The 141321-nt window shown below is 44.8% G+C and overlaps 3 protein-coding genes across 16 annotated transcripts; 2 read left to right on the forward strand and 1 right to left on the reverse strand.

Annotated features, from left to right (window-relative positions):
• Window positions 1-4753: 4753 nt before the first annotated feature.
• On the reverse strand, window positions 4754-11453 carry TIMM9 (translocase of inner mitochondrial membrane 9). 10 transcript variants are annotated; one of them, XM_040068521.2, is made up of 6 exons: window positions 11390-11405; window positions 10335-10438; window positions 7935-8017; window positions 7564-7627; window positions 7165-7260; window positions 4754-5231 (listed from the first exon to the last, which is right to left on the reverse strand). In XM_040068521.2, the coding sequence occupies exons 4-6, from the start codon at window positions 7600-7602 to the stop codon at window positions 5097-5099; spliced, it is 270 nt and encodes an 89-aa protein (XP_039924455.1). In that variant the 5' UTR covers window positions 7603-7627; window positions 7935-8017; window positions 10335-10438; window positions 11390-11405; the 3' UTR covers window positions 4754-5096. The 10 variants fall into 10 exon arrangements, with proteins under 10 accessions (XP_039924455.1, XP_039924458.1, XP_039924456.1 ...); XM_040068524.2 differs by lacking the exon at window positions 10335-10438 and having other exon boundaries at window positions 11390-11407; XM_040068522.2 differs by lacking the exon at window positions 11390-11405 and having other exon boundaries at window positions 10364-11293.
• An 821-nt stretch (window positions 11454-12274) lies between these two features.
• KIAA0586 (KIAA0586 ortholog) lies at window positions 12275-61995 on the forward strand. Of its 5 annotated transcripts, none has more exons than XM_040068281.2 (37): window positions 12275-12407; window positions 12956-13020; window positions 13605-13674; window positions 14761-14827; window positions 15117-15294; window positions 15692-15925; window positions 16550-16712; window positions 17512-17679; window positions 18482-18602; window positions 19561-19690; window positions 21070-21111; window positions 21202-21243; window positions 21336-21377; window positions 21468-21509; window positions 21603-21644; window positions 21735-21776; window positions 21870-21911; window positions 23338-23570; window positions 24472-24544; window positions 24847-25104; window positions 25281-25455; window positions 31009-31200; window positions 32060-32247; window positions 33426-33533; window positions 34602-34682; window positions 38858-39054; window positions 39280-39395; window positions 39969-40153; window positions 42327-42486; window positions 43040-43292; window positions 43827-44065; window positions 44479-44555; window positions 46202-46336; window positions 47966-48146; window positions 51432-51571; window positions 55094-55181; window positions 61721-61995. In XM_040068281.2, the coding sequence occupies exons 2-37, from the start codon at window positions 13003-13005 to the stop codon at window positions 61771-61773; spliced, it is 4575 nt and encodes a 1524-aa protein (XP_039924215.1). In that variant the 5' UTR covers window positions 12275-12407; window positions 12956-13002; the 3' UTR covers window positions 61774-61995. The 5 variants fall into 5 exon arrangements, with proteins under 5 accessions (XP_039924215.1, XP_039924219.1, XP_039924213.1 ...); XM_040068285.2 differs by lacking the exon at window positions 61721-61995 and adding an exon at window positions 61615-61655; XM_040068279.2 differs by lacking the exon at window positions 61721-61995 and adding an exon at window positions 60351-60815 and having other exon boundaries at window positions 51435-51571.
• Window positions 61996-118393: 56398 nt separating this feature from the next.
• On the forward strand, window positions 118394-127428 carry DACT1 (dishevelled binding antagonist of beta catenin 1). The gene is made up of 4 exons (XM_040068730.1): window positions 118394-118767; window positions 121208-121340; window positions 122944-123099; window positions 125378-127428. Exons 1-4 carry the CDS (start codon window positions 118411-118413, stop codon window positions 127234-127236), a joined length of 2505 nt encoding a protein of 834 aa, XP_039924664.1. The 5' UTR covers window positions 118394-118410; the 3' UTR covers window positions 127237-127428.
• The last annotated feature ends 13893 nt before the right edge of the window (window positions 127429-141321 follow it).

Consider the following 141321-nt stretch of genomic DNA (forward strand, 5'->3'; position numbering starts at 1 on the left):
ACAGTGGAAGCAAAGGGGATGTTGCCAGAAGCTGACTCACTGTAATTCCAGGGCTAAGGAAAATGACATTTTATAATTAGCTCACACTAATCTCAAATTTTGAGAAAATCTGTCATCCTCCCATATTACCAAATAGGATTTTAAAAGTTCTCAAAATTTAAAATTATTCACCTTTATCAGTTACCACTGAGTAACTGGGATTTATTTGGGGTCTTTTGTTTGCTTTGGAGATCTGTGAGTTCCTCAAATTCCACAAATATTTCTTAGTCCAATCCATTGCTTTGGGTGGAGATGTAAATTCATTTTTTTGTTGTTCCAGTGTTTCTGATCTGAGGTTGTGTTTGTTTTAATGCCAGTGAGTGGTGGATTTTATGAGTAGCCACAACCCAATGACAAGTACTCTCTGTGCTGTCATTTAAAGAAAACTGGAAGGATAAAACTGCCAATTGTGAAAGCAATTTTTCTAAGAATAGGACTTGTCTGGTGTCTTCCTTCTTTTGAATTCTCTTTGCTATTTATTCTGTTATTTCTGCTCCTTCCCATTTCAGAGGAACTCTAAATTCTGGCTCAGAGCAGGTTGGTTCTGCTTCAGCTCTGCAGCTGCTCACATTGGTTAACACCCTTGTGCTGCTGCTTCTCCCACACCAAGAGTTTTCCAACGTGAGAAGCATCTTTGTTTGATGCCACTTGGCCTCAGTGCACCAGCACAGCTCCCTCAGTGCAGTAACCACGGAAGCTTTGCTTCACTTTCCCTCTTTCAGTGTTTGCCAGCACAGAAAAGCTGCCCTGGAGCTGTTAGAGCTGTGACAACGTGCAGGGGGTTGTCACCTGTGTGTTCAACCCTCACCCTGAGCCTGCTGCTGAGGGACACGCTGCTCTGCGTTGGTGCTCTGGGTCTGGTGATGTCTCTGATTCTCCTGCTGTTCAGTGTAACCCAAGGTTTCCATTCCAGCACTGTGGTGTCTTCAGCTGTTCCTAAACTCCTCCTCTAATCCCTCATCTGGGTACAGCTTGACCTAATTTCCCGTGCTCCTGCCAGCTATGCCAGTTTCATAAGGAGGGGTAAGATGTGGAATTTGCATGAAATACTCTGCTATATTGCACAAGAGTGTTTTTTTATTCTGTTTTAACAAGGCACTTGTTTATGTGGATGTGTAACTTCAAACCATCTCTCCTGATGCTCCTTTATTTCCCTTATGAATAAATAAAGCTATATTAAAAAAAAACCAAAAAAACACCAGAATAAAAACCCCAACCCTTGATTCCTTCTGCATGTGCTCTGCTTCCCACCCTGCAGGTGACCCCTGTGTGCCGTGGATGGAGGGGCAGGTGCTTGAGGGCAGTGCCCTCAGGTGGGCAGGACAATCCCTCTGATGAGGAAATGTTCTGGCAATGGAACCAGTGAGAGGGAAAACTTTGGTCTGTGCAGGTATTTGAATGTGATTAACTCAGAATGTGAGAGGAACCCCACTTACTCCTGTGGGAACAATTACGGAATAATGTTATCCACAGACAGTGCAGGAGGGAGCTGATCTTTGTGGCTGTGGTTTGGCTGCTGCTGTTCTTGTTTCTTGCTTTTCCTTTGGAGAATCCTGAACAACTGAGAGTGTGATTTCTCTTTGGCTCAGAGGCACTGGGCAGCATTGCTGTGCAGGGTAACACCTCTGTGTGCCTTTGAACAATCAGCTGATGTTCCGTTCAGCCCAGAGCTGGTTTCATGTAAAACCTTTGCAGTTGGACTGTCCCAGTGACAGGGCTGACACTGCTCATCCCCTGCAATGTCCTGCCTGCCCCAGAGCCTTGCTGAGCTGGGGACGTGCAAGCAAGGAGTGAAATGTGTTGTCTTTTCTTCCAGATCTTCCATATTATGTCTCTGGAGAATCAAAGAGTTTGGGTTGGTTACAGATCATCTCCTTCCAACCCCCCCAGGAGTATCTGCTTGTGCCCCAGCAGTCTCTGTGGTCTCTGAGTACTCCAAGGGTCACCCTGCCCCTTTCCTGGTGCCCCAGGCTCCATCTGGTGCCTTCTGGTGTGACCCAGCCACCTCCCTGTGCCTTTAGATGCAGTATGGCCAGTAAGACAACAACAGTTTAATCTGAAGAAACAGTCACTAATGTACTTCCCCTGATCTAATTCCAGTTGTTGCTGGAAAAAATGTAACCTTTGCATTTTACCTGACATTTATTGTGAAGAACCTGCTGCTCCCTGACACCAAAACACAAAGGAGTATGAAATTAAGGTAAAACATAATTTTAAATACCCTCCAATGTGAAGCAGAATTGTAACTTTTTGAGTTCTTCTAATGCTGTCTTCTGCAAATTCAAGGTTGCAGGCATGATGCAGGTTCAGGTGTCAGAGGCTTTAATTGCTTTTACAGCTTTTAGAGTTTGTGCCAGACTCATTCAAAGAATTTTGGAGTTGAGCTTAATGGACTCCCTAAGATTTGAACTGGATTCCTCAAATGCCATGTGCTGACTTCTCAACTAGCTGAGAGAAAATGCTGAAACAAGAGCTGTTGCTAAGCTCCAGTTCCCGCAGTGGGGAATGTCAGGGCACACAGGATTTGCCTCCTTGCTCTGAAGGCACAGCCACGCTCAGCGTTTCACCCACACTCCCTGACACAGCACTGCAGTCACTCCTTCTCTTGCCTTCCAACAGAGCTCAGCAGTTGAAGCTCTCAGCAGGGGATTACATAAATTGGGGCTTTGCTTTTATCCTGGACACAATTCAAGGAGCCTCTATTATAATCTTCCAGCTGATTGATCTGATGGCTGTGCCAGCACTGCTGCTGTCCAGGGCACTGAGGAGCAAGGTTCTCATTTGACCCTTCCTGCTGAAATGGTTCTGGTTTCTGTGGGCTGAGGAATAATTGTGTGTGTTTCCAGCAGGAAGGATTTGTGTTCCTGTCACTGCTGCAGCGAGCATCTCCTCCAAATGAGTGTCTGTTTACCAGCTCAGTTTCATTGAGCTGGTTTTTGGCAGGCTGCCCTCCGGCTCCCTCCCCTCCCACCTCCACTTTGGCTCACTTTTTCCACAGCTTTCTCAGTACTCCTTCCTCAGCAGCTTCCCATTTTTCACCTATTGCTCCTCCTTCCATCAGTGGGATCCATTCCTGCACCTGTTTTTCCTCAGCAAGGTGATTCAGCTCCTGTTGACACCCCTTAACAGCACTTAAGAAAATGCTGTTGTCTTTCTGTTGGGATCTAGAGTAAATCCATTTTTATTCGATTTTTATTATTTATTTTTATCTCCTGGATGCTTTAGTTACATGAATGCAATTTATTTCCAAGCTCAAATATATTTGCATTGTCTGTATGCAACGTGTCACCTGGATTTAAAAGACCACATTTTTGTAGAGAAGCAAAGCTTTGACAAAACTGGTTATCCAAACCTGAAAGTGGGTAATTTATTAACTAAGTCCCTCTAAAACTTGATTAACCTTATTTTCAGGAAATCTCTCCTAGTAAATATTTAAATATATTCCTACCTTTGAATACTGAAATGAGAGAAAACCATTTTTTTTTTAACTCCCCCCTCACTTCAGCTCCAAGGTGCTTTGTTCAGAAGATGTGAAAATCTATCCACTTCCGTCAGTTAAACTCTCAGGCACCTCTCTGAGTGACTCTTTGCACATACAGATCCAGTGGAAAATCATGGATCTCAATCACAGATTACTTTCAAATGTTTAACAAAAAGAGAGCTGCTTCAAGGAAAGCCTTCAGTCTTTATTATGCATGTATTGATTCTAATTGGCTGCAACATTTATGGCCTGATTGTAACAATCAATCTGGCCAGTTTTAGCCTGATATTCCTTTGGAAAAACAGGACATAGGAGACTTGCTGCCTTATTTGGGCTGGTTTTTAGCCTTCACTATTTCAGAGCCAGCTCTCACTCATCTCCACGGTAACAAGGCACAGGCACAGGAGGAAGCAGCTGTGATAGAGCGAGGTGAGACTGGAGGAGCACAGCGGCTCCTTCCACCTTTGCAAGTTCCAGGGAGAGCTGGACAGCAGCAGAGGGCAGGGGCACTGTGCTGCCCTCTGGGGCAGGAATCCACAGCCTGGACAGCTGAGTTATTCAAGCTGCTGCTGGAAACAAAAAGGTAGAGAAGGCAGCAAGAAAATCTTTGTGCCCTTTCTGTTCGTTGCTGTTGTGTCTCTATAAATAACAAAACCTGGCAGCTGACAGGAAATAGCTTTGGTTCACTCCTCACACCTGAAATCTCCAAATTGGTGTTCCTGATGTTCAGTTCCCATTGTTCCTGTATTTCATGAGGTAGAACTGAAGCACAGGCTGCCTGTGGACTGTCATTCCACTGCACTAATGCCCTGACTGCAGGATTTCAGCTGTCAGGATCCTTCTGAAGCACTGCTGTTTCCTAAGCCAACCCAGCTGCCTTCCAGCCCTCTCTATTTCCTGCTGAAAGGAGCAAGCTCGGTGCTTTGCAGTGTGTCAGGCCAGGCAGCCGGGCTGGGAGGACCCCATGAGAGAAAGAGAGGGTGCAGAGGAGCTGCCTGAGGCATGAGTGCTGCTCGTGCCCCTCTGGCCCCCAAAAGTGACAGGGTGAGGCAAAGATAACCTGGGGCAAGGCTGGCAGAGCAGCCCTGCCTGAGCTCCCTTTGGCATCTGCCAGCTCTAAAAGCAGCAGTAAATGAGCAGAACTCTGCAGCAGCTGAGCAAAGAGCCCCCAGCAAACAAAATGCTGCTTTCAAATGTCCCAAAAATGGCTCTTCAAAAGAACACACACGTGTATATGGCTCCCGTTGATTTTATTTGAATTAAATAAAAAAGTGTATTTCCCCACATTACACTGATTCATCTCAAACAGTCTCACTGAAAGGCAGGTGAGCCCTCCCACCACCCCTGAAAGTCAGACACCAGTCTGTGGGCCCTGGGAAAAGTTGTATGTGCATCATTCCCTTGTGGAAACAAACTCCACTGCCAGGCCACCAGGACTGAGCTCCTGTTTAACCCTTCATGGCTCCCACAGCTCTGCTCTGAGCTGCTGGACACACATCCTGACAGCAGCAATCCCCCAGTGTGTTCTTGCCCAGGGAACACTGGCACAGCTTAAGTCTGAGCACAGTGCCCTGCTCTAACGAGGTTGGCTGAGCAGTCCTGCCTTGGCTGCCAGAGCCTCGTTCTGCTGGATGTGGTACTCCTGGAATCTCATGGAGATCCTCTGTGTCATCTTCAGATACTTCTGCAGGCAGTTCTCCGAGCAAGTTATCTACAGCAAGAGGGAAACAGAGGCCTTCAGGCAGCAGGTAAAGCACATCCCCAGCCAGGACCCAAAATATCACCACAGACAGGGATAAACAATGAGGTGAGTTTATCTCACAGTGTCAGGCCTCAAGGTGAGGGCAGTAGAAAATGCAAAGTTGAGTTTTTCAGGTATGCCTGAAACATCTACTGATACTCATTCTCGTATTAAAGTCTCCCTGGAAAACACCCTGGACCTAGGCGATACCATCCTTTTGTGGAATTGAACTGTATCTTTTGAAATTAATAATAAATCTATTAAAAAACGTTTTATTTCTGTTTACAAACATACTGGCTTTGACAACCAAATGTGATCTGCTCTCTGCTAACTCAGTTTAACCCTTTTTTACCCTTGTTCCCATTGGCTCCATCAGCCTCCTGGTACCTGCCTTGTTACCCTTCAGCAAAACCACCGGAGTACATCAGCCAGCTGGACTGGGAAATAAATACCAGAGCCTATTCCATCCACAGTACTTTTCAAATTTAAAGTGGTTTCTTTCTTTAAGTGCAGAGAAAGAGTTGTGAGATTATTTCTGAGCTACAGTCCTACTAACTGGATATTCTGTGCCATGGCTCAAAACCTCCCTGTCACTGCAAAGGTAACAAATTTGGGCAGAAAGGAAAGCCAACCCCTTTGCCTGGGAAAGCAGACATTGCTTTGGTTCTGCTCGGTACAGAGGGATGTGAAAAGCAGAAAGGATGAAAATGAACCAGACAAAACCACACAGCACCCAGCACCTGCCCTTCTCTGTCCTCAGCCTGGCAGCAGCTCCAGCCAAACCTGCTGAGCAGCAGTGGAATCTCCCTAGGAAACAACTTCTGGAACTGCCCCAAGCCTCTGCTGCCAGAGGGAGCGGCGTGTCACACGCTGCTGGGAAGTCCAGGCTTGCACTGGGACTTGTGCTCAGGAGCTGGGTTTTTCAAGGGTAGGATCCCAAAGGGGATGCATGGAGGTATTCATCTCAATTGTTTAATAAGGAACTCTAATCAAGAGAAACTTGGGAATTTCCACAGCAGGCAGACCGCTGTCCATCTAGACAAATTCAGGGCGGCAGAACCAAAGCTGAAAGGAGACATGAGTTTTGCCTGCAGTGAGGAGTTGAACTCCGAGGAGGCAGAAAAGGCTCAAAAATAATAGTTAGTTTAAAAATTTAGGCTTCTTCTTTTTTTTTTTTTTCTGCCAGTAGATTCAAGCAAAGGTTATTAGATTTTTGATCAACAAAATGATTAGACTCTGAAACAGCCTCTCAACGGGCAAGGAGAAGCAAAAACATGCAACTAATCTTATGGAGAGCTTAATCTTTTCGCAGATGACGATGTGAGGGAGCTTCCTGCAGAGAAGGGAAGTGGATTTAACAGCCAGAGCTGTGTTCCTATGACTCACTACAAAGCAGGAACGTGGGCAGGTAAACAAATACTTCAGCAGGAGTCCTCAAAGAATGAGATGCAGGCTGGAGGTGGGCAGCTTCCATGTCCATGGGGTTACCATCCATGAGAAGTTAAGGCACAAGAACCTCCACTGACAGTTCAGGGAATGGAACACATGGAATTGCATGAGCAATTCCAATGAGCAGCCAATATTCAGTGGAGACTGGGCAGATTCTGTATGTGACAACCATTCTAGAATGGTTTTGGTGGGAAGGAACCCTAAAGAGCATCCAGTTGCACCCCCTGCCATGGGCAGGGGCACCTTCCACTATCCCAGGCTGCTCCAAGCCCTGTCCAAGCTGCTCTGGGATGGGACACGCCCTTGGAAGCAGCATGCCAGACACCCACACTCCACTGAAGGCTGCTGCCTGGCTTTGTATCTTAGTTTAGAGATCAAAACTCTCTAATTTGCTTCTGAAATTGGAATGCTGCACAGCAATTCTACCAAAGGGTCATGAGAAGCCATCACCTACCTCTTCTGGTTTCACATCTCTGCTAGTGAAATCCTTTATGCAATCCACAAAGCAATTTTCTGTAAGTTTGTTGTATGTGCCAAGAAATTCCTTGAACTGTAAATAAAAATTGGACAATTAATATTTAAAAAAAAAAATAAAATCAGTGTTAATTTTTCCTATAGCTGTATGGTGTAAGAAAATCTGAAGGACAAGCCACTAGAAAAATCTATTCTCAGTCAGAAGATTTCAGCATCAAAAGCTGCTCGTACACAAAACATGCTGTTTGTCAATGGTCACCTGTTGAAATTTTGGTTGTGTTAACTCAGATGATAACTCAGATTTGTCCTTCTCTATGCCCTACACCTTCCACTCCATGTGACAAGACTTTCAAAGCCACCCTTCCCAAATTCAGCTCACCTGCTTGATCTGATCAGCCTCTGATATTTGTCCAGCCATGTTCTACCACCTGTGACTCAGTCACCTAAAAGTGAGGATAAAAGTTGAGTTTTAAATAAAAAACATAAATATGAACTGTCACATTTTACATCAGAATGGAATTCTGTGCATCCCTGAAGTGTGTTTAAATGCAACTTCCAAGCCATTGGCTCAAAGGGAAGTTGCCTGTTGGGAATGTATTCAGTTAAAAATCATCCAAGACAATTCCAGGTATGAAACCTTACCAGATCCACCTGCTAACTGCTGTCCTTTAAAGATTTTTAGGGCATTTCACACAGCTAAAATGACTTACAGAATACCTTATTTATTTTTATAAAAGCTGTCAAACTTACTAAATAAGCTAGGGCAGGAGCTGGGCAAGAAGCGAAGTCATAACAATTTCTAGCCTTAGAGTTTCAGTGACTTTAGATGTGATCTGTAAAAGTAAAGAAAAAAGGCAAATATAAACTGGCAGTCACTGAACAGATGCAGCACAAGGTGCAGGGCCCAGTTTCTGTGCAGCTGCACCAAACACCTGAACTACAGCAAATGTTGTGGTCATTGTAGTGAATTAAATGCAAGAAAAACACAGAACAGTGAAAATGGCCTTAAAGGAATGACACAGACAAAGAAGAAGGGAAGAAGTAAACAGCCATGGATTCAAGAATTTAAACAAGCGTCCTCAAAGAAGACTCACATTCCTAATCCAACACACTGAGCAAGTTAAGGCTTGAAAGCATCCCTGCAGGTTTCCTAGAAGACTGAAGCCTAGTTTTCCTTTCCCCCTAATTTCCATGTTATCCAAGACCTATTATCACAGATGATCATGCAAACTAATACCACGTGTTGGCAAGAACAAGCTCCTTCAGTTTAATTCAACTTATGGAAGAAAAATGAGCACTGAATCATTTTGGGGGGAAAAAAAAAGTTCTTTTAGTCCTTTAGCAAAGGCTACTTACAATTAATCTTCTATTTTGCTTTGCCAATTTTTGGACAAGACATTCATGTTTTAGAGAGCTTTAGCTACTGCAGTCTCTCAGCAGGGGGAAGGGAAGGGGTACATAAGCTGCCTGAACATGAACAAAGAGACAGCAACAATTATTTCTCCAACAGAAAGAAAATGAAGCAACTAAAAGTAGCAGCAGGGACCTTTCGCCAGAGTGAGCTGTCCCTACACCCCCTCCCAGCAGCACAGGGATGGTGACATCTGCCTCTGAACATCACACTTCATCCCTGCACAGGGAGCCAGTTCAGAGATCAGAGGCCAAGGGCACAGATGATTCTGGGGTGCAAGAATTCCTCATGGGCAGGCAGGTCACACAGGTTATTCTGAAGGAGAACCTACGGGATATGGTGGCTAACAAGGCACCAGGTTTTATTCAGGTTGTCACTGAATCAAAAACTGGTTTGTGGGAAAGGAAGGGACCTTCAAGATCATCTCATGCCGTCCTCCTGCCATGGACAGGGACACCTTGCACTGTCCCAGGTTGCTCCACGCCCTGCCCCAGCTGGCCTGGAACACTGCCAGGATGGGGAACCCACAGCATCTCTGAGCACCCTGTGCCAGGGCCATACCACGCTCACACTCAAGAACTTCCTTCCAATGTCCAGCCCTCCCCTGTGGCAGTGCAGAGCCATCACCCCTTGTCACCTCATGCCCTTGTCCTAGGTCCCTCTCCAGCCTCTCTCCTCTATCCCAATCCCCTAATTTGTTCCAGGAGCACGGACATGCCACCACCTGGAGTAACCAGTGAGAAGTGATGGCAACTCCACTTGCTCAGCCTGTGAGAAAACAAGAGCGGTGATAATTCTCTCAGGGCAGGGTATGTAGATAATTAAGCAGAAACTGCAGGGAGCAGGCAAGACTTTTGTCCTCTGCCAAAGGCGGGAGGCTCAAAGCTTCAACTGCCGGTGCATTTTCTCATACGCAGCATTGCTTCATGATCTGTGTTTATAGCAAACCTGATCCCTGTCTTTCTGTGACCGATTTGGCAAGATTGGAAATGGCAAATTGAAACTGGAGTTTCACAGAGCTTTGACACCTGGGAAAGGCTCTGATTCACATCTGATCTGAAGTGCCTGAAGCTCTTGTCCCAGCACAGGTATTTCACACATTCCACAGTGAAACCTTCAGCTATAAATCAGCCTTACATCTAAAAACATGCTACTGAACATTCCCAGATATGTGCAAATCTGGTTTGTTCCAAAGTCTAGACTAGTTCTTTAGTTCAAGATTTCCTGCTGCTTCTCCCCTTTCCCTCCAACTCTGAAAAAAGCTTTGAAAAGGGCGATGAAAGAATGCTTGGCACCTCGGCCAACCTAGCCCAGAGCTTCCTACAGAGCTGTTCACACCACTCCTGCATGGCTCAGCTATAATCCTACAGAGCCTGGAGGACTTTCCCGTGGGCTAAACATGACTTAAAAATTCAGCACTGCCCTTCTAAGCAAGGATATTCACACTGCAGGAAGCAGAGGTCTCAATAAACCTCTGCTGCAAGGGTCACACAGTCTGGGTGTGCTGCTTCACCAGAAAGGAGCAAGAACTGGGAAACATCCCTTCTTGAAAGGCCCTGGTGCTCTTCCAAATATATTTTGGTGTCCTAAAGAGATATTAAGAGAAGCCCCTCTGAGCAAAATAAATAAGCCATGTGTTTGGGATTTTTTCCCCATCTTTTTGAGAAGAGCTGCATTTTTTCTGAGAAGAGTCTGAGAAGAGACACTGTAAATCCCTCAAACTTGTAATCCCCACTAACCATCTGAATCGGCTGTAATTACCACCTACTCCATAAAAAGGAAGCTGAAATGTCTCTTTAAACCTTTGCTTCAGCTGCACCCAGAGAACACCATGCAAGTGTTTCTGAAAAGAAAAAAGAAGAGCAAAAAAAATCAAAGAACTGTCTCAAAGAATAAAAATCTCGAGTCAAAGAATTGCATCAAGGTAAACTCCCCACAGCTTGTAGAGAAAACTCTTTTATCATGGGGGATTACTAGGCTACAACTGGATTGACATCAGATTTAAAAGAAGCCTAAACAAATTGATTTTAGGAGGCCAGAGGCATTTAATGAAGTGAGGACAGGATGAGATGAGAGGGCTAGTGAGGAGCTGGATAACTAGGCGTAGTTGGTGCACAGGCTATCATTCAGTGTCTCCTGGATTTGGCCTGGCCCCTGCTCTGAAGGAGAAGGGATCAGGATCCAAGGAACACCAAAGGTGGAGTTACCAGAGTCAAGCCTGACCTCAGGCACCTCCTGAGCCTCTGAGCACACTGAGCACGTGTTTGGGCATGGCGGGCCTGAGGGAAAACACACACTGTCCCACCAGCACTCTCCTATTTAAGTGAAATCACACCTGGCTGATGCTTCTCACCCAATAAACCCAAAACCTGAGGCTAAAACAACTTCACGTCGAGCTTTATTTTTTTAATCTCTTTTCCTTCTACTCCATCTTCCAGTTCTCCTTTCCAAGGGCACATTGAGTTCCTCTCCCTCGGGAATCACTCGCTCAGCCAAGCCCGGGCCCAACACACAGGGCACAGAGCGTTCTTATCCCGGCACCGGGAAAACTCCCGGGGCAGAGCGGAGATTCCCCACTGAGAGCCTTCGGGAGCGCTCCCGGACCCTCACGGGCCGCGGGGAGGCTGCCGGTTCCTCCCGGTCCCTTCCCAGGCCACGGGAACGCTCCCGGTTCCTCCCGCTTCCTCCCGCTTGCTCCCGGCCCCTCAGGAACGCTCCCGGTCCCTCACGAGCACGCGCGCCCGCCCGTCCGCCCGCCCGGCCCCTCACGCGCTCCGGGCCCGCGCGCACTCACCGCCCCGCGCGCCGGCCCCGCAGATTCGCCACGCGCGCGCGCACGGGGAGGCCCCGCCCCGCCCCGGGCCCCGCAGATTCGCCACGGGCCGGCGAATCGGCCGCGCGCGGACCCGCCGCCCGATTTACCCTCCCGGGCCGCGCGTTTCCCGTCGGACGCTGTTGAGGGGTGCACCCGCGTTTCCCGCCGGACGCCGGTTGAGGGGACGCCGTGGCCATGGCACCGCGAGCTTCCGGTGCCGCCGGCCGGGCTGCGACCGCGGCAACGGGGCTGAGATCGAGGCTGGGATAACGGGAACGGGGCTGAGACAGAGGCAGCGGGGCTGGGATAACGGGAACGGGGCTGGGGTAACGGGAACGGGGCTGAGATCGTGGCTGGGACAGCGGCAACGGGGCTGGGATAACAGGAACGGGGCTGAGACAGAGGGAACGAGGCTAGGGTAACGGGAATGGGGCTGGGAATGGGGCTGGGATAGCAGGAACGGGGGTGAGATCAGGGCTGGATTAGAGGGAACGGGGCTGGGACAGAGGGAACAGGGCTGAGATCGGGGCTGGGATAGTGGGAACCGGGCTGGGATCGTGGCTATGACAGCGGGAGCGGTGCTCTCTCAAGGACGGCCGCCTTGAGACGCCCCGTGCCCGCGGCGTGGGAGGGAACGGAGCTCCGCAGCCCTCAGGCTGCCGTGGCAGCCGCCGCAGCGCCCGGCCCCTGCTCTGAGAACGGCGCCGCTCGCCGCACCCCTCAGAGTCTCCCATGGAAGCGGAGAGCAGCTCCAGCGACAGCCAGGACTCGCTGGACGACCTGACGCCGGGCAATGTGCTGATCCGCCGGGAGCCCTCCCCGGCCGGCGGGCGCGGCGCGAGCGTGGCGGTGGCTGTGCAGAAGCTCCGTGCCGGGGGCTCGCCCTGCCCGGGGGATTCGGCCGCGGACGGAGCCGCCCGCGTTGTCCCGGCCGCGGTGCCGGCCTGGGCTCCGTGCGGGGCAGGGACACCCCGAGGATCCCCCAGAGCCGCTCCAGGTGCGTCAGGGACCGCCGGGTTCAGCTCAGGCTTGAGGCCGAGAGGCGATTTAAGCCGCGAAGGGCTTCTGGAATTAAGGAATCTGCGTTCTCGTACTGTAGTTGTCAGAACTCTGTTTTCCCAACTTTTGCTCGTGGGAAGTGAGTTGTGCAGGCTGTGAGGCCCTGGCACAGGGTGGCCAGGGAAGCTGTGGCTGCCCATCCCTGGAAGTGTTCAAGACCAGGTTGGATAAGGCTTGGAGCAGCCTGGGATAGTCAAAGTTGTCCGTCTCCATGGGGGCCAGGAATGCTTAATCCCTGTAAAACATCCCTGTTCAAAGGATGTTTAGCAATGTTCTGTTTTTCAGAGGTTTCCCCATACTGTCCATCAAATTTCTCATTCGGACTCACAGAATTCATTGATGTTTTTAAGCTTCAGCTCAATCTCTGTGGTCATTTGTGTTGTGAGGGTCGTGATGTTTAGGCACTCAGAGAGAAGGGAAATGTGAAGCTGTACAGAATGTGTGCCACAAATGATTCTGACCACAGTAAAACTGCTTTTATTTTAGGAGTCCTAAGCACCAAATGTCTGGTTCCAGTTGAAAATTCAGAGCCCATGTTTATATCCCAAATGGTAAGAGAAATTGCTGTTCCTTCCTGCGATCCTGAGCTAAGAGAACACTCTTTTCCTCAAAAAGCTGTAGCTCCTCTAAAAGCAGCACAGGATTCTGGCTCAGCCTCTGCACCACAGCTGTGCAGCTGCTTTTCCTCTTTGAGTTGCTGCTAAGGTGCTTTCATTGCTGATATTTTTGGAGAGGCTTTATTTAACACTGAGTGTCAGCAGTGCTTAATTCTCTGTGTGTGAGCAATCCTGAATTGTCCAAGATTAGCACCTCCTCTAACTCAAGCAGATACAGTTTCACTATTATTTCTTTGGCCACAAATGAGCAGAATAAACTTACTTAGCTGTTAGAACATACGGTTTTAATTTGAATTGTGTTTGTGGTATTTTAGTCCCCAAAATGCCGTATGAGTTCTTGACAGCACTGTCCAGACTCTTCTGTGGCACAGGTCATCCATCATGTTTTGTGCCAAGACCTTTGTGTTGCTGTGTGCAAATGGTTCCATTTGTGTGCTCAGCAATTCCATCTGCCTCTAAAAGTTTGGCTGCTGGTGGCAGAGGCTTTGATCTCTGCTTTTTTCGCTCTTATTCTGAAGCATTATCCTGGAGGAGCTGCAGCACAAGATGATCCTTCGCTGCTGCTGGAATATAACAGAGAACCTGAAGGTAAAATACATCAATCACCCCTTTTTTTTGTTGTTGTTTTTTTTTTTTTTTTTGGTATGGAGACTGATTAATTAAAGGAAAAGGGATCTTTTACTTTTTTTTTTTCATTATAGAAACTTCTGAGTAAAAATATTCAAAGGCTGCTTTGATAATTGTGACAAACATTCTTAAATTTTGCAAATTTTACCTCATTCTTGCTGGATTTGCATTCTTTTAATTAACTCAGTGGGTCTTCTGCCAGTGTTGAGATTCTTTTTATTAATAAAACTGTTCATTTCTCTGAATAGACAGTTTGGGGAAGGGGTTTGTTTTGATCCATTTTCCGCTTGTGAATTATTATATTACAAAGGCATATTTTTCTTCAAGCAGCCTATACCAAAAGAAGTGTATTTCTAATCCTTAAGAATCCTAGGAAATCACAGTTTCAGTGTCTTTTTCTTTGATTTCGGAATCTGCCAATTTCAATCAGATTTTGGGAAGTGAAGGCTTTTTAAAGAAAACACACTTAGGCAGGTTTCCTGGATATCTGGAGCTGTGTAGAGGAGAAAAAACCCACAAATCAATACCCTAGTTAAGACCAAAAATCAATACTTCTACACTCACAGGCAGCAGCTACTTGACTTACCAGCCTTTGCTTCCTCTGCCAAGTAAGCAGTGAGAGAGAGCCTGCAATCCTTTTAGCATGATTTGCACCAATTAAGAAAATTAATGAATGATGATGGTAGGGAAATATTGTTCCTGGGGTTTTCTTAATTAAATTTTTTTCAAGTCAAAATTTGCAGCTTTTTATTTGACTGGGTTGTCTGAGCTCAAGTTTCCATTGAGACTTCACTCACCATTATTGGGCTTTATTGATGTCAGCATTCAATGCTATAAAAATGGTGTTAAATAAAGCCTGCTCTTACTCTTACCATTATTTAAGTTTTCTGCTTGCTGAAAGGAAGCAATCTGTTGTTGCAATAGATGATGTGGTGCCTGCAGGCAACAGATTCTTCACAGCAAAATTAAATGTATTGAAATAATACTTTGTGAAATAGACATTTTGTGCCAATTATCTCACCAAAGCATGTTTGTCCTTCCCCACAGATTATGTTTTGATTTCTCAGTTTGCTACTGGCCAGAAGGAGGCTCTGAGAGCAGTGTTAATGCAAAAGTAAGTGTGAATTGTTGTTGGTGCCCGAGCTGTTCTGTTTCTGTATACCACACCACTTGAGTTTTTTGCCAGCATTCATAGCTGGTAAGGAAGAAGTGTTTATTTTTACTGTTCTCTGTCAGCGTTCCTTTTCCATGTATGAAAGTGTTTTCAGTTGATTTTATTCCCTGGAGTCAAAACTTCCAGGAGAAAAGCTTACACAGCGATATCAACGCTGTGTGTGGGAAAACAGTTGCTTGGAGGAGATGTGGAGGAAACGCTGTTTACAGGCACTTCTTTATTTTTATAGAATTCAGAATGTTCCTGTTCCTAAGGAGGTGAGGGTGCAGCTCTTGGGAAATGCCTTCACAGACAAAAGGGAAAGCCTTGGGGGTACCACCAGGTCAGCACCCAGGGAAGTCGACTCTGCAACAACCATTGCAGCAGCCACTGCTGCTGCCATTGCCACGGCAGCTCCGCTTCTCAAGGTGAGTGGGCAGCTCATGGGAGGAGCAGTTCTTTGTCCTCTTAAAATGGTGAATGTTCCAAATAAGCCTGCAGCTCTTGATGGCAGCTCCAGAGAGCCTGAATGTGTCTGCTCGCTGCTTTGTGTGTTTGTCGTCTCACACTCACTGACCAGTGTACCACAGGGAGCTAATTTGGGTTTAACCAAATGGGCAGAAGGCAGAGAACATTTGATTTATCTGTTGGAAATTCACAGTATTTCCAAACCACCAAACTTTAAGGCTAAACAGAGTTTTGTTTCTTTTGGGATACAAATCCAGGATTCTATGAAGGATGTTTTGCTCTTTTCATGCTTACACGTCTTCTGCAATAATGGTTTTCTTCCCCCCTTCTCTTTTATTTTTTTGTCCTTTCTTGCAGGCTCAAAATGATTTGGAAGCAAAAGTGAACTCAGTTTCAGAACTGCTTCAGAAACTGCAGGAGACAGACAGGCAGCTGCAGCGAGTGTCTGAACAACAGAGAAGTATAAAGGCTCAACATGAGGAGCCCCACTACCACCAGAGAGTCAGAGAGCTTGAAAAACAAATGAATGCTTTCATGATGCAACGGATTCAGCACTTGGAAAAGCTACAGGAGCAACAAATGAATATTCAGGTATCTAAGTCATGAGGCAGAAACTTCAGGTTAATAATTCCTTCTGTATCTCAGTGTTAAAGTCATAATAATTTGGATTATTTCTTAGTATTAGAAAGAAAGAAAGTTCAGTGAAAGTGGATCAAAGAAAGTGAAAGAGAAAGACACTGAGAGGCTGGGACATGTCCAGAGAAGGGCAGTGGAGCTGGGGAAGGGTCTGGAGCCCCAGGAGAGGCTGAGGGAGCTGGGAAGGGGGCTCAGCCTGGAGAAAAGGAGGCTCAGGGGGAACCTTGTGGCTCTGCACAGCTCCCTGACAGGAGGGTGGGACTAGCGCAGGTCAGGCTCTGCTCCCAGGGAGCAAGGGACAGGACAGGGATTGGCCTTGAGTTGCACCAGGGTAGTTTTGGGTTGGGTATAAGGGAAAATTCTTCACAGAAGGGTGCTCAGACATTGGAAGATGCACAGGGCAGTGGTGGAAGCGTTCAGAAAACGTGGATGTGGCACTGGAGGACTTGGTTGGTGGGGACCACGGTGGTGCTGGCAGAAGAGATGGACTCGATAATCTTAAAGGTCTTTTCCAACCTTAAGAATTCTGTGATTCAGTGACCAGAAATACTCTGTAATGTCGGTGATTTTGTCTCCCAGTCCCATCTCATCAGCTCTGCAGTGAACAGCCGTGGCCTGCAGCAGAGTCCTGCCTCTGGGGCCCTGACAGGATGCTGGGACAAGCCAGAGCAGAGATCACTCACTATCGAAGCACCTTCCCCTCACAGGAGTTTATTCCCTACCAGTGCTGCAGCTGCCCAAGGTGGAGACAAATTCTTCCTGTCTTATTTTCACCGTCAGTTTTGCATTAATTTTGTGTCCATTAATATTGGATTGTGCATCACATCGGTAATGAGTAGTAAACAGTTCTTCTGTGTAATTTGTTTTATTGCCCAATGCTCTTTATTATTTTTGTGACATTCTGAAGATGTTCCAGTATCTTCCAGTTTAAATTCAGGTGAGACTTTTGATTTACTAAATCTGCACCAGGAGGGACCTGGACTTAAAATATTATCTTATTGAGACATAATCTCTGTGGAAGCCTGTGATGAACTACAGTTGGGTTTGGGGCTTTTTTTAATCCCTTTATGATAGCAGCCAGAAGTATGAAATTTTCTTCCTGATCACTTAACTAGTGCAGTAATGTTTTGCATTTTTGTGAAGAACTTAGAGACCTGGTAAGTGTTTTTCCCTATATTTTTTTTTTTTTCATAGAGTCTACAAAGACAGGTCATGATAGGACAAGGGAGAATGGCTCCAAACTTAAGCCTAACTGAAGTAGGTTTAGATTAGATGCTAGGAAGAAATTCTTGTGAGTGTGGTGAGGCTCCTGCACAAGTTGTCCAGAGAAGCTGTGGCTGCCCCTGGATCCCTGGAAGTGTCCAAGGCCAGGTTGGACAGGGCTTGGAGCAGCCTGGCACAGTGGAAGGTGTCCCTGCCCATGGCAGGGGGTGGAACTGGGTGATCTTTGAGTTCCCTTCCAACCCAAACCATTCTGTGATTCTATGATACCATTTCCTTTGAAATAAATTGTTAACATTTAATTTTTTTTTTCCTTGAAGGATATTCAAGCCATTTGCCAAGTCTTGAGGTTCATACACAAAAATCTCCTCTAAACACACCAGTTCCTCGAAGATATGCTCCAGAACCTGTACCCAAAAATGCACAAATCTCAGAGAAGGAAAACTCTATAGTGAAAAAAGAAAATATTCTCAAACCTACAAGAGAAGGTATTGTCCTCCACTGGCCTAACTAGTGTGGTCTGGTGGTTACTTTGTGTATTCCTCACCTTTTCTGACCTTTTCTGTTGGGTTGCTGGCACTTAAATGCATATATTGAGAATATTGGAATCTAGAGTTGGGAAGGGTTAGTTTTGTGTATAAATCACTTACTCATCAGTAACTAAAAGCTTAAGACTGTGCTGATTTAGTCTATAGAGTTTCATCAGGGCTGCTCACTGAAATATTTTTTCAAAGTTAATCAGGAAGCTTAGAGAGAATAACGTAAAACTTGGGAGCTACTCAATAACTTTGCCATTATCATTGGTTAAATTGAATTTTTATTTTATTTTTTTTCATGGGTCCACAAGGTCTCTGAGTTATTGTATTGAAAGCAGCAGATGTAAAGCAAATGTAAAGTACTTTTCTTTTACTGCTTTTGATCAGGTTCTGTCTCTGTTACAAAGCTGTCAGGTATCCCTATTGTTCAGTGAGTCCAGGAATAAATGAAATAAGACAAAAGAAGAGGCATTCTGTCCATGATGTCCCAGATTTGTACTCAGGGACTCAGTTCATTGCCATCCCAGTTCCATCTAGCTTTGCTAATTTAAAGCAATCTCAGAAAGTTTAGTCTGAGTGGTTTTAAGTGACTTGCCTTATCTGAAATAGATCTATGTGTTTAAATGTAAAAAATACTTCACTCTCCTTGGTGAGTATTATATAATGGTGAAATACCTGGAAAGGAAAAGAAAATCTTGACTACATTGAACTAACCTAACTTTCTATTTTTCTGCTTCATTTCCCTTCATCTTAGGTGAAAGGAAATGTCTGGAACACGTTCGGAATTCTCAAGACATATCGCGGAAGCAAGCGGAATCTTCCAAGAAGCCAGCAGTGAGCAGCAATGAAAGGAGCTGGCATTCTGGGAGAGACAGGTGGATAAACAATCCAAAACTGAGGAAGAGTTTCTGTCTGTTTCAATGAAACTGGGAGAGGTGCATGAGACACTGGTGGTGTAACAGAGTCGCTGGTGTGGTCCTCGAGTCTGGCACAGCTGTGCTGGAGTATTTCTGGTTTTGCATTTCTGTTTTTGCATTACTTTTAACAGCACCTGAGGGAGTAGCTGGAGCTGTGCCAGAGGAGGTTTAGGTTGGATTTCAGGAAGAGTTCTTCCCTCAGAGGGTGCTGGGCACTGCCCAGGCTCCCCAGGGGGTGGGCACAGCCCCAAGCTTGACAGAATTCAGAGTTTGGACAATGCTCTCAGGGCCAGGGTGGGATTGTTGGGGTGTCTGTGCAGGGCCAGGAGCTGGGCTCTGATCCTTGTGGGTTCCTTCCAGATCAAATATTCCACAATTCTGTGGTTTCTGTTGAACTGCAGGCAGATGAAGGTTTGTTGCTAAGGATAGCTCACAACACCTTTCTCAGAGGTCAGCAGGGTTGCACTTGGAGTGTTTTTCAGGAGCAGCATCCACCCAACAATTGCCAAGATTTAAAATGGGTGAAAAAATGTTCTTAGCCATGCAGTCCAAAGCATATTTTCCCCAGGCAATATTGTAAAGTTATGATTTTATTAATGCAGTGAGAAACTGCTCATATGTGCTGTCTGATTTAGAACAGTGTACACAAAAATATTAATTGCTTCAAATGGAAAGATACCCAAAGTTTAAATGTTGGTCTCTTAGATGTAATTCCACTATTGAAGGCTGAAGGTGTTAAGTGGTAAACAGAGAAAACCCAATAACCTCTCTATAACTTCAGATGCCAAAGCAAGTTCCAGTTTATCTGAAGGTTTGGTACTTGCTCTGTAAATTCCTGCTTGGTTTCATGTTGAATCCTTTCTTGGGCCACCTCGGGAGCCAGGAGAGCTGTAACCAGGAGTGTTTCTCCCCTCAGACACAAAGCTTTGCGTGCAAACTCAAATCCTTTTGAAAGCTACAACTCAATTGAGAAAACAGTGCAAAAAGCAGATGATTTACTCCAAGATCTTGGCAAGTTGAGAAGAGAAATGCACAACATTCTGCAGGTAAAGTCAATCTAATCACGCTGAGCAGGGGTTTGAAGAAAGGGAGTAAAAGTTGTGCAGAAAAACACAGAGGTCTGGTATCAGTAAAGGTGTTGCTCTTGCTTCCACACCTTTAAAAAGATCCACATTTGTTTACAATTAATTGAAATATTAAAATCTCTGTGTGTGGAAGAGCTTTGAGCCCAAGTAATGCTCTGGGTGTGCAATGGGCTCTGACTGCCATTGTCCCAGACATAAAATAGGTGAGAGAGAGAGGGATGGACAGAAAGAGAAAAAAAAAAAAGAAGTTTGTTTATTTGTTTGTTTTAAGCTTTTGGATATTTTCAGTGCCTTTTCTCTGCAGAGCTTCAGAGCTGATGTAATTTTCCCATTTGGGAAAGAACAATGTTCTAGTTATCTCCAGTCAGTTATCTCAGCTTTAGGGATGTTTTAAGCATTTCCTTTCTCATTTTGCCACTTCTTTTTGTATTGAGTGCTGTTTCCAAGGAGTTGCCTTAGAATCCTTGTGCTGTTCCTTGTGCTAATGATTTTTTACCTTTGGGGGTACAAGATCTGCTTCTGTGCTGGCAGCATGGAGCTTTTGACAAGTGAGGGTTTTTATCTCAACCTGGTGCCATTCCTGGTTCCACCTGTCTGCTGTCCTGGTTCCACCTCTCTGTCCTTGTCAATATACACCGTGAGAAGGAAGAAAAGCTTGAAAGTTCACCTCTGGGAATTGGCTTGAAATGCAATAACTTTGATTCTGCTCGTTCATTTCTGTAGTTGAAAGTTTCAACTTGCATATTTCCCTACAAATATTTTGGTTGTCTGGGTTTTGTTGCTTTATCTTTAAAAAGTGCTGCTTCATCTGTCATATCTTGTAGCATAGCTGATGCATTTTTTCTAGATTTTATAACACTTTGTGGGTTTTACATTTAACTGTTCTTACTGGGAATGGAACAGGTGCCTTGTGCCTCACTGAGGTTGCAAATATTTTCTTACCACTATTGCTAAAAACTTCAACAAGTGACGTACAGGCAACAGAGCAAGATGAGATGGGATAAGGAATGGGGGAAAGACACAGCTACAGAAATTATTTGAAATCTCTCTTATGAAAAAGGTCAATAGAAAGAGAGAGATGTGATGACAGCAAATGGAGAGTTGGGTCAATTAAACATTTAGCTACTGGCTCCTCATCACTGAGAGGTTAGTAGGGTGAGATAATGATACATTTATGGGTAGATGATAAACCAGCTCTGTCATAAAGCACAGGTCTGAATTAGCTGAGGACAGAAGGTGGTGCTCTAACCCAAGGAATTCATTGTGGCCAGTGAAACTGATCCAATATCTCCTATGGACTTTACCTTAAAATTCCTAAAGCTTTTCTTCTGTTTTTTTAGGGAGCAAGTCCATGGAAATCTGACACGAATGATCTTACTAAGGTATACCTTGAATTTTTTCTGTTTTCCTTTTGTGGGTTTATATGCTATAGATTTTCCCTTAAAGTTCCAACAGCTCTTCTGTATTTTTAGGGACCAAATCCATGGAAATCTGATGTGAATGATGTTATTAAGGTATACTTTGAAATTTTTTTTTTTTCTTCTGTGGGTTTATCTCCTATGGATTTTACCTGAATATTCCAACAGCTCTTCTTCTGTCTTTTTAGGGATCAAGTCCATGGAAATCTGACACAAATGACGTTACTAAGGTATACCTTGACATTTTTCTGGTTTTCTTGTATGGGTTTATCTTCTATGGATTTTACCTTAAAGTTCCAACAGCTCTTCTGTCTTTTTAGGGAGCAAATCCATGGAAATCTGATGTGAATGATGTAATTAAGGTATACCTTGATATTTTAATTTTTTTCTTTTGTGGGTTTATCTCCTATGGATTTTACCTGAATATTCCAACAGCTCTTCTTCTGTCTTTTTAGGGATCAAGTCCATGGAAATCTGACACAAATGATGTTACTAAGGTATACCTTGACATTTTTCTGGTTTTCTTGTATGGGTTTATCTTCTCTGGATTTTATCTTAAAATTCCAACAGCTCGTCTGTCTTTTTAGGGAGCAAGTCCATGGAAATCTGATATGAATGATGTAATTAAGGTATACCTTGATATTTTAATTTTTTTCTTTTGTGGGTTTATCTCCTATGGATTTTACCTGAATATTCCAACAGCTCTTCTTCTGTCTTTTTAGGGATCAAGTCCATGGAAATCTGACACAAAAGATCTTACTAAGGTATACCTTGAAATTTTTCTGTGTGTTTCTTTTGTGGGTTTTTATAAAGGCTTTCTATAAAACAATCTAATGCTGAAGCAGTTTTGGATGTGTTTGCAATGAAATATCCCTGCCTGCCTGTTGCACACCTGGATGTTTGGTAAAGGATTGCTCTTGCACAGATCACAGTACTCCTGTCTGGTTCAGTCCTGGTCAATCCCTTGAGGGGATAATGCCAGGCAGGAAACTGCTGTGTCAGATTGGCACAGCGTGGGCTGCTGCTGCCAGCTTTTTTTACATATTTAACAGGTCCAGTTACCATTTCATGATCTGGGTCTCACTAGCACGTCTACATCATTTTACAGGTGGCCACGTTACCTGTATTTCTTACCTTTTCTCACAGAATTTGCCTGTCTTATTGAGTTAATATTTGTCAAAAAGTTTCATTTGAAAATGAAAGTCTATATAAAATTGATAAATAATTTGGTATATTGTCTTTTTCTCACCAGGCCCAAAAGCAAGGTCATGGGATCAGTGTGTTGATTCCTGTTTTGTTATGGCATTGTGGCACTACATCTGTTTGAACATAAACTTTTTTTTAATTCTGATTTAACAGAAGAGTAGCCTTAAAGTCAAAACTGAGTTGTGATCTGTGAGATTTTTTTTCTTTTTTCCTGTTCATTCAATGGTTGTTTTCATGGTCTACTCCAATCTGGGTATTTTGGTTTTGGTTTGAAGTTTATTTGTTTGTTTGTTTGCTTGTTTGTTTGTTTTTAATGTATATTTATCACTTTTAAAATTTTTTACTGTTTAATGAAGCTTTCATGGGCCTCTGGGTTTTTCCTCAGGAGTGTGAGAATGAATGTGAGAACTTGTTTCCTGTGTTTGTGTCCCTTTCTTTTGTACTTAGCAGCTAATTTATGCCGGGTTTTTATCTTTGTAAAAGGGTTCTGCAGAGTGAGAGGTTTCATTGTTCCTTCTGAAAAGTCAAAAAGAATAAAAGTGAAAGAGGATTAAGGGGCTGCTGAGGAATTTGTCTTGTTAAAGGTTACAAGTATTGCTTGGTGTTCCTTGGGGTAGATTGATGCCAAACAAGTGCATCTAGTTAGAGGGCTTGGGCTTTTATTAGGCTCTTAATTATATTTAATTACTGTTACATGGAGAGATTTGCTTGTGATACTTCATGTGTCTAATTGCCATCTTTTCACATGTTTATTAGCCTCATTAGCATTGCCTCTCATACTTCACATCATCTTCCATTTGAGGTCTGCTGGATGTCTTTCCCTTCTCTAAATATATTCACAACATAATGAACGTTCTTGAGGAACTGAAGTTGCTGATAGTGCACACGGGCAGCATTTCACTTGATGGCATTGATTTGTGATGACAGATTAATGGGGAATTAACAATCTCTGATTAAAAACTAGAGGTTCTGTTTCAATTTTAGTCAAAAAATCCTCCTGAAAGAAACGCACCCGATCCTCCCGAACGTCGTCTGCTCAACAAACCATCCATCCTTCAAAATGTTCAGGTGCCAAGGTCTATCCTGACAGATGCTGAAAGGACTTTGAGAGGAGTGCAGAACAATAAAAAAGTCCTTGAGGAGAATCTGGAAGCTGTTACTCATGCAAAAGATGGAGATGCTGTGTATTCTATCAGTAACTCCTTGACTGCAAACAGGTCAGACCCTGCAATTCAGTGCTTTGTGAGATGGATGTTTCCAAATGTGGGCTTTGAAACACTCGTGCTCTTCCCTGCAAAAAGGATTTATTGACTCCTTCTAGCAGTCATTGTCTGATTCTTGAAATTTAGATGGTTTTTGACCCTTGTGGTGTGAACTGATTTTTGGCAGGTGCCTAAATCTGATTTCTGAGGCCTTAGCAGTTGTACAAACTGTTCTGCTGCCAGGGCATTTCGCTGTTTCCATACCAACTTGCATTAATAAGAAAATTGAAGCCTAATTTAATTATTCAGAGCTAAAAGAGGCTTCATAAGCCAGTAAATTTACAGAATTTAATCACCTCACAACAGATCTTTGGCTTTTGAACTTTTGCTTTGTTAGTTGTGTTAAATATTCCTGCTTGAATCATAATGGAATTTTTCTATTTAAATACAATCTAAACTTGCATTTTTCTTGAGGAAGGTAGCTATTCTGTATGTATAAGAGGTTTTTTTATTTTTTAGGCATGCTACCTGCCCTCATTATCTTTTAGAGCATGTAGTAATTTCTCATCTGCGTTTCTGTTAAGTTGGAATATTTTTCTTTTCTTGTTTTTGTCAGTTGTGATCAAAGTGGGAAGTGACACATGGCTGCCTCTTATTCCTAAAATATTTGTAATAATGTCAGTATTTACCAGCAGGGAGTGGGATTTGTGGGTGGCACCAGGCAGGAGCAGATTTGGGGTTGGGACTCTCGATGGGCTTTGCTTGGTGTCTTTTGTGGAGAGTTAGAGGTGCAGAATCTCACTGTCTGTGTTCTGGGCTTCTCCTTTTAGAGCATTTAAAGGCCACTCCTTTCCCAGGAACAAATCTGTGCAATTTGAGAAGCACTGACCTAAAATGATTCTTTCTTCTGTTTCAGAGATGTCTTGGAAGAGCTTCGTATCCGAAGGACTGTGGATGAGTGGATCAAGACAATCAGTGAGGAAATCCAGGTAGGGCTGGAAAAATGAGGCCAGATTTTTGTGGTAATGTTTTTTCCACCTGGCCTTGTTCTTCCTACAGTAAAGTGATTTACTGACCCCTTGAAAACATGAGAAAGTGCCTATTATTGCTCACATGCAGTCAGCTATAATAAAATATTTGTCTCTGGTTTAAAACTGTAGTTGTGTAATGAAACCCCCTGGTCTCAGTTGCTGGCTAACACGAAAAACAGAGCTTCAGAGTTATCCACACACTCTGCTGATAGCCTTGGAGATAAAACTCTCCTTTTATTACCTTTATGTTTTCTATTTAGACTGAAATGGCAAGAGATGTTTCAGAACAAGGGAAATATGATCAAAAAGCCCCATGGAACAAGAAAGCCCAAAACCTCAAGGCTGTGAAGACCAAGACAGAAATTAAAGAGAGAACTCAAAACATCCAAGGATGCTTGACAAAAAGGCCTTTGTCTGCAGCTAAGCCATTGCAGAAGCAGGTGGAAGATAACACAAGGAAACAGAGCTTTAGAACCTCCTCTTCTGAAAATGTGCAGAGCAAAGAAAGAAGGACAGACGTGAGTTGCCAAGTAGTTGGTTTCTTTTCTGAAAAAAACCCGTTCAGTATTGATGTGAAAAATTGTGTGTGCAGGTGTACTGATTGAAATGAGAGCAATTGCTCTGTCCTGCTCCAATTTGCATAAATGAAGATTTGTAAACTGCTTTTTATTTCCCCCTTTTTGGTGTCCATCAGGGAGCTGCAGGTGGAACTATACTGGTCCAAAATGAAGATGATCTATCTCAAGTCTATGGGAAACCCATTTACCAGGGCCACCGTAGCACGCTTAAAAAAGGACCCTACCTGAGATTCAACTCGCCCTCTCCCAAATCTAAATTTCCCAGACCCAAGCTGATAGAGACTGTTAAAGGTAAGTGATCCTTTGATGGGAACAAGGTGTTCCTTCCCAGTTTTTCTACCAGGAATTCCTTGTGAAAATGAATCTGTTAATTGTAATTCATCTGCTCTGCGATATAAAGCAACTGCAGTGGCTTTTCAGAGAGGTGGTCACTGCCCCAGGTTTGTCAGGGCATAAGAGATATTTGGAAAATGACTTTAATTTAACTTTTGGTCAGCTCTGAAGTGGTCAGGCAGTTGGACTAGATGGTTGTTGTAGGTCCTGTCCATTTGGAATAGTTTATTTCTATTTAAGCTCCTCTTTTCCAAACTATAAAAATACCAGAAGTTTCTTGACTTTGCTAAATGTGTGTCTCACTTATTTTAGATTGTCAAATAAAGACCTATTTCTAAATATGATAAATGTATTATTATGTATTTATTGTCATCCAAGATTTAATGAGCTGAATTGCTAAAATTAATCACAAGTGAGTGTGTTGAAAAATGAACTCAGTTTTTGATGAAAGTCACTGGGACTTGTATTTTTTGTGTCGTGTTTATCCAGTGGTTTTTCATTTAAATATTTAATTCATTCAGAGTTCAGAAACGTCCTGAGACTTGAAAACTGAAGGAAGCCTGATATTTAATTTCCTGTTTCTAATGCATCAATTGAAATATGAAAGATAAAATATATGGGCATGAAGACAACATCTGTTAGCTTGAAAATACTGAAAGATGTAATCAGAATCATTGGTTAAGTTCACTAAGTGCAACTAATTCCTTCGTCCAGTTAGAGTATAAGCAGAGTAGAATTCCTTTCTGTGACAGTTTATTAAGATTATTTAATTGATAAAGGTTACTAGTTGATTAATAATGAATTCTATTCACCAGTTTTGTAGGCAAAGTGTTAAGATAAGAGGGTCCTAATTTTCTAATCTAATAAAAACGTGTAAAAGTAATTACAAAGGGACACTAGATTATATCTGGCATAGATCAGTGTAGATAAACTTCATCCAGAGTTAGTAAACAGTAATGTTTTAATTGGATCTTTTTTATTTCCTAGTTACTTTTTCAAAAGTTACCTGATTCTTAATACAAAAACTAAGAATAATCTTTAACTGGTATTTTTAAAAAAAAACATTGTGGAGCATTTTACTGGGGAGAAAAGATAATGATGAAGGGGTAGTGTGGAGATGGAAGAAAAGCTGAAGAAGAAGAGTGGTTAAAGTGATGGTGGGCACAATGGAGTTAATTGGATGTGCATCCATGGAAAAATATTAACTGGCTCCCTCCATGCTTCTTGCACTTAGGCTGCTGTTACCCATGCAGGGAAAATACATTTGATGCAGTCTTAAATGCCATGTTTAAAAATGCTGCCTGGCTTTTTATTACAGCTGTCAAAACATTATATTCTGTGTGAAATACGAGAGATTAACATCAGAAGGCAGCCAGTCACTTGATGAAATCATGTTTTTAAGCCATTGCAGTGGATGGTGTAAAACATATCCATGTCTCTGTAAAACAGGAACTGCTGGGGTTTGAGGCTGGGGATTTTTTACATCATCATCATCATCATTATTATTATTATCGTTATTTTAATATTTTTGAGTAACCTGGTCTAGTGGAAGGTGTCCTTGCCCATGGCAGGGGGTTGCAACTGGTTGATCCTGAGGGTTCCTTCCAACCCAAATCCTGTGATTCTGTGGTTATCCACAGTGGTAAGATTCAGTGGCAAGTGCTCAAAATAGTACAAGAATCTCTTGTTTGATGTGGTCTTTATGGCACTTTCCTTACCTGTGCTCTGGAGCCCAGTTGTGATCTGTGGAGAGAAAGCGTTACTGGTAGAAAGTATTCACAGTTCTCCCCGCCCTCCTGGAAAATGTGGGTTATAGTCCTGGCAAAAAAAACCTAGAAAACTTTTCAAAACTCTCCATTTTCTAAAAGGTGACACCTTGTTACATGAAAACTGCCGGCCTTGTGACTTAGGTATTATTTTGTTTGCCCTCTCTTGAATGTCTTTTCTTGGTGTATCCTCTGGTGTACTCGTTTGAGGCATGATATATCACTGGTTTTGACTATTGCCTGTGCTGTGCACCTATAATTTAATTTATTCTGTATAGATCTTTTTGGATGAAATGTGTGCTAGTAAGCACTTAGGGTAGTAATAACAGTGATACAGTGACCACAAAGATTTGGATTGAGAACAGGCACTTCTTTAAAAATATTTAATCAGCAGTTCTGCTTTTGCTGACTCCTAAATGAATTTTCTTCTCTATTTATCGGGCTCTTGTCCTTTGCAGAAGGTCATAACCTTTGGAGGGAGGCCAATTTCATCATTCCAGGAGCAATATCTTATAAAGTGGTAGAAGGAATGCCCCCCTGCCCAATGTAATTATAACAAATAGAACATTTGATCATTTGAAAGCACCAGTTGAATCCAGTGAAATGGAAAGGTGCAGGTTCTGTGCAGTTGGAACGAGCTGCTCCTGTGCTTCAGCTTTTTGCTGTTGGAAGCAAATAGACATGAAAGGGAAAACTGCCCTGGATCAATGCTGCCTTCAACCTTCCAGAACTCCTGTGTGTGACAAACAGCTTCAAAGCTCTTTGCTGGCAAACACGGTGAACTCTGGATAGCCTTTTCCCAGAGCGCTTCCCTTCCAAGCCATGAAGTCATGCTGCAGAGCAAAACCTGTGCTTGCAACAGTAAAGCCACCAGAACATTTGTTTCTCTGTTTAATATCAGGCTGGAGTTATGGAAGTTAAGGTTTTCTGTCTATCATGAGAGAAAATAAAATAAGACACCCCCTTGTGTACTTATCTAAGGGAAGAAGGGAATTTTTTCCATGTTGTGTAAAGGAGCAGCACTCCAATGAATGCCCTATTCCCAAGCTGATTTTTCTTCAGATTTTAACTGAGACTGAGGCTTGTTTGATGCTGGCATTATTTATCTTTGCCTCTTTGACTCTTGATCAAATTGCTTCATTTTTGTCCCTTCCTATACCTTGCCAATAAAATGGAAGGATCATCCGTGGTGTTTCACGTGGGTCTCATGAAGACAAAACACTTGTGCTGTTCTAGAAGAAGCTGTTAATGGCAAAGCAAAGTATAAATAATAAAATTAGGATCAGATCTGTGCTCCTCTGTAGCAGGAGTGTAAATAAAGTGCACCAAGGTTGAATGAGCACTTCAAAGCACCAGGTTCTTACTTAAAAAAAAAGGAAATAAACAAAACTCTTTCACATTAGGCGTGGTGAGTTCTTCCCTTCGCAGATCTGCAGCCACAGATTCCCTTCCTGGCCTCCATGAACCAGGTGATAAAGGCTTCAAAATTATTGGAAATATTTGGCCTTGGGTTTGATTGGCTGCAAAATCCAGACTTGGTAAATGACTCTATTTCGTTAGAGCAGTCCACTGAGCTTGTTTTAAATTAGTGTTAGAATAAGGATGTTTGTTTAAGACTGAAATGGCCATCTGGAGAGTCTCTTTTCAGTCATTTTATAACTCTCAACCATTTTCTTTGCAAATAAACTATGGTGACTAATGCTTGGTTACTTATGAGAAGTTAGGAAAAAAAAATCAACTAACACTTTTATGAGTAAGAGATCATTTCTGAAGAAAAAAAAAAAAAAAGCTGGAGTTGTTTTCTTGCATAATGTGGACTGATAAATACATGTAAAACACTGTTTTTTTTAAAGCTGAGTTTAATTAAATGTCTAGTTTCTGCCCAGTGCAAATAAACTTTGCAGGGAAAAATGAAAAGTTGAAAGCAATTAAAATGAGGTGCTGTGTGTATACAGTACTTAATCATTCTCACTGTGAAAACCTTGTTTTTACAAGTTGGCAGCATTACAGATACACTGCCAATTTCTGCTTTTACTCAAAAGTTCAAGGCCAAGGGGGACTGTTGGATCATGTAGTATGACCTCTTCTAAATCACAAGCCTCTGAACTGTATCTATTTATGTTACAGAGTCCAGTAATTTGTCTGACTGCAGAACAGTTTTTTTTGGTTAACCTGTGCTCTGCAGAAAGGCACAAACTCATCATGTAAAGACAGCAGAAATTCTGCTTCTTCCCATGGCAAATTACCTCGTGCTTCAAAAGCAAACAGGACGCTTCAGATTTATTATCTGATTTGTAGGGAGGTTTTGGCTTCACTTTGCAGCTACTTCAGTTTCCAGGTGATTTTTCCTTAAAAAAATCAGGAGTGCCTGTTAATATCCAATCTATTTTAATATTTGCAGAGATATAGAATTAGTGCTGAGTGCAGAGTTATCATCTATTGAAGTCTTCTCCTGCTCCCTCTCAGAGTTCTGGGGGTTGCATTTATCCTGTTGACCAAGGCATTTCTCATCCCATTGCTTACCCAACATGACCATAAACCCCTTTCTAGAGATGCTTCTCTCTGACCTGTATTTGCTCACTGAGGAGTTATGTCTTGTTCTTGTTTCCAGGCTTACAACCCATAATTTGTGAATTTTCACTTCACGAGTGAACTGTCTTACCTGCTTTGTCTGCATCTAACAAAAGTCACGTTATCAATCTCTATCATCCCCGTATTTTATAATCACTGACTTTCATTCTTCAATTAATTAGGAGGCTGTTCAATGTGAGCAGAGCTAAAAAGTGCTTGTTGCCATGTGTTAACTGGCTGCAGGTACAGGGAGGTGATTATTCGAAACAACAGAGGAGTAAGATGACATTTTTTTGGCTGTAATAAAGGTATGAAGTTAGTTACCAGCATGTTTCTTTTCAGATTCGTTATCCTAACACCTACAAAATAACAGTAGAAGCACTTCTGCCTGATTGTTGACTTTTTTGGGGGGGAAGTTTTTAAGCAGTATTTATCAATTTATATTAATAATTTCCTTAATAATATGCGTTGTTTGCTGTAAGTTGAGTAAGACCTTGCATGACTGCGAGGTGAGAAACGCACATTGCAATAAATGCTCTCCTCTGCTCTTTGCTTAGGACATTTTTACCTATAAATTACTTCTGGCTGGCTATTTACAATACACTTGGAAAAACTGGACCAAAAAATCAGCTTTTCCTTGATGATGGAAGTCAAGATTTTGGGTATTAGCTATGGCTTCATTTTGCAGTAGCAGAGAGTTGTTAAACCAGGAATTTACAGATTATACCTGTTCCTCTGAGTACCTGTCAGTTTTGTGGCTGCATTTCAAACCTGAGTTCTGAATTTCTTCTTAGCTGCTAAATCACACGTTCAGTTCCGAATTTCAGACTCTACTCATGGATTTCTTCTTAGCTGCTAAATCACACATTTCGTTCCAGCTTACTGCTGTTCTTCGGTCCTTTTCATGTTTCTGTGCCTTTACCTGCTAGATTCAACTTAAAAAAAAAAAAAAAAAAATTGCAATTTTAACTCCTTCATTGCTGCCAATACTGAGACATCTATCTATCTTCCTGTAGCTCTTTCAGGTTCTGCCCTTTGGTACTCCCTCCTTCATTCCCCCCATCCCACAGCAAAACACCTGCAGTGGATTCAGTGGGAAGGCTTGGCTCAGTAGGGTGTTGTCCCTGGGTTTGTGCGTGCCTTGTGACCTGCAGCTCATCTGCTTTTGTTTCAGGCACAAAGGTGAAGTCAGCAAAGACCCAGACCTCCTCTCACACGGAGAAGGTCATCAGCAGCCCCCAGAAGAAGCAGGCTGTGTATGCCCTTCCCCAGCAGCCAAACCAGTACCTCTTCAGCCCCAGCCAAGACGTCCCTGCTGCCTCTGGTCCTCTGGAAGGCCACCTCATTCCCATGGCTATTCCACTAGGTAGGAGCAGATAACCTGGAGAAGACTGTGTGCAGGTTAATCGCTGCTATTCCATGGAAATACAGCTTTTATCTTCTTAGGGGGTTTGGGGGTTGGAATTAGGTGATCTCTAAGGTCCCTTCCATCCCAAACCGTTCCAGGAGATTTGCACCTGCCCTTCTTGTAGGAAATCCGAGGGATCGGTTGCAAATGTTCTGGTTTTCCTCATCCTTAGTGCTGGATCTCTGGTGACACCCTGACAGAGCAATTAGTTGCTTAGCTGTACTTTTTTTTGGTTCATTTTGGTTTTAGGCTCCGTGTTCTTTCAGTTTTGTATCCATATAATCACTTGAACTCAACATTTGCAATGACTTCAGCCCAGCAATTTCAGTAGAGCTGTGCCAAGCACAGTAAATTCCTTCTCATGACTTCTGGATTTTTGGGCTTGTTTTGAGAAGGGTTGATACTCTATAGGCATTGAAATAATTATTTTTTTTAAAGGCTGTCTCAGACAAAAACTTGTGGGTTGTTGTACTAAGTGTAATATACTAAAGGTTATACTTTGGGTGTGATGAGCTGTAGTTTTTGTATGGCAAACACAATTCTCGTTTTCAGCAGTAGATGTCACCAGAGTCAAGGAAAGTGAATAATTTTAAAACCAGGTAGTGTTGAGTTGACAGTTTCTGCTGGGAAAGCTTAAAATTAGCGGGTGAATTACTGTAGTTTAGCTAATGTTAATAGGGGGCTTTTTAATTGGTCTGTAATTGCACACAGAATCTCAAAACATGGACAATATGATTTTAATTAATTTATTCATTTACTGGCTTTGCAGATGGATATATGAAGTTTTAATTTATTTTTTTTTTTTAACTGTCTTTAGGTCAAACCCAAAGCAGCAACTCATTACTGCAGCCAGCTGTAGTGGTGATAGATAAACCACACCCTGTCACTGTTACAACCTCCCTTCCTCAGGTGCAACCAAAGCCTCCAGTCGAGGTGAAAAAACCAAATATAGCTATAATAGATATGAGATCAGAGAAGAAGGACCCACCTCAGCTCTCTGTGCAGGTACATATCAAGAGTGATGATGATTTGTTTTGTTTATTTTAATGAGTGCTAACTACAGGCAGCCTGATCCATCAGTAACACACCTTGACACCAGTGGATGGTTTTCAATAAGAACTAGAAAAAATATGGAACGGAAGGACCAAGCAGGTCTCATGCTATAGTAATATATTTATTCATATTTTAACAATTATCTTTATTATTTGACCAAAATAGAAAACTATTTCTTCCCTAAGTCACCTATGCAGGGCATTTGTAAAATCTATGTCACGCTTTCTTTTTTTTTCTTTTTTTTTTTTTAATGAGATTTTTGAGCCAGAACAAACTTGGAATAAAAGAAGTATAAATATAAATGTCAGTTTTCTTGGATGATTGCTTTGGCCTTTAAGATTTCTGTTTCAAGCATGATTGTCAGCCCAAGGGTTTCACTCCTGCTTAATCAACCCTTGCAGTCCTTACCTAGTGGGTTGGGGTTTGTTGTTTTAAACTTTTTACATGAGCCTGTTGTCAAGGAAGTGAATGTTTCTTATGTGTTCATTGTTTTGGATTCCAATTGTTGAGACTGCACCCCCTCCCCCACACACCTTTCAGGCACAAATGATTCATGGAGCTCAGAGTTAAACACAGGTAGAGTGTTGTGTGCTTTGTTCCCTTGCTGTGTCACTTTACTCCACCCACCTGCATTTTGCTGTTATTTCACCAGGTTCTTAAATATTTAAGGTGATTTTTCTTTTCCCAAAGGGATGAAGCATTGAAATCTTTGTTCTTAACAGAAATACAACGCATTTTAATGCTGTAATGAACATGCCTTGATTACAAACTATGTTGTGATCTTCTAAATTAATCGCAGGTCAAACACAGCTCTGCTCTGACTGTTATAGGTAATAATTACAGATACACTCACCTCCTGTTCCATGCAAGGCAGAGTGTCAGGGAATTAGAGAACAGGAGAAACCAGGTACTGCAAGAGAAGAGGGGGCTATTTCTGGTGTTAGTTTTTGACATTACAGTAATTTGATTTTCAGAGCCAAGTGGATATCAGATCCAGGCATGAGAAAAGGAGAGCATTGAATTTTACTGGCTCAGAAGCAGGTGGAAGAAAAAAAGCCCTAAAAAGTTCAATGTTAATAGCCAAGCTAATATATAGATTTTTATATTGATGCTTTTTTTTTCTGTCCTAGGTGTTACCAAATGTTGATATTGACAGTGCTTCAAGTGCCAGTGAGAGTGTAAGTCACCTTCCTGCAGGCTCTGATCCTCTGCTCCCTCCTGTCGATGCTGTAATACAGGTACTGATTATCTGGCAAGTCAGACTTGTTCAAAAGGGAGATAAGTTAAATTGCTGCAGAGTTCTCATTGTCTTCCTTTAGACAGTTCTAGGAAAAATGCAGTAATTATTCTAAAGGATTTATAGTACAAGGTATTTGTTTAAGAAAGTGAAAAATTGTAGAAAGATGCTCTTCTGCCAAGATTAAATTATCACCGTGGTAAAACTCTAAGAAAAACACTGTTCCTGTGTCCTGTAAAGAATTATAATCCCTGTTGGCCCGTGCCTGTCTTGTTTTCACTGGCTTTAGTGTTCTGAGGATGTTCCTCATCCCTCCCTCTGCTGCTTGGCCAGTGGTCAGTGGTGTGGGCTCTGAGCCCCAGGGCCCTGTGGCGTTGGAGTGGCCACTCTGTTCTCTTTCCCTACAACTTTCCAGAAGTGTTTTTAATCTTGATCTGAGCAGCCAGGAAGGTTTTTGTGCAGCTCGGAGGGTAACTGCTGTGTGCTAAGGACAGAGTGTGTGAAGGCTTCGTGGTTATTGTACATTCTCTTTTCCTGACTTCAGGGGTTAGTTCCTCCAGTGTCCTGTGATCCAGGTATTCACTGAATCAGACAGAGCTGCTGGATTAAGATAATGATTTGTATTTAAAATCCTATTACTCCATCCCAGCAAGTTGATTAGAGAGGTGGAGCACCTCTGCTGTGAGGAAGGGCTGAGAGAATTGGGATTGTTCAGCCTGGAGAAGAGCAGGCTCTGGGGTGAGCTCATTGCAGCCTGAAGGGACACTACTGGAAAGACAGAGACTATTTACAAGAGTAAGGACAAGGGGGAATGGTTTCAAACTGACAGATTGGACATGAGGAAGAAATCTTTGTCTGTGAGGGTGGGGAGGCCCTGGCACAGGTTGCCCACAGAAGCTGTGGCTGCCCCATCCCTGACAGTGTTCCAGGCCAGGCTGGATGGGGCTTGGAACAACCTGGGATATTGGAAGGTGTCATTTAATTGATTCTTGTCATGAAGGTTTTCTGCTAATGCATTTCCACCCCTCCCAAGGTGAAATAACTAACAACTGCAATCTGTCTTTGTAAGACTCCAGAAGAAGTGCGCAGTGAAGAGGAAGACACAAAGTTTCCAGGAAATAACTTCATTGATGTTACTGATGTCATTCAGGTAATCCCATTGCAAAGGGGTCTTTTCCTTTTAATAATTTTTATATTTGTTTTATATTATTCTGTCAAAACTGGACACATAATGTAAAGAAAGTATTTTGCTTTCCTAGCAGCTTTAAAAGCACACTTTGTGAGCAATACTGAACTGTTTACAGTGTTAGAGAGGATCTTAGAAATTACTGTGTGTTGGTGAGTAGAGAAGCTTTTGAAAAATTAGAGTAAAAAGCTAAAATTAGCTTTTATTTGGATATGTTAGAATCCACTAGAAATACAAGTAGTTCTCTAAAATCAGCAGTGATTACAGTACTTAGACTTTACAATTTAAAACTCTGCATGTAATGAATATAGTGATAGGCTGAGAGAGCTGGGGTTCTTCATCCTGGAGAAGAGAAGGTTCTGGGGAGACTTTGGAGCACCTTCCAGTGCCTAAAGGGGCTCCAGGAAGGACTTTGGACAAGAGATGGAGGGACAGGACAAGGGGGAATGGCTTCAAGCTGACAGAGGACTGGGTTGGAATTAGACTTTAAGAAGAAATTCCTGACAATGTTGTTGTTTCTGGTAACACAGGTTTATTTGAGATCCTCTTTCACAGTTTAATTTTTTTTAGGTAGCAGATCCTTTCTTTGGTTAGCTGACCTCTTGTCTTGGGGGTCCTGAGAAACACTCAAGGTTGGTGAACCAGCCTGCATTTCACTTTACTGAACAAAACTTACTGTGTGTAATCAAAATTCACCCAAAATTGTATTCTTTTTACTACTTCTATATGTTCCTGATCCCACGATTAGAGTGTACATCAATAGTAACCCTAGAGCTTACAGGTAGATTTATTTTTAAAATGAGTTAATCATTTAACATTATCAGTTCATTAAAACAGCCCTAATTTGATGGTTTGCCCATCAGAAGTGTGCAAATACTTTATTCATTTATAGTTTCAAAACTACCTTCTATTATTGGAGGGGAGGAGTTAAATCTCTGTGGACATTGTTCTTCTGTTAGCACAAGGAGAAAGCTTTGAAGAAATAATTTTAGGAACTATCAAAAAATGCTGCAATGGTAAATTTTTATGATGTGAATAATAGTTACTCATATTTTCTTTTTTTTTTCCCTTCATTTTTTTTTCCCCTGGATTGCTTTTATCTTTTAGTTTTGGCAATGGGATCTATTTTAACCACAATATCAAAAATGTTCCAAGTGAAACATATGTTTGGCCTATGACCACACAGCCAATGTTCTTAAAAATGTGCAAGGCAAACACAATGGGGAAGCATAAAATCAGTCTCTGGAGTGGCAGGGGTATTTCAGACATCAAAAGAAAGCAAAGTTATTGTTATAAAAGAGTCTTCAGATTCATGAAAGTATCTGCATAAAATGCTATGCAAAAAAACAGCTTTTGTTGTCTTCCCCCCACTCCTCTTTTATTATGAAAGCTGAATTCTGTTAGAACTGAGTAGGATAAGTATTTGTGTGAAATATCTTCCTTTTTTGTTTGTTTTTGTTACCTTTTGCCGTTGTTTTCCATGGAAGTGTTCCAGGCCAGGTTGGGGCAGCCTGGTCTGGTGGAAGTGTCCCTGCCCATGGCTGGGCTTTGGAACAAAATGGTCTTTGAGGTCCTTTCCCACCCAAACCCTTCGGTCATTCTGGGGTTATTTCAGAGTGAGGAACTTGCTCAGCTCACACGAGCCCACAACTGACTCTTCAGATTTACTGAGTCTGCTCTCAAATTCTTACAAGCAGCCACATCCTGCAGTTCCTTTAGCAAACTTCCTGGGATTGCAGATTAAATGCACTTTTTGCTCTCTCTGAATATGCCCTAATTGCAAGGTAGGGGCTTTTTTCCTCAGCATTTTTGCTTCCAATCTGAATGCCACAACGAAATATGGAACCTGCAGAGCTCAGAGTAAATGTGTTTTCCTCAGCCTCCATTTCCCACTGATGCTCTTGGGCAGAACATCGATATTTTCACACTTCACTCTTCAGACCGAAGCTCACAGGTGGCACCTGCAATGCAGCCTGACCTTGCTGCTTTAGAAATCCATCAGGAAGAAATCCAGGGCTCAAGTTTCAGGAGTCTTTAATAAAAGACTCTGCATGTACTTGTTTGGTAATGGAACAAAACCAGTCTATAACATCGAATAATTTCAAACTTTTTTTTTGTTAATTATCTGAATGTAATTTGGGAAGTAGAATTTTGGCTTGATACTTTTATAATAAAGTACAGTGATTAATATTCCAATCATATCTGAAAGACTTTCTAATTTATGCTATGTTTTGATTGGGGGTTGTGATAGATATTTTCAACAGTCTCCAGGGAAGCAAAATGCAGAATTTAGTGCAGATTATTCAAGATTGGTCTAGAAGTTGATATATGTTCAAGTTCAATCTGTATAATTAAATACTGACTATTCAGGGTTCTTTTTATTTCACCCCCAAATGAATGTAATTTTGTGCATTATTCTGGATTTGTACTCTATAAAATATAAAATATTTTAGAAATGCAGTTGAGCTGCAAAAGTTTGTCAAGAGTTACTAAATAGATGTAAGATGTATTGTGTGTACTTGCTTTATTTAATCCAGATGTTTGTATTTTGCATACTTTCAGAGGTATTAAATAGGCAGCATCAGAGAAAATTTATGGAGTAATGCAGGCAGAGGAAAATGCGTCGTGAAATGCTGGACAAAGACATCTTTACATTTGCTGTCAGAATGAATTATTGTTCATATCCCAGCAGCATGAACTGCTGAGCAGTTTGCAGGGCACCCAGGGCCTTCTGACTTTAACTTCACTGCTCATTTCTATGCCTAGAATGGTTTAAAGATCTTTATTTGTCACCCAAATGCACATATTCTGGTTTTCTCTCTTGTTGAATATTACCACTATTTAAAGATCCAGGAAGACCCAGTAGTTCTTTGTGTAATATCCATCAGGGACCTCTCTGACTTTGCAGTTTTAAAATGTGTTGAGGTAAAAAAAAAATGTGTTAATGCTGGGCTGGCAAAGGAGACAGAGAAATGTTACTTTTTCCCTCCTTTCTCTGTTCTTTCTCTTTTTAGATTTTTTTTTCTTTTTTTTTTTTTTCATAGATAAGTAAGTTTAATTTATATAAGGGAAAAGGAGATTCTTTTTCCTCCATTCACTGTGTTGGAGATTAATTTTAGAAAATATGGATTTACACTGAGCTTTTATGCACCATCACATATTTCTCACTGGTAATTCAGGGCTCAGCTCCTCATCTCTTCCTGGCATGCCAAATTTTCTTCTTAGAGAATCATTTTACTATTACAGACATTTGTTTTTAACATTAGAAGTGGAGGTTGCAGGTTCTCATTCATCAGGAGACATTACAATATGATGGGTTAGTGGCTGCTTTTTGGGACTTGGTGCTGTGTTCGTGCTCGGGGGGAAAAGGAGAGAGAGATCTTTGGGAAAACCCAAATATTTTAACAGACCAAGTCACTTCTCTAACTTTTTAGAAATAGCACTTTAACATTAAAATCGAGATGTCTGTGAGGGTTGCCTGAATTGTTGCCCAGAAATACCTTCTGACTTTCAGCAGCTGAAGTTAATGGGAGTGTAAACACACGTGTGACATGTGTGTAAACTCTTAATGTCTTGTTTTCAGTGCTGGCAAGTTTGTTAGAGTTTTGATTGGCTACATGCTCGTTAACTTTTGTGAATTTGTCTTTTCAGACTGGAGACTAAAGGACAAGTTTGATTTACCTTAAGAAAAACAACCAAAACACCAAAACCCAACCCAAACAAACAAAAAACCCCCTAACCCAACAAGTAACTGTAGAATGTTTCCTAAAGCTATTTTTTTTTTGTTTAGAGGAGGAACATTTCTGGTGTGACATTAAAGAAAACCTGACGTAGGTCACGAGTAAATTTTTCAAGTATTAGCATTGCCACTGGCTCCCTGCCCTGTGCAGCACAGGCAGGAAATATGAGCCAAATCATGTTTTACTGAGCAATTCCTATGGCTTTATACCTCTACAGATTTATGATTTGCTAAGCTTAGAGTTGTATCAATTAACACTGAGGAGGGAGAGTGTGGTTTGTGTGCTGTCGTACATCCACAAATGTTTCTTAAAGAAAAAAAAAACCCAAACCTGACAGCTACCTCAATGACATTCTCTTCCAGAAATCTACCATAACTTAATTTACTGCTTATTTATTAGGATCAGGAAGAGGAGAAGGATGAAATTCCAGAATTCCTTGAGCCTCTTCTGGAGCTTAATGGCCAGTTTAAAGTGGCCTCGCCGCCATGCAATGGTCCTTTGTTTCCTCCAGTGGCTTCTGCTCCTCAGCAGCCTGCTGATATTTTGGAAGAACGTATTCAAAGGAGAGAAACCATAGAAAACAAGTTGATAAATTGGTGAGTTGCAGTTTAACAAAGTGGCAAAGAATATATATATATATATATATATATATATATGCAAGAAAGAATGATTCCTTAATGATTTTTCCTTTTCTTTCTCACCTCCTTTCCCTTATCCATTTTCCTTTGAGCTGCCTTGCATTTTTATGTCAAGAATGCTCTTTTGTATGCTCTTAGGTGTCTTGGTGTTTGCTGATGCTTAAATGGGTTTTATTCTGCCAGGGTGGAACAAGAGCTAATGGCAAAAATTATCAGTGAGATGTGCCCAGCTCAGAAAGAAACGGTGCCCAGCATGAGCTCAGAGAGTGAAGACAGTGAGGTTGCATCCCCTGACATTGGTAAGTAGGAATTATTGTTCTCAGCACATGGATTATCTCAATTTTTGGCTAATTTTAACAAGCTGTGTAGGTGGCTGTTGCCTCAGCCTAAGGATGGGTAATCCTGAACCAGTGAATCTGAAAAACAGCAGTGCACACTTGAATTTATGTTGAGACGGAGCAAGTGTTACGAGGCCATTGAAACAAATTGTCTAAAATAAAAAGAAAACAAAGAATAACAGTGCTGTACCAATCACCTTCTGTTATTGGCCACCTAAATCACATTTGGCATTTTGCTGAGCCTGTAATGTTTATTTGCCTTTCTTTTTTTAATGGATATGTCAAAAATTACTTCTGTTATGAATGTGTGAGAATGGAGAGAAAAACATTTCCCCTGTGATGTCACTGCCCTTTGCTGTTCCCTTCTTTTATGCTCCTGATTTTTCTCTACTGGTGTTTATCTGGAAGGTTAAAAAAAGATCACTTTCTGCTAAGGCATATTTAAAATTTCATGGAGAGTGAGTGGCTGCAGTACAGCACATGGATTTTAGGAAGTGAGACCTGGCTGTGTGCTTCACATTCCTTCATTTTCAGTTGAAGTCGCAGGTGGTGAAGGATTTCAGCACTTTGTCAATGCTGGTGTCCCCGTGGACTCAGAAATGATAACTAATTTTGTAAAGGAGGCTATCAGTGAGACCATTGCAACCATGCTGGGTGACAGTCAGGCTCAGACAACAGTTCCTGATCCAAGTGTTCCTCCCAGCACAACCACAGTGATGGTAAGAATCTGTTTTATTCAAGCTTTTCTACTGAACTTCTGAGGGGCTCGGTATTAATTTCACGTTGTTGAAAGATAGCTCGTGTTATTTTCAACCAAAAACAGTTATTCTGCTTTCTTGCAACCAAATGAGAGGGGAAGAAATTAATTTCCTCATCTAAGAAGAAATGGAAGCTGAGAGCAATGTTATTTTTGGTCTTACGGGCTTGCAGCCATTCTTTAATGTCTGTTAAAATGACTATTAATTCTTTCTGAGTTTTGACTTCAGTAGTTTTGAATAAATGCTTAATTGATGAGTAGAGCTTCCTGTAATACAGGATAATTTCCTGTGTTCCCTTTGGTAATCAAATGACAGCTGGCTCTTACTTTGATAACAACATGACTGTGCTGCAATCTGGTGTTGTGTAACGTCTTTGGGATGCTGGTGGAAATTGCTGTGCTTAGAAATCCAGCTCTGGAAGGCTTTGTTGAAAGTGGCATCAGTCATTCTGTTCTGCTGCAGTGCAGTTAGCCTGAAACACCTCCTCCTGCCTGCTGCAGGGGACAAAGGGGTGATTCCATGGGCAAAAGTCAAGGTTTCACTGCTGAGGGCTTAGCCTCAGCCCCCCAGCATCTCTTCCCCTCCATTACAGATTGAGGAGGTCCAGATGTTCCTCTCAGCTTGTTCTTCTGATGCTCAGAAACCTCTCCTGTTGTCCATTCTACGTTTACTGATCTCCCTTTTGTTTCTCTCTCAGCTGAAACTGAAATATCCTTTGGCTGAAGTGGTTGGGTTTTCCTTGCTATTTATATTTGTGCACTTCAGGAGATTGGTTTTCTCCTCTTTGGCCTTTGTTTGATTGGCCTAAAGAAAGCAACCATCCATATGTGAACCATTTTTTTTACTCTTGCTGCTGGGCAGCGCTTTGATGTTTTCCAGTTTAGATTGGTTTCAAGCACAGGTAACACTAAAATGCTAATAGACATTTTTAATTTTAATGTGGTCTCCAAGATGGGGTTTCCTCAATGCCTTGAGCTGTGGTAATGATTCTCTCCTGCCTTTATTGGAATCCCAGGTAGCTAATTAAGTTTTTTTTAAAGTCTTTCCACGTTTTGTGGCATGATAGCACAAGTTAAAGGATAGCTAGAAAAGTTTTTAAATTCTTTTTTCTGTTTGTGCTCAGTCTACAGCAGAAGTTCTTGAGAATGCAGTTTATACATTCTTGATTTCTCCCTTCCCACTGTGAGTTTTCATATCTGGAACTGAATTTCGGCTGTTACGGAGTTCTTTGGTGTTCACAGTGTCACACGGTTGGGTGGGAGCTGCCAAATGTGTTGGCAGGTTCCACTTGCCATGAGAAATTTTAATAAAAATCAGCAGCCTGAGGACATACTCTTCAGAAACTAGCCTGGAAGTCTTCCTACAGCCTCATTGCATCGTTTCCTTTATGAAAGGTCAGAGGACAGGGCTGGAAAAAAACCAGAAAGGTCCAGCATATTCCTCCACAACCATCATATTTGCTTGTCAGGTTTATGTGCAGTGCTGCCATCTTTTTAAGGACCATCACAATTCTGTTTGTGCTTCTTTTAGTGCTTTGCTGTCTTGGTTACTGCTTTGTTTGTAATCTTCTTTTAGCTGACTCTTCTTACCATAAAATCATCACACTGACTCAGTTTTATCCGTGTCATGAAATATTTGCTTGCTTAATGTTGTCTCAAATGCTTTATTAAAATCCATATAGTAATAGAATTCCTATTTAGGTTGGACATTAGGAAGCATTTTTTTACCAAGGAGGTGGTTAGACGTGGTATTAGGCTTCCTGGAGAGGTGGTTGGCATCCCAAACCTGTCAGTATTTCAGAGGCATTTGGACAGTGCTTTTAACAACGAATTCCAGCTTTTGGTCAGGCAGTTGCACTGGATGATGATTGTAGTTCCCTTCCAACTGAAGCAGTCACTTCTGTTCTATACATAATGATTTCCCAATTTAATCATTTTAATGCCTGATTCACTGGTTTTCATATATTTTGTCCTGGTGCAGCTTCCTGGAGGAGCTGGATCCGTGAAGCAGGAGCTGTTCCTGTTCTGTGATGAGCTGCCTCTCCCTCTCTTCCTCAGCTCTCTCTGGGGCTCCTGGGAAGGCAGGAATTCTGCACTGAGATCAGAACTGTGCTTATGATTTCCCTTCCCCTCAGGAGGCTCCTGTGCCTACTCCAGTGCCAACACCCCAGGCCACACCACCACCATCACCACCTTCAGAGAAAGAATTGCCTCAGGTCAAAACTCCAGCTTCATCTCCCTCTCCTCCAGAGACGAGCGGGGATGTTCGTGAACGTGAAGAAACGAAAGGAACAGGTATTGAAAATAATGATGGAAGTTTAGAAGTAGCAAATATGCTTTAATCTACTGCCTTTAATTTTCTTCTTCAAAGAAATGTTATCTCTCAAGATAAATATTCTTGAGGCTATAATTCAAGTGGAAACTCATGTTCTACAAAAATTTATGGGCTAATTTATATAGAAAGCAAACATCTTTTATTTGGTAACAGTTCTATTTTCAAAATTAATGCGCATTTCTATGGTCTGTGTGATTTCCACCCCTCCCAACCCCTCCACAATTTCTCACATCAGAAAAATAGCTGTCTTTTGCTCCTTCCTGTGCTTGTAATGTTAATTAAATCAAATGTACACTCTTCCAGTAAAGCAGCTTAGTTTTTTAAAATGCAGAGCAGTCTCCCTTGAGGAAGAAATTGAGCTTTTATTCAAACTTCTTCAGGTGCCAACGCTGCACATAAAAGAAGCAATTCTTAATCTAGTCTTTACAACTCTCAAAAGGTATCACAAAAACTGCAAGTGCTTGGTAGAACTGACTCTCTCCGTCTGAGATATGCTTCCTGCTTTCCTTTCAGATCTGAAATTTGGCTTCCCACACGCAGGAGTTGAAGCTGAAGCTGCCACGGGCTGTGTTGTCACCCCTGTGGTCACCCCTGTCACCACACCTCCCCCAGCAGCCACCCCGAGCCCTCCTGCCTCAGAATGGGGCTCCCAAGCTGAAAAAGGGGAAAACCCAAAGCTTCCAAACCCGTGGGATGGTGCAGAACTTCCTCTGGAAGAAGAGAAGCCCAGTCCTGTCCCTGAAGAACCCTTCTGTCCCAGGGCTGTGTGAGTTCAACAGGCTGCACGATTTCCTCGTTTCTTAAAACTGAAATATGTATATTCTTTCTACATATATTGCTCAAAATGTCAGCAGAAAGAAATGCTGAATGTATGTATCAGGAGGCACTTGAGATAAACCGGGATGGGGTTTTCATTTTCTTTTAATTGCTTGAAGGGCATTTTAGAGAAAAATACAAAATCAGGGCCTTTCTCAGGATTTATCAGCCCTTATTCATTGCCCTGCTGAACACTGTACTTAGTGAACTTGTATTGCAGCACATAGAATGACAATGAAATACTGTGTTATTAGCATTTTATTTTTTGTGTTACCTCCTTGGGAATGCGCGTGGTAATTTTTAGTTACAACCAGAAACTCCCAGGTGACATTATTTAACCATGCTAACTCTTGAGCTGGTCTGTAGAAGGTTGTGCTCTTGCATCAGAAAAAATGCTTCGAAATGATTTCCTTTCCAGCGTCGAATTGAGCTGTCGGTCTGCGCTGCTCAATGCGTGTTCACAGTGCGTGTTCTCACCTTGCAGGGAGATGTCAGTGGCCAATGATGAGGAGCCAGAAACCCTGGTTTTACCATCTCAGCTGCCAGGGAGGCCCTTTGAGCCCCTTCCCTGCAGTGCCCAGGTGCCATCACCCGTGCTCACGGTCAGCTCTGGGGTGTCCTCACAGGAGAGCAGCATCACCCCCACCGAGACTGAGACCACGGACAGACCCCTCTCAGAAGGGGAGGTGCTCTTCACCTATGGACAGCCTCTGCCTGCAGCAGGTAAGCAGCTGTGGAAATTTGAATTATTCTTTATTCTCACAAAGCTGCAAGCGTTAACTCCCAGTTCGTGAAGATTGACGAGCCCTCGTTGCTCTTTTTTCCCCCGTCGCTGAACAAAACGCTGCTGTTTATTAAAGGAAAAAGATTCAATCTGCTCTTTTGTCACGAGATCAATTTGGAAAATAATTGGGACTTGTCTTGCTTAAGTACCATGTGGTACTAAGTTGTTATTGAAAGCAAAGTGTAAGAAATATGAAAAGAAATACAAAAATATGTCCCTATAATAGACATCAGCAGTGGAAATTTCCAAATGTGCTAAAAGCACAGTGTTGCACTTCTTAAAGAATGTAGCTTGGTTTTTCTGTCTCGTAACTTGAATGTTTTTAATAGTTGTAACACAAAATATTTTTCAGCCTTAGCAGAAGGAGGATTGTCTCTTCCAAACCTCGCTGAGAGCTTATCCAGTACTCTCCGAGATGCCAATGAAATGGTAAGGAACTCTTCCATGAAGAATCAGACATAATGTGGGTTCCACCTTGGGCATCCTGCTGAATTGGATGTGCTTTAAACATTTTCACTCACCAGCTTTTTTAATTCACACTTTTAAACTGCACACTCACACAGAGTGTTAGAATTTCAGAACACCAAAGGAAGAAAGACCACATTATACAAAGTAATTTATGTTTTAAAAGAGTTGGATGATTTATATACTTCTGTAGGTGAGAGATTGCAATTATGCACTTTCATTTCTTTATTGTTTCTAGTTTTAAGGCATCTTAAACAGAATAGAACATTGCTGTGCTCTGAGCTGTTGCAGCTTTGAGCCATCTTTTAATTGCTTGTGTGATTAAATTATTAAAGTGGGTTAGCTGAGGCTGGAGTCGGTTAAAGCTGCTTAAAACATCAGTTTCTTATCCAATGTCTGCTGTAGTCCATGGTTCTGGAAGTCTCCCAAGTCAAGGAATTCTCCATTCCCTTTCTCTTTCGGTGTTCCTCAAATGCCTGCACTTTCCCTCTCTGACTTTGTGCAAAGCCTCTTGGTAAACTGTAGCTGTGACATAAATTATAGGAGAGAATATGGAGAAGAGAAAGCTCTGGGGGCACCTCACCAGTGTATAAATAAGTGGTGGAAAGAAGCAAGGAAGGAACAGCCAGTGAAGGACAAGAGGGAGTGGACACAGGTCGAAAAGCAGGAAATTTGGTGTAAACATAAAAGATGTTTTTACTGTGGAGCAGCGAAACACTGGAAGAAGGGCTGCCTTGGGCAGCTGGGTTGGGCTAGAAAACCTCCAGAGGTCCCTTCCAAGCTCCACAAGGCAAATTGAATGTTCTGGAGCAGGAGTTCTCTTCTCCTGGCCTATCCTTCCTACACATTTCTGCACATTCATGGGCACACCTCACCTGTACAGAGCTCCCCATCTGATATCCGTGGTTCCATTCAAGTCATGGCATCAGAGAACATCCTCAGTTGGAAAGCACCCACAAGAATGATCAAATCCAACTCCTGGCTCTGCACAGAAACCCCCCAAAACAACCACCACCGTTGTGAGACTGTGCCCTGAGCTGGCAGATCTTAGGGTGCCTCCTCTGTCTGCCACAACCTCCTCTCTTAAACTCTGGGCTTAAAAATAGCAGATGAACGTGAATGAAAGTTCTCTCCCTCAGAGGAACATTGGCCTGCTGAGATGTTCTTCCCTCTCTTTGTCAGCTGGATTGTAGCTCCTTCTAATATTTCTCCATCCTCAATCCAGGCTGTTTGGTTGAGGAAAGTAATTCCTCGCTGGTAAGAGCAGCTCTGCAGCCAGATTGTTGCTAGCAAAGGATGTGTCAGGATTTAACTGCTTCCCTGACCTTTGGAGGTCTGAAGGACCCTGTTCCTCTTTAAATGTTGCAGGTTTTTGTATCAAATAAAGAATGTGCATGTCTGTGGGTAAAAGAAAACAGTGTGTCATCTGTTTGCTTATTTTTAAATGCTTGAATTTTCACGACATAAGTTCTCAGTGTGGAAACTTAATGTTAAAAAAAAGCTTAGTTGAGAACTGAAGTAAGAATGATGCAAATCCCTACCAAAAACCAGTTTTGGAACATGTATTATGTGGATTTTTTTTTTTTTTTTTGATTGTTTCTTTGTTCTAGGATTATGATCCTCCAAGTGAAGGGCAGGTGATGAGGAAAACGGGTAAAGGCTGTCACACGGATCCTGTCCTGACTATTTTAACCAAATTAAATCAAGCACCTGTTTTTGCACAAGAAGGAAGAGACCACTTGGAGGTAACTTACAGTCCTTGGCTTTCCAGTAGAGTAGTTTTGAAGTGATTCTTTCCTGCTCAAAAGTAGATAAAATATCCCAAGCTTATCCTTCCTGTTGGCTGTAGAGCAGCTTCGTACACTTCATTCCCTGCTCCAAGTGATCCCACTTCTGTTGGCTTCGTTCTTGTGTAAGAATTCTTTAAAAACACTGAAGTCTCAGTGTTATAAACAAACTGTCCATCATATGTGCCTCGTTTTCCAGGTGTGTGTGTGAGTGTCCCCATGTCCCAGGTCTCCCTGTCACTTGGAGCACCAGGGAATTTTCTGTCACTTCAGCAGTACAGGTGGAAGGTTTAACAGTACGACTACACTGCATTTAACAGCCACAGGAGTGTTTGAGGCAGCTATGGAAAACAACTCAGCAAGTGTTTACATGTACTTTGCACATGCTGTTGATAGTGATCTTGGAACAAAACCTCAAAAATTCCTATTCAGCTGGCAGAAAAAAAAAAGAGACACTGAAAAATGTAATTATCTGCATCACATTTTTTTTGTCACACATCTGAGTTATTTCTGTGTTGGAAAATAGCAGTTTGGAGGGGGTGTTCATGCTAACTGACATAGCTGGAGGAATGTTTGAAGGAAATGAACTCTGAATGCTGCAGCAATGGTTCGTGAGCACCTTTATTTACAGCAGATACTGCTTTTTTTGTGATGCTACCGATGCATAATGCAGTTTCTTCTTTCTGTCTTGGTCAGTTTAGTCTAAATAATTACCAGCTTGACTCACCTCCTTAGCTGTTCCTTTATCTTTCTTTATTTTGCTGGTGAGCTCTGTTAGCTGGACTTGGTGAAAAGCTTTCTACAGTGTTAACTCCCGTGCCTGCCTGTAACTGCAGTGACATTTTCTCATCAGCACTGCCAGTTACAAATGCAGCTCTGATCTGCTTTTCCCCTTTCCCGTAGTCACAGACCGCTCAGTCTGTCCATACAAGGCGCTCATAAAATCCCCCCAGATTCTGGCAAGGTGTGTGCGGGTGTCCCTTCTCCTTTAGAGGAGAGTCAACATTCTCCTGGATGTTTCCTGGATTGCTTTAGAGTGATACTGTGCATGTGTGTGTGTGTGTGTGTGTGTGTGTGTGTGTGTATTCCACCTGTTTTCCTATATGGAACCAAGCTGGCTTTAACCTGCAGCTTTGAAAGTCGGGAGCCAGGGAGCCATCCCTATTTTTAGTGCCCTCCAAACCTGCTTGAAAATTGAAGCTTTTATCTGACACGAAGTGCAGAGAGTCAATAGCTTTTAGATGCTGCCAATGTTTCAAGGTCAGGCAGTCAACAGTGGCCAAATCTATAACATCAAAGGCTTCGTGTGCTAAAAATGAAACTTAGCTTCTGATGATGTTGAGATACCACTAACAAAATAAATGATGTTTGGCTGCAAGTGTTTCTTTTCTGTCCAGTACTGATAAATGTAGATCTTAACTTCAAATCTTGATGGTATCTCCAGGGCTTGTTTTCTTTAACCAAGCAAATAGAATAAACTTAAGTTTATAAGTGCTTTCAGGGTTAATGTAATTAGAAAACAATGCCTGGGTTTGGAAGACTTACACTGGGTTTTTGTGTGTGCTGTGGTTTTGGTGTTCTCTGCAGGATTCTGATGGCAGCGTTGGGGAGCTCAGTGAAGGTCAGAGACCGAGGCTGACCAGAGCACAGGAGAGAATCCTGGTGGGAAATTCCATTTTTATGGAGCATCCAGCTGCTCAGAGCTCTGGGAACAGACCGCACCAGGGTCTCCGTTCTGCATCCCCAGGGCAGCTTGTCCAAACTGGAGGTACAATTACATTCTTATTTCTTCTCTATGATACTCATGTGGATTCTGATGATTTTCCTTAACAGCATCTGAAATCATTTCAGACCACACATTCAAAATCCAATATTTACAGGCAATTCCTACAATGAAATTATTAGTGTTCCTATTTCAAGAACTGAACTTAATTCAAGCCTTGTCTTCACTCTTCTTAGCAATTTCCTACAACTGGAACAAAAATCATGGCAAATACCCACTTGCCTGTAGAAAAGTTAACTTGTAAAGTGTGTATTTGATTCATTTAAGTCAAATTTCAGTTCTAAGAAACAGATGGAGGCAGTTTTCATTGGGCAGGTGTTAACACCAGCACTTCAAGCTGCTTCTGCTTGTCCCCTCGCTCAGCACTGCTCCTCTTTGCTTTTATCACTCCAGTGTGGTGATACTGCAGTGGCTCATAAATGACAATATATTTTAGCTTCACCTATTCCTCTAATGATATGGAAATTAATTTTTTCCCAGATGGATAACTCAGGCACACACATCTTGTACAAAGCAGGGATATGTTGCTGTGGTAAAGCAGGGAAATTTATTTTCTCTTCCTTATTTCCTCTTCCTTATTTTTTATCCCAGGTTCTCTGTTGTTATCTGAAAATGTCCTTTTATACTCATTTAATGTAACTGCTGCAAGCATGTAGAAACTCTTTTTTTTGTTGACTGTGGTTTTAAATATATTTAAACTGAAGTAATTACTATGCTGTTGCAACACAAACGTGGTTGCACTGATTCATCAGAAGTTGTGTAAATTAAAGTGATCAAACAGCTGGTTTTCTGTCCTTTTAATTTTCACATTTATGAGTTTGACAAGAGAAGCTTATCTCACATTATTAACCCTTGGCCAGTAGGAAGTGGATTGAAATTAAATGTATTTACCACGTGGCAAAAGCAGCCTTGGAGAAAGCAGAATATTGGCTTGGTTTTGAAGTGATGAACATTTGAACTGGTCACACAGTAACCTTCTGAACCAGCTGTGACCTAACATTTTGGTCAACTACACCAGTGTCAGCCTTGAAAATGCATTCTGGTACTTTATATATTGTCAAACTTCTCCTTTAAAGCAGTTTGTTGAAGGTTGTTTGAAAATTGGTTGCATGAGGTTTCCTGAGAGATTTCTCCAAGTCACTTGTTTGACTCTGTGTTGGTAGAGGTCGGTCAGCACTAAGGATGGAGCAATAAATCAGTGATCACATCATCTGCAGATAGTGCAGGATGAGGGGCAATGGTTTGAACTGAAAGAGGAGAGATTTGGATTAAATGTGGTGAAGAAATTCTTCCCTGTGAGGGTGGGGAGGCCCTGGCACTGGGTGCCCAGAGAAGCTGTGGCTGCCCCTGGATCCCTGGAAATGTCCAAGGCCAGGTTGGACAGGGCTTGGAGCAACCTGGGATAGTGCAAGGTGTCCCTGCCCATGGCAGGGAGTGGAACAGGAGGAGGTTTAAGGTCCCTTTAACTCAAACCATTCTGGGATTTCTCTCTTTCTATAAGTCTGTGATGGTGCTCAGGACCATGGAGTTGGAAGAAGCCTGTTAATGGCAGAACCTGTCCCTGTGTCTGTCTGTCCTTATGTCCTCCTTACCCAGACTGTTCAGGGCTGTATCTGGCATAACAGGGTTGTATCTCCTTGTATCTTTAAAAATAATTTTAAAAATTAATTCAATTTAGGATGCCCTTTGACTGTCCTGTAAATATCTTCACACTTTTCAAACCAGCTCCTGCGTGTGATGATAATCCGCCAGCAGTGTGTTTCTCGGCTGATTTTTAAGCTTATCTCTAAATCTTGTTGTGTTGTTTTCAGGTTTTATTGCAGCATATTTTTGAGGGGAGGCAAGTGCCCTGGACTAACAGCCAGAGAGCAGTGCCCTGTGCTTTTATATAATCTTTCTAATCCTAGACTGAGTTCTGTTGCATTCTGATTTTTTATTTAGCTTCCCTCCCTCCCCACCTCTGAACAGAGCACAGTAATTCACTGCATTGCTAAGGAAACGACATTATATAAAAGCTTGGATCTGCTTTCAAGACAAGAGTTGTTTTCATCTCAAGGAGGAACAGAAATCCTTATTTCTAAGTCCTTTTGTTAGTGAAGTCAACAATGAATAGAAAACAATCTGGTTTGGAGGGAGGGTCGGGTGAAGGTTGGAAAGAATGATCTGTGATTGTTTCCCCTTTCCTCCCAAACCTTTTTTCTCTCCTCGCTGGGATGTGATTGCCTGTCCTTCAGCCTAGTGCAAGTCAGCTATTTCCTGACAGCCACAACAGCTACAATGCAGATCCAGCTTTTTATTTGATAATTATTTTTAGGGTTAATAACTAAATAATACTTACACCCGTGGGTGTCAGAGCTCACGTATTTCAGGGTGTGCATCTCTGCACACGAAACCCTGCAGTGGATACTCAGTTCCTCTGTCAGAATGAGGCACTCACAGAGGGATCTGTAGGAATTTTGGGGATTGTGTGTCTGTGGGTTGCCTGCAGTTTTGTGACCAGCTTTTATTTGTATTATGGAAACATAATGTCCGTTTGTAGGATGGAGCAGGTGTTGCTCAGGGAGGGACATAGCAGCATCTTGATGATCAGTCACTTACAAATCCTTGTTTGCAATGCTTAAAGTCAGGGATATAAAAACCAACATGCAAATGAAATGTGGCACACGCAGTCTTAAAGTGAACAATAATTACACTTAATTAAGCAATGATTATAGTTAATTAGGCTTAAAATTCATTCTTTGGCTCTGTATGATAGCAGAAGGCTAAAGTTAGTTCATGAGCTGTCAGTACATTTTTCATAAAGATATTTTACACACTTGCAGGCTGCAAAACCATGATAAATGTTGGATTAGAGAGCAAATTATCCCTTTAAAACAGAATATAGAGGTTTCTTTTGGTTCATACAGGACTGAAACATTTTGATGAAGAAGCTTTTCCAATTTCTTTCCAGTAGGTGTGATAAAGCTCATTAAGCATATAATGGTATGATGAACTGTACAGCTCTGAAGCTTTCTCAGATGCTGCCACATTAGCAATCTACAGATGATAAAGCTGATTTATTTTTTCAATTTCCACAGACATGTATTTCTTATTTCATTTTTATTCCCACAAGAGCAATTTAAGGGGTACACAATGAGCCATGTAAGGAGGAAATCATTCTCTTTAACACTGCATGTCCCACTGGTGGAAGTTTGAAAGGCTGCACATTCTGCCACGTGAGTTGACCAGGAGACTATGGCTCCAGCTCGTGAAGGAATTTTTTTCTCTCAGCAGAAGTTCTCAGAGATGCAGATACAAGTCCCAGTCCAATGCTTTTGGCTGAACTGGAGTCACAGCCAGGTTCAAATCCTGCTCTGCCAGCAGCCCAGCCAAGCTGCAGAATGACACCACTGCCAGAGGATCTGTCCCAGGTGAGCTGAAAGGGTTTTTCCCATGCCTGGTGAGAAGGAGCAAACTGAAACCTGGGAAAATAAATTTTCCTGTTTCACTATCGTGCCTGACATCACAGAACTGGTGCATTTAAAGTGACACAGTTGTCACTGTGTGCAGTAAAGGTGATTGTGTTTCCTGTGACAAACCCTTACAATATCCCTTCTTGAAAGCTCAGACCTTTTTTATCTTTTCTGCATTTCCTCACAGCTTCACAGGATGCAGTCCTGGTCAGCATTCATTGGGGCATTCCCATGTTTTAGGGGCACAGTCATTCAAGTGCAGGATAACATCCTGGGTATATGGCAGAGGAAGTGACAATTTAGTTTGAGATTTGGCCTCATGGGTTGTAACCCACTGACTCAGCTTTCCAGGAGCTTCATTTGTCCTGATAGGGGCAGGGTTGGAAAGGCAGTGAGGATGATGAACCTCAGGGCACTTAAAGGCAGAGGAACATCCTATTGATCTCTGCTTCAAACCTCGACAGTTAATTTTTGCTACTTTATCAGTGTGTGCTGTTACCTAGAGATGATGGTTTTCTTGCTAACTAAATTCAAATAACAAGTGGTAAAAGCTAAAATTGAGGTGGCAGACTGCTCTCTAATATGTGAGGCTTCACAGTGTGTTTGAAAGCATTGTATGCTTATCATGGTTGCTGTGTTCATGGATAAATGCTGTCCTTCCCTGATGTTTTATTTGTGTTAAAAATAACCTGAAGTATCTTGCATTAAAGTGCCTTTGGGTTTGTTTTTGAGCCTTGATGTGTATTGTACCACTGGTGTCTGAGCAGTTCTTAAATTTGTCACCTGAAGTGATGTGTTGCCTCTTCAGAGAAGATTTTTGATGTTACACCTCTTTAACTTAGGGCTCACCGGAACAGACTTTCTTGGAATTACTGTTCACAGGCAAAAGTGGATTCTAGCCAAAAGTAATAGGGACAGAGTGGGTAACACGTGTCCTTCCCAGAAAATATACAGATAGTTATATATTATCTTATCTTTTATCTATTTATGTAGGTAGTGGTACATTATCTTATCTTCAGAAACTTTTTCTTGTATCTGAACCCTTAGTGTGGCTTCTTTTTTTTTTTTTTTTCCCTTCACACCACACAACCAAACCCCAGAAATCTCTGTGGTTTTGTTGGGTTTGTTTTTTTCCTGGATGTGGTTATTCCTGATTTAAGACTCTAAATCACTTTCTCACAGGACAGCTTTCTATCTTTTCTATGAGGTGATCATACTTATAAGTGATTGCCCCATCCAGGAGAGATGTTTACTGTGGTTAAGCCATATTCTGTAAGATCCTCTACTAGATCTGTACATCCTTCTCTGAAATGAAAGAATAATCCCTGTGCCAGGTGATTGGAAAGCTTGTTGTGACAAGGATGAACTTTTCCCCTGGTTTAATTAAAGGCTGGCATCTGTGTTCAGCTCTGCCATTGGATCTGCCTTGTCACCTGCCTGCAGGAGACAGATTTCCTGGTGACATGATACCAGCTAAGAGAGCAAGAGGTGCTGGGGCTTTCAGGATGATTCATTCATTCATTCTGTGCAATGTTTGAGGCAGTAATCACTTCAGACTTGAAGGATTTCCTCACAAGTTAGTCACTGACTCTCACATCTTCTTCATCTCCAGACAGGGTTTGCCTTCATTGAAATGGAACTGTATCACCTACGTAAAAAGGCAGAAGACAAATCTATTTAGGAGCAAAGTTTGCTGAGAGACCTGAGAAAATGCAGGATTGCAGATGGTGTCCTGCTGGGCTTGGGAGGTGATGGCACAGCCTGGGTGCTCTCTGCAGCCTGTGTGAGCAGGATCCTGGTGTCAGGGAGGTTGTGGCGGTGATGTGGAGCTGCCAGAAATGTTTGCTCCCTGGCACTGCTGTGTAGGTCAGGTTTTCACAGCAGAAAGAGCACTGAGTATTCACACAGGGCACAAGCAAATGGCTTTTAATCATGGAGAGTGAAGTCTGTGTGGTCACTTAGTCCAAAACAAATGGCTTGAGTCATCCAGGAATTTTCTTATCTACCCAAATTCCTTGGCTGCTCCTCCATTTCTGGCATTTGATTTTTTTTCTTTTTTTTTTTTTTTGAGATTTATATATACTTTTAGCCACTGTTAGACAGAAAGCCAGACTAAATGCATCTTTACTTTGACCCCTCCTGTCCATTCTTGTGCAACAATACAGGAATTTACTGTTATTTGTGGCTATTTTGCCCCCATGGTCTTAGCTCTAAGAAGCAAGAGAATGACTTGGAGGAAGCTGGGTTTTCCTATTCTAAACAAATCATTTTGATCATGGGAGGGACAGGAACATTGAAGTCATATTTGCGTGGCTACACATTCCAGAGATGGCAAATCTAAATAATTTGAAGTCCCAAATGCATTGTTAAAATCTTAAAAAAATCACTTGGTTGCAAAATATTTTCATAATATTCTTTTATAAGTATGGAATTTTTTTTAATACAACCCACATTTTTCAAGTGGGATTGTCACTTTGGTATTCTCGTTAGCTTTCATATTTTAGTAATTCAGAAGACATGTTTTTTTAATCTTTGGGAATGCATAATTGTAGGTCATGAAGCTTTGTTATCTCTCAACTTCTGTTTGCAGCTTGATTCAGTTTAAACTGAGTTTTGCTGTATTATAAATCCAATAGAAAAAAAAAAAAAACCACTTCAGGTGGACCCATGAGAACTGTAATGCTGCTGACATTTAATATTCATTTAATATATTGGTGTCCTTCAGTCACGTTTCCATGAGACCTTCACCTTCTCAGAAAATAATCTCAGCTCTTTTTCCTCTTGTCTGTTTTAAATTTGTCTGTCTTAAGAGAAAGCTGAAGTGTTCCAAATAGGCACATAGTGACAGGACAAGGGGCAGTGATTTTAAACTGCCAGAGGGCAGGGTTAGAATAGAGATTAGGAGGAAATCCCTCCCTGTCAGGGTGGGGAGGCCCTGGCACAGTTTACCCCGAGAACCTGTGGCTGCCCCATCCCTGGAAGTGTCCAAGACCAGACTGGATGAGGCTTGGAGCAACCAGTTCTAAAAACATGGTCAAGGAAATAAATCTTAGATTTGGCCTGGGTTTTCCAGCCTGTGTGCTGAGACTTTTATGTTTCTTTTCTCTTTCATCTCTCTCTTATTAGTCAGGAGGGTAATACCTATGGAGATATCCTGGGTATTGAAGAAAGCCAGGGAAATTTTATGTTCTTTCCACTACATGCTCTGAGTAAAAATTGAAAGTCTCCTGTGTCTTCAGGTCTAAATGGGCACTTTTCCATCCATTCTTGCTGCTCCCAGGGTGTTTGTCTGGAGGGAATAGCTGTAATAGGCTAATTCAGAGCTGAATTCTCTTGAAGTCAGATGTAGGGAGACCGAGTGCACGTGTTAAATGAATCTTTAAAAACTTGTTTGGATGTTTCTTGAAGCTGAGTGTAATCTTGCTGTGCTTTTACATCAAAAGTGAGATTTGCAATGTGATTTTAATGTGTGATACCTAGGAGGAAAGCCAAGGAGCTGCACACGTTGAGACCGTGAGACCCCGAGTCATCTTTGTGAGAAGGAAATCTGAGGAGATGCAGCAAGAAGGTAAATCAATGTCAATATGCAGAGTTCTCTCAGTTAAACACATCACTTCTAAATGTTGATGTATACTGACATGGTTTTTTTATGATTTTTTAAAATTTGGTTTTCATTACTACAACGTTTCCAGACATTTCTGTATCCATAGTTTATACATGTGTACAAAGTTGTGGCAGCTTGAGTACATAGTTATGGTATAGTTGGGGTGCACTGAAAGGATTGGAAATTCAGCCTGGAGAAGAGAAGGCTCCAGGGAGACCTTAGAGTCCCTTCCAGTGCTTGAATGGGCTCTAAGAGTTCTGGAGAGGGACTTTGGACAAGGGCTGGAGTGGCAGGATGATGGGCAGTGGCTTCACACTGCAGAGGGCAAGATTAGATGGAATATTGGGAAGGAATTCTTTCCTGTGAGGATGCTGAGGCCCTGGCACAGAGAAGCTGTGGCTGCCCCATCCTTGGCAGTGTTCCAGGCCAGGTTGGATGGGGCTTGGAACAACCTGGGACAGTGGGAGGTGTCCCTGCCCATGGCAGGAGGTGGAACTGGATGAGCTTTAAGTTCCCTTCCAACCCAATGCATTCTGTCATCCTATGAAATGTATCTGTATGGAAGGCTTGAGAATCATGGCAATTATTTATTGAAATTTAGATTTGCCAAGAGCATTGCAACGTGCGTTTTCTGCAGTCAACTGAATCTTAATTGCTTCATGGAGTGCTGTTCAGCAAACGAGATGTTCCTAATGTTGTGATAAAGGGAGTGGCTTGACAAAACACAGGAGTGCTACGGGAGAACTGAAAGATAGTGAGAAGTTAAGATCATGCAAATGTGGGGGGAAAAGAAAACTTATTTTCAATGTTGAATTGACCTAGTTTGAGATGGGTTTCAAGCTGGTGTGTAACAGATAACGATTTTCTGTTTTGAAGGACACTAGGTATTATCTCTGCTATTTTTGGAGGTTGCTTAACAGTGTTTGTAAAGGTGTTCAGGATGATGAAAGAGAGGGAGGGAGTATCTTTTGTTTTTTGTAGTTCAAGTCAGTGTTGGAATAGCATAAACTGTGCACATGACTGCCATGGGTAATTGTTTTAGCAGATAAGATGTGAGATGTGTAGCAGTTTTAATCTTACAGTGAGATGTGTTGCAGTTTTAATCTTTCATTCCGAGAACAAGAATCTAAAAACCTGCCTGTCTACAATATATGCAATTATAATTGCTCCACCCTAGCACTGAGAAATTCTTCCTTCAAGCCCTTTTAAAAATAATTCTTTGAACTTCTTCCATTTAATTTTTTTTTTTTTAAATGTCTCATCGAATTCTGAGGGAATTATTTTGCTCCAAATATTTATAAGTGGTAAGAAAAGCCCCAGGCCAATGTTATTGGTCGTGGGACTTGGAACCTAATTTCAAAACCGTGGTTTGCATATGAAGAAAGTTATGAATAATGTAAGAGTTATCTATGGATAATTAGTGGAAAAGCTTCCAGAGCTGAAGTGGCACAACTTAGTGCAGCTCTGTGTTTATCTATTTTTACCTCTGCCTTTATCTGTACTGTAACACAAGGAATTTGGGCACGGTCCAGCTTCGTCTGTCAGCTGAAAACCTGTGACCAGGAGATGGCAGTAGTCAATTTTCTTTGAGAGGAACCAAAAAAAGGGGGAAAAAAAGGTGATTTATATACCAGGATAATTGAAATCTCATTTGAAGTATACATATTTAATAAGCCAATAAAAATCTGGAGGATTAGCAAATGGAAACAACTGTCTGTCACTTTTAACCGGAATGTCTTCTCTCTCTAAGCTTCACCACAGAGACCTTAATCAGGCCAAAAGTTGAGGGTAAAAATTAATAAGAAGCATTTGAAAGAAAAAGGAAAGCCTGCAACATGATAAGTGTACGTGGGTTTAACTAAATACAACATTTTAAAATTAAGCACATCTGTTAGTGTAAGTTCAAAGCACCTTGTTTATAAAAGCTTCATGTCAGATGGTTGCCTTCCCTGGGATAGCAAGGGACAAGGAATGCCTGGAAATGGAGAAACATTCTGGAGGCAGGAACATTTAGATACTTTTTCAGAATTTAAAGGGTAAGTGGTTGGATTGGCATTCGAGTTTAGGAAATCCAAAGCCCTGAGATGAAGTGTGAATTCACAGTGTTGGGAGAAAAGGAAAACTGGTTTGGGCTTCAAGTTGGATGATGTAAAACCCATTTTTGTTTAATTGATAAGTACATGACAAGGTTTGATTCATCTTTCGGTGGCCATATACGTATACACATTAGAGCTTTCTTCTGTAGTTTAAAAACCTCTGTGGTCTGCAGTGAACATGTGTTTTTACTGAAAGAAAGTTGATTGATGGCTTTTAATGAAAGTTGAAGTTCAGGGTTGCTACAATATCATGCCTGAAAGGGTAAAAGTCTCCTGAAAAGTTACAACTGAAAATCAAGCTTGGATGTATTATTAATTGAAATTTGTGCTTTCTCTAGACACAGTGGAGACAGTGGTTTGAAAACATAGAGTTGTAGTACGTAATATACATGCATATATATTTTTGGCTTTATAATACCCTTTAATCTTTGTACCGTTCTTTCATATATCTTCATGGGTTTAATAGGATAGTAATTGTTGTGGTTGGTGAATGCTCATATTTCCAGAATTTAAGCATTTTCGGGCTTACATTAAAAGGATTCAGAATTTTTAAAATTAAAATGAAAGAACAGGTGGCAATGCTTGAGTGCAGAGCATTTTTAGACTTTAATATGAGCAGCTCAGAGGTAGATGTACCTTCACTTGATTATTTTCCTACAGCATAGACTCTCCAAATGTGACCTAGAGAGCACAATTTGATGATAGTAATTCCTTTTATCTCCAGCTAGTGAATTATATTCAGGCAGTGTAAATACATGGGAAAGGAATATTGGGACACTAAGCAATTGGCTTTGTTGCCACAGAGAGATTGCACAACTGCTTGTGGGAGGAGATGATCTGTGCAATAAATGAATAAGATGACAAGAGGCCCTTAAAACAATCTGTGTAAAAACAAAAATTCCATAGTCCTTCTTCAGTATTGAAAATGGGCTGCTTCTGTGTTAACATTGACATTAGGCTGCATTGAAAGCTGTAACACTGAAAATATGGCTATAACTAAATACTTCTTTGTCTTTCTTCTTCAGCCAGGAATTGCTCTGAGTTAGGTTTTGGGTTATTTTTTCTTAAAACTATTGTGGCGTGAGGCAAATCTGTAACAGATGCTGCAAGGAAGGAAGAAGATTAGGGGAAGGCTAAAGGTCTTTCTTTTTTTTCTTAGAACTGGAACTGTTTTGGTCAAACTCAATGACTGTTCTACTGAAAGCTTACTTTTCCCTTAATATCCTGCTGTTTCTTTTTTTGGCCTGAATTTCACTGAAGGCTTTTGCTAAAGACTCTTCTCACCACCCTGGATAGAGCAGCCAGTGAAGCAAACCAGAGCTCTTCTTCCAAGCTGTAGGGAGAACCACCACAACCTGAGAGGCTGAAACAGTTTGTGTAGCCTGTGTTGCTCCTTGAATTTGCTTAATTTCTGAGAGAAGATCTTGGAAATTGGAGAGATGAAATCACTTAGCTGTCATGAAGGCATTTTTCAGGCAAGTGTTTCCTGTAAGTTTTTTTTCAGTGCTTCTTTAGAATTCTTGTCACAGACTCACAGAATGGTGTGGGTTATAAAGGACTTTAAAGATGATTTAGTTCCATCCCACTTCCACTACCCCAGGTTGCTCCAAGCCCTGTCCAGCCTGGCCTTGAACTCTTCCAGGGAAGTTTCTGATCTATTTTCCCCTCTGCTTTTCCTATCCAGTTACCTCTCTGTGCTATCAGGTGGCTCACTGACATCACTCAGTGTATTTTACATTTGGGCAAGTCAGCAAATGCAAGGCTGCGTTTCCCACAGAAGCTCTGGCTTTTCTATAAGTAGTCATTAGTTTTTAGGTGCTCCAAGTGCTTTGGAATGCCAGTTCTCAAGGAGGTTTTGTTCATTCTGCACGTGTCCATAGGAGTTACACTATAGCCCATGAAGTAGAAAACCTGCATGTTATAATAAGTGTGCATTTTGAATAATATCCCACATAAAATCCTCAGTAGCCACACTTGAGAGGTTCCACTGTGAATTCCTGTAAGTAAATATTTAGCTGTGCTATAGTACATTTAGAACAGGAGCTTTTAATTTCTTGGCTTTTGTAAATATTATTTATCTATTAACAAATGTCATTTATATCCGTGGCTGCTTCTTTTCCCACTGGGTTACTTCAGTTATTTTTCAGACAAAATGTTAAACCAGAAGTTGGACTTTCCATAGCTTGAGGCAAAGTCTTGTGTGAATTTGTCACTGTGGATGATGATGTCCTGCTTTGGCTATGTTCTGCTGTTCCACAGCTGGAATTGCTGTGGGTTTCATGGAACTGTGCACATTTTTGTAGCCATTCCCAAAAGATCCCTTCCTGGGAAATGATCCTTTGGTCTCATACACCTGTCATTTTTTCCCCTCACTTACTTGTCCTAAAGGTGTGAAGAACAGTAACTACAAGCACGACTCTGGTTTGATTTTTGTGCTCCTAGAATGTAATTTGGTTTTTTCGAGGCGCCCAAATGAATTGAAATACAAGTGGTCAAATGGAGAAATTAAAAAAACAAGACAACACAGTTTGTACTTGAAGAAAACTGTACCAAGCAGTGTCATATTGCCCTGCAGTCTGAGGGTTTCCTGCTGAGTGCTGTGCCCAGGGAGAAGGGATTCTCCTCTGGAGGCCAGTTCCACACCATGTAATGCCCAGTCCTTTCCCTGCAGATCTCTTGGCAATTTCCTTCAGTTCTAAGGAGCTGAGAGTTCCTTCTTCTCTTCCTGCAGCCCTCCTTAAGTGTCACACCTCTCTCTGCTGCAGTGACATTGCTGTGACCTTGTGCTGAGGCTTTTGCCATGTGCAAAGGCAGAAAATTCCCCTTTTTAGCCTCCCCTTGGTGCCTGTGCTGACAGTGCTTCACACCCATCACGAAATCTGCACAGCATCCTCATCCTCCAGCCCTCAGGAGAATCCACCGCTGGGTGTGATCTGGAGGGAATCATTTTGCACTTTTCCTACATTAAAAAGAACAAAGCCTTCTCCCTTTTGAGAAGATCTCCGTGTTTAAATACGTTTATTTTGCTAAATTTCAGGGTATGTTCCTGTACCAAGCCCCTCCTCTGGTCTGAACACAGCAGCAGGGATTTTCAGTGAAATTCCAGCACCAGATGGGTTTTTTGTGCAGAAAGGGGAAGAAAAACTTCTTCAAAGTGACGTGATCACTACTGAAAGCATTACTTCCTATGGAGACTGTCAAGTATTTAGATTTTTTTGCTTGTCTTTATCCAGATTTTCTGGGGCTCAAAAGCAAATATTCCAAAATCTCATCTGATTCCCTCTTCGAGTCTAGATTTTAAAGGATTCCAGATGATCTAATTCAGTGCCCTGTCGCATCCCTCTAAGTGTGTTCTGTAGTTCAACTTCAGGGTAATGCCAAAATGAAGCCTGGTGTTTCAGTCACACGTGGGGGCTGTGATGTGAAAGTATTGAGGGAGCAGTGTCTTTTTCATGGAGATGAGCTGAAAACCCGTGGCACTGCTGCACAGAGCACCCAAAGGACATTTGGAGTTTGTCCTTTTTCGTGGAGTCATGGATTCATCGATGGGTCTGGGTTGGAAGGGACCTTAAAGCTCATCCAGTTCCACCCCCTGCCATGGCAGAGACACCTTCCACTGGCCCAGGTTGCTCCAAGCTCCATCCAACCTGGCCTTGGACACTTCCAGGGATGGGGCAGCTACAGCTCTGGACACCCTGTGCCAGGGCCTCCCCACCTATATAATAAAGAGTTTCATCCTAAAATCCAACTTAAATCTACTCTCCTTCAGCTGAAGGCCATGCTGCCTTTTCCTATGACTTTATGCCCTTTTTACCTTGAAATATCATGTGGTGCCTAGCCCAGGTGCCAGCTGAGCTGCCTACATCACATCACCCAGACACCAGAAGATTCAGAGGATCTTCTGTTCTGAAGTATATCACAAAAATGTAAAGGATTTTACATCTAAATTAATTGGAGTTTATTTTTTTAAAAATGATTCATAATTGCATTGCTTTTCAAACACATGTGACTACCTGGAACCAAAGCAGTGCAGTTCTACTACTGCAATTCTCTGTATTTTCCCTTTCCCCCACAGCCTTTTTTGCCAGTTAGGCTGGGCTTTTTTACAATTGTTTAATTGTTTGGGGATTTTTTGATATTTTGTTTCATTTCAGGTTTTTTGGTAGGTTGTGTCTGTAGTGGGCAGGCATATCCTGGGCAGAATTCTTAAAAGAAAGGGTACCTCTTGCTGCTGCATATCCGCCCTTAGGAGTTGGAATGTACCAGCTGAGAGCTCTAAATTGCTATTTCCACTTTGGCAGCCTACCTTTGATCTCTCACCAGTTCCAGTTTTGGTTGTATAAATCCATCTATTGTCAGCCTGCCTGGGGGTCAAGCTCCAATGCGAGGCTTTTTCTTTTGTCGAAGACTCTCGTGTGGTGGTGAATCAGCTGTGGATTGCAAGCAGAGGAAGGTCTTGATAACAACTATTAAATGCAAGTCTCTGATCTCCTGGACACTACCACGCTCCTCCCCAGTCTGTGGAAATTGTTGTGCCAGGACAGCCTTTCTCACAGCCTGCCTAGGATCCGTGAACACGCTGGGATCTGACTGAAGCAGCTTTGTACTGAGGATTATGATTTGTGTGCACTTTTACAAACTTACAGTAATTGCTGCTGCCTTCATTGTAAAGAGCAAAAAATAAACACACACAATAAACCCCTTTAATGGGCAGTGATCCCACTGGCACTGATCTTGAGCAACTCTGAATAAAAGCAGATGGTGGCAAGCTGACTAGGCTGACCTGCTTTCCCCTTTCATGCAAACATTGCTTATATAAATGGGGGACACACACAAAAAATTAATGGGCTTGGGCAAGCCACCTAAGGACAGAGACTCCCCATGTACTTAATGCTTACATCAGCCCCAGGGCTGTTTCCAGCTAGTTCTTCTCTGGAGGGAGAAGTTTCTCACAAATTAGTGTTTCCACAGCTCTGGGCCCATGGTTTGACAAGAAAGAAGTGATGTGCAGCTAGAAAGTAAGCGTGCTTAGCTGTTCTGTGGCCTGTGTGTTGTGGTGGGTCGTGGAAAAGGATCAGAGCAGTCTCTCCTGAACCTGTTGCTCTTTTGTAGGCATGAAATTGGGTCTGAAGTCCCCTTGCACATCATCTGCTGTCATAATGTTGTGAAGAGGCATTTGATTTTTGTGATTTTGTAGTAGTTTAATTCACGTGCCTGTTTGTTAGCAGTGATGGTAAAAGAATGTAAATTTGGATTCCTGGTTGTTCTAAAGGATGTGCCTCAGTGTGTCACTGCAGCAAGATGTGATCAGAGGCCTGGAGCACCTCTGCTGTGGAGACAGGCTGGGAGAGCTGGGATTATTCAGCCTGGAGAAGAGAAAACTCCAGGGACACCTCACTGGGGCCTTTCAGTACCTTAAAGGGGTCATAAAAAGGAGGGAGATGAACTTTTTGAACAGGTAAAGAGTGACAGGAGGAGGGACAATGATTTAGAACTGAAAAGAGTCAGGTTTAGATTAGATGTGAAGAATGATTTTTGCTGTGAGAGTGGGGTGGTCCTGGTACAGGGTGCCCAGAGAAGCTGTGGCTGCCCCATCCCTGTCAGCGTTCCAGGCCAGGTTGGATGGGGCTTGGAGCAACCTGGGATAGTGGAAGGTGTTCCTGCCCATGGCAGGGGTTTGGAACTGGATGATCTTTAAAAGATCTCTTCCAATTAAAAGATCCCTTCCAACCCAAGCCATTTTGTGATTCTGTGATTCAGAGAAGCAGCATTCCCTTTCCAGCAGGGCAGTTGGTTGGAGTTACTGCAGCTTCTCACACAGATTACAGCCGACAAAGGCAGTTTTCTGAATACGATACATTTACACTTCTCAGTCACTCTCTGTGTACAGCCTGATGCATCCACACCAGCTAAGCTGAGGCAGGAACCATTCCAGGTCTCAGGCAGACCTGCTGCTGCCTGGGTTAGTTCACTTGGCCCATGCACCACAGGATCTCCTAGGATGACCACCCTTACTTGGATTTACAGTCATTTAAGCAGGTCTCTTATCTCCCTTTTGTTTCTTTTTAGTTTTTTTTTATAAAAAGCATCAGTATCAGAGCAGGAAGTCGATGCTTTTGGGTGCTGGCAGCACATTGCCTGGATACTGTTTGGTGACAGGTGAAGACAAGGAGTATTACAAACACATATTTCAACTTGGAGAAACATATATAGCACTGTGATAGGAGAAATGCAGGCTTTATGTCTTCAACATGTGCTGAGTTTGTTACATATTTCTGGTTGGTAGGGAAGGCAGATGTTGCCTTTTATAATTCAGTGGCTCGTGCAAGTCTGAGAGCAGCGCAGCAGAAGGAGCAGCTTCTGCTCTCCCCACTGTGCTGGCTTTGCTGAGCCCTGGGCAGAGGCAGCGGGACTCCCTTCAGCTTTACCTGTTCTTAAATTGCTCTCAATTCAGCGTTTTTAAGCACTACATAAAAGCTGGAAGGAGCCAGCTGTTAGTGTGGTGTAGGAGAGAAATCCCCTACGTGAGTGTGTATGAGGTGAGTGATGAATAACTCTCAAATTCTGACTGTCTGCCCCCAGACCTCTTTTACAAAGCAGACTGGGGATCCACAGAAGCTGTCATTCTCAAACAATAAACTTCTTTTTCTTTTTTAATGCTTTGTAAATGTTTGGCGCTGCTAGGAGAGGCGAGGCACAGCTGTAAAGTTATGAAGAGAGCCAAAGTGGCCAATAAAGATGGATATGTAGACAATTTGTGTCCACAATCAAATTGTATTTTTAAAACTCTACTGCCTGTTAGATTGTAAAAAGTCTTGAGTTACAGGCAGTTTTCATGCTGGTGACCAGTGTTGTTTCTTGGTACTTTATTTCTTGTTTTTCTACGTGCTTTAGGAGTAAACAGACCTTCGACTTCACGCACCAAAGAGAAGCCAGGTTTGTCCAGCTCCACCTTCTCAATACATTGATACAAAGGCTGCTTATAATTAAATATAAATATAGGGTTCCCAAGCCCACAGGATTAGTTTCTTAAGAAAATGAGCCCATTAAATTTTCAAATATGGCAAGAGCATGGAGTAAATGTTGTCTAGGATGTCTTCCAAATGAAGAACACTGTGTAAATACTGGTAATGCTCCTCTTTGATAACACGCTGATTTTGAGAAATGCAGGCCGCCAAAGCAGCATTCTTGTTAAAAACTCGGGTAAGGACTGGTGAGTGAAGATTAAAGTTGTCATGCGTGACCTGTTGCTCAGTGCTGAGGCTGCACATGGGGCTGTGTTTTGTAACTCTGTGGAACAGCATTTCCTAACATAAAGCTGGAGTAAAACCCTCTTCATCTTCATGCAACTGATTCTGTAAGTGAAGTGTAACATGTGCTCATCTCTGAAATATATGTGCTTTTGGTGACTGCCTTTGCAGGGAACAGTAGTAAATGATGGAGATGGGTTTAACTTTGTCTGTGGACTACTGTGCTCTGGTTTTTATCATGAGTGCTGTCATTCAGGAGAGAGAAAAGGAAAAACCCTACACCTGGAAAAATGTAATTTAAATTTAAAACCTTTGTATGTCCTGTTGCTCTGCTCTAGTCTAAAACTTATGTTTTGCTTTTAAAGAAGGAAGAGCTGGTTTTAAGCGCGGTTCTAAACAACCTGGGTGAAAGTTGTTGAGTGTGACACAAAATATGGAGCAGGTCTGTGAAATGCATTTTTTGGCTGCAGGGAAGTAACTGTTTTCTCTTTGTGCACAGCATGACTTGGCCTTCCAGTTAACTCTTTTTAATGTCACATAGGCATGTATTTTTAATACAAATTAATAAATCATCAACCAGATGCAAACAATGAAAATGTGTCTCACCTTTTCTAGGTGCGGTAGAATTATGTTTATAATTTGGCTCAAAATTTGCCTAACAAGGTGGCTTAGACTTAATCAGGTGATCTGCTGCTCTCCATCCTAACTCAGGTTGTTACAGTAAAGTCATAATCTCAGGGTTGCATATCATGACCTTGTTTTAGGCAGCGTGCATATTGCAAGAGTTAGGCAGAGCTGTGTTTGTTTAAGGACAGTAAAACAGCTGCAGTGTCTGTCCTTGTCATTGTGTCCTCAGGAGAAGTAAAAAGCACGGAATTTGTTGTGAATTGCTTAATTTCAGGCTTTTTTTTTTTTATTGTGGTTTTTATTATCCTGAAACCATAATTACAGTTCTTGAGAAAAATTGTTTAATTTACTTAACGGCCGCCCCGTTACGTAAATCAGAGCTATAAATGGGAAATATTTACTCGTTTGAGTTACAGTGTAAATACACGGTTGACTTCTCAGAAGCGCATGTTGCTTATTTCAGTAATTGGACCAGCTCCTAGAGAAAGCCAGGCAGGGAGATTACACAGGGAATGCTTGTTTCTGAAGATGAAGCTTCCTTCCTGATTAAAAAAAAAAGAAAAAAAGAGAGAGAAGAGAAAGGGGGGAGCAGTTTCCTGTTGGAATCCTCACTTTGAGGGAGCCTGGGCAGCCGTGGCTCCCCCTGCTCCAGCTGGCATTCTCTGGCAGACCATGTCCAAACCCCTTTTTCTAATAGCAAGTGGGGTTTGCCTGTGCAGGCAGACCTGGGCTTTAAAGAGGTTTCTGCTCCTCTCTCATCTGCTTTTAATGCAGGACTATGACTGCCAGTATCTCTGAGGTTTTAAGGCTTGATAAATAAAGGCTGTTCTGTTCCTGAGGCTCGGCATTTTCTAGCAACGACCTAACGGAGAGACCCAACCCCAAAACTTCAGCTGCACGTCGAAAATGTGGTCTGGCCTCGATATATATGATGTGAAAAATGAATAATAGCAGCACTGCAGGCAAAGTCTCCTCTCGCTACGATGTGACAGCCCAGCCCTGCAGCCGAGGTTTCAAGAATTCGGCCGCGCTTTTGGAACTCGGCCCTGTGGTTCTGCCGGGGAGGTGTTTTAGCTCAGAGAGAGCACAGCACACAATGGCTCTGTTGGCTCTGTGCTTAAGGCAGGACACTGGAGTAAAACCTGGTTTTTCTACCTACAGTACTTGGTGGTTTGGTTAGAATTCAGCCAAGGCTGCGTTTTGGCCTTTTTTTGAAGTGAAGCCGTGCTCAGAGGATGGAGAACCACAGCAGCTGAAGGCTAGAACCACTTAAGAGGATGATTAGGGCCTGACTCTCTGATTCATTAACTCAAGAGAAAGTTTTTTTTTACACTTTCTTAAAGGACAAACTCCCTCTGTCATTCCAGACTTGGCCTTTTAAACGAGAACCATAGATTCAGAGCGGGTTTAGAGTAGATATTAGGAAAAAAAATCCGCCCTGTGAGGGTGGGGAGGCCCTGGCACAGGTTGCCAAGAAAAGCTGTGGCTGCCCCATCCCTGGCAGTGTTCCAGGCCAGGCTGGATGGAGCTTGGAGCAACCTGGGATGGTGGAAGATGTCCTTGCCCGTGGCAGGGGGTTGAAACAAGATGGTTTTTTAGGTCCCTTTCACCCCAAACCATTCTGTGATTTCATGGAGGTGTTTTAAAGCTGACAGGAGGCAGGGCAGGGGTTTCACAAGGTATCCAGGACATCTCCATGGGCAGGTCCTTGCTTGGATTTCCAGCTGTGGCTTTTCTCTCAGTGCCATCCAAGCGCTCACACCCGTGGGGAGCTCCACGGTGCAGCGCCTGCCGGAGGGAACAGTCTGAAGTATATGAAAAGAAAGTTTCAGATGTTTTCAGTCTGAGAGTGAAATTGCAGAAGGCCCTTAGAGGTCTGAGTTATTGTGCAATCTCTGTAAGTAATTTGTAATCAAAATACCTTTGCACATGTCACTTTCATATTTCCTGTAATAAAACAGCAAGAGCAATTAAGATTTTGGACCGTAATCTTCTACAAGCTTCTACATATGAGTGGGCTGGGGATTTTTTTTTTTCGAGTTATGGCTGAAATAGGCAGTTTTTAAATTTTTGATTGCTTCAAAAAAGGCTTGGTAATAGCTGTTTTAATAGAATTTTTTAACCGTAACCTGACAAAACTCTTATATAGCAATGTAATTGATCTGAAGTTTGCTAAAAAAAAAGAAACCTAAGTAAGAAACCAGAAGAACTCTTCACAAAACTGGAGGACATCTGTACTCTGGTAAGCCAGCATGTGACCTGTTGGGCTTTATGCATTTCAAATCAAAAAGAATCAGTAAATATATGCATGCAAATATGTCTAATAACGCTCTGCGTATCTGTAATGTTGTTCTGCCATGGTTCAGAAAGTTGTCTGTGGTCTTGGCATTCCTCAGGAAACATTAGATTAATATAGCTGCCTTTGTCATAGATTTTTTTCTTGTTTAAGTAGGTGTGTGAAGGCTGGTGCTACATAAATGAATTACACGGAAGACTTTGGAGGAAGAAGGGGCTTGTAAACGAGACTGAAATTAATGAATATGAGAATTAGAAATCAAAACTTTATGTTTAGTCTGAGGAGAAACAATTCCTTAAACCGTAACCACATGGCTGTTTCTTGTTTGCATCAACTCTGGTTGACTGTTATTGTCTTCTGTTAATTCTCTGGGGCAGTGGCCTGACTTTGTTGAATGAGCCAATTGTTTTCCTTTGTGTTGCCCATGAAGTGAGTCCCCATCTGGTTTGTATCAGACTGTTTTCACAGCCAACAACTGCTGCCTTTTCTATATCCTGACACTTAAGGGCCCCATGCTATCAAAGCATTGCTGTGATAGCCTGTCTGGCTGGGCCCATACAGCTGTGCCTTGCAGCTTGAAGCCATTACCCAAGTAATGGTAACTTAGAACTTGAACTGGCTCTTATTCCCATTGGTGTCGTGTGTACAGTGAACAGAATGCATTTTTGTTGAACTCCGTGTTCCACCCAAAAAAAAAAAAAAGGAAAAATTGAAATTCTCTCGTTTGAGTTTACGTGATCGGTTCCTTTTTATTTTCCACCAGCTTCCTGTATCTACAGGCACTTTTGTGTTCTTCTAAAATTAGGAATGCAAGACACGCAGTGCTTAGTTAGGGCACTGTTGTTATTGCTTTTGTGGTACATTAAAACTCAATAAGTGAAAATTAAACAAGCAAATGATTCTTAAGGAGGATTTTTCTTATCAGATTTAGAACAGGTTTCCAGGAAACTTTTCTGTGCGTGATAAATGTAGGTTGTGCTAATAAAGTTATACCTTGGATACTCCGCTACCTCCTTTCCAAGTAGCACTCTAAAAATCCAGAGCAATGCACAATGAATCTGCATTAACCTTTTTACTTCTCCTCTGAAGGAACAGGGAATGATTGCAGAACTCTGTAATAGTAGAGTTAAAACTACATTGCAGTTTGCATTACAGAATTAGTGAGAGAGGTCCCAGGCATGATCCAAACCCTTTCCAGGCTTTCAGCATTGATGGAGACAGTCCTGTTGCAGAGATTTTGCAACACGTGTCTTCTCTGCCTCCAAGATTTTAAAAAAGCCCAATATTGCATCAAATAACAGTGACACTTAAATGTTGTGTGGAAAGAAAGATGATCTTTAAGCATTTTTTCTCTCCTGCTCTGGTGTAGGCAGCCTAATGCTCAGTGACAGAGTAATGACGAGGGAAGACATAGTCCCCAACTTGGAGATGTGTTGAATTTTAAGTGTATTCCAGAATCTGTTCTTCCCTGATATTTAAGAGGCAGAAAGAAAGAAAGAAAGAAAATAATGGATAACATTTCTTAAAATTCTGGTCTTACTGTAGCACGTGCAAGAAACTGCCGGAAGACAGATTGCTTTATCTGATACTTGCAGAGAAAGTGTTCCTGAACTTGGGAGTGTGTTGTGTGTATAATGCAAATGAATTTGCTTCAGGTGACATTCTGGGGAGCCATTAAATTCCGTGAGGCACAGGAGATAAGACTTCCTTTGCCATCGTGCTTTTCCTGCTGGCACACACTGGGTGTCATCGTGTCAGATCAGGATTGTGCTAAATAATTGAGTCTGTGTCATTGCCAGCTGTATGGAGGGTTTGCAGAAGCCGCTTTCCTGAGAGCTTTGTGTAACTGCTGTTCGTGTGAACAGCTCCTGGATTCAGGTGTGTGCTCTGGAATGATGCACTGAGCCAGGTGTCTCTGCCTTTCACCTTAGAGGATTTTTGCAGCCTGAATGGTTGGATAATTCCAAGTCAAATCCATCATCAGGCAGAGCCCACACTCTGCTCCCACACATGCAGACTGGATTTCCAGATATGCTCCTTTGCAGCACAGAACTCCCTGTATTTTGGCCAGGGACATTTAAGAAATTATTTTCCCTCAGATGCCTACAAGCCCTGTTAATCCTGCTCATGATCTGGGTGCTCACCAGACACCAACAGCTTGAACTGGGAAGAGTCAAGGTGCTGCCGAAGGAAATTGGTGCAGCCAGCATCCCAAATTTCAGCTTGTGTGCATGTGGCTGCAGCTTCAGAGGCAAAGAACATCTGCCCAAATGGGAACCTGATGGGAAAGGATCTGTTCAAGGCTCTGCTTGACACCAGCTCTAAGGGCTGTGCAGAGCAGCTCCTGACAAGAGTTGTTGGTTTCTCTGGTGCTGCTGGGGAACTGTTCACTGGCAGAGAATCCTTCAAGAGGCAAAGTGTTGGTGGGAGCTGCCTGCAGTTCTCCCTGTGTTTGACACCACTTAGCAGAGATGGAGGGGGTGTGATATTAAAATCACTGATGTGTCTAAGAGAGAGCTGAGAAGGTGGAGCGCTGTGCTTAATGTGCAGCTTAAATGGAGAGCAAGACATTACTCCAGCTCATTTATTCTACTTGTTTAGAGCTCAGATTCACCCAAGTATTGCAAAGGAATTTCGGTTTTACCCTTTCCCATGTCACAGGCCAAGGTTTTTGTATTCTTTCCTTTTCTTTTATTTTTTTATGAGGAGAAATGCTTATCTCTGTTGCACAAAGTTTAATCATTTTAGATTTTAACAAACTTTTAAATAGCACAAGATAAAGTCATGTATTTACTCTCAGACCTTTCCAAGTTTCTGGTCCCAGGCATTAGATTGTGAAGGCAGAGTTACTTGTCATCACAGTGAGTGCTCATTTCAGGAGCAGGTCAAAATAGAGTCTGGACACTAACAAGACCAGAGGAAGTGGTCTAAAGTTGCACCAAGGGAGCTTTAGATGGGCTATTATGAAAAATTTCTGCACTGAAAGGGTGGTCAGACATTGGAACAGGCTGTCCAGGGGGGTTTTGGAATCACCATCCCTGAAAATGTTGAAAAAATGTGTTGAATGTGATACTTGGGAACATGGTTTAGGGGTGAACATGGTGGTGGTGGGTTAATGGTTGGACTTGATGATATTAGAAGTATTTTCTAACCTAAATGATTTTATGCTTCTATAACAGTGAGCTCCCAGATCTTCCAGTAAAGGCATTTAATATTTTCCTTGTTTGAACATGTGCTTACTTAGTCAGTCCTCTTTCTGAGCTAACAGAAAAGTTGTTTGCCTCCCTAAGCTTCCTAGAAATGCTTATTCCTATACATTTTCCAAAGGTCATTGATATCCAGAAGTGGTAAGACCTGTAGTGGCCACTCTCTAAACAAAAAGGCTGTAAAAGATGTATTTTTTAGTAAGTTTGTTTGTTCATGTACTAGAAATGTGCATAGAAATATTCTGGAATTTATTACACTGACCATTGGAAAATGCTAACTGTGTAGGGCTGGCTTTTGTTCTGTCTTGTTTTGTTTTGTTCCTGGGGAAAATGTTCATCATCTTCTTTTGCAAAAGTGTAATTACAAAAAATTTGGGGTAATTGTGCTGTAGGTAAAGCATTTTAATATGCCAGACCATGGTAGTGGTAGTACAGTAAAGGGAGTCTTGGCAAACTGTTTCCATATGGGGAATCCCATGACTTTGTTAGTGAAGATCATCAAAACAAATGCCCAGGATCATGTGAATATTTAAGTATTCAGAGTAGAGAAAAAAGGCTATTTTGCTTGTGGTCATCTAGAAAAACACTCGTTATTTGAAGTTTTCTTCTTTAATTTTTTATTATAAGAGCGCATTTAGAGACTCCATTATATGTCAGAAGTGACTTGCAGTGAGAAAATTCTGCCCTGCAGCACTGCCCTTCGGGCACAACGTTTTCTCTTTTCCTTCTGATCCCCATTCCTTAACTTTCACTCAGATCTGGGTGCAGATTGGCTGGAGGGGATGAAACCTCCTTGCTCAGGAAATCCTCTGGCCTGTTTGAGGGAGAGCTCATCCAGGTCTCTCACTGAACTTTTTCGTGGTAGAAAGTAGCTTGCGTCTTCTTACAGGGATTCACTGAAACTTATCCTCTGAGATTCCTAAGGATTTTTTGGGATATTTGCTATCTGGAGAGCTGGCAGGGCTGGAGAGCTTGGAATTCTCCCAGTTCTACCCCTCTGCTATGGGCAAGGACACCTTCCACTATCCCACGTAGCTCCAAGATCCATCCTGGCCATGGACACGTCCAAGGATGGAGCATCCACAGCCTCACAGGGACACCCCACCTTCATTTTAGCTCTGAACTGGGAAGGTGTTAATTTTCAGATCTTAATTGATGGTGAAACATCACTTGACTTCGGTCGTTCAACTTTAATTATTCGTGTAAAAATATTTTTTACATTATTTTTCAAAAAAAGGAGGCCACGTAACTTCGAAGAATTAAAAAGATGCTTTGATTTTTATTTCTTTTCCTTGCCACTCCCCAAGAAGGCTGTGAATGCTGTTATCTCTGGTGCTGTGGCACGATGCTGATAAGCTGGAGGCAGTATTGCTGCAATTAATATCATTAAGATATGAGGTCTCAGTGGAGCCAGTCCTACTGCTGGCTTTGCACTGACTGACTCTGCATCCTACGGGAATCAGCAGAACTTTATCTTAGAATTAAGTGTGAATTCCCACGATTGATCATTCGAGTTCCCTCTTTTTTTAGCTTTTTTTTTTTTTTTTTCAGATACAGGCATTAAAATGTCCTTTGGAGCCCCAAACGTGAAGGTGTGAACAACAGAGCTGAATATATTCTAGAAATATGCTTTTAAAATTACCGTCCTGTCCACTTGGTGGTTAGATTTTGCATAAAATTAGAAAAAAATAAATTTGGTACGTAGGTGATACTTAGTTTTACTGAACAAGTCAAATATTAATTACACCATTAGATCTGCAGAATTTTAATTATCACTTGTTAGATTCTCCTGATTCCACCAGCTGTTTACCTGGGTTATCTCTTGTGGATTTAGAGATTACTACTCCCCCTGGCCCTTGCACAGGATACACGCTTTCCTCGTGGTTTTTCAAAGACTCCGGACCAGTATGGAACCAACTCCTTCTTTTTTTTATTTTGAAATAAAAGTTGCAGCCTCAGTTATTTGCCACAGAGCCTCCTCTGAGTTTTCCTCAGGAAAATGGTTGCAGCCTAGATAGAGAGAGAAGTGCTTAAATGTTGAACTGTTTGTTCTGGGCCGATTGCACATCCAAAAATCACAGCCATCTGTATGGCAAAATCAAATTCACTTTTATTATTTCTTCTTAGTGTTAATAATTATTGTAGTTATTTGGAAAGGTCATTACACATGTTTTGGAAGGGATTTGGTGGGAAACAGCAGCAAGAGTTGTGGCCAGGGAAGGAATTTGTTAAGCAGTGAGAGAGGTTCTACAGGGCAAAAGATGCCAGATCTAAAGGAGCAGAGTAGATTTTAGACACCAAAAGGAAATATTTATTTAGTAAACTCTGCTATCTCATTTCTGGATGTTTTTGGAGCTGCTTTCTGTCTGCCCTTCCCTACCGGTCTCTGTGTTAGGATTTTGAAAAATCTGGTTCTAGTTTATTTAATGCATTTCTAGTTTTTTGTTCTGTTTAGTGTTGCTGTTGGTGGGAATACAGAGTGTTTTGGAAAACCACTGAACCTTGAACTCCAACTTGAGAGGAGGAAAAAACCATTTTCAAATATTCTGCTTTGAAATATTTGTTAGCTGCTGAGCCTGGCCCCGCCCTCCTTTACTGGCTGGGGATCTGCATTTATTTTCTTTTGTGGAAATATTTATAGCTGGGCTATACATCGGGGGTTACACAAACAAACAGCAAAAGCACAGTGTGTGTATACACGTGTTTATTTTCTGTGTGCTTGTGTGCAGGGCTTTTGTAAGTACATGACACCAGGGGGAAGGTGGAATTTGCCAAGTTTAGGTCAGAACTTGAACTGAACTCATACTATATAGTTTTCTGTCTCCACTGGTGTCTGTGGCCCACTTATGGAAGTTTATGAGTTGGCTGCAGCCTTTGAGAATGAAACTGTGTTTTTTCAGCTCCAGCAGTAGACTCGTGCTTTTAAATCCAGACATTTTTGGCTCAAGTCCTCCAGATGTCTGTCCCTTTCTGTAAAACAGCTCAAGTGTTTTAATTGTAAATGTACCCCTTTCATGTAACTCAGCCTTAGAAATTTGGCCTTGTTTTGCCTCGAGTCTTTTCAGTTTGTCATGAAACAGCTACGTTGGGGCAGTCTGGGTTGGAGTTAAAAAAGAGAACTGCAGGCATTTGCAGGACATCTTGTTCTTGGTTTCTGGGTTTGTGTCCCAGTGGAAGGCAGAGCTCTCACCTGCAGCCAGGTAAATGTTTGGCAAAGCATTCACACAACAACAAGAGAGCCCTTGGCCTAAAAAGCACATTTCTGGCAGAGCTGAGAACTTCACAACAATAACCTAAGCAAGCCCGTGGATTCAAGGTGGCAGGAGCAAGAAAAGCTCTGGAGGAGGAACTCTCATTTCTAATAAATGGAGAATAATTTGCCAAAGCATTTAGATTATTTGAGAACCTGTTGATGGTCTTGCTTATTCCTGAAAGGATTGTATTCATTTAGTTCTATACCCTACCCGCTTTCAACTTTATAAGCCACTGAACTCCAGAAACATTAAATAACCAGTATGCACAATACAGCTAAATGTGACTCTGAACTGGAAAAGCTAAATATCGTTATAATTAGTAGCATGACTGACATTGCAGTGTAATTTCTCTTTTCACTGCAGCCTTCAGAATCACTTACATCAAAATATGGATGTTTCTTACCAGTATGTGTTAGCCCAGCAAGCCTGGAATAATTTTGATTTTGCCAAAAATGCCGCATCTTGGGTTGCTCTGCTTGGTAACTCACCTGTACAGCCACGTGTGAAAGCGAGTGAATTTCGGTGTGGAGACACAGACAGGACACTTACTGGTACAAATCTGTACCTCACAGGTTTCCTTACAGGTAAAATGAGCGGATGAGAGAGGAGAAAAGAGAAGAACAGATAAGAGAGGAGAATTGGGGTGCAGATAAGAGAGACTGACAGGCTGAGAGCTGAGGACGTTCAGCCTAGAGAAGACTCCAGCGAGACCCTAAATGGGCCTTGGAGTGACAGGACAAGGGACAACGGCTTCAAACTGACAGAGGGCAGGGTTTAGTGAGATCTTAGAGAAGAATTTTTCTCTTTGAGGGTGGGGAGGACTTGGCACAGAGTACCCAGAGAAGCTGTGGCTGTCCCTGGATCCCTGGCAGTGTTCCAGGCCAGGTTGGATGGGGCTTGGAGCAACCTGGGATGGTGGAAGGTGTCCTTGCCCATGGCAGGGGTGGAACTGGATGAACTTTAAGGTTCCTTCCAACCCAAGCCATTCTATGACTCTATAAAATGTTTCTACTGACAGTGGTTTTGTTAACTTTGACCCTGTAGGCGTTTGTTCCTCTAATTTGCTTCAGCCATTCGTGTAAAGAATTTCTGACAACTCTTGTTTCCCTTCTAATGGTCTTTGTAACTATATGCCGGATGTAAATCTTTTTTATGTAGGGAAAAAGCAAAATGGGGAAATGACAGGAAAAAAAAAAAAAAGGCATCTTCAATGAAGATTTTAAGATGCTGAGTTAGATCTGCAGGTGCTGTGCTAGCCCAGTGCTCAGAGCACTTGAGCTAATGCCATCTGGAGGAAGTTATTTGTTGGGACAGGACAGTGTTTGAAACTTTGAAGTCAGGAATAAACAAAGCAAAGCAGCTGGAATCTGGCAGAAGAAGAAACAAGCCATTCCTATCAGCCCTTGCTATTAAAGGAATGAGAGCACTGCACTGCAGTTGTTTTTACTGTCTTGGAAGTTTATTCTTGCTCCTGAAGAGAGCTGCTTCAGTTGGGGAATACAGGGAGGATTGTTTTGAAATTTTAGGAAGTAATATGTAGGTAATTACAGCAATTATGATTCCGGTTTTATACTGAAAAATAACCTGGGTCCTGATCCTTCTAACCCCTCCCTATTTATTGTCTTGATGGGGAAAGATGATTTACAAGAGAATGGACTGACAGGACAAAGGGGAATGGCTTCAAAATGAGAGAGAGCAGGTTTAGATTAGATACTGGAAAAAAATTCTGGACTGTGAGGGTGGTGGGACACTGGCACAGGGTGCCCAGAGAAGCTGTGGCTGCCCCATCCCTGGAAGTGTCCCAGACCAGGTTGGACGGGGCTTGGAGCAATCTGGATAGTGGAAGGTGTCCCTGCCATGGCAGGGGTTTGGAACTGGATGAACTTTAAGGTCCCTTCCACCACAAACCATTCTGTGTTTCCATGATTACAATTTCACTTGCAAGATATGAGTCTCTTTCGTCCCCAGATAGATTTAAAATAGTTTTATTTAATATATGGACACCCAGTCGGAGGAGTTTTCATTTCACGTGGTTTTTATTTGGCTTAAAAGTCAGACTTGTTTAGTCTTTTTATTTTGCCAAATAGAAAAATTCAAAAAGAAAGATTTTAGACATTTTTTTCTTCGTTCTTACTCTTGCCATATGGTGTGAGTAACCAAACCTCCCTTCAGTGTGGTTAATTCCTTTTTCCTTTGGCACACATTCTTGACACCCTTTGTATATGGCATATTCTGAGTGTGACGGTACCTCTTAGAGAAAAACTCCCTTCACAGGTCACTGGATGGTTGACATACCATTAATTTTTATGCTTCTGTTAAACAAAGGTCTGGAAATCTAGTACTGTACATGAATTTGTTACAGAGTGCCAAGAACAGGAAAAATCTCTGATCCGAAGTGTGACCTTTTCCATCAGTGGGTCGCCAAGATGTTTTCAGTCACTGATGAGTTTCTACCAGCCAAGGACTCTCTTACCAAGAGTGTCAGTTTTCACAGTTCATATGAATTTATTCTATTAGATGGTGTCAATGAATTTGGAAAAGTGGAGGTCACCTAAGGTCACATGCTCCATTTATTGGATTTTAACAAGGAAAATTTTTATAAATACACCTAACTACATGATTACAAAATTGCACTGAATACTCCCAGAGCCTCGAAAAAAAAGGGGGAGAAAGCCATGAAAAATCCCTTCCTCCTTGCCCTTTCGTGCTTTGTAAAGGAAAAGAATTTCATTTCCATTTTTATGGTGTATCAAAAGATTTTTAGGCACTGCAGGTTGCATATCTGTGCTGCTGAGGAACTCATTGTTAAAGAGGAAACCATCTTAATATTGGCTATGAGCTGCTCTCTGATGAGGGGAAGACATAAAATGGAATGTCACATTATTAAAGAAGGAGCAGACGAGGGGCTCTGCAAGGATTTAAACCAGTCTGCCTCTGTTTGTGTCTTTATTCCCATACCCCTCCCTGTATGTGCATATAAAGTGTTTTATGCACTGTGTGTGCACGAGGTTACGCTCAGCAAAAGGTAATAGTGATAAAACACATGTGAGAGTAACTTGGTAGTTACATTTTTGGGGCCAATGTAGAGTTTCAGGACTGGCAGCTTTCTGTGCTGGGAAGTTACAGTCTTGGAGCAGAATCTCCCATTTAGCTGAAATATGATATCCACACTTCTTTCGCCTTTAAAATGCTGAAAATCCACGTTCTGTATTTTCTGTGTGAATTTAACAAAGTCAGAGACTTCAAATTCCTGCCTTTAAAAAAAGGCAATGTTGACTTTGGATATTTTTAAGTTATTTTGATAGCTCAGGACCTGGTAACTTTTCTGTTGAGCAAGTAGATGGAATTATTCTTTTTATTTTTCTGGTTTTTAGCATTTTATAACTATTGTAAAATTGGTCTGTAGTATATCTGTAAAATATATTAAAGTACGTGTTAGGAGGAATGCAGGCTAATATGATACCTTCTTTTAGCACTCCCAGAACCAAAGACTTGAGGAGTTCCGACAGAGCCTTGGGATAAGAGGGTATTACTTTCTTTTTTCCTTCCATTTTTTTCTTTTCTCCTTTTTTTTTTTTTTCCCCTTTTTTTTTTAACAAACCCGAAACCAGCTGTTGAAACAATGACTTCATGGAATGTGACATGACTGTGGAAATTATTAAGAAAGCTTTGAAAGCATCAAACTACATCTAGTGTTGGAGAAGGGCTTTGGTAGAAGATGATTTACCAGGTTTCCTTGGGCACTGCACAGTCCCATCTGTATGGTGTCATTTTCATGTCTGACGAAACAAACCCTTTGCTTTTCTTCTTAGCAGCATTTTTGTGTCAAACACGGCTACAAACCTGAATCCCAAAATCCCAGCATGGTTTGGGTTGGAAGGGACTTTAAAACTCATCTCATTCCGACCCCTTGCCATGGGCAGAGACACCTTTCACTATCCCAGGTAGCTCCAAGCCCCATCCAGCCTGGCCTGGAACACTGCCAGGGATCCAGGGGCTTCCACAGCTCCTCTGGGCAACGTTTGCCATGTCCTCAGCACCCTCATAACCAACACTTTCTTCCCAATATCCCATCTAACTCTGCTCTTTGTTAGCTTAAAGCCTCTCCCCCTTGTTCCATCACTCCATGCCCTTGTGGAAAATCCCTCTCCAGCTCTCTTAGAGCTCACTTAGGTACTGGAAAGCTGCTCCAAGGTGTTCCCAAGCCTTTTCCTCTCCAGGTGAAGTGCTGATTCCCTGAGGACACAAAAAATGCTCTCGTGCTCCTGCTGCCTTCCTGAATAGCAAGAGGCTGTTCTGGCACAGTCACTCCATGTCCTGCCTTTACTGTCTTTGGCCTCACTCATGTTTGACTTCCCAGGCTGTTGGCTGCTGTTCCAGCAGGAAAAACACTGATGGAATTTTATTTTAGCAGTGGGGTTTTGTTTTAATTAGCCATTCGAAGCGTGCTTTGCTGCCAGTCAGATGAATGCAGACGACTGCTTCAGTGACATAGTAGATAATTAACTGGGGTGAAAGAAAGCCTAACTTTTTGGTTTTATTGGGAAAATAGTGCTTTAATTACCTAGTCTATCACAGAGGAAGGGAGAATTGTTACAGCTTGTTGGGATAAGAACAAGCTCCAAGACAGTCTTTGCTGCTGTACATGGGCTCTGATATGTTTGTTTTGCTTGTAGCTGCTGCACTTAAATGCCCCCAGGACAACTGAAATCTAAAAATGCTCTTTCAATAGTTGAGTGAATGTTGTGCCGTTCTCCCAGTGCCATTTCTCCTGAGTTCCTTCATTTGTCTCTACCCTGGTCCATGACTTGCTCTTCTGCTCCGTGAATTGGTTCATCTCGTCTCCTTCCTTTGGCTAAATGCATTAACTTTTGCCCATGGCTTTGCTATGGATCCCATTCCAATGCTGAGGAAGACACCAGAAACACCAGTATACATATCTGAAATTATTCTGGGCCTACTGAAGATTATAGATACATATGTGTGTGTGTGTATGGTGTATCTGTGTGTAAACACAACCCAGTGTACATATAAAACTCAGTCCTTCCAGTACCTAAAGAGCATCCAAAAAATCTAGAAAGGGACTTTATACAAGGGCATGGACTTACAGGACAGAGGGGAATGGCTTGAAACTAACAGAGAGTAAGGTTAAATTAGAGATTAGTGAGAGGTTCTTACCTGTGAAGCTGGTGAGGGTGGCACAGGATGTCCAGAGAAGCTGTGGCTGCCCCATTCCTGGCAGTGTTCCAGGCCAGGTTGGATGGGGCTTGGAGCAACCTGGGATGGTGAAAAGTGTCCCTGCCATGTCAGGGTTTGGAATGAGATGGGTTTGAAGGTCCCGTCCAACTCAAACCATTCAGGGATTCTGCATGTGCACAGAAATTCATCCCTTTGTTACGTGGTAAGGAGAGCTCTGATGGCTAAGGCAGCACCCTCTGAAGTGCCTCAGAAGTGTGGGCAGCAAGGGAGTCTGTGTACCTGTATTTCCATGGAAAATGGAAATAACTTCAGCAGAGTTCAGTCATTTGTCACAGACAGCAAATAATGACTTTCGTTTTTTTTCTTTTTTTCATTTTTTTCAGGAGAAGATGCTGCCCCTCATCTGAATCCACATCTTCCTGCAGCAGGGGGGTCAGTGCAGCTGCCTGGCACGAACACAGATAATGAAACACAGAGTCTGAGCAGCTCAGATGGAGATTTGGATTCTTCAGGGGCAGACACATTTTAAAGCTTAGGGCTGTTTGTGACGGTGTCTGTCTGAAGATGTTGTCACTGCTACATTTGTCTGTCTAGTGTGATAGTCTGGCTGTTCCATCAAAATAACAGTCCTTTCAGTACTGTTTATTTTCTACTATTTTTCTTATAATTTTCTTATTATTTTAAATGATTCTGTCTGTGAATATATATGAATTATTTTTAAGCAAATAAAATACATTTTTTTTTCAGAATCGTTGTGAGTTGAAGTCAATAAAGGCATTTTAAATATTTATTCTTTTACAGGTGAATGCAAAGGTGGTTGGTATTAAAATCCACTGCAAAAGTGTGTCTCACTTATGGAAAACCTCTTGGCTCAATATCACATCAGTACTGTCCAAATGTTGAGCCAAAGGGAAATGCATTTGGAACCAAAGTCTGCGAGAGAAATGTGTTTCTAGGTATCATCAGAGGTTGTTCATCCTTAGAAAACCACTATGACAAGCCAGTAATTCAAAACTGTATGTGAAAAAGACCTGTAGAGATTGTGTGGTTGTTACGAATTTATTTTTTAGACTTACAAGAATTTCTCATCTTTCATGTTTGTTTCCCTAAAGACTTTTTCCCATCTCAAAGCACACCAGTGAGAGATTGTGTGAGTAAAGCTATTTCTTTACACTTCTAATGTAATTTTTTTTTTCCTTCTCATGAGACAGAATTAATTCCTGCAGTCTCAGCCCTTCAAAATCATGCCAGTCTCAGCTGGGAATGCCACAGTAATGGTTAACAGTGAGAGTGTATGGACGCAGTGCCACTCTCCCAGGAACTGCTCCACCTTTGTGTTGCCTCTGTCAGGGCAAGGTTGTTGATCCAGGAGGAAGGAAGGATCACCTGCCCCAAACAGCATCCAGGCAAAATGAAAAACAGGAATTCAGGTATGTTCCAGAAGAAAAACTGGGAAAAGAAGCTCTTTTCTAAGCAGGGCAAACACAGCTTTTGCTCTGTTCCTCATCACTTATGAGAGGCACTTGGTGGTTGCAGATATTCATAACCATGAACTGTTGCATTTACTCTTATTTTCTGGAGCCTCCACTGGTTTCATCTCTCCTTAACAGAGAAATATTAGGAGTTCCTTTTGGCTTTATGTTGATCTCATTGACCACAAGGTTCAGTTAATTTGCTGCAGCATGTGCAAGGGTAAATGGAAAAAGAGAGAGCTTCAGCCTTCAAGGTCAGTAATATCCCCAGGATTCTGCTTTCAAGGGTGTCTCTTAAGCACCTTGCAGAGTTGTGCTCTTGTCTTATGACAGCCACATAATTAGCAGATTTGGATGGGGGTGAAAGAGGGTCAGGCTTTGTGCAAAATGCAACATCACTTTAAAAAAAGGAAAAGCACAAATGAGAATCACAGAACCATGGAACAGTTTAGGTTGGAAGGAACCTTAAAGACCACCTTGTTCCAACCCTGCTGCCATGGCAAGGGACACCTTCCACTAACCCAGGTTGCTCCAAGCCCCATCCAGCCTGGCCTGGAACACTTCCAGGAATCCAGGGGCAGCCACAGCTTCTCTGGGCACCCTGTGCCAGGGCCTCAGCACCCTCACAGGGAAGAATTCTTTCCTAAGATCCAGTGTATGAGATGGCATCTCTGGGAGCGTTCCAGCACGTGATGCCACAACCCCTGGCACCAGCAGGGAGCTGCTGCTCAGTGTTCTGGTGCTTCTCGTGCTGTGACAGGGATCTACATGGTTCTGTTCATTGCTGGTCTCTGGAACCGCACTCCAAATCACACTATTGACCCAATCAATGCTCTGTATGAACAGCAGCTTCACTGGGGAGGATGGAGATGTTCTTTTACTCTGCACTAGGTTGCTACCACAAGTGATTGCACTAAAACAAGTGAGAAGATAAGGAAATGCAGTGGAGAGGGCAAGAGCTTCTTAAACTTAAAGCTTTCCTGGAAGAGCAAAACTTCCTGAAGCTGTGTTCCAAGGGCTCTGTCCGCCTCCTGGGTGGTTCAGATGTAGAATTTAGTTATGAACACACTTGGGGGAAAGTGTGAAGAGCAGTTGAGCTGTTCCTGTGCCCAGGGCTGCAAGGCTGGCTTAGGGCTGTGCTTTGCTAAACAAAGTGCAGTAATTGAATTGAGAGCATGCAGAGAGCTGACAGATGAGGGATGGGGATGGGATGGGAGGCAGCAGATGGATACACAGGCAAGGAGACTGTTTAGGAAAGGATGAGGCAGCCCAACCAGTGGGAGAGGCCATCAGCTCATAACCCCAGGAAAATTACTGCGTGGGGTTTTATTGTCTGCAGTGCTGAACATCTCACATTTTGTTCCAATTATCTTCTCTTGCAATTAATCAAAGGTGTTGTCATTTTCATTGACTGAACTGTGGAGAAATTTTGAGGAAAATATGTCAGGAAATGCCCGGTGAATACCGTTTTCAGTCAGTTGTAAAAATTCCCCATAGGGCTGTGTTCTCTCCCAGCTTGTTGTGAGTGACTGATCTTTTTGGAAGCTTCTGGGTTCCTGGCACTGGGCTTCAAAGATGTGCTGCTGGTGGGGATTACACCATGGATGGCAGTGGGATCTGCTAATCCTTCATCCCCACTGCAACCCCTGCCGTTCCTATTCAAAGAGCATTTTGGAGAGGTGAAAAAAGTGCAAACTCTTGGCTTTTCCTTCCTCCAGGCTTCCCCAAAACAATGTGTCCTGCCACAAAAACATAAGGGAACCTCTGTAAATCTGGCACTCCATGCATGGATCATATTACAATTATTTATATTCCTAAAGAAAGGCCAGGGGGAGAAGGGAGAGTTGCTTTAATTTTTATCTGAGTCTCCATTTTGACTTTGAAATGGGAAAAAAACCCCAAAACACCTAAAAGTATCTTCTAGAAATTTATCTGTTTCTTACTTTTGGATTCAGTCTTGTATTTCAGGTTCCTGTAAGTAGTTTTCCGGAGTTGGAAATGGTAAGCACATGTTCTGTGAGCACAGCCAAGCCTTGATAAGGAATTTTTCTGTCTGCGCCTCCAAGTTCCATTTTGTTTCTACAGCTTTTATGATTGAAAATGCACATTTCTCATGGGCACTCACGGAACTGAAACAGCATGATTTGCAAGCTCGCTAAATGGATTTCTTCCAAGCCAGTCATTGGGGTATGTCATCAAAGCTTAACAGCATCAAATAGCATTCCATCCAGGAAAAGTATTAAAAAACCCCCCCACCTCTGTACAGCTCTATTTTTCAGTTCAATCTCAGCAGCAGAGAGGTGAGGGGGTAGGGAGGGTGTTACTGGATTTCAGGATTGTAGTGTGAAAACCAAACCCCTGCTCTGTTTTTTGGTTTGCTTGAATTCGTGGTGAAGTTTGCTCTCGTCTTAGAGTGGGAAAGCACTGGAACGAGGGTGTTTGCTCACGGATTGGGCTGGCAGTGCTAGGAAAGCACGAAACTGAAATGTCAGAAGCTTTTATATCTGCAGTGAATCTTTTTTCTGACTTTGATGAGGAAAATCTGGCATTTTGGAAGTGAGGTGCTCAAGAACTCATGGATTTTTCCCCCTTTTCTCCCCTTCCTGAAGGTAAAAGAGAGCTGCTGTGTGGTGAGAGTGGTAGGACATGAGATTCCTGGCACAGGAGGAGATCCCAGCTCCCAGGCCAGCACTGGCTCTGAGAGAAGACTCCAGCTGGTGTCACCCTGCCCTGCTCAGCTTCTCTGGGTTTTTGGTATCAGAAGCAGAAAACTTCATGTGCACACTTCATCTTATCTGAATTGTGGGAAATTGGATAAAAGTGAGTGTTTTGTTACTCCTGTTCATAGCTCAGAGATGGAAGCTGTCAAAATTAGCTGCTAAAAACATGAGCTGACCTTCCCAGGTGCTTTATGACTCGCTGCAGGATAATATTTCTGTCCTGATGGGGTAAAGATGTGTGTGCCAACCTCCTCCCTGCGGATTAAGCACTCAGATGTGTAAAATGACACATGTGCAAAGATTCTGTTGGATTCCAGTCTGAAATGCAGCCACAGAAAACCTGCAACTGTTTAACAGCTCACTGTTAACGCTTGGCACAGGCACTGGGGGCAGGATTGCATCCTGTGGGATTGTTCCAACATGGGAAATCCATCCTTCCCATAGGTGTCCCAGTGGTGTTTTGTGTGTGGAGCTGTGTTGGCATTGAGATATTTGCCTGGCTGGCAGGATTGTTCCTATGGAGATCTCTTTTTTCTTCCCCTTTTTCTGCTGCGCTCCTGATTTAGATGCATGTCTTTCATAAGTTACCTCAAAATATTCGTTATTTTGATTGTGTGTTGATGCCTCCCCCAAACCTCCAGGATTTGGATGGGATTTTGCTGCTTTGCTCTTGTGAATGTGGCCAGGTCCCTTATCCAAATCTCAGTGTTGTGGCATCCTTGAGCCAGGTCAGGGAACTGCAACAGAAGGTTCTTCCAGAAATCCCAAATAAAATTATGGAAATCTCAGTATGGTGGTGTGGCCAGCTGAGCAGAGGCCAGAATAAGGCCTGGGCTTTGTTCCTGTGATGGCAATAACACAAGCCCACAGTCCTGAATCCGTGTCTACAGCTTTTGTTGTATTTTGGGTAGAAGGGGAGGCCTGGTTTTGTCTTTTGCTCTCATTCTCTGCCATGAGAGGTGAGCACAGAAAGGGGGGTCTTATAGTCCAGGAGTTATTTTTTTTTCTTTATACATTACTTCATTTTTAGGTCAAAATACAGAAAGGAGAGAAAAGTCAAGCAAGAAGTGGAATCAGAAGCCTGTGAGGTGCCTTGATCATGGGGGAGGGCATTCTCCAGTATTTCCAGATATGGCAAGAAAGGGCCATTTTGGGAAGAGGTGCTGTTTCACCCCCTCTGTGGAGTTTACTTGGGGCAGAGAATCACTGTCCTTCTGATCACACTTCATCCCAAAGGCCCCAGGCTCCCAGGCTGGCAGATCCTGCACCAAAGCTGTGGAGGACCTTGAAGGGGGATGTAAAGCTCCTGAAATTTCTTGAACTAAAAGCCAGTGGGGCTCTTGCCCCTGGAATGGCTGTTGCACGTCTAGGGAAGCGCCTAAAAAAAAAAAAAACCAAAAAAAAACCCAGAAAAAACAATTGGGAAGAAGAGATATAAAAATCACTCACACAAAGAGCTGAGCAGGTGCTGAACAAAGAACTTTACTAAACCCCCCCAAAAAACTAAAACCAGCTGGAAGCAGCAATCCTGCTGCTGCTGCCTACCCTGGAAGCCTGACCAGCTTCCAGGAGGGAGGTTTGGGAGGAAGGCAGTGAACTCCCAGCAGAGCCAGTCTTCATCCTGCCTACCCTGACTCTTCAGAGCACTCTCTGAGCTCTGTTCTCTCCTGGCAGGGGTGCCCAGCCCTGCAAATTGGGCTTGCTAACACCTCCTGTTGCCGTGACCTGGCTGCAGGCAGGGATGCAGTGGGGTCGCTCCCCGCTCTTGTAGAGGTCTCAGCGCTCCAATTTGTTCCTGTCAGATGAAAAACCTCCCCTGGTCGGTGCCTGTTCCTTAACACAAGTGCAGTTGTACTTCCCTGCAGCCTGTTATCACCTGGAGAGCTGAGTGTTTGATCACCACGGAAAAATCTTGCCACTGAAACGAGGGCTTAGGGCTTCTTTTTAAATGGCTCCTGGGAGCTGCTTCATGCAGCGACAGAGGATTTGGCTGGGCGAGTGGCATCCCGTCACTTATTTTCCTTTTTTCCACCCCCTCCTTTTTTATCCCGACGCTCTGGGAAATGGTGCCGCTCCCGTGTGACGTGCCCTTGGCGAAGGGCATTCAGCATCTGTCACACGAACGCCATCATCCCTGTGTCCTTCCCTTGATCGGCGCCTGTGGCAGGGCAGCAGCTCCGAGCCGCGGATCAAACGTGGCTGCTGATGCCGAGTGCGGTTAAAGCAGCTTTGCAGGCAGCACCGTGCCAGGTGCCGGAGGCTCAGGGGTTCCTCTGGTCCTTAAGCTCTGCAGCTCAAGGCTGAGGGGGTTTTCCTGTGCTGGGGCTGCTGAGCTGTTGCCTCTTTGAATAGCTGATTTTGAGTCATAGAATTCGAAGGGACTTTAAAGACCGTCCAGTTCCGATCAAGGGACACCTTCCACTAGCCCGGCCTTTTGCTTCGTTTTACTTCCCCAAATCAATTAGCTGAACTCATCTTTTCCATTAAGTGTTTTCTTCGAAGTGCATTCTTGCCTCCTCTAACTGTGGTAAGGATGGTTTTTCCGGGGTGTGAAATGCCCGTGGTTTTGTTTAGGGTCTTTATACAGACAATAGTGGCTGGTTTCTGCAAGTCCTGCTAAATCCAGGAGGGTCCAAAGGGTTGAGATGGGGACCATACCACAAAGAGACATTCTTAGGGAAAAAAAAATAAAAATAAAAATAATAAAGAGCAGGAGTGTGAGTCAGAGAGGGTGACAGATTCAGCTTTCCTGCTTGTAGCAAGTTTTGCATCTTCTCCTTGCACTGTTTGACAGGTAAAGGTCTTTGAGGGAGTAACTCCTTGTTTTTCTCTGCACCGGGCCAGTAAATAACAGCAAAATGTTCATCCCTGCCTACCTTGCACCACTTGTGTTCTTATCTTAATTGCTTCGTTCTCACAACCCGCACTCAATCTTCTCAGAAAATCAGAGCCTTGAACTTCATTCCAGGATCTTGAGGAAATCTCACATCTCCCTGCCATTTCCCAGCCCCTCTCATCTACCAGAACAAACCCCATCTCTCCCCGCTTGATGTACTCCGAATTTCCTCGGGGATTATCTAAACAGAGCCCACGTGATCCCTCTCTCTCAACCCCTCTACAAATGGGAAGGCATAAATCACGGGGCCCTACAAATAAACACAACTGGCAAGATGTTATTTTCCCCTGTCTGAAGTACCAGCAGTTCTTTCATCTGCCGCCTCCTGGAAACGTGTCTGCTCGGAGAAAACACAACCCTTCCCCGTGTACACACAGTGTTTTTCTGCCACTTCTCCTCACAAGCTGTAATGGGAACCCCGCACCAGAAACGCTCAAAGAAATGCAGCCAAGTGAATACCTCTTACTGTTTTCGCTTCTCTTCAGCTTGGCTCGGGAAGCTGAAAGCATTCCTGTTGGTGAGGAGAGGAATGGTTGGCTAAGAAAGGGAAAATCCCGACCGTGAAATCCCACTGCAGCTTAATTTTCAGACTTGTGACTTTTCGTGTTACAGTTGGGGGGTGCTGGGCATCATTAATTCTGAAAATATTCTTTGTAAGCTGAAGAAAGGGTAAGTTCTTGCCGTAACGAAAACAGCTCGGAGCCGAACGCTTCAAAATGCTACAAAAACTGGAGATGTTTTTACAGTTAAGCCTCGTCTGGAGTTCATTTAAAATAATCATGTTTACATGGAGGTGAATTAGTGAGCTAAGCCCTGCCAGTGCCTCACCAGAGTTAGAAGTACCCGGCCAAGAACTATAACCCTGGTAATTCAGTCCCTGCCTGCTGCACCTCCAGCTATGTGCAAGAACCCAGAGGCAGAAAGGCCAACCTGGGGGAGGTGGTGGCACCCAAATTCCCTTTAATCAGTGATGAATGTTGTAGAAATACTCCTTGGGGAATAAGTGCTGGATCCATGCTTTGCCTTTCAGTGCAGAACAATTTTTCTGTGTGTAACAGGTAAGGCCAGACAGGGGTCCTGTTGCTGTGACTCTGCTGAGAGTGGGATTCTGTTTGGTGGGCAGTGAAGGTGGCCACACCTCTGCTATCCCTCTGCAGCTCCTTATGGTTTTTGGAACAGGCTCTGTAGGATATGAACCATGTGTGAGCCACCTCTGCTCTTTGAGGCTCCTCCTGTGGGGTAAGGTGCGTTTTTCTGGTCATTCCTGGATGGTTGGGAGCTGGGCTGGTGGGGATGAGCCCACCCCAATGGTCATTTTCCACTAGGACCATTGTCCTGAGAGCCTCAAAGTAAGCAAATCTTATCTGCCAACCTTTCTTTGAGGAGTGTTGGCTGCTAAATCTGTATTTGGAATTAGCAGTGGCCCAGAGGGCTCGTGCAAGCATTTGACTGTTCCACTCTTGTCCTTGGTTCAGCTACTCCTTTCTTGAAAGTAAAATGCACTCATGAGTTTTGCATCTGCTACACATGTATAATACCAGGGAAAGGCTGTGGCATGTCTGTGCTGTGTGATCCTTCCAGGAGCCTGAGAAAGCATTTCTCTCCCTAAACTTGAGAGTGGCAGGATGATTTCCCAGCAAAGGTCTGTGAGCGATTGCAGAGAGCAAAAGCTTTTTGGTTTTGCTTTGATGATCAAAAATGCAGTTGCCTTGAGTGTCAGCTGATATGAGAAAGAGCTTTATTTCAGGCAGCCTCTGCTGTTTTCAGTTAATTGAAGCTCGTGGTTGTTGCAGTGCCTCTCCTGACCCTCGTCTCGTCTCCTATCTCCGTCTGCCGCTAGTGAGCTGTCACCGGAGATGCTCTTCCTGCCTGGGCTCTCAGCCTGCTCCTGGAGATGCTGTTCCTGCTCAGCCTGGTCCTGGCAGACTGGACCTGTCCTTGCCAGGCTGTGTGTCAGCAGGGACACGTGGCCTGGCAGCTGCTCCATGCTGGGAGCTCGGTTGTTGCCGTCTTCCCTGTTACTGCACTCTGTGCTGGCCAGGAAATGTCAGCCATGGGGCTGCCAGCTCGGGCTTGGCTCATCCACCCTCATCCCTCTGATGGAAAGATAGACACAGAGAATCCTGGAATGGTTTGGGTTGGAAGGGACATTAAAGATCATCTCATTCCAACTCCCTGCCATGGGCAGGGACACCTTCCACTAGACCAGGTTGCTCCAAGGAAAAAAAAGGAGCGGGTTACAAAGGTACACAAGGCTACAAATGGCACTGGAAGGTGCCAAGCAGGTAGGGACAAGCAGGGGGTGTGTGCTGGTGGCAGATGGGCTCTGTGCTGGGTGCTCACTCCTTTGGGTCTGGATCTGTACGCCCATGAGATCTCCTTCTCCAAGAAGAAATAGGCTGGAGGGATCTCGATGAGATGGAAAGGAGATAATTTTATTACAGCAGCCTGCAGGTTCCTTTTGTGTGGGTGTTGCTGCTGGTTAATGCTGGGGATCAAATTCTCCCCTGACATAAATCTGCCTGTGGCTCCTTTGGTTTTTATGGCACCAAAGCCATTTAGTGCATCTTGTTATTCACTGGGTCCGTGCCTGAATGGTCCCTGCAGGTGACTGAAATCACAGCCAGGGGTCTGTGGTGCTCTGTTGGGTGTTTGCAATCCAGAGCATCTGCTCAGAGAAGCTGTGGCTGCCCCTGATCCCTGGAAGTGTCCAAGGCCAGGCTTGGAGCAACCTGGGACAGTGGAAGGTGTCCCTGCCCATGGCAGAGGGTTGGAACTGGGTGGTCTTGAAGGTCCCTTCCAACCCAACCATTCTAGGATTCTATGATTCCATTAAGGACTTATTAATTAGGTTTTCTTACCTTTTTTTTTTTTTTTTTTTTTTTTTTTTTTTTTGCTCGCTTTTGGGGCTGGGAGAGCTTTTTGCCAGCTGCTCTGCCCACAAGATCTTTCTCTCCAGATAACAAATCTTGGGAGCAGCAGCTGAACCGCGACATGCTGCCGTTCTAACGAGCTGTAAATTTAGAGCATCTTGGCATATTTGGGGAAAGTATAAATCATAGGTTACTCCTGATCTTTTTTTATGATTTTTTTTTAAATTTCCAGAGTGAACAAGTAGCCAAGCATTATGTTTCTTTCAGCAGTGACAGGCTAATCGTTTCAAAATGGGGCCGTGAAATACGTTGAGTGCTGCAATGTGGGATCAGCTGGAACATCTGTTCCTGAAAAACACCATGTAGGAACATGGCTTCTAAACAGAGATAAGCCAGTTCGAACAGGATATGAGGGAACCTTGCAAAGCTGAGAAAATTGCTGTCATGACAGCTGTAAAACCAAAAACCTCTTGGAAATGCAGCCTGGGAATGCTGCTCTAAACAGAAGCAGAGAAGAATAGATCTGGGTTTCCAGGCATGGTCCTCTTGCAAAGCCCTTAAAAAGTTCCTTGCCTGTTCCTCTCTGCAAAGAGCATCTTGTGAGCTCTGAGATGGCTTGGAAAGGCAGTTCTCACACAAAGAAATCAGCTGGGAATTCATGTGATTTTCAGGAAATGCAAGACAGTTGTCACTGGTTGGATTTTCCCTGTGCTGTGGCCACCACCAGAAACGTGGCACAAACTTGGATGGCTGCAGGACAGTTGTTGTGCTTCATGTTAATTTTACAGCTATTTCTGCATCCTACTAGGTGTCTTTGTTAGGGAAAACACCATATTGGATTAGGGGTTTTTCCCAAAAGGTGTTTGATGTAATGGGAATTGAACTGTGATAATTAATTTTTACATGGCAAATGCAACATCTGGATATTAGGATCAAGATTTTTGGATATTAGGAAAAGGTTTGGACTTGAATATGAGGAAAAAGTTTCTCACCCAGGGGGTGTTTGGGCTCTGGAACAGGCTCCTCAGGGCAGTGGTCACAGCACCAAACCTGACAGAGCTCAGGGAACATTTGGACAACGCTCTCAGAGACGGGGTGGGAATTTTGGGTGTCCTGTGCAGAGCCAGGAGTTGGACTTGGAGGTCCTTGTGGGTCTCTTACAGCTCAGAATATTCCATGATTCTGTGTCCTGAAGAAAACAGTGCTTGAATATTGGATAGTTTAGGTTTAGGTAAAAGTAATCCATAAATTTCTGATGCAACCCAAATACCGATTTTCCGTGTCCCAGAGAGTATTTGAATTGTTTGGGTGGCTGCTGCTGCTGGTAAAACTGACACCAAATGGAAAAATTACCCACTCCAAATGGAAAACTTGAGTGTGCCAACGTTTTGAGTAACATGAAAGATGCTCTGAAAGGAGCAGGGCTGGGGACAAGCTTAGAAACATGGAAGTATTTTGGGTTACTGTGCCTGAGCTTCAATTTCACAAGATATTTAAAACACATCCCTACATTTAAGTATAAGAATACTTGTACCAGCTTCAATGAGCCCCTTCTCTTGGGTAAATTTAGGCTTAGGCTCAGATGTCTCAGTGGATGAGAAAGGAGAAGGAGTCAGCATGTTTCCTTCTGAGAGCCCAAATAGTGACAACTCCAAGTAAATCTTGGTTGAGTACATAAAGCAGATGAGTGCAAAACCCACGGTGATAAATGCTCTACCAGTCCTTAAATCTTGCTGGTCTTTAATCTGATAACTTTTCCTCCCTCAGACAAACTGATGGGTGTAGGATTTCAGCCCTCAGACTGTGCCTGTGTGCGTGGATGCATTACATGTTGTGCCTCAGGGCTGCCTGAGCACACAGAAATTGGGAATCTGGGCTTTTCAGTAAGATATAGGCAGTTTTTAATCTGTCTTTTGTTGAGTTTATTCTTTAACAGAGAGCTTTCTCACTCGTCCAGGAAATGCTGCTTTAGAGGTGCTGGTGCTGCAAAGCCAGCTTACACACGGGCTCCCGATGCTTGCAGTGAAGATTAAATAAAATAATTTCTCTTGCTGCTCCCTGTCCTCTGTTCCTGTCCCTGCTGAGGGATTTGCTCCAGATGGTGGTAGGTGAGGAGGGAGGTGTGCTCTGTCCCCTGTGCACCCCTCACAGGTGAACGTGCCAAGCCCCACCACCCTCTGCTCCAGCTGAGCTGAGAAAGGGATGCAGAAGAACCTCCTGCTCCCGTCTCCCTGCCAACATCATCTGGCCCTTCCCTGCATCCTTCAGGCATCACCACAGGTAGCAGGAAATGACTGAAAATCCCTGGGCTTGTGCTTGGTCGGAGGATGGAGCAAACCATCCATCTCCAACTCCCTGAAAGGAGGTTGAAGTGACCTGGGGGTCGATCTCTTCTCCCGGTGATAGGCCCAGAGGAAACAACCTCAAGTTGCATCTGGGGAAGTTTAGATTGGATTTTAGGGGAGATTTCCTGCATCCCCTCAGGTGGGGTTGGGCTGCTCTGTCCTCTGTGGACTGGTGGTGCAGTTCACTGGTGCAGCACCACCTCCTTTAAATCCCAAATATCCCCAATTTTGAGGGTGATGAACATTCAGACAGCAGCATTATGAGGGGTTTCAAAGCCTGTTCCTCAGTGTTGAAGTCACCAGTGTTACATTTGCTCTTATTGATGAGGGCTGGCTGCAATGCCAAAATGTCAGTAAGAGCTAAAATAGCAGAGCCTGTTCCTGGTGCCTTCTGTTTGTAAAGAGAATTTCAGAAAGCCGTGGTTCCTGCAGCCAAAAAGCAGTGACAATGATACAGGAACTTTGTGTAAGAGTTGATTTAAACCTTTTTATTTGGTTACAGGTAAATAAAGGCAAAACAGCGCTGCAGCTTGGGGCATCAGACATCGACAAACCAGTAGAAGCTCAGGAAGTGAATTTAAATCCCAGTTTGGAAGACATCTCTCCATCAGGGGTGAGAGCTACTGCCACAAACCACTCTGTCCCTGCTTTTGTGCCTGTCTCTCCCAGGATATTTTGGTGAATCACTCTGTCCCTGCTTTCGTGCGTACCTCTCCCAGGATATTTTGGTGCTCCCAGTGCTCTCTGTCATCCAAAGACCTTCCAAGTGCCGCAGCTGTGTGGGTGCTGTAATTTTTGTCTGGGGTTACTCCTCACACTGCGAGGAGATAAGACCAGCCTTGATTGCAACCTCCTTTCCTCAGTGCTGGTCCTGAGCCCACGGCTCTCACTAACTGGCCATGCCTGGCCCTGCTCACATAGCCCCACTGACCCACTCACGTGTCCAGCTGAGCTCCTTTGGCTGCTCTGGCTTCCCCTTTGATCCCCAAATTCATCTTCCCTCAGCCTCCTCTTTCAGCCACTTGGCAGCTTTGCCCGGAGCAGCCGCGAATTTCTCATCCCTCTGCTGAGTTTACGCGAGGTGAATCCTCGGAGCTGCCAGCGCCGGCGAACTTCCCAGGCTGCAGCAGAGACATTCCTGCCCCTGAGTGAAAACCCAAGGCTGAATTGGATTTCTCTTGTTTTCACTAATTGGCTCAGCGCTGTGGTTGGTGTTTTTGGCTTTTGTGCCGCTCCTTGATTTCTCGGTCTGCCTGCTTTGCTGTGCTGCTCCTACGAAACACGGGAATATCATGCTCTCTTTGGGACATGCCAACAAACTCGAGGAGTGAGTGAGTGCAGCCAAACTGATTTTCCACCTTCAGGAGCAGGAAAACTGCTGAACTGTTGCCTGCCTTTTGTTTAGCATGGGAGCTGCTGCCTAGATGGTAGATGTGTTTTCCCAAAGGGAGCCAGCAAGGAAAGACTTCTGCCTCCATCTTCTGTAGATCGGGGCATTTTGCTTGGTTCATGAGAGGGAATGGCCTGAAGATGAAACAGGGCAGATTTAGATTAGATTTAAGGAAGAAATTTGTGACTGTGAGGGTGGTGAGGTGCTGGAAAATGTTGCCCAGAGAAGCTGTGGCTGTCCCATTTCTGGAAGTGTTCCAGGCGGGGTTGGACGGGGCTTGAAGCAACCTGGGATAGTGAAAAGTGTCCCTGCCCATGGCAGGGGGTGGAACTGGATGTTCTTGAAGGTCCCTTCCAACCCAAACCTTTCTGGGATTCCATGAATCTCCTCCTGAGATTGTTTTCAGATCCAGACTAGGCAAGAACCCAGCCGAGTACTGGGGGTCTCATCTTACTGTAGAATTATTTCCTTTCATAACAATTATCTTCCCTATTTTGGAGGCCCCATGCTCCTCCAGAAGAAGTGTTTTTAAGTGGTGGTGAGGCTCTAAAAAGAGAAAATCAAAATGCTGGGAAGAAATTTTGCAGACCCTTCAATGACACTTGTGTGAGCAGCAATAGAAAAATGCCCCTGGGCTGCTCTCCTGGAGCTTTTCCCAGTGGTTGACCCCTAGAAAAATCTGTCTTCAACCAGCCTGGTATCTATGGCAGTGCTGCACCATCCTGGAAGTCCCTGAACCCCTCCAGATCCCATGTAAAATGGAATCCAACCATTTCTCTTATTTTTCATTGCAATTCTTCAATTTCCTCTTGGCCAATGAAGCTGGAAAGAGAGAGGGGAGGTGTTGTGGGGTGTGATTGGAGATGATGCCACCACTGATGGTGTTCCTGCTTCCGTTGCTAAATTGAGCCTTTTGAAACCATCCTTGAGTGGAAGTCAGCCTGCAGCAGGTCCTTTGCAGGGGGGATGGTGGGGATTTTGGAGTGGGTGAAGGCAAGAGAGATGGAGCTGGGCTGCCTCTTTGGCCATTTCCCCCTGAATCAGCTTCCCTGAGTTCATCAGGAGACTGCCAGAACCCTCTGGATTCATTCTCATGGCTTAAAGTAAGGCCTTTTCCTCCAAGGAGCTGCTGTAAAAAGTTTTAAAAAAAAAAAACAAACCAGACCCTCAGCGGCCTCTTTATAACTTTTTATGCAGCCACATTCTAATTAAGAAACAAAACTCATCATAAATTGCTTTCCAAGGGACCTGCTCCAAGTGGGGATTGAGGGCATTTGCCATGCGCCAGCAGAAACATTTAAAAATGTGTTTTCAGACTGCAGCAATTTCAGCACAAGGGAACAGGCTATTCCAGCTCAGGGGATTTGACTATTCCCCATTTGGGGGCCCTGAAGAGTGCTTTGCTGAGGACAAAAATGTCTTAAGCAAGTACAAAAATCCCCTTTAGCTCAAGGATTCAGGGGATGGCCATGCTGGAAAACTGAAACATCAGCAGGGGAAGTTGTTCCCTTGATGCTTTGGTCAGATGTTGGCACTTCTGAGACCCAGCCATCCCGAGGGATTCTGGATTAGTTTAGAGCTTCATCACCCCTTGTCCTATCACTACATGCCTTTGTATCCCTCCTCTTTTTTTTAAAAAAAGCAGAATTGCTTCTGTGGCAAGCAAAACAGAAGTCTTGAATCAAGAATTGAGTTTAAATTCCTGGTGAGGGGGCTCTGAGCTGACGGGCAGGGCTGGGGGGGTGACTCCTGTCCCTGCCCCATGTCAGGAGTGAACAGCCCAGCATCCTCACACCCCTCCAAACCCCTCCTTGCCCAGCTCTGAGAGCATCAGGGCCAGGCAATGCAGGGAAACCACCCCTGAGGAAAAGAAAATGACCAAACATGTGCGGAGCAGGGGCTTTGAAGCACTTTGGAGCCTTTCTCTGTGGCCTCATGCCTGTCCAGAGGATGCTTCTCCAGGCTTTTTTTCAGTCGATTGCACCAACATTTACCATCCAATATTCCATCCTGGCAGAGGGAGGACTTCATCCCATCTTCCTGGGCTGCTGGGGGAGTGAGGAGGGGGCAGCCAGAGGAGACAGGCACTCCCTGTGAGCCAGGAACACTCGTGGGAGGGAAGAGAGGGCTTTGGGGCTCCAGAAAAAAAATCTGCAAATGGTTTTTCTTCTCATCACCTCCTGCCCCAGCCATGCAGAGGTTTTGCAGGACTCTCCCAGGCACCGGAGAATCCCGAAGGGCTGCAGGAAAGCAAACTGGCAGCGAGAAGGGCCAAGAGCTCAGCCAGGCACAGAGGCAAGCGGGGAAAGAGGAGAAAAACGAAGAGAAAAGCAAACTATGCCCCAAAAACCTCAAGCTGCAGATCAGTCCTTTTTTTTTTTTTTTTTTTTTTTTTTTTTCCCGAGGTGAGTTCAGTATACTCCTCCTCCCCTTCCTCAGCAGAGTCCAGCTGGATTTTCCCTGCCGGGGAGGGCTCGAAGTGCCCCTGTCAGCAGCTGCAGGCAGGCTGATTGCGATGTGTTGCATATGTATAGGTGTATTTATATGCACATCTATATATAGGTGCTGCCCTGAGACTCGCTAAGACTGTCCAAGGGCACGGCCCCCACAGCACCAACCCTCCCACAAACTTCTCCCTCCCTTACCCCGCACTGGAAGGTGTTTCAAAGTCGGGTTGAAGGTCTTCAATTTCTGCGCTGCCTCGGGAAACTTCGCTGGAATCAGCGTCTCCACGGAGGCACAGCAGCCCTGGCATTCACAAACTCTGCTCACCCCAGCCCAGATCCTGCTGCAAGAGCTTGACAGTGAAAGATGTGACACCCCATATGTGGACAGGTAGGATTTGGGAAGAACCCTGACCTGGAGCAGTGGAGTTTCAACATTACCTTACGAATAATAGGAATATCGAAGCCCATCTCTGTCCTGGCAATGGGGAGTGGGTCTTAAATGGATCCATGGATATGCATGGGTGATTTAAGATAAGAAAATGCTTTGAGTGCTTTGAATCCAGCTCTGGGGTCCCAAACATCAGAAGGATGTGGGCCTGATGGAGCAAAGATGCTCTGAGAGCTGGAGCACCTCTGCTTTGGAGGCGGGCTGAGAGTTGGGGTTCCTCAGCCTGGAGAAGAGAAGGTTCTGGGAAGACCTCAGAGGCTCTTCCAGTGCTTAAAGGGGCTCCAGGAGAGCTGGAGAGGGATTTTGGACAAGGGCATGGAGTGACAGGACAAGGAGAAATAAATTCAAAGAGTTAATAGGTTTAGATTGGATATTAGAGAGAAGTTCTTGACTGTGGGGGTGGGCAGGTCCTGGCACAGGAAAGCTGTGGCTGCCCCTGGATCCCTGGCAGTGTTCCAGGCCAGGCTGGACAGGGCTTGGAGCAGCCTGGGATAGTGGAAAGTGTCCCTGCCCATGGCAGGGGAGTGAAACAAGATAGTCTTGAAGGTCCTTTCCCACCTCAACCATTCTGAGATTCTCTGATTCTCCTGCTGAGTTTGTTTTCAAATCAGCACCAGGAAGGATCACAGCCAAGCTACCAGAGGTCTCATCCTACCAGAGAATTAATTTTCTTTCTTAACTATTATCTTGCCTTTTTCTCTTAGATGCTCTTGTGCTGTTGCCTCAGCCAATCCAGAAGACCGATGACACATTTTTCTTCTGGTCACCAACCAAAATTTAATGGGGGGCTCAGAGGGACCATTGCCAACACCAGTGTGTGGGGACACCTTTGATTTATCCCAGTGTGGAGGGAAAGGCCTCGTGTGCTGCCAGGTTCCAGGGTCCCCCCATCAGATCTATCATTAAAGATACTCCTGCCACTGAGCTCATTAAAAAATACTTTCCTCAGCTCCTTCTGGCCTGGCCCTGCCTCTTGTAAAATTGAACCTTTTAATTTGAATGAATCTTTAATTTGATTTTGTGCTCTCCCCGTAAAGAGCTATTCCCCAGGATCCTTAGCATGAGGAGTAATTTGATAAGGTTTAAAGAAGTGAAGCCGTGGAACTGATCTAATTTTGTTGATGTGGCTGCAGGATTTTATTGCCTGCTTGTATTGGGGTTGGATAATCATAAAGGAGAGAGGGAGTGGGAAATCCTGGGGCTTCTTGGGCTGAACTGCTCATCTCCAAAAAATGGATTTAGCACATGGAAGGGATTTAGCAAAGGGAAGGGCTCACTCCTGGGTTGCTTTCCTGGTTTTCTCTGGGGGATGCTTGATTTTCAGCTGTGCATTTTTTTGTGCTCAAGCTCTCCATGCAACAGGATACCAGGAGGAAGGGGGAGCAGGGAGAGAATATTTAGCAACAAAAATTAATTCATTGGGGGATTTTTGGAGGGGGGTTAATGGCTACTTTCAGATCCTGATCCTGTTTCTGGGAAGTAAACGGTCAAAGGGCTTGAGCCTTTTGCCTCCAGAGGAATAAAGGGAGCTGGGAAGCAGAGCCAGGCTGGAGTGTGGCTCTGGCTTTTTGGGCTTTTGGTTTTGACCCCAGGTTTGATATCCAGCTGGTGAGCCCTGGATAATCCGCACACAGCTGCAAACCTCTGATCCTGGGAAACCATCAACATGTGCCGTGGTGTGGGGTGATAGGGACGAAATCCCCTTCCTGCCCAGACCACAGCACCTTCCTGCAATCCCTTTCTTGTCTGACAGCGAGATGGAGGAGGTGGTTGTGGCTGATAACGGGGAAATCCTGCGGGTTCCCTTCCTGCCCCTCGCGGGGCTCTCCTGGATGTCTCCTTAACCACAACAGCGTGTTTGTCAGACAGAACAGCATCTTCCCTGCTTCCCATCGCCTCTGGGCAAGCCCTGCCCTGCAGGTGGGTGGCACTGAGCCCACTCCTGATTTACACCGCTGGAGGTGATCTCTGGGCTCACCCCAAAATGCCAAAAGTCAGCTCAGCTTCAGCCATCCCCAGATGAGAAGAGCTGGTGCCTCTGCAACACCCCTGGCCACTCCAGTTCCCAAAATGCTGAAAACTTTCCTCAAAATCTCCCCCAGAGGTTGCTTTTCCCCCTGCTCTGTGTGTGTGTGTCCCTGTAAGCAGCTCCTGGGCCAGCCCATGCTGCCTTTAATGTCCCACCACAACTGCTCCATCGCTCTCAGGCCAGCCCCTGCCCCCTCCCTGCTCCCTCCCTGCTCCCTCCCTGCTCCCTCCCTGCTCCCTCCCTGCCAGGTGCTGCAGTTTGAGGATGCAATTCCTTCTGTCCCCCAGCACCAGCACAGCTGGGATCCAGGGATGGCTGTCACACTGAGGGTCAGTCTGGGGGCTTGTGGCAGAGCTGGTGTCACCTGGTCTGTGTCACCACTTGCTGCTGCTGCAGGGTCTGCACCACATGAGCTCACGTTTCTCATCAGCCATGAGGGCTCCTGTGGGTGATGGCCCCTGCTGGGCTCTGGGTTTCATTTCTCTCCCTGCTCAGGTGCTAAAGCACCCAGAAAACTCCCTTTAACTGGCACCACAGCACGCTGAGGGCAGGAAAAAAACATCATAACCAACCTGAAGCTAGCGAGCTGGGCAAGGGAGTGTTCCAGTGACTATACCTCACAGGGATACCCCCAAAACCAGCCCTTGGCTCCAGAAAAGCTCCCAGGCACTGCCTGCATACTCCTGCTCCCCGAGGAGAGCTGTGACCACGCTGCAGCACCTTGCCTTCACCTTCCACAGACAATTCCCAGCTGCCCAAGCTGCCCTGCTTGCCAGGACCAGCAGCACTGGAACCCCACCTGGAAGGGCACAGCAGGGCTGCTGCCAAGGGACGTGGATCGTGCCACTTTCAGAGCCTTAAGCTAGCCCTAAACCTCCAGCCTGGATTCCTGCATGAATCTTGTGAAAAGCCTCACCTGCTGAGGAGCTCATTTCCCATCCAGGGTGAAGTGGACACGACAGTGGGGAAAAAAATTGCAGCTTTTGTGCTGCTGGATCCAAGTCTCTGTCTGTGTTTAAGAGCTTGGCTGCTAAAACCAGGGATGGTGAAACCTGGTTAAGCCGTGCCTGGCAGCCAAAATGTGCTTGTGGCTGTGCCTGTCCCTGTTCTGGGGGTGGGAAAACAGAGGCGCTCCAGACTTCTTTATTTTTAGGTGCCATCAATACAGATAAAATCGGGCTTTGCTGCTGACTTAGATGAAATTTGACCAGCAACACCATTCCTGGCCTAATTTTATACCTTTTTGACTCTCTCCTGTATTCCTGCCCTTAAAATGTTTTATGGATTATGCAGATCCTGCCAAAGGATTTGAGTTTGAAACCTTACTACATTTTGGCCTGTAAAGATGTTGAATGAACGATTTAAAACTCTGAGTCATTAAAACTGTCTGGGAGAACCTAATGAATGTTATTTACTGTGCTTCCCAGCTCAGCAAAAATCCAGCTCTTTCTTCTCCTGCTTTCTATACTTTTCTTTTAAAAACCAGCAGCCAAAGTTGTCTGGAAAGCATTCCTTGCTGGAGACAAACTGGATCAGTAAGTGAAAATGTCAGTTTTTTAAGAATCTCTGCCACTGCTTTGAAGTTATTTAATTTTTTTGTTTGATTGTTCTAATTCAAAGGTTTTATCTTCTAGGCTATCTCTTAAGAAAAGAAAAAAAAAAAAAAAAAGGAAATTTAGGGAGCTGCAGCTACCTTTTAAAAGGAGAAAAAAGCAAAAAAGCAAAAAAAGAAGCTTCCAAATTGTGATCTTTTGATGATAGTCTCTTCAGAAGGCTGCCTAGGTGGGCTGGGCAGGACTGCTGAGCTGAGCTCAGTTACTCTCCCTTCCTGTGATCCTGGAGAGGTCAGAATAGGACCCCCCATCCTCTTTAATTTCTGTTTGTGTTGCTGAGCTCAGCCTTGGAAATGGAAATCGGACTTGAAAAGAAGCTACTTGCGATTAGAGGCTGTGAAAAAAAAAGAAAAAAAATCTAATGAGCTGCTGCTTTTAATTCCACATCTGAAAGGCAATCTATTACTGTCTTTTATCACTCCTGTCTCCTATTAGGGAAGCAGTCTCATGCTGGGACTCTTTCAACACCCAGGCAGTTAATATACATTATAATTATTGCCTAATGTATGAATAGCCTGGTGTGCCCACGTTGCCTGTTCATTTTTACTCAGCTCCTGGAAAAGCCTGTGCAGTTCCTAAGCAGGGCTGGAGAAGGGATCTCACAAGATTGATCAGGGTTTGATTTTAAATTATTTATTCTTTGCCTCATGCTGTTGCCCCGGGGGCTCTGTTTGAGAACAAATGTAGAGTGCTCGTGGAGGAACAGACAATCCCTGTCCCAAGAGGGGTTACAGGGTGATGGGTAGAGGAGGGGAAGGAAGGGGACAAATCCCAAGAGATCAACAGGGAATGGTCTTCTAGCAGTGAGCTCAGGAGGTCTGGGCTTAGGGTGGACTTCCCAGTGCTGTTAAAAATCATAAAGGAAAAAAAAGAAGAATTGATGAAATTTTAAAAAGTGATTCCAAATGTTTCACTTAAAAATATATATATTTTTTTTTTGTCCCTGATTTGCAAGTCTCAAATTTCAGGCTATTTAGCCAGTTTTAAAGCAGAAAGCAGAAGGAAAAAAGGCCAGTGTTTTCGAGGCAACATGTGACAGCAAAACCCCCCTGCCCACACTCCCAGAGGGGCCTGACTGTGCCCTGTGTCCCCAGCTGGTGCTCAGTGCCCTGGCCCAGAGGTGACCACTGAGCCCCAACCCCTCAGTGACCCGGCACGTGGGGTTTCAGACCAGCCAGAAGCTCACAGCAGGTTGTGAAAATCCTTTATTCCTCACCACATGTCGGGGACAGCCCGATGCAGTGATGGATTTTTGGTGGCGCAGCTTTACGCGCTGAACCCTCGCTTGAACCTTCTCCCAAGGCTCTTTGGGAACTCCTGCTTCTCCCTCTTCCCCGTGGCGCATTCCCAGGGGTCCATCCACACCCAGGGATGGTGTGAACCATCTCCATGGGCTTCCTTATTGCCCATGGAGAGCTCAGCTCATCCTGCCAGGAGCCCCACATTGCTCACAACACCAGGGAGAGCCGGAGCAGCCCGAACCCCCAGGACAACTTATTTACCCTTTCCTAAAACTCTCGGAGTGCAGTTAATTATTTACAAGCCTTAACACTTAGGGCCACGTGGAGCCAGGGATGGGAGGGCATTAAAATTCCACTTGATGCTCACCAGGCCTGACTAATAAAATAATGTCCAACAAGGACATCAATTAGCTGCCGATTCGCCAACGCTAATGACAGCTGGAGCGAGGAATTTGAAACCCGAGTCGTCTCTCCAGCCTGCACCGGGGTGCCAGGGATAAAAGGTTAGTCATGTGTACCAAATGCAGCGTGAGCTCCTCCATTATTTATGTGTGTCAAACAGACAAGGAGCGTTTCAATGCCTGCAGTCACTCTATGGTAATTTGTATTATATAAACAGATATAATCTGGCCATTAATACACATAATTCTGAGCGAGCTGACAGTAATGAATCTGGAGCAGGTTATTCCATTGACTTGTTCCCTTGCTAGAGAACAGTCTGGGCAGTAAAAAGGGCTGATGCACCAGGGCCAGCAGCATTAGGAGTGTGGTGGGCTTGTGGTGGACTCCTTATGATGGGTTCAGGGTGGACTCAAGATTTGCCCTTCATTTTTTGTCCTAATTTTTTTTTTTTCCCCAGGCCCTGGCTATGCACTGTAGGGATTTCCACTCCTCTCTCCCCATGCCAGGTCTCTTCTGCTTGCTGGCTCAGGGGTGCTCACGTTGCATCAATCTCTGCTCGACACTGCACGCCCCTCTGGCTCTGGTAGGCTGGGCTGGGCTCCTCAGCTTTCCTGCTCCTTCCCACCTCTTGGAAGAATGCTTTCATTAATAGTCAATAAATGAGGGCTTTTTGTAGTGGTGTTACAGGGCTTTTCTGGGAAAGTGGAGGAGGGCGTGTGTGGACATTGCTCAGAGCCTTGTCTCACCACAAATAAAGCAGATCTGGGCCTCACTCTGTACATTCCTTATTTTTTTAAGGCACTGGAAGGTGGAGATACCAACTGGTGATGCCTCTCCACATGTGCCACGAGTGGGGCAGCTCAGCTGGTGACGTCTGAGCCAACAGTGGCCCGTGGGATGTGTTCATGGGATGAGCTGATTTCCACGCAGCTGCAGTGGAAATGGGAGCAGCTTTGTGGGTCAGTAGCAGGATGGCCGCTATCCTCTGCAGCAGTGACATGAGACAGCAGCGACATCAGTCCCCCACTTTGGAAAAAGGATCTGCCATTCCCTCCAGTCGGGGAGACAGGGAGCAGAGTGGTGCCTTGTCCTGGAGGTGAGCCTGGCCTGGGCTCACCCGTGCTCTGGATCTGTCTCCATCAGTAAAAGGTTCCATGACTAACTCTGCCTTTCTGGTAACTCTGAGGATGTTTTGGGAGCTCCCTGAAGGGCTGCAGCTCTGCTGAAGAGCAGGGAAGAGGCTGAGCATTGCTTGTCTGGAGTTTCTAAACCGGATTGGCAATGAAGGAGCTGTTAACAAACCCAGATGAGGTGGGTTTGGGAGTGTCCGGCTGGAAAAGCAAACTCTTGATCCCACAGTGAGTCTCAAGCCCAGGAGCTGCAGGGGAGTGTCTGCAAGATCCTGTCCCACCCAATGCCCTGGTCCTTCTTGCTGCTCCAAGGGCAGTAGTATCCAGCAACAACAGCACAGGCTCCTCCTGAGATTTAATCTCCGGGATCCAGGAGGCCAATCCTGCTGCTCTCCAGGAGGACAGGAAAGATCTGTTTGCCAATGGCACAACTGGCTCATAACTCCCAGTGGAGATGGGGCAGAGATTTGCTGGAAGGCTACTCCCAGTGTTTTAGGTGTTGCACCCATGTTGTTGTTACCCAGTGTTACCTCACATGCTTGCTGGCCTCTCCTCTGCATGGGAATTCCCGGAGTTGCTTCTGTTAGCAAAGCATTGACGGGAAATTGGAAGGCAAAAGCCCAGCACAGACAGTTCTGCCTTGCTGCAGGTTGGACAAACCCCTTCATTTAAAAATATCCAATCTCTGCCTAATGATCACCCTGCTTCCCACTGCGGGGAAAGCTCTGTCTTCAGCTCCCGGTGATGTCACTTCACCCCCTTACCCTTTTCAAAGGACACATGCTAAAATTGTGCTTTTCTGCTGCTGCCTTTTCTGCAGGGCTATTGCCCCACACATGGAAAACAAGAAGCTTCCCTGTACTTTAAAAAAAATTGCTGCAATTGCCCTAATTCTCTTGGCTGTCTCCTACCCTTTTGTTCCCCATATGGATGATCTATAGATCCTACCTTTGGATTTGTACTCACTGCCTTCAGCATCTCTGTTCCCCATTTGTTGACAGAGGATATCTCTGTTCTCCTCTTGAAGAGGAGGTGTTGTTTTAACCACTAGAACAGTCCCTCACTTGTCAGATTGTGGCTTTTGGTCAGTATAGTGAAATGTTCTTCGATATTCTCTATTATCATTCTTGGGGATTGTTTTGTTTTGTTTTGTGGTTTTTGTGGGTTTGTTTGTTTGTTTTGTTTTGTGGGTGTTGTTTTTTTGTTTTTGTTTGTTTGTTTGTTTGTCTGGGTTTTTGTTTTGTTTTGGGGGTTTTTTGCTTTTTGTTTTTTGGGATTTTTTTCCCCTTCTCTTTTTCCTGTTTAAAATCTTACTCTGAACTCATTCAGCTCATGATTGCTCTCAGGTCAGTAACAGCAGCCTGAGAGAGCAGCAAGGCAATGTCTGACTGGGTTTGATTTTATTCCGTCTGCACATAACAAATGTTTTCGAGTGGCAATCACTTCCCACCTAAGCTACTGTGTGTTTTCAGTGCTGTGATCAAACTCTCTGTATCTGCCAAGAAAAAAGGTCTGATCCTCAGTTCTCCCCTGTTGGATGTGTGGGTTCTTTTGAGATAGCAAATAATCACCATCATCCCTCACAAACACGGCGCCTGTCTCCGTGCTGGAGGCAGCTTTCCTGCAGATTTGCTCCATTTGAAGTTTCCCCGTGACAATCTGGCCCCTTTCCCCTCCTTGCCTTTGGCAGCTGCTCGCGGGGGGATGTTCAGATGCTTCACAGGTTTGATTTTTGTGCTCCACTGCAGACACTGGCTGGTCTGTTTTGTACTTTCTATTTTAGATGATTGAGCCGTCAATTTTCAGATTCATTTACTACTGAGTCCAATGACCTAGATGCTCATGATCCCGTTTCTAACAGGTCCCCATCTTATCCCCACTCCAGCCTCCCTAAAAGCCGTGGTTTTAACACTCAATGAGCTCCCCACCATCTTTCCAGCCAGGCCAAATTTTTGCTGTACAACAGAGATTCCTGTTTATTACCCAGGACCTACCTTTGGTGAATAGGTGATGAAAGCGTTTTTCTCCACTTCCTTCTTTGCTTTGATTAATTTTGTTCTCAGCACCTTCATTACGTGCTAAATGAGTTTCCATTTGTTCCCTCTTTGCACCTTTCCCTTTTGTTGTTAGTTTAACTCCTCCCTGCCCAAGGCAGCCTGCCTTTGCCTCAGAAAATTGGTTTCTCATTTGGGAAGGCAGCTACCAAAATCCTCCAAATCCTCTCATGGAAGGTTGAGGTAAGTGCTCTGTAAACAACACTCATCTTGTCATTTCCACGCTCAGTTTTCTCATCAAAAACCTTCTGTTTTTCTTCATCTACACAGGAGGAGAGATCTCTGAGAGCTCCTTTAGAAACCTTATTAACATCCTTTGAAGTGATGCAGCCTAGAAAACGTGAGAGGTGCTGGGATTTAGGGACACTGGTGCCGGTATTGAGCTGCAGCTGAGCTCCTGCCTTCCTGTCTCAGTGTCCTACCTGCTGGAGCCATCACAAGGTAGCTGTGGCTTTCTTTTGGAATGGATCCAGCCTCTTGGAAAGATGGTTGGGCTTGGTAAATTAGCAGAAAACCGACCTGGTTGGAAACTGACGGTGTTCCTCATTGTCTTTTTCTCTCTGGAGCATTTCTTCTGGACAGAAATGACAGCATGGGTTGATCCCCAGGGATCATCCCATTGATTCTGGCTGCCGTTGGGAAAGATGTTTCCTCTCCCTCCCAGACCTTAAGCATCTGGGCATGTCCTGCTCATCAGCAAACATTCCAGCAGATGCCAAGCATCCCTTGGACTCCCACCAGGCTGAGAGCCACACACCAGCTCAGGTGCTCCGCTGAGCTGGGGCCTCTCCAAACAAGAAGAGACCATTAGTTTTGGCTCATTAGCTTAACTGAGCTGACTATTAAATCCCACTCCTCCCGCCACTTTCTGTAAAATAAACTTAGAAATGAGCCATCGTTGCAGCTGTGAGAGTAATAAATCCAATTAATTTCCATGTCTTTAGTGTTAATATATGCATTAGACGTGTCAGCGCTGCCTTTTTGTTTCCTTTGTGGGAAAGGTTGTCTCAGAGATTCCCTTCTAATTAGGATGGGAGTTTAATCCTTTGTGGATATATTCCTCCAGGAAGCCACTTGCTGTGATGCAGAATCTTCGGTCCCAGGAAGTTGTGTTAATGTTTGTTTGAGAGTTTTTTTTTTTTGTTCCTTTTCTTTTTTTTTTTTTTTTTGTTTTTTTTTTTTAAATTTTTTTTTTTTTTTTTTTTTTTTTGTGCATATGACAACTACAATCACGACGAATTCATACTTCCCCTGCTAATGTAAGAGTTAAGGAAAAAAAAAACAAAAAACAAACCAAAACCAAAACAACTCCCCTTTGTCCGGTGAAGATGTCACCAAACAAAGCAGAAAGCCAGGCAGAGATGCAGCTCTCTTTGAAATCTGCACAGTAATCACTGTTTACCCTCCTTTCTCCGTGATGACTCCAACACAAAGGGTACAGTAAACAGCTGTGAGGGATTCATGGTCAGACCCAGCAGCAGGATGAAGTGCAAGCCTCATGCCAGTCGTTCAGGGCAAGCTGGGAGGAAAACCACGGAGATGACAGCTCGGAGGCCAAGCCTGTTAGAAGTGCTGCTGGTTCTGCTCTTGGTTACAGGGAGATCAGAGCCCCGGCACAGATGGAAGGGCAAAGTGCACGGGGCTCCAGAGAATCCTTTGAAAGTTTATCAGCCCTTCTACTCCAAAAAATGCCTGTAGGTGCCTCATAGCTGTGTGTCACAGAGTGCAGCCCACTCAAAACAGGAGCTGCTGGTGCAGGTCTCAAGGCACCCCGGGCTCTGTAGACGGAAGAAGGAGCTGGAACTTGCATCCTGTGCAGATGCCGCTTTTAATTGTGTCACAACCAAGAGAAAATCGGCCCAGAAGCCAAATTTACATGAACAAACTCTACTACCAACCTGCTCCTGCTGCCCCATCAGTAACCTCTCCTCCCCACCCTTGCAAATATTGCAGACTCCCAGGTTCGTTTTGTGAGATTTCCCAGAGCGCTGCGGATCCTTTTCTTCCTGCCTGTCCCTCCTGTTACACCCAGGAGTGGCTATTTCTCCTCCCAAAGGTTATCTGGGTTTGCAGCCTCCTCCCCACGGACACGATCATAAGGTCTCTGATGAGGAGCAGCAGGACTTTGTTCATTCTCAGTGCACAGGGGCTGTAAATCCTCGGAGGGTGACCGGGGAAACCAAGAGCTGGCTGCCCCAATAAATCTCCCAGGGTGGCTGCTGCGCTGCTCTCTGAGAGCTGCAGGTTCCCAGTGCAGCTGTGGGATAGAAAACAAGCCAGTGTTAGTGCTAAGGAAAGCTGGTTTTGGTCACTTTAGTGAAAAGGTTGCCTGGATAAGCTGCTGGGAAAGGCAGGAGAGGGCAACAGCCTTTGGAGCTTTCCCCCGCCTCTTGGTTAATCCAGCCCGGGTCACCAGGGCTTTGTGCATGAAGCTGGCAAGGACCCTGCCATGGTGGACCCGGGGTCACACCCACCCTGGGGCTTGCAGCACTCCCTTGGACATGTCCTGGGATGGGGGCACAGCTGGGGAGGGGCTGAGTGATCACCCTGCAGTCTGGATGTGGCTCTTGGGCTGGGTCCAACCTCTCCCCACCTTTTTATAGAATATCCTAATGTCCACAAGGATCATCGAGGCCTGGCCTGGCAGAGGACAACCCCAAAAATCCCAGCCTGTGCTGAGAGTGTTGTCCAAACACTCCTTGAACTCTGGCAGGCTTGCTGCCGTGACCACTTTCTTGGGGAGCCTGTTCCTTTTATCTTGCTCCAGCTTCAGGGAGGCTGAGAGAGGACAGGGAATGGCCTGTGGGGCACAGAGTGACACCCAGGAGCCAAACCCTTGTTGTTGTACCAACACTTGCCACCCAGTCCTTCCCAGGGTGGGCCTGTCCATGCGAGGTGAAGCTCTTGCCTCACCCCAGCAGGGCCTGGTGTCTCTTGCAGCTCAGGGAGGTTATTTGGAGAGCTTCTTGCTCCAGGATGTCGCCGATTTGCCGAGCTGGGAAAACATCTGTGGGACCGGCACGCCTCGGCATCGCCACCTCAAAGGCAGAGAGGCAGATCCTGACAGCCCCACGGTGCCCAGCCCAGCCTGACAGCTCTCACAGCACTGCTGGGCTGCCACGAGCTGCTGCTCGACTAATTTTCATTATTTATTACCGTTTTCCAAGCCTGCTTCTTGCCAGGAGTAACCCTGGTTGCACTGTGTCATCCAGGGGTGTGGAGGAGCCTGATTTTGTGTCAGCAGTGCCAGATGGTGGCTGGTCAGGTTCGTGTACAGATGCCAGCTCTGCCCTCACTCTGTGCCTTAGCTCGGGCACGTGTCCCCATCCCTGTTTCCCACTTGGTCAGACAGGGAATTCACTCTTCATCGGCCTCTGGAATGGAGGATCCTCGGTGTCTCCAGCCCACATGGGTTCAGAGCAGGTGCAGTGGAAAGCACATTCACAGGGGAGGTCTGAGGCAGGAGCTGCCCGAGGCAGTCATCATTCCTGCCTCTCCTTGTCAGTCTCTGTGCCAGACTCCCTTTGCCTCTGGCTGCCTGGGAAGGACCAGAGCGTGGATACATGAGGAATACTGTGGCTGTTGTGGCAAAGCCATGTGACAGAAAGCCCGTGCCCTAAGAGATTTCAAGGCAGAGTCATCTGTCACACCGGGGGCACTCAGTGAGTACCACCACCTAAATAACCCTCCAAGACCACAAAAGGGCCTCCAGTAAGGGACAGATGCATGCAGATGAGTTCTATGGAAGTGCAGCATATGGATTAGCTGGGAAGCGTGTGTTGTGGTGAGTGTGTGGGATCATGATGGAATAAATACCCTGCTGTGAATTTCACGACACACCTGATAGGAGGAAACATCCCCTGGATGTCCAGCATGCTGAATAAAGAAAGAATGCTTTCTAATACTTCAAATGGTGTTAGAAATTTTGGTTTCTAGCCAATTTCAGTATCATGACCAGCAAGGAAAGGCCTGCTGGTTCCCTGGGCCTCTTTTTGCTCCAGTTGACCGCTCCTCATGACCCTACAGCCCTTGCATGATCCTTCTGCCTCCTCTCACCTTCTGGCAACCACTTCATAAGCAAATCCTTCCGTGATGCTCTTATTGGCAGGCCTGAGATGCAGCTACTTGAGCTCTGCCTTTTGTTTTTGACCAGGTTCATTTTCTTCCCCCTCCAGGCCGCCGGTGATGTCCGTGCAGCGGCTCCCGACCCCTCCTGCTGCCTCAGACACCTGACTGCCACCACTCCCTTTGTTTCCAGCCTCCCTGGAACAAGCCTGGCCTTTTATTCCATAGCTCTCCTCTGCCCTGGAGCAGCCCTGGAGCTCCCTGGTCAAAGCAAGAGAGGAGGAGAGTTGTGCTCCCCACACCGAGATGCGGCTGGTGGGAGATGGGAAGCTGGCCTGGGTTTGGCCATGTGGCCCAGATGTTTGGGGTTGGATTTATTTGCTTGCTGCTTTTCTCGATGCCTGCTGCTCTGCTCTCGAGGATCTCAGCTTTTGTCAGGAGCAAAATTAAAATTAATAAGAGAAGAAAAAAATAAATGGGGAAAGGAAGAAGAACAGAAAGTGCTGGAGGAAGCAGTGACATTTGGAAATGTACACGAGGCAACGTGGTGATGTTTGCTTCAGTCTGCTGAAAGCTTGAGACAGCAGCTTGGGGGAAGATGGAGGTTCTCCCTCTTGGCTGTCATCCCTTTCCTCTGCTGCATCCCTCGGTGGGCTGGGCTCACTCCCTTTGATCTTTCCCCCTGCAGCCACTAAGTGGATGCTGGATGGCATTTGGATAATAACCAAACCTGAGCATTTCACTCAGCTCTGGGAGCTGTGCTGCAAAGGCTCTAAACTTTTGGAGGAGCGGCCAAACTGGAGGAGCTTTACAAACCCTGCACACCCCTGGGCAGGGCTGAGCATCCACTGAGCACTGAGGTGGTTCCTCAGCTCTGTGTGGCAGCGAGGTGGAGCTGGAGAAAGCATCATCAACTCAAACCTTGCATAGAAACAGCATTCAACAGCTCCCTGCCTGCAGTTCAACCTCTGTAATGAGCACAAGCATAGATCAGAGTGAGGCACAAGCTGAAAAATTCGGATCCCAGTCCAAAATATGAATGTGCCAGGGCTTGGGTGAGTAGTTCTGGAGCTGGAGTCTGACTCAGTTGCAAGTAGGGACCCTTTGCAAAACATGGATCAAGGCTTGCATTCCTGTCCCTCCTCCAAAATTAAAGATTGAAGAAATTTCGAGAACTCAGTGTTTTGGTTCTGGGCCATCTAGGAGAGGTGAAGTATGTGCTTAAGTGCTTTGTTGAATAGGAAGAGACTTAAGCACGTGCTTAATGTTATTAAGGGCTTAAGTGTTTTTGTTGAATCAGGGCTCCCAGGCTTTTAAAGTCAATTCTAAACCCTTGGGCTGCATCTGAAAGGATTTGGGAAAGAAGTGGCTTCCAGATACTGCTGGGTGTTTGACTGCTGAGCTCTGCATTCCTGCTTTGGAGGCTGGTTCCTCTGAATCTGCTCTCACTGCCATCCCAAATCATCTCCACGGCTTGTCCCTGACTAAGAGAGCATAGAGGGCCATGGACATTTAACAGAGGCCTTGGCACCACTCCTGGAGAAGTTTGGATGTCCTGCAGTTTGCATCAGTGATCCCAAGGCAGCGTGGTAACACCAGGTTTGCTGCCGGAGGAGCTTGCTTGTCTCCAGCACCCTTTTCAATCCCAGCAGGGATTGTTGGGGTTCAGTTTAACTTTCTCTGTAGCTCAGACCAAGAAACTCACGTAGGATTCCTTCATCAAACATCTGCTTGCTGTGTGAGCTGCGTCTGTTTTTAAGGCATCTGCCTGCAGATGAAGGCTTAAATTCATAAACCAATTGGCCAAAATAAAACAAACAAACAAAACAAAACAACAAACAACAAAAAACGAAACTAAAACCAAAACAACCCTGTATTGTCACCTGGTCTTGTGGGAAGTGTCCCTGCCCATGGCTGAAGGTTTGGATCTAGATGATTTTTAAGGTGCCTTCCAACCCAAACTATTCTGTGATTCTGTGATCCTCTGGGATGTGATTCTGTTGTGCTGGCCCAACTGAAGGGACACACTGCAGGCTCTCTGATGGCCTCTTTTGGTGCTTGTGACCAGCTTCCCCTTGTTGGGAGAGCCCCTGCAGTCAGGGTGGCTACAAGGAGCAGGGGAGCATGAGCTCAGCTGGCTCCCTGTGGCTGAGGGAGTGATCCCAGGAATGCAACTGATCCCTCACCGACAGCAGGGAACTGAGAGTAGCTGCAGGCAGTGGGCTTTGCAGCCAGCAGAGATGCTGCTGGAAAGAAGGTGTCCCCAAAAATCTGCACCAAGAGGATGGCAAAAAAGGATGGCAAAAAGAGGTGGCAAAAAAGGATGGCAAAAAGAGGTGGCAAAAAAGCTGGAGCTGTGTTTGAGAGGAATGAGACTCCAGAAAGTAAGTGGAAAAAATAGAACTTTTCCTGCTTTACAGGTGGAAGAACATCTGAGATCAGCATGGAAATAGATGGAAAAGTTATTCACAGATGAAAGGCTTGAAATGAAATACATTATGTATGAGACTAACAGTTGGAATCTGAGAAGCACTGGGAGGTAATCATCTGAAAAGTGGGAACAGTTCTGGGCAACAATACCAGCCTATTGCAGGGGCATCCAAAAGGTTTCCAGAAGCTACCTCTGGAAGGAGCTGAAATTGCAGGGGTGGAGTGGCTTTCTCTGGACAAAGCAGATCCTCCTTCCCCATGTCCTCTCCCGGGTCTGGAGGGCTCCTGCGTCACCCCAGGACAGGCCTGGCAACGCTGTCTCGTGACAAGCAGTGCCATATGAGGGAGGATTTGACTGGCAATTTTGGAATGCAATAACATCCCCAGTGCTGCCTTGCTGTTCCAGGCTATTCTTCTACAAAGAAATGTTCTTGTCTGCACATCTGGTGGCACTGCAGTAAATGGTAATGTAAAGATGCAGCGTGCCCTGAATGAACAGTTCAGCTGTGAGAATCAGGTCAAAGTTTTTGGGCCAGTAATTTCTGGAAATTGAAATGCCATTTTTTCCTCTCGCAGTTTTGCAGATGCCTGGGCTGATAGGAAATGTGCTCTTCCAGTACAAAAGCTTTCATTAGAGAAGATTAAAAAGTGTTATTCCCTCTTATGCCAAGATTGATAAGAGGCTCAATACCAAAAGAAAAAAAAAACAAACCAGCGGAGATTCAGGTACCTCTGTGTGTCAGATTGCACCTGACTTCAAATTCAGCCCTTCACAGAACCACAGAATCATTTAGGTTGGAAAAGACTTTTAAGGAGTCAGGCAAACATGACAACGGAGTGGCACAACACACAAGGAAGGAACTGCAGGAATAAATGTTCCCAAGGCAGGGACCAGAGCTGCTCCCATCCTGCAAGGTGGGAAAAGAGTTGCACAGGTTTCTCAGAGGAGAATGGAGCTGACTTGTGGGTCATTCTGCTAAAACCTGCAGCTCTTCAGCTCAGATTTTAAGTAAAGGCTCAGAGACTGGCAGCACAAACCTCCAGAGCCCTCTCAGACCCTGCTGTTTTTGTGCCCCGGGCTCTGTGACTTCCCAGCTTTATGGGACTCACTGATGCAAAGCCTGGGGCCAGTGACACCTTCCTTTCTCCAGGCACGTGCCTTAAGAACAGCGAGAGGTCTGTGTTTGTTCTCCTGAGAGCAGGGGAAAAGGAACTTTTTCAGGCAAAATGATTTATGGTTTGGGGCTTTTTTTTAGCAGTTCCTTGACCTGCTGTTGTTATACACTAAAGAGAGTTACTCCTGTTATTTCCTCTGAGTATTTTGCCCAGCTCCAGGCTCCCATCACGTGCCAGCTCCAGCTGAGGGGTCCCAAGACCATCCAAAGAGCACAACTGCAGCCACCTCTGCCTTCCTCACAGGCAGTTTGAATGCAAATTGTACTGCAGGTTCTTTTTTCCTTGGAAAAGTTCCTTCTGTTGGGGATTTCTCCCAGGCTGTCTAAATCTCAAGTTGTAGTTTAAGTCCCGGTGGTTGACTGTTCAGTTTAATAGGTATTCTTCCAACAAAGTCCATGCTGCTGAGGGCTGTCCCCAGCCCAATGTGCTCAGTGAGCACTGGCAGCATGGGTGTAAGAAGGCATTAAACTAAGCAGAAGTTGATGTCTCCAAATTTAAAAACATTCATATTAAACCCAGCCCAGGACAAGAAAAGGCTTCAAAATACAAGAACATCAGACATGATATTGTAAGGACGGATTGAAAGTTACTGGGGCAGAACTCAACTGACATTGTCTGCTTGGTGATGAGGGGGGAAAAAAAAAGTGAGAAAGGAATTGTCACTTGGAATAGTCCAGCTCTGACTTTTTTGAAATGTCCATGAGCCTGAGGAGGGGTTGCAGTCCCATCAGTTAGCATCAGGGCATGATGAATTAGGTGATTTGCTGAAATGCTGGTGAAGTTTCTTTATGGTGAACGATGAGGGCTGTAGCTTCGAGCTCTGGTTCTTGTCAGCTGTGAACATCACAAGTGATGCTGGTTTGTTTCACTCCGTTTTCTCCCTCCCTGTGCTGTCCTTATCAGACCTTCTCTTATCCTTAGAAAGCAGGTTAAAATGGAGCTGATCTTGCCTGGCTTTCATAGAATCACAGGATGGTTAAGGTTGGAAAAGATCTCTAAGATCCTCGAGTCCAGCCATATACACAGCACTGCTGTGTCCACCACTAACCCACGTCCGGAGTGCCGCATCCACAGCGCCTTTAGAACACTTCCAGCACTCCATGCGGCCCTGGGCACCCTGTTCCAATGCCTGACCACCCTGCCAGTGAAGAAATCTTTCCCAATATCTGACCAAAACCTCCCCTGGTGTAACCTGAGGTCGTTTGCTGTGGTCCTGCCATTTGTTACCTGAGAGAAGAGGCCAACCCTCACCTGGCTGCTTTCAGGTGGTTGTAGAGAGGGAGAATGTCACCCTTGAGTCTTTTCTATCTGTCCATCAAATTTTCTCACAGATCTTCCCTAATTAAGGGACTAGAAGTGAGTTTTGCATCACCCTTGCCAGGGTGACACCTGACAGGCTCTGGGCACTGCCGGGCTTGGGGCTCACCACTCCTCCACAGGTTCTGCGTGAAGTGGGTCGTTCATGGCCTTGGGGGGCACCACGGTGTTGGAGGCAGCAGTGGGTGATCCAAACCCAGCCCTTTTCCTGACACAACAGATGGGCTGCTGCTGTGAAAGGGAAATGAATGTCATTGCATGGCTCGTAGTCTGACAGGAATGTCTGGAGAAGCTCTAATGTTGCTTCCCCACAAGCAGCTGTCGTCTGCATCCTCTTCCATGGCCTCCTGGGTGACTTCTTGTTTTGAAAACAGTCCATCCTTCCTTCCACATTCCGTCTGGATGGAGGTTTTTGCTGGAGGGTTTCCTGCTCTTTTCTCCCCATTCCTGCACAGCTCCGCTTTCTCAGTCGTGCCAGCGCAACTGCTCACCCTCAAAAGTGGATCACTGAAATATCAGCAAAAAAGGAAAGAAGTTGTTACTTTGTTTTTTGGGTTTTTTGTGTTTTTTTTTTTTAACTCAGACCTAAATAGAGATCTGTTTTCCAGCCACAGCACCAGCACAGCTGGTGGAACAATGCTCTGCAGCAGAGGAACAGGAGAAAATGCCCAAATGAACAGCCTGGAGCAGGGAAGGGCAGCGCTGCCCTCGCTGGACCCATCGCTTTTCCTCCTCTCCTACACCAGGTGAGGGGAGGTGGACCCTCACAGTGACCCCGTGGGAAATGTCATTTGATAGGAGACCACAGCCACAGCAGATGAGAGCAAGGGGAAACGGGGCCCTTGAGGCCCCTAATCAAGCTGCCAGGGGTTCCCAATGCAGCAGTTTTTGTCACAGCAGTGCAAACGTGGCGGTGTTTTGACAGGCTGGGGCAGTGCTTGTCATCTGAATCCTGTGAGTTTGTGTTGAAGATTCTATTCCGCTTTCCAAGAATCTGGCCTCTGAGCCTTGCTGACAGCAGGGAAATGTTTCGGTGCTGTACAAATGCAAGTAAATAAATGCAGAAGGTTGAAAATGCATCGTAGGTATGCTGCCGTTACCTAGCACCCGGAGAAATTAGTTTTGTTTGACAAAAAAATGGAAACACCACCAGGATATTTTGCTCCACTTTAGCTTGTTTGCTAGAATTGTTTGTGGTTAGTAATGAGCACAAGGTTCACTTGTAATAATAATGTAACCATGGTAATACGATAACACGGGCTGATGCCAGGCTGATTTGCTGATAAGATTTATGCCCTATTATATTATCCAATGCAATTAAGAAATACTTGGACAATTAGCATTAGAATAGATTAAAATAAAGGATCAGACAGCTGTGGGTCTTAGACATAGTCCCCAAGTGTTTGTGTCACCCTGCTGCGTTACAATGAGCAAGGAAAGCATTTGCTTTCATTTCATCAACAGGGAATTGTCATGTTCCTCAATTTTTCCAATTCTCTACACTCATTTTAGTGTGACAGGTCAGAAATGAACCTAGGAAAAGCAACAAGTGTTAATTGGCCTCATTCAATCTAAATTGAATTTGATGATCAGCAGGGTGAAAGGGAGATGTGTGGGTTAGGATGTGGAGGTTTGCTCCCAGTGGGAAGAAAATGACTGGGAGATGGGGGTCAGAATCTTTCACCCCTTGCCTGTGTGGCTGGAATTCACTGTGCCAAACTCTACTTTCCCAGGGCTCCTTTTACATTACAAGAGGCAGCTCTTCCTTGTCTTGCAAGCTGTGTGGGGCAGAATCCTGAACCAGAATCCTGAAGGAGGACAGCATTTCTACCACTTAATAACACAACCACAGGAGATGAGCCAGGATCATCATAAGAGATGAGCCATTTCATAACCGCCTCTGTAGCAGACAGAATTACATCTCTCATAACATCCTAGCAACAGAGCTCCTCAATCATCAGCTCTTCTCCTTACCTGCAGATATTTCACTGCCTCACTCCTTGCTGTTTCCACACTCAGTGGGGAATCTGGGGTTATTTGTGGAGAATTTAATCCGAATACCCCAGTGAAGGAACAGCAGCTTTCCAGAGGAGTGTAAGAGCAAGTCTTTCAGCTGCTGCCATAAGCCAGGAGATGAAGGGAAGACACTTTTGGACTCGATTATTTTTCCATATGAGAGTCCTGTTATTCAACCCTTGCTAAGAGTTTTGAGTTGTTTGGCTTGCTGAGACAGAGACCTGCAAAGGCCCAGTCAGAGCTAATATGGGCACTGGGGCATCTCTCTTCTCTCAGATTGGTTATTTATTGGGATGATTGACTGTGGTCAATCTCAGTCTCTTGTTCCTCATGTGCTTAAAACCCCCATTTTACTAAAGGATGACACCTACCCCTTTCTCCATCTTCTCACCTTATTGACCCCTCTTGCTGCTTATGGGTCTTTCATTTTGCTGTTTTCTGAGTGGCTTCCTGAGTAAATTTAAAAGCCTGTACTTTATGCTCATTCTCTTTCCTCTTTCTCCTGCCTTCATTCCCTGCCTTTCCGGGCTCCATGACCTACACTCTGCTGAGCTGCATCCTAGCTCTCAAATGTGGCCCTCCCCTCCCTTGTTTTCTCTTAGGTGATACCTTGTTTTCCTTCTATTATTCACATAAATCCTCATTTCTTGCTGAGTTGCACATCTCCTCCTCCCTTGCTCTCCAGCCTCCCCAGTCCTACTGCTTCCCAGGCACTCATTCCTTCCTCTATCGGGAAAACCCGAGTTCCTCTTCATTAGATCCTCCTTCCCTTCCTCTTTGCTGATCCTATAACCACATGGTGAGTCTGGTTCATTTAATGCTGTGTTCTCTTCTCCAAGTGATGCAGGGAGTTGACTGTTCTGGCAGTTCCTGTGTTTCTTTTCCTTCCTGGAACAGGCGCACTGTAAAGGATGAGCACAGAAATGACAGTGGAGAGTCCTGGAGACAGCACCTTGTGCTCCTCAGAGTGGAAGAGGTGACTTGGGAGGGAGGGACTGAAAATCTATCAGATGATAAGTGGCAAAATCTAAAAAAAAAAAATCATTAAGAGAGATTTTATTCAGCTGCATTTTATTTTGGAGGCCATGTCTACATTGTACAGTGCACAGCAGCTTGGAAGGAGCTGAAATAGCTTTGCATAAATATTGCATGAAGCTTTGTGTGCAAACACATGCGAGGCACAGAGCTATATGCAAAACCTGGCTATAAAGGGTGAAGGAAAATGTGGAAGGCTTTACTTTCCTGTCTGGAGAGCTTCTGGTGCCCTTGGAAAAGTAACCCTGCATTGCAATACAAGTTTCAGCATCACTATGCTCAGGGATGCTGTGAGCCAAGATCCATGCAAGAGGGAAAGCTGTGGAGAGGATTTTTAAGTCAGCAGGGGTGGCCTAAGTGTTGTGGGGCAGGAGTTGAACCTACTTTGGGGCCAGATACATAAAAGGAGTAGAGAGACAGAGGTCCAGAACGTGGCTTCTTTTTATCTCCAGTTTTTCTTAGCAACCTCAGGTGAGCTGGGATGATCTGGATGATCCCTTTGAAAAGTCACTCCCAATTCAAACTAAAAGATGACCATAGATGCCCTGCACTGCCACAGCTGTGGGCTGAAGCAGCAAAGAGAAATTGAGTTCGCTTTAGCTTCAGCCATCCTCTGCTCATGTGCCCTCACCTACATCAGGGCCAGGGTTTAGGAGGGCTGGTTTTAGGCTGGAAGATGAAGTGGATGTCCTTTTTTGAAAGCACTTTACAGTGGTTTAAGAAGAGTGTGAAGTAAGGATTGTCCCAGCTGTGTGTTCTCAGGACGAGGACCCACCAGGTGAAGCAGGTGTATGGCACAGCACTGTGTGTTGTGTGCTGCACACAGCATGGGAGCGAGGAGATAAATTCCATCTGAGACCTGTCAGCACCACAAACACTCGTAATTTTTGGGGGGATAGTGAGAAAGAACACTTCATTATGCTCATAACGTCCATGAGAGCTGCTGTACAGTGGGCTCACATCTTCCTAAACAAACCCCGCAATGCCTGTTTCCTCCTCTTCCATTTTCTCCCCTTAGCACATCTTGGCAACTCAATTTTTGCTCTATTTTGAAACGAACATTTTCTTTTTTTCTTTTTTTTCCCCTTCAGCATCTGCATTCCACCCTCTCCGCCTCTTTCCACCACATGCCCATTGAAAACCTAATTGCAGATCCTTTGCTGCAATTAGTCTGCATGCTGCTGCGAAGTTCACTTCATTGTGGCTTTTTTTGACTGGTTTACACACACAGGCTTTGAAGCAACGGCTCAGCAGGGCTTTGATCCCACTGCCCATGCCATGGTCAGCATCCCAGTGCAAGGACTTCCATGTTCTCTTTTGCTTTCCACTCTTCCCTCTCCTTACACCCTCACCTCTGCCTGCCTGGATTTTATTTTTTTCCCCCCAGATTCTTCACTTTTGCTCCCGGTTTGGATGTGCTGGTCTGTATAAGCAGCATTTGGCTTTAAACTGACAGAGGGCAGGTTTAGATTAGTAATTAGGAAGAAATTCTTCCCTGGGAGGGTGTGAGGCACAGGTTGCCCAGAGAAGCCGTGGATGCTCCATCCCTGGCAGTGTTCCAGGCGGGGTTGGACGGGCCTTGGAGCAGCCAGGTCTGCTGGAGGTGTCCTTGGCTATGGCACGGGGGGGGGGTGGGTTGGAACGAGGTGGTCTTTAATATCCCAACTCAAACAGTTCTGCGATTCTATAACAACAACAACAACAACAATAATAATAATAAATAGTAATTCTGTCATGGCTCCGTGATGGCCCGTGACTACGCCGTGCAGGGCTCCGAAGGTCACCCCAGAGGATGGGAATTTTTGGGAAGCTCAGCGGTTTGCACTCCCGCATCCCTCACCTTCCCGCACCCCGCCGCGGCGAGCGGTCGACAGAGGTGAGAGGATGAGAAGGAAGAAGATGACGAGCAGAGCGACCACGGGCGTGGAGCCCCGGCCGGGCGGGGATGAAGGCGGGCGGGAAGGAGGGATGAAGGAGGGATGGAGGAGGGATGGAGGAGGGATGGAGGCGGGCGGTGGGCGGGCGCGGGGCGGTGGCAGCCGGGGAGGCAGCCGGGCGCCCGGCGGACCATTCGCGACCGGCGGCGGCGGCGGCGGCATCGGCGCGGGTCTCGGCGCGGTGCCCCCGCGGGCAGGGCTGGCAGCGGCGGCCGCCCCCTCCCCGGCGATGAAGGCGAGCCCCGTGGCGAGCGCCGCGGCGGCGGCGGGGCCGGGGCAGGCGGCGGGGGGACCCGCGGGGGCGCCGCGGGAGCCCGATGCGCGCTGGAGGGAGAAGGGAGAAGCGGAGGCGGAGAGGCAGCGCACCCGGGAGCGGCTGGAGGCCACGCTGGCCGGGCTGGGCGAGCTGGAGTACCTGAGACAGAGGCAGGAGCTGCTGGTGAAGAGCCTCCTGCTGCGGCGGCCGGCGGGAGCGGGGCCCGGGGCGCAGGGCGGCCGCGGGGAGCCGCAGGGAGAGGGGCCGCCGCCGCGCAGCCTGGAGGAGAAGTTCCTGGAGGAGAACATCCTCCTCCTGAGGAGGCAGCTGGTGAGCGGGGGCGGGGGGCGCCGCGGGATGCGGGTGCGGATCGCCCGGGGATGCGGGCGCGGAGCGCCGCGGGATGCGGGTGGGGAACTCCGGGGATGCGGGTGCGGAGCGCCCGGAGATGCGGGCGTGGAGCGCCGCGGGATGCGGGTGGGGAACGCCGGGGATGCGGGTGGGGAACGCCGGGGATGCGGGCGTGGAGCGCCCGGGGATGCGGGTGGGGAACGCCGGGGATGCGGGTGGGGAACGCCGGGGATGCGGGCGCGGAGCGCCCGGGTTGCGGGCGGGGAGCACCCAGGGATGTGCGCCTTCTCGGTGCCCCCGTGCCGGTGAGACCCGCGGGTCCTGCCCTCCGAGAGGCGAGGATGGAGCTGGGGACCCCCGCGGGCAGCACCCCCGCCCCGCTGTCACCCGGCACGGCGCGCAGCTGGGGCGGCGGGCCGGTGACAGCTCGGAGGCGGACGGGTCGTGCCGGCGATGTGCCGGTGGCCGCACATTTCCCTTCGGGTCCCGGAGCCAGGCCGGCGGTCCCACTTCCATTCATGGCAAGAGAGGCGCCGCCGTTGCCATGAATGGAAGTTGGGAGCCGGCTCCCGGGTCCCAGCCCCGAGAGGAGGCAGCGGGCGTTCGGACACCGGCAGGATCGGGCCCGTGGAGTAGGGATGCTTTTGTTGGAGTACGCGCTTTGGAGCTGCTGTGGGAAGAGATGGAGGGCGGCATGAAGCGGCGGATCATTTTTCAATGAAAATAGCATACAGCTGTGCCTGGCGCTCTTTGTGCGCGGCTCAGCATTTGCTTTCACCCAGGGAGAAGTTGGATTGCGTGATTTATTTCGCTGATTTTTTTTCTTTTCCCCACCCCCCGTTTTTCCTATTTATTTTTTTTCCCCCTTTTCTCATTACCCTTTGATTTATTTAGGTTAGGGTTAGTTCTCTTCTAAAAAGATAAAAATAAATTCTTTTTGTTTTTCTGCTGAGAAGGAGCTGGCTGTCGGCCGAGAGCCGGAGTGAAGGACCACGGAATCATTACTCAAAAAAAAAAAAAAAAAAAAAAAAGTCAGGGATTTGTGGTAGCACTTTAATTTGTGCACTTGACATTGCCGATTGGAACCAGATGCGGTGCCGGCTGGGGGAGGGGGCGCTGGTGGCAGTAGGTGGCGCAGCGAAGTCATCCCTTGAACCCATCACCTCCGCCAGCCTGGCTGCCAGCCAGCCTCTGCTCCCGCAGGAATGGGGGAGAAGGCTTGGGATCACCCCTTTGGTTCTCCAAAGGATGGCCTCAAACACCAGCACATCTTCAGCCAGTTCAGTGCTTTCAGCATTTGCTCTCTCTTTGCCCAAGGCCAGGCTGGACAGGGCTCTGAGCACCTGGTCTAGTGGAAGGTGTCCCTGCCCATGGCAAGGAGGTTGGAACGAGATGATCTTTAGGGTTCCTTCTGACCCAAACCATTCTGTGAATCTATGATTCTATGACTGGTCCACTCCACGGAAAAGATTATCCTGGATTTAATGGGTTTAGAACTAGTCCAGCTATGAGCATCAAAACTCATTGCCACGAATGTGTCAGAGCACCCCTGGGTGCCAGTCAGATGATGCACTCGAAGAAACAAAAGTAGGTGAACCTTCCTCCTGCCTCCTCCACTTTCCCCAAAGCCAGAGCAATTAAAGGGTATGAAGCTGAACAGATGATGGATAAGCATCATTGTAATGCACAGAGGGAAACTGATTGCGTTGACCGCGGGTTAATGAGTGCCTTGCAAAATAATTTCTTATTGCTTATTTTATGCCATCAAATTACCTTCATAAATAGCCTTAAAATTCATCTCGCAGCAATTTCGTGCAATTATAATGGGAGAAGAGGAAGAATTACTCTTCCTTCCTGCTGCACTGCAAAACTAATAAAAGGGCTGCGATCCCAGCCCTGGGAATCTCGCTCTCTGGATGGTGGACTCTAAGCTCATAACGTGCAGCAGAACAAGGCGGTTCCCACACCACAGGCGCTTGTTGGGAGAGCTGTTTGGTGCCATTGTGTGAGCAGATGTGATCTTTGAGTAACACCAGTGTGGTGGGGAACGTGCCCTGCTAGGCTGGCACGGCCGTCCTTGCCCGTTCCACGTGCACAGGTCTGGTTTGGCCGTGTCACACAATCCAGCTTTGTTCTTACAGCTGTGGTCAGCACAGCCTGTTGGTCTTCCTGAACTGTGGAACATGCTCCTCATGCAGAACTGGCTGGAACAGGCTGGGATGAAGTGCCTGCATAATTTTTTTCACTTAAGTATTTATCCAGAGCATCTGTCTAAAATGTCAGGGCTTCGTTTGGTTTTTACATAAGAGAATATCGACAAGGTGTTTCACAAGGCTTAGAGAAGTCTGCTGGTCCTTGGGACCCCCTTCACATCTGCCCCATGGAAGGAGCTGATGTTCTTTGTCCTCTTCTTTTGCAGAACTGCTTGAGGAGGAGGGACGCTGGGTTATTAAATCAGCTGCAAGAGCTGGATAAGCAAATAAGTGATCTCCGCCTGGATGTGGAAAAAACGACAGATGAACACCTGGAGACAGACAGTCGTCCAAGTTCAGGTAAGGGCAAAATGCAGCCTCCCTTGGGTCCTGGAAGTGAACTGGCTGTAGATTTTAGTGCTGGAGTTTTCAGTACTGCAGCAGTAAATGTCTACATCTCGTTCACACTCTGATAATTAATTCCTACTATCAGAGTTCACTGACCACTGGAAAGGCTGCTGGCTGCTTCTTTCAGAGAAGCATTTCAAGCTTAATTAGATTTTTAGTGTTGGAGGCATTTGTTTTTCTCAAGGCCACCCTCCCATTAGTTCGAAAAGTTCTAATTGTCCTGTATATAAGGGAGGAGGCTGAAGGAAAAATAGTGAAAGAAAGCACCATCATCAGGAGGAAGTTATCCAAAGTGGTCATACAGTCAGAAAAGGGCATGGAATCAAAGAAGTTAACACCCCATATATTGAATTTCATCTCATTCTAACTGTGTTTAAGTAAGTGGTATTTAACTATGGGGAGCCTTTCCTAGAGGCCTCCAGACTTATTCTGAACACACTAAAAAGTGGAGAATCCTCCAACTTGCAATTCTTAAAGCCATTGCTAATTTCTAGTCTGAATCTGACTTGTTCCAGCAACTGATATTTTTATATCCTTTTCTCCCCTGAAGAAAGGTCTTTTCTAATCCCCAGCTTTTTCCTCCTCTTGGAGGTGCTATACATTATAATTCCTGGCTTTTATTTGATGAGCTAAACAGGTCAAGTTCTTGAAGTCATTCATTTTAAGGCATTTTTCCAAGCTCCTAAATAGCTTGGTGGCCTCTTTCCAATTTTTTAGCTTTGTTTTAAGCATGCTGGATTCCAGGACTGGGCTCACCGTTCCAGTGTTTCTTACCAGGGCCATGTCAGACTGCTGAAGTCATTTCCCTGCTGCTCTTCATTAGCCTCTCTCTACATCCAGCAATCTCATTAGCTATTTTTGCCTTATCATTAAGCTTGATTGAGCTGCTTTTCCATGCTGACTAAGCCCTTTCCAGGATTATTGTTTTCCAGGATGCATCCCCATTCTGTAGGCATGCTCTGAATTCCTTAGTCCTAAATGAACGATTTTATTTTTTGGTTGTGGTGTGTAATTTTTCCTTGAGTGGTCCCAGTTTACCAGAAAATTAAATTTGATGCACCTGCACGTTATTTACCATTTTGCTTCTTTCCTGTCATCCACAAATATTATATTTAGATCCAGAACTTTGAGGAAAGTAATGGATAGCATTGGGCCCAACACTTTTATAGTTAAGAAATAGTTGGAGAGTCTGTCTTGGAAGTATAACACTCTATTAAACGAGAGAGCTGCCAAACACAGCCTGGATCCTTGTTGCTAAAATCTGAAAATCCTTGTAAATGTTAGAACCCCAACCCTAGTAAAGTTAAAAAAAAAAAATTCCGTATACTAAGATAAGTTTTGCTGGTTTAAGTGCTTTACTTTTAAACAAAGTAAATTCATGGCAATAAGGATATTACGAAATTGTTGGCTGTTTTTGGGGTGACTGAATGAAATCCCATAACTACTTGTGTTAGGGTAAGCCAACTCAAACACCAGCTTGACTGCCTTTCTAGGGACGCAAATAGTAACTTCGTGTAGACATAACTAATATAAATCCAAACTCTTATTTTTATAGGGTTTTATGAGCTGAGTGATGGAGCTTCTGGATCGCTTTCCAATTCATCTAACTCTGTCTTCAGTGAGTGTTTATCCAGTTGCCATTCTAGCACTTGCTTTTGCAGCCCTTTGGAGGCAACACTGAATATCTCAGATGGACGCCCTAAATCTGCAGGTATAGTAAAAGCAGGTCGAATACATCATACTCCAGGAGGTGGCTTTGGCTTTGGAAATACTGCCTCAGGAGTACCTGGGTTGGATTAACCCTTCTTCCTTTCATGTGCCATATTACGCTCTGAAAAGATCCCAGTGCCTCTCATGGATGTGGGTCACGAGGCAGGAGTGTTTGCCCTCCACTGACCCAGCTTTGCACGTGAATATGTCACTCCAAAAACCCATGAAAATGGCATTTGAAGCTCTGACAGCTGCTCTACCCAGCAGAGGGCAGTGGTACCTGTACACAGAAACACATCAGTCAGCTGATTTCTCTTTCTTTTAGAAAAGCATTTTTAGTGAATTGCAATAATTAACAACAGTTCTTAGCCATGTCACCGTTAAAGCCACAGAGTAAGGAGCTGGCTACAGGTTTTTGGGGGTCAGGGAACACGTGTTTAGCCGTCATTTTGTCAATTCTGATGGTCCTCGACCCCCAGTGAGCATGGTGAGGTGTGTCCTGCATTTATATACTGTAGACAAATAGACATCGTGAACAGGGCAGGTACATTTTGTCTCTTTGGCAGAGAGCTCTGAACTTTCCTTGGACACCAGTGTGAAGATGCAAGCCTTGATTTGTGGGATGGCTCCATAGGAAGGCCTCCTCTCTTCTCCAGAAAAGACTCTTCAAGAGGATTGTTGTGGTCAAGTGTTGTTGACTGCAGACATTTTCAAAAGCTTTAGCTCATTCGGGGTTAGGGAGGATGATTCCAACCACAGTATTTCCAATTTGCATACTGTTCTTTAAGGTTAACTTATAGTGATTTGTTGTGAATCCAAGGACAGAGTAATTCATGCTGTTCCGTTTCTGAACTGGGAAAATACAGCCTGGGATACATTCATTCTGAGATGCTGACAAGTCCTCTAAGTTTTCCTGTGAGCAGCTTGAGGTAATTTAATGCTCCCTGTTGTAAGGTATACATGATCTTCATGGGCCATACTTAAAAAAACAAACAAAAAAAAAAGCCCACACAAGGATTTCCAGCTGATTGCATTGCTGGTTTTTTCTGTATACAACATGAAAACCTAAACCTCTCATTATTCATACAGTCTCACTTCCAGGGATGAAATTTCACAAACTGACAATTTCCGGTCAACATTCCTTGAAGCCAACATTTAGGAAATGCAGGAAAACTGAGAGGTGATCTGAAGGAAATTAACCTCCCTGTTCTTCCTCTCCTGCTCACAGGGAACTTCATCTCTATCAGCAAATTTCATCAGTGCCCATGAGACCTCTTTGAAATAAGCCTTAGATAAGTGATGAGCACTGAGCATTCCAATTGGAGTACCCTGGCTGAAGTTTCCAGCCCAAGGGCAGAAAACAGGACTGGCAGAGGATCATTTAGATTGTACCCCTACCCAAGAAGACAAGGGCAATTTAAGCTTAAAAAAATAATAATAATCTTGGGTGCTTGGGTGGAAGCCCTGCTCTTAAGGTTGCTTACCTCTCTAGTAAGCTCCTTAGCCATTAAATCTGACTCATACATCTTGAAATGCACTGGATTTCTCTGGCAGAACTCTCTTTGCAGAGCCAAGGCTAGGATGTCAGCTGGATTGACCTGCACTCCTTGTATTTGTGTGAAAACATTTTCCCATTCTTTAACCCCTTATCACTCAAAAGGAGCATCTGTTATTACTATTAGCGTTGCTATAAATATTATGATATAAATAGTGGTAACAATAATAAAAACAATAATAAAATTAGGTCTGGATTTTTTTTCCTGACCCAAGAGATGCTTGAAAGAATCCAGAAGTGGAACTTGTCAATAAGCTACAAGAATTAATTGTTCTCTTGTCTGTATTTTTTTATGCTTTCTCTTTGGATTTAAAATTCATATGTGCTGAGGCCTGCAAAGAGTTTCACAGGTGACTGTGTAACATATAAGAGGCCCTTGCAGACTTCTGAGTGGCTTGAAAGGAAGATAGGAAGATCTTAACAACCTGGGCACAGGTTTGAAACCGATGTACATGTTCTCATTAGGGCTGCCTATTTTTATTGTTTCATCCATGTGGTTCGTAGTGGAGTAAATCCCATGTAGACGCAGTGACAGGGAGACCCCCAGAAGGATAGTGCTGCTTTTTATATTGCTTGGACAGCACCCCTGGCTGCAAAATTGCTGCTGCTGTAGTTAAAGCTTTGCATTGTGCGCATAGAGGGACCGGCGTCCTTGGCAGCACATTAAAAACGTAGCACAGCTGTCCCTGGCAGGCTCTCTAAACTCTTCTAAAATGCCTTTCAGATCTCATAGGCTGGATGGACTATAATAAGGAAGGCCAGCATGAGGACCAGACCGCAGGCTCTGTCTGTCGCTCTTTATCCACACCGCACTCAAATTCCCTCGATGTCGTTGCAGATGTTCATCCCAAGTACCAGTGCGATCTGGTGTCTAAAAACGGGAACGACATCTACCGCTACCCCAGCCCGCTCCACGCCGTGGCTGTGCAGAGCCCCATGTTCCTTCTCCCCGTGACTGAGAACCCCCAGCGAGAAGAGGAGAGGCTCGCTTGCGATATGAGCGACGTTTGCACCCCTTCCGAAACGGACTCGGGACAATCCGCCAACGCCTTCCCCCCGCAGAGCTCCTGGCCGGCTCCGTGCCCTTCCGCCAGCAAGAGGATAGACAGCTACATCTTAAGCCTGGTTCAGAAAAAGACTCACGCAGTAAGGACTAACAAACCCCGGACGAGTCTCAACGCCGATGCCACCAAAGGGATCTTGAGGCACGGCAGCATGTGCGTCCGGCCGCCGGCAGCAATGGTGGCCCACGGCAACGTGGTCAACCTGAAGAGCTCCAAGCCGGTGTGTTTGCCTCCCGGTGGGGCGCCCGCTCCGGACCACACGGCTCCCTCCCCGTTAAAGCAGAGGCCGAGGGAGCCGGCTGGGGAGCAGCTGGAGAGTAGGAAGGCCCCTTTGCCGGCAGCTTTCCCACCAGGCTCAACAGCGGAACTCCAGAGCAAACACCTGCCACGGGGCGTCAAACCGGCACCGCCGGAGCTGGGCCGCAACGCCACGGCCACAGCCGGGGATGCGCCCAAGGAGAACGGCCAGCTCTTTGCTGCGGCTCCCAAAGAGACTCCAGGGAAGCCGGTGGTGCTGCAGCCAGAGAGCAGGGTCAGCCAGCCTCCCAAAAAGATCCTGTTGAAGAACAGCTTGCAGGCAGCTCGCTCCGCATCACCAGCAGTCGAGGAGAGACCCGCGCTGGATTTCAAAAGCGAGGGCTCTTCCTCGCAGAGCCTGGATGATGGGCTGCTAGTGAATGCCCAGTACATCCCGGCCCAGCAGCAAAGCATGAAGCTTCACAAAGGCACCCGGAATGTCAAGATTTTGAAAAGCTCTGCCTTGAAACACAGGTCCCACCTTGCCAACGGGGTGGAAAACAGCTCACAGACCTTGCGGGAGAAAGCCAAACTGGTCGGCAAGAAGTGCCGCTTTCCTGAGGAGTTGGATACAAATAAGAAACTGAAAAAGCCCTCGTCGCGGGGGAAGAGAGGCAGCGGCTTGCCGATGGAGCTGAGCCTCCCGGGCCGGCAGGCTGGCCTGCACAGATCCGCCCTCCGCTCCCATGGGCACGGCCGGGAGGTTGTGGTGGCCAAGCCCAAACACAAGCGTGCCGACTACCGCCGCTGGAAGTCCTCGGCGGAGATCTCCTACGAGGAGGCCCTGCGGAGGGCGAGGAGGAACCGGCGGGAGGGCGTGGGGGTCTACTCACAGGTGCCGCTGCCCTATGTCAGCCCCTACGCCTACGTGGCCAGCGACTCGGAGTACTCTGCCGAGTGCGAGTCCTTGTTCCACTCCACCGTGGTGGACACGAGCGAGGACGAGCAGAGCAACTACACCACAAACTGCTTTGGAGACAGCGAGTCAAGCCTGAGCGAGGTGGAGTTTGTAGGGGAGAGCACGACCACCAGCGACTCTGATGAGAGCGGGGGCCTGATTTGGTCCCAGTTTGTCCAGACGCTCCCCATCCAGACAGTCACGGCGCCGGAGCTGCATGAAAATGCGGCCAAGGCCTTTGTCAAAATCAAAGCCTCCCATAACCTCAAGAAGAAGATCCTCCGCTTTCGGTCAGGCTCCCTGAAGCTCATGACGACCGTCTAGTGAGGTGACTTGGTGGAATGTATCTGCTTCTGCTTTCGGAAGCAAGGTGCTTTTTTTTGTACATATTTCCACAGATTTTTTTTTTTTTTTAAACAAATATTTAAAACTTAAGGTAAATTATGTCACTTGTCTTCAGAACTTGGGTGGATACTAGTGCCTTTTATGTGGAAATAAAAGACCGTTACACTTGTTCAAAAAAACCCAACAACACAGCACTGCCATTTCAGTGGTGAACAGCCTCCAGCGCGTGGTGTCAGAAGGCTTTGAGAAAAGGCTAGAAGGTTTCTGGGAATGGATTTTCCTTGCCTAGTTTTTCCAGTTCTGGGTCTTATACAGGATATCAACAGCTTAAGGTCATAAGTTTTTAGGGAATATAAGGGGAGGGAGTGAGGGTGGTTCTTCATGTTTTTGCTTGTCCCTCTCTGCCGCTGCTGTTGCCACATCTTGAACTTTTTCCTTCTGGTACTCTGGTCTGTTTTTTTTTTTCCTTTTCTTATTAATCCTCTTCTTGAAACTCACTCCTGTCCTCCCCCAGCCTTCCCCCACCAGGAAAGGGCTCCTGTTCAATCTGTCTCCGAGGTTAAGTTGCCTTCCCTGGAGTGCACTCTGCTCCAGCCTCCTGGGAGTCCCGCTGCGGACGGCGGTGGTGTCCAGAGTAAGCTGCAGCTGGAGCAGCTGACCAAGGCTTAGTAACTTCATTATATTGTGTAAAACTGCTTTTGAAAAAAGAAAAAAAAACCATATGCATGTCACGTGCATGAGTATCAGTAGTTTTAATATTCCTGTTGATGTCCAATTTACTGTACATCATCAATGGCTGTTTTTATATATATATATCATTGTGTAAATTAATATAACACATCATATGCTGTAATAAACAGTCTGTTTTAATACTTTTTAAAGTTTGTTACATTGGTGCAGACCCAGTCAGTGCTTTTATATTGGTGTTGTCACCACTGATATGACCTGTTAACATTCCTTACATTTAGCCATGCAGGAAACAGGGCAAGTTTAAAATTCTGCTGTGGATGTGACTTGTGCTTTGAGGGAATTGGCTTGTCACAACTCCTCTTGTTCTTCTTGTAGCTTGCATTTTTCCAAGGGCGAGGTGGGATTTAGGAGCTCAGAGGCATCTTCAGGTTGCTGCTGATGGGCAGCTCACATTTCAGAGCAGATGGAAGTATAATATTCATCCTGCTCCTCTGTCTGGGTGCTTGCAGACTTTGGCTGGTACAACACGGGAGCAGATGGTTGGTTTCTGTAATCAAATCGATCTGTGTCCCCATGGAACATCCAGGAAGTAAATCCCCAAGAGCTGTGTGCTCTGGGAGTTGGGCTGGGTGGAGGAGAGCATAGGCTGCCTGTCCATGGTGTCCTCTGTAGCTTTGGCTCTGTTACAGCCCCAGCAGGGTCATGGAAGGTGACGATTGGCTCACCCACTGGTCTCTTGTCTCAGGTTCTCCCTATGGGGCTGGAGGGGAGTCTGGCTGCGAAGGAGAAAGGATCCCTCCACAGGCAGCACTGCTTCCATTCACAACAAAAGCTTTGGAGCTGCCTGGTGGGAAGGTTGGAGGTTTTGGGAAGGTTGAGCTGGTTTCTGTGGGCTCACCTGCTTTGGCATCTACGAAGCAGTGGACAAACAACTACAGTAGGTGCTGTGGCTGGTGCAGATTTCAGGGATACGTGTGCAGCCTGTCCATTCCATAGCAGGGTCTGAGCAGAGCTTTCCTTTGTGGTTCCTCTGTGTCCTTCCTGCCATCACCCACCTGAAGGGCAGAGCATTTTTTTCCCCCAGGTTTCCTTGTCTCAGAAATGTAGGAAGGAAAGATCCACTCAGAATTAAACATCTCAGGGAGCAGCTTCTGAGACAGTGGGATGATTTTTCCTAAGAGGCACCTTTTATTTTTTAATCTGCAGTGTAGTAAATTCCTATTTATAACATCTCATATTATTCTTTTCCTATTTGTTGTGTGGTTTAATCTGTTCTTTTTTAAGGAGTTGAAAATCAGTTTCTGTAAGGATTTTGCAGTGCCTCACCAGGCAGTGGGTTCAGTGACCCAGAAAATCCTTGCACTTCCACCTCCCATGAAACAGCAAAAGCTGTAACTCCCCTTATCTGCTCATCACTCTCCTATTACTTTATATGTGGAAAGGCAGCCTGTATATATACATATGTATGTATCTATGTATGTATAAAAAAATTATATATTGGTTTAGAATAATTCATCCTGAAATTGTTGGACAAAGGCTTCCACTACAGAGAGGAAAGAGAAGTAATGCTCGTTGTTAAATATGGCATAACTAAGGCCGAGCAACAGCTTAAAGCCATCCCATTAATAACTGATGGGTGCTATATCAAACAAAGGGAACGTCTTGTGGAAGATGGTAGTTTCTTTCCTAGAGTATCTTTTAATCATAATCTCTCTTTGAGTGAGAAAAATGTGTGCAAATCCCTGTAAATCTCCTCAAAGGTGTAGCAGAGCAGCAGAGAGAATCCTCAGCCATGCACTCTCTCTGGCTGTAAAGGAGCTGCTGGTGGAAAGACAAACCAAAGCCCAGTGGCACTGGGATGATGAGTTTTTAATTGCAGTGCTATAGCAGATTGCCTTGTATCGAGTGAGGGAGGCTGGCTTTCAAAAGTGAGCTGCTGAATGGTTTCTTTTCAGATAATTGAGTAAAAAAAGAAAATAAAATAGCTGCATAAATATCTCTAAGACTGTATCAGCTGCAGCGACTGTCTTCTGCAGTTCTCTTGTTGAATAACTTAATACCAGACTTGGAAATGGGCTGATGGTATCTCCCTCTTAATTGCATCCAAGTCTTTTCAGTTTGGGGAAGAAATTTTCCTTTTCTTACATGATTTAGGTAAGAATCCAGAATCCTTTAAACAGGCTTAGTTTTTTTTCTATCCACAGCCAACCCCCTCCTTTTTTCTTTTTTTTTTTTTTTTTTTTTCTTTTTCTTTTTATTAATAACAGATCTTTACAGTACGGGAAAAGTACTTGATATGGTCCCAATACACAACACACATTCTCATCTCTGGTTCTGATTTAGGAAACGCATTCAAGTTAGTAAGTTTTTGCAACGTTAGGTTGAAAAACATCTGCTGATCTTGGAGATGAGTTGATTATCTGGCGCTTCTTTAGGCTACCTGGCTTTCCAGCTTCACAGCTTGCCAGTGTATTTTTCATGGTGTTCACTTTTTAACTGTCCCCAGCGTTTATGGTTGTCTTTGGAAGTCTGAAGCAGGAACATTTCATTGCACTGGGAGCTGTTTCAAGGTGGGGGTAGGTGGTAGAGAGGTTGGGATTAGGTATCCCTATGCTCCTTATGTGCAGGAAAGTAGAGGAGCATAAAGGAACGCGAGCTTTGAGCTGGATTCCTTGTGGTTCAGATAGAGCAGTGTTTCTGCACACCTCTGGAATGCCATCGCTCCCACTGAGGGAATCAGCACCACGCACTCCGAGGGGATGAGCGTGTCACTGGGCTCTCTGCCTCCCAGCAGGCTTGCTGGGTCTGTCCTCAGCTCCCTCACCCCAGCCACCAGCTGGGGGTCAGCAAATAAAGAATCAAGCTGTGTCTGGTGTGTGCGGGGTCAGGGAGAGGCTCTGGCGTGGTGCCCAGACGTCCCAACTGCGTGGGGCCCCTGCTGTGGACCTCCTGCTTGCCATGAGAAATGCAGTGTGCCTGTGGAGCAAGGGCTCAGACAGCTGGGTCTGAGGGAAAGGAGGAGCGGAGAGTCCCGTAAATAGAGTGCTCTGATCCTGGGTCATCCACGTTTCTGGAAGAGGCAGGATGAGGAGATGTTTCAGTCTAACACCTCACTCAGTAAGTTAGACTGGACTAAATGGAGTCCTCACAGGGACTCTGCCTCATTTCTTTCAGAACTCTTTGGATGATCTAAGCCACCACTCTTGGCACTCCCAGCTGCTGAGGTGCTTAAACCATCTGACCGAGCCCTGTAGGAACTGGGGACAAGAGATGAGCTTCCATTTTCCAGGTCTGGGTTTGGCCTTCCACAGCACAGCCCCTCCTTGCAGAGACCCTGTAGGTCCCAGCCCTCTGCAGCTTTCCTGGTCCTGGGGCTTCAGCAGCAATCTGCCCATCCCTTACGCGTTCTCTGCTTTTCTCATGGCTCAGGGTTCACCCTGGATAAGGACTGAAAACAGATCCTCCACAACAGTCCCGTGCCTTCAGTGATCCCAAATCTGTTTGTTGGCTCAGAGGAAGGTCAGGCACTCCTCAGGTGGCGGCCAGCAAAGCCATCCCTGAGGGACCTGCCCCCCTTCCTGTCACAACGGGCAGCAAAGGCTTTGAGGAGCAGTGGTGGCCACTTGGCAGGTAACACACCACGCTGGGCATGGCTTTCCCCAGGCTTGTGATTTTTCTTGGAGAACAAGGATATTTTTGAGGAAGCAGAAACAGCTAAATACATTTTTTAATAGCTAACTTCAGAGTATGTACCTTTGCAGTAATCAGTGAAAATAAATATGACTGAGCTGCTAATACAAAAAACTGAACCATTCTCAGCTTAACGTTACAGATGGAGAACTGTGGTGAGAAACAATTAATGCTGGACCATGTCCAGAGAGAAGGGCAATGGGATGGATGAAAAGACTGCACTAGAGCAGAAGTCTTAAGAGAAGTGGCTGAATGGGCTGGGGGCCTCAGCCTGGAGAAAAGGAGGCTTAGGAGAGACCTTATCTCCCTCTAAACTCCCTGAAAGCAGGGTGGAGCCAGGGGAGGTCGGTCTCTTCTCCCAATTAACAAGCAGTAGGACATGAGGAAACGGCCTCAAGTTGCACAAGGAGAGGTTCAGATTGGATATTAGAAGAAAATTCTTCACTGAAAGGATGTTCAGGCATTGGAACAAGCATTCCAGGGAAGTGATGGAGTCACCATCCCTGGGAGTGTTCAAAAAATGTGGCACCTGGGGACTTGATTTAGTGGTGAGCAATTTGGTGCTTGGGTTAAGAGTTGGACTTGATCTATGATTCTGTGAGTTGCTTTGGAGTTTGAAAATTCTCACAGTTCCGGAATGAGGGGAGATAGACAAAAACCAGGGGGATCTATTTAAAAGGAATACTAGAAAATGGTTTTTTTACACAGCAGGGAATTTGTTTCTGCTGGCAATAACGAGATGGATGTAATATCAGCAAGTTCAGAGGGGAAGAGAGGGTAGGGATGGATGTGCTCTACCAATGGTTGTGGATGCCAGGAAGAGTGTGAGGTGAGTGGACTGCAAACAGTGGCCGGGTTTGTGTGCTCCTCCTCAAGATTTTTTCCAGCAGCTGCTGAAGCACCATTAGCTGGGGGAGATGCATGATCCTGCTGACACAGCAGAACATTTCCTGTGTTCCTCTGATCTTGAAGTAACTGATGGGAGTTGTCTATGCAATTGAATTGTCCTCACTCTAGTATTTATTAGTCTTTTGCCCTCATGATTTCTGCTGAAGGCAAGTTTTGCATTGGTTTGCCAAGAAATTCACTTTCCACACTTGGGTGATGGTGGCATGCATTTATCCAGACTATGGACACATGGTTTTGGTCACTCTTGTCCTCTGGCACAATGAATTCATCCACGCTTTCAGGCAGGCCCTCTAAATCCTCTGTTATGGCGAACATCATCCCCTGTACCACAGATACAGTTATGGACACAACCCCTGCGTGTTCCTCATGACTTCAGTCCGTAAATGAATCGACCTTGGGAGTCACTGTTGGGCAGCACTTTTACACTCTGCAGTTATTTATAAACTGCAGGAAAAGCCGGTGACCTACAAACCAAATGAGCCATCCCTGAGCCAGAGAGCCTCCGCTGCTCCTTGCCTTGGGAATCTGCTGTTTTTGGGGAATTTCTCTCTCCATCTGGCTGTGTCTCCACTTGTGCCTTGGTTTGGAGCAACAGAGCAGTCTGGAAGTGCGTCCCATGGTCATTTCCACTTGACCAGTGTTGGCTGGGGCAGCAGAGCAGTTTTGGAGCATGCTGGTAGAACACTGACCCAGGGGACAAATGTTCTTCCCCCTGATCAGGGATCTGGGGATCTGACCCAGCAGTGGCTGCCTGGAATAGCTTCAATAGCAGTCAAAAAACATGGGCAAGCTTGGTCCAGGTGACACTGGGGACCAGACTAAGTCTAGGCTGAAGTAAATATTTGAGCATTGTGTATTGTTTTTGTGGGGACTTCAGTTTGTGAGGGCCTGAGTTTGGATCTGCTCCTTTCATTCCTTTCATGCTGTGTGACTTGCTGATGTAAACAGAGCCTCTCTCTCAATTAATGGCCTTTGTTTCCGTGCTGTATTCCTTTAAGATCAATAAAGTGTATTAACATTAACAACTTGATTTCACTGAGCCAAGCTCTGAAAATCTGGATTTTGTTTGTTTTAAGGGAGTTGTAAGTCCTGGGAACTAAGACTTCCTTGACAATATTAAAGGAAAACCCTTATGACTTGGACTCTGACCTCGTGATGGGGTTCATGTCATCAGGCCTTGGAAGTAAATTGTTTTATCCCCCTTTAAAAAGGTCAAGTCTTCTGTGGTCAAGGGGCAGGAAGCTGGAAAATTTTCAATCTGTTGAAAAATGTGTTCCCTATGTCTCCTTATGAGCTTCATGCCCTCAGAAATGAGATTTTCACGAAGAGGGGAGGTATGAGGCACAGGTAGGAGAAGGACCTAATCAATCTTAATCTCTGAAGTGCTCATGCAGTTAGTGTTTAAGCATGTGATTAAGCCCATTCTTACTCAGTGAAGCATTTCAGCACACGCTTTGGGGTGAATTAAGCATGTGCTCAGGAATGCTGGATCAAGGTCACTAAGCTTTCCAAGAGTCCCATGCCTGTTTGTGCAAACTGTCCCAACGACCTCTTTTGGCTCATGTTGGAAGGAACTCCCTGCTCTTCCTTAAAAGCCAGACTCTGAACTGGATTCAAATTGTTAAATTGAATTTGGGAGAAGCAGTAACTTGAGTCCTTGATTTAAGAAGTACTACCAAGGAGGGCTTTTAAAGGAAGAAATTAATGTTGTTGTATTTGAGGACACAGAGTTAAAACCACTTCAAGTGTATGAATGCATGTGCTTTGTGCCCCGTACCGGTAGCAGGACTTTGTGTAAACTCTGGGAATGGCACTTGGGAAGTGACAGGATGACCCTATCTGTATCTGCTCCCTTCCCTTCCCTTGGATGCCCAGGTAGAGCTGGGGAAATGAGGCAGGCACAAACACAAAGCGTGGAGGGTGTGGGGCACCACTCATTCATCTGCCTGGCTAATCCATCTTTAATCCCAGTTTCAGGCAGTGAGATTAGCAAAACAGCAGGGTCTCTGGGCTAGAGAACAGAACTAGAAAATGGAGACAGTAACTTTGCCTGGCTTCAAAGGAAGATGCAGCTTAACTGAGCAAGCAGTGGAGGCAAGGGAGTGGTCAGAGGTTTGCCTTCTCTTCCCAGACACATTATTTACAGTGGATTGGTTTCCTTTTGGAAGGGCCCTCTGAAAAAAGGAGACTTTCCCAGAGTTTCTGCGGGTTAGACCTATATCACATTACAGTTTTCTTTCCTGGACTCTTGACTGACACAATTTCTTGAAGTTGCTCTTCTCTCGGGAAGGGGAACTCAGGAAAGAGTAGGTGTTCGCTAAAAATCCAGAGTCTTGGAAAACAGAGCCATGGTGATGGTCTCCTCGTTCTAGACAGAAGGTCAGGCCTCGGTGCTGCATCTCTGTATCTCCCAGTGCAGGACAAGGGCTGGGAAAGGAGTGGGAGAGGAAATTCATCAGGTTTGATAAGGGAGAGGTCTGTAAATCCTGTTGGAGCAGCTTGCAGAGGCCACAGCAGGAGCCACAGGAGCTGTGCCAGGCAAGCAGCCATCCCACCTGGTGGGCAGTGAGGTCAAGGGCAGTGCTGGCCACTGACCTGGATATCCTGATCCCTGCCTTTGCTCAAGCCACCTTCCTGCCTCCAGGCCACAGCAGACAGCCTGTTCATCCTGGAAAGTGTTTCCTTTACTGCTTTTTTTTTTTCTTCCTTGTGAAATAAATTGTGGCTTGGCTTTAAAGCCCGAGTGCTGAATGAAAGTGAAGTTCTGGCTTGTTTCTCCTGTCAAACACCTCGTGAGAGTGTGTTCCTTGATGTTGCTTGGAAGGAAGAGATGTGATCCTCTTCTCATCTGCAACATATCCATGTTTTTTTACAGGTGTCTTTCTGAGTGGTTCGTAACAACAAACACGTCGAGGTAACACATCACTGTCTTCAGCACTGTGGGACACCCTGCAGCAGCCCTAGAGCTGCACAATCCACGGCTACCCCAACGTATTCTTCTTTGACAGGAATATCAGGATTGAGAGGTTTGGATCTGACTGATCCCACCTGGAGCCCATCAGGGCTTAAGGTGAAGATGCTGATGCAGGGAGAGGAGGAAGCACACTAAGAAGTGTTTATTATTGCTGTTAAATGACAAGTTCCCTTTCCTTCCCCTCCCCTTCCCTGCCATGGAGATAGGGATCTCTGCTGTGGTCCCTGCTGCTTTCTTTTTCCTGTGTTGATCCATGGTGAGACTTGCTGCCTTTGAAGGATAGTCTCAGCCCTGAGAGAGGCTTTTATTGCTGAGCCACTGACATTTGATTCAGAGCATGTGTCTTCCCCTGGGCCCGTTGCAGATGCCCACTGTCAGCCTGGGTAGATTGCTTGGGCTCATGAACATGGTAATTACTCATTACAGAAATATGAAACAAACAATTAATTTCATATTTAACAACAAAAAAAGGCAAGTGGAGAACTGTGTTTTCTTTCTGCAGTGTTCCTACCCTTTATTAGCTATTCAACACAAGTGTCATAATACGGACAGGAAACACAGCAAAGTGAAAGTAATAAATCACCCACCCTGTACAGCAGAATTAATGGATTTACATGGGGCAAGGAAACAAAAGGCCTTTTGTCCTGCCAGAAGATCCTCACTGGCATTGATCTAAAAACCCAAATCGTTGACTGACCTACAGCTAGGAGAGATGGCGAAATGGACAAAGTGTCCCTGTGCTAGAAACAGATTCCTCTGGCTGCTGGATCCACTCCTGTTCCTGTTGATTGATCCTGAGGCCGTTTCCTTGGTGCTCAGGGCTTCTTTCAGAAATTGCTTCTGGGGCACCGATGAAAAGGCCAGTTTTGTGAGTAAACATCCTAACGAGCAGGTCCTGACAGACGGTTTGTTGCTCGAGCCCCACATAACCCTTCAGCTGGTGTCAGTGTCTCCCACAGATGTTTCCCAGGAGATTTCCCCACGGCATGCTCGGGAGCTCTCAGCTTTCACAGCGCGTCCGGCTGCGTCCCAAGGAGGAGCCCCGGCGCTTGTTCAACACGTTGCAGGTACGCCTTGGGAACAACAGGCTTCCAGAAACATGTTTCTCATAGTATGCATAAATTTAGGCTCCCAGTGGAGCCTGTTGGTGGCTGAACAGGGTAAGCAAAGGTGCCCGTGCACAGTGGCTGCTGCTGCTGTCACTCGGTCCATGAGCTGTGAGAAATGCTCGGTGTTACATGAAGCAGAACGGGACACTTTAAGTATCTTTCAGTCCCTTTTGTTTCTGTATTGATCATATCAAATCTTTCCAGAATCTGTCCCCCATATTTTCTAGCAAATCACAGAATAAATATCATTTAGGAAGTGATTTTTTCAAGTGAATCTCTTCCTTTTCCCCCATTTCCTTTGTTTGATCTTGCTGAACTGTTCTGAGCCCCAGGACACTGTAGTCACAATATCAGGTGTGCGGTCCTCAGGCAGGTCAAATATTTCCACTAGATGGATAAATACAGAGATTTTACCTCATTCTCCTCCCATGGTGAGCTCGTGGGACTGTAAGATTGTTCATATCATCTGTTTTCCAGAGCAGATAATTTAGATTTGGCTGATTTGTATATATCCCTGCAATGTTCCTGGTGGGCTGTACAGGATGTACAAATATCTGCTCCTGACCTGAGAGCAGCTGGGACTGGACTGATGTGCAGAGGCTGTTGCTGAGAGGAAAATGAGTCCTGAGAGGGTGTCTGCTAGGAAGGGGCTTAAACAGGAGATTATGGTTTGGTAAAAAGTTTAGTTTTGCTGAAATTAGGCTGAATTCCTGCCAAAGTATAGCAGAACACAACCAGGTAGAAATTCTGCAGAAGGGAACAGTGCAGCAGCTTGCACAGCGGGTTGTCTCAGGAGGTGATCCATGGATCTCTCAGCTGAGTTTCATGGCTTTTCCATCTGTGGATGCTCTGATGTTTCCTGCCTGAGATGGTCTAATGTCTGGGACACCCCAAGCCGAGAAGTGTGGGACCAGTGAAATCCCCTCTTGCTAAGCAGCCTATTTGGCAGCAGGCTGCCCCAGGGCCCTGGAAACCTGAACGGTGGAGGAACCAGATGGGTGACCAGGCAGGAAACTCAGCAGGTTTCTGATGTTTGGAGCCCTGTGCAAGTTTCATGGGAACCTGGGCAAAATTGACTCACCTTGCTGAGATTTTGCTGAATTGGTGAATTCCTCTGAAATGCTGTTTTGCCTGAAACCTTCCAAGCAGGTGCAGTATCTCCAGATATCTTTTGAAAACAGAGACAAGGCATTGCCCTGCGCTTCCAGCGTGGGGCTTTGGGAGTCAAAGGCGCACTTGCCTTTGCTTCTGAGCCCTCTGCCAGCATTCACACTCTTGAAGTGGTGTCGAGGAGGGAGGACACAGGAACTTGGCTCTGATGAGTAAAGGATGCTGACAGGTTATTCTGATCCTTAGAAAATCACTGTGCTCTCATCGCACTACGCCCCATCCACCTACTCTGTCTTGTCCTGTAGACTATAAATCCTCCGTATTAAATTAATTCCCCAAGTTCCCCATTTGTTTTCACAGCCTCTAGCTGAGTTTCCTAGGTGCTGCCCTCACACAAACAATAATGAAGACGGCCCTGTCCTGCTGCAAACCACTTCTGAGGATGTTCCCTCTAATCCTCTTCCTTGTTCAGCGTGGTGTCATTAAAAGGCATGAGGTGGTTAATTGGAGGCTCACAGCTTTTGTGACTGACGCAAACCCGGTGTGTGTGCAATTGCTCGCTGCGAACGCTCAGGTGAATGCTTTAAAAGAAAAGGGGGAGGACGCAGATGGCCGCCAGCAGAAGGTTCCCTGCAAAAGGTCAATGGAAAAGGTTAGTGATAGGGCTGCCCCGAAGCTGGAAAAAAGAACCTAATACCTGGACAACTGGTGAGGAGCCTGGCCGGAGCAGGGCTTTGTTCCCTAAAGGGGGCTGCTGGCTTCGAGGAGATTGTACATCAAAGCTCTCATAAGAAAACACAGCAGAGATCGGTATCACCCAGCCCGTGGCACTGGGGGAAATGGATTGGTTGACAAGTCGGAGGCCCTCTCTGGGCAGATGGCTGGGTAGGAGTTACTGGCTGCTTGCAAAATCTAGGAAGGAGCCTTTAATCTGCGTGTGATACTGTATGTTTTAGCGAGCATCTAGATGATTATCTCGGCTGCATTAGTCACCAGGAGAGTCTGCTCTCAACCTTTTCTCTGCCATACCTCAGCTGCAGGCTCCTTCCCCCGGTTTTTGGAAGAGGTGTGAGCTGAACGCCGTAGGATTTGTTGGGCTTTTTGCAATTTTTGACAAGGAAATGTAACAGGGACAGTTTTTCTTGGTAATGCATGTGCTGTGATAGACTTTCAGAGCCTTGCCCAGGGAGCCAGTGGTCTGAAAAGTCTTATCACACTCCAAAACAAATAGTTCTGTCTTGAAGCACATTAGAATAACAACTACAAAGCTTCTCCCAACCTGATGTTAAATGCCTTGCTGTGCCAAAGGTAAACAGGATCAATCACTCATCCTCCCTGGGACCCTCTGATGGCAGTCCATGAATCAAGCTCGGCTTTTGAGGTAATTTTTATCTGCCTTGGGGAGCACAAGCTGACCAAACTGCGGTCTCGCTCTGCATGTGCAGGCTGAAGAGTGCAAGCTTGGGTCTGGCAGGGTGTGTTAATTAGGCGTATCCAGTGTAAATATATCAGTTATGATGAGGTCTGCAAAGCGGTGAGACCTGGGCGTGCAGGCTCTGGCCACCTCTGCTCTCCTACAAAGCCAATATTGCCACCGTGCATCTGCTGGCTTGGCCAAACAACAGCTTGATGCTGCTTTTCCTCCCGTGCCTTTGTACCTGTGGTGTTTTGTTTGTCTTCTTTTGAATATGCCAAAAAAGAGCTTGGCTCAGTGGGGAAACCAAACTCCCAGCAATGCCTGAAGACTGCAGACAGTGTAATAGTCTGGAGTTTTGCTAATCCAGACAGTAACATGAGCTCAGGGTGTTCAGCTGAGGTCCCACTATAACTTTGTCCATCACCCAATGAGATTTAGAGCCTACCAGGTCATGGGCTGTGTATGCAATTAAAAAGCTTCTTTCCCAGAGGAGTTCACAGCGCAGAGACAAAATATTAACCTCCCAATTAGTTTATTGTGGCAGACTGGGGCACAGAAGTTGGATTATCTGGGGGCAGGCTGAGACCATTCATGTGCCATTGAACTTGGAAAAGGCTTTTTTTCACCACATCTGGTTTCAATCAATTTGTCGTCAATTCAGTGTACTGGACTCATTTTCTGGGACCATTAAAGCACACAGCACTGACACGGGGTTGCAGCTGGAATCCAAACATGGGTAGCCAGAGTCCCGCTACATCTTACTGGTGACTGTGTAGAGAATGATGATCTGGTGGTCAGGGTCGTCTGAATGAAGCTCCTTTGTCCATTTGAGAAGCCCCAGGCTGAGCCATCCCCTTCTGCTGTGCCATGTACAGCTGGGTCGCACGTGTGGTGCCAGGACAGACCTCAGCGGGGACCCAGTCTCCATGAGCTGGGAGGAGATTCATGCCAAGACTTCTGGAAGTCTTTGAAAAGGTTCTACCTGACATGGACCAGCCTCCTTCCCCAGCCTACCTCTGCATTTTGCTCTTGGGGCTCCAAAACCACCTTCTTGTGCAAGCAGCCAGTCATGACTGTGACTCTGCCAGTACTGGAACGTGCTGAGAGGAGCCTGCTTCATTTAAATGTGTGGAACCACAGCTCATGCTTTTACAGCATATATTCAGTGAAGCAATGCCTTTATCTGCAATACTTAGCCTTTATCTAACATCTTTTCAGTCTAAAGCTTTTTTTTTTTTTGAAACACAGATTAAGTAATAACAACATAGGATAATTGAGCGCATTTTTTCACAGTGACATCGTGATACTTATCTGTGGCTACTGAAAAGCAAGGATAATATACTTTGTCAGTGCTGCATTATCTTGCTTCTGAAACAGAGCAAGTTTGGCATGAGGGCTTAAGTAATTGAAATACGGCTCCTTGTACCACAGCCTGCTTGTTTACAATAAAGCCTAATGCATCTTTCTAATGGACACTGCAGTGTCAGAAGCACTGACACGACCCCTGGATCTTTGCAGCCTGTGAGGCCGGTGGTGTGGGGAGTCTAGAGGTCACACCGTGCAAGGTCTGCCTTGGATGTACTGAGGAAAACTCATCTTGCTTCAGGAGGTGACCTCAAGGATCAGGGTTTGTAATGCGTGCTTGTGTTTTGGATGTCAGGTGAGACGCAGCTCTGAGCATGCTCTGCTTAGCATCACCATGGCTCCTGTGGGTAATTAGCTGTAAGACTGCTGTGAGCAGACCTCGCAAACCCACTGGGTGGTTTTATTTGCACAGGAGGCCAGGTGGAATAAAACCACAGGCTGGCATGGCAGAACAAGCTGGACGCCCTTTGAATCCCACTGAGCGAGGAGGAAAACCTAAATTAACACCCCCTTCCAAGCCCTCAGACACATGGGTCTCTTCCACAGCAAAACAGTGTGTGCATTTTTCAAGAAAAAGTGGAGGATCGATAGGAAAACACTTAGATTTAAATTGATTCGCTGTCCAAAGTGGTATTTGACTCCCTCTTGCATTTGTTCAGGCAGAACATGATGGCGTGTCTCTGGATAATTTTCCACCTGCCTGTTTAGAATATCAAATGGAATCATTTAGCTGGTGAGCTGGAACGGTGCCAAATTTCACAGGAGCCTTTTTCTCCCGACTTCTGCTGTTTTTGTAGCTA

This window comes from Hirundo rustica, chromosome 6 (genome assembly GCF_015227805.2).
Source record: "Hirundo rustica isolate bHirRus1 chromosome 6, bHirRus1.pri.v3, whole genome shotgun sequence".
Classification (NCBI taxonomy): domain Eukaryota; kingdom Metazoa; phylum Chordata; class Aves; order Passeriformes; family Hirundinidae; genus Hirundo; species Hirundo rustica.

Coding starts and splice junctions, on each gene's coding strand:
- TIMM9 (XM_040068527.2), bottom strand. CDS start 7,602: ATGGCTGGACAAATATCAGAGGCTGATCAGATCAAGCAG. Junction 7,261..7,563: donor AGGCTGATCAGATCAAGCAG/GTGAGCTGAATT, acceptor TTTTATTTACAG/TTCAAGGAATTTCTTGGCAC. Junction 5,232..7,164: donor GAGATGTGAAACCAGAAGAG/GTAGGTGATGGC, acceptor CTCTTGCTGTAG/ATAACTTGCTCGGAGAACTG.
- KIAA0586 (XM_040068279.2), top strand. Junction 21,777..21,869: donor ATATGAATGATGTAATTAAG/GTATACCTTGAT, acceptor CTGTCTTTTTAG/GGATCAAGTCCATGGAAATC. Junction 21,912..23,337: donor ACACAAAAGATCTTACTAAG/GTATACCTTGAA, acceptor TTTCAATTTTAG/TCAAAAAATCCTCCTGAAAG.
- DACT1 (XM_040068730.1), top strand. CDS start 118,411: ATGAAGGCGAGCCCCGTGGCGAGCGCCGCGGCGGCGGCGGGGCCGGGG. Junction 121,341..122,943: donor AGACAGTCGTCCAAGTTCAG/GTAAGGGCAAAA, acceptor TTATTTTTATAG/GGTTTTATGAGCTGAGTGAT. Junction 123,100..125,377: donor TGGACGCCCTAAATCTGCAG/GTATAGTAAAAG, acceptor AATGCCTTTCAG/ATCTCATAGGCTGGATGGAC.